The sequence below is a fragment of the Perognathus longimembris genome, chromosome 16 (assembly GCF_023159225.1).
Source record: "Perognathus longimembris pacificus isolate PPM17 chromosome 16, ASM2315922v1, whole genome shotgun sequence".
Classification (NCBI taxonomy): Eukaryota; Metazoa; Chordata; class Mammalia; order Rodentia; family Heteromyidae; genus Perognathus; species Perognathus longimembris.
This window is the reverse complement of record NC_063176.1, coordinates 1,677,702-1,821,880: the sequence shown is the minus strand read 5'-3', so window position 1 is coordinate 1,821,880 and position 144,179 is coordinate 1,677,702. Positions and strand designations below refer to the sequence as shown.

Sequence of the window (144,179 nt, the reverse complement as noted above, 5' to 3'; positions counted from 1 at the left end):
ACATGTGATATTAACTATTTTTAAACATTCTCTGCGCTTAGAAGTCAGTAGGGTCACTCATGCTATAAAAGCATTTCTCTATTGTCTATCTGAATTGAAACGCAATCTTCCACTCTGTAGAGTAGCAAACACGGGATTAATTTACAACAACCTGAGCAAGGCCTTGGGTTTGAGCTTAGTTCCCAGTACCAAACAAGAAAGAAAGAAGGAGGCAAGGAAAGAAGGAAGACAGGGAAATAAGGAGGAGGGAGGGAAGAAGGACCGGGAGAGGGAAGGAAGGAAAGCAGACAGGGAGAAAAGGAGAGAGGAAGGGAGGGAGGAAGAAAATTAACTAGTCAACAGCAACTCATGTCCATTAAAGACACATCCATCATAGAAAGTGACACATATTTGGTACTAAGCACCAAATGCACTTTCAAAAGAACTTAACATTACATGGTTTGAAGAACTATGACTAGCAGAGACCTGGTCTAAGTTGTATGCCTGGTTATATACCCACTAGCCGGACGCGTGCCTAGCGTGTATCTGCACGATACATGCTGACTGTCCTCACTGTTACCGACTACAGGGATGAGACGGCTATTGTGATGTCTGTGAAATCAGCTCGGCCTTTGAGGGCATTCTGTTTCGTAAAGTGTATTTGATGTGGGAGAAAAGTTAAGTTTGAGGCACAGTTACATCCACAGGAACGTTGCCAGTGTTTATTTGTCTTTCCCTTCCCTTGCCTTCCCTTCTTTTCCCTCTCTTTTCTTCCCTTCCCTTCCCCTTTTCCCTTTCCCTCTTTTCACTGCTTTGCAACCCCATGGTTTAAACCCAGGATCTTGTGTTACCCCTTGAGCCATCTTCCAGCCCTTTCCCTGTGCTTGTTTTTCAGGTAGAATCTCATGCTTTTTTTCCCCCTAGCCATAGACTGCAATTTCCCTTCTTCTGTCTCCTCATGCTTCAGTCTCCAACCTCGGCTCTTTTTCCCTGCCACACGTAAATGCTTTTATAATTGCTTTTTGGACATTAGGTTTTAAATAAAATTATTTATAAGATAGAAGTTTTGTCTCCTCTCTCTTGGGTTATTTTATGAGATTACTGAGCTTTAGGCTCTACTAAGAATTTTGGGCAATCTTTTAAATAATCTCTCTAGCAAATCTAGAGATTTGTCCCTCCACTTGGACAGCACTGCTTTATGGTTTAAGAGAAGAACGATTATACACAGAAAAACGTGTGTAGAAAACAGCAAGGGATGAGAACATTGCTTATTTAAAAGACGCCATGAAAGGAAGGCACCTTTCATCACTGCCCAAGCTACCACGAGCTAAGGGAGGAAGGATCTCAGCCGCCCGGCTAGTACGGATTGAACAGTCAGCAGGTGAAGGAAAATCCTGGGAAGCACAACTCACTACGTTAATGAAGCCACCCTATTTGTATATAAACGTAGACCAGTCTCTCATACCCTCCTCTGCCATTAGGACAGTAATTCTCTGTGTTCTGTCGCGGTCTCCATGACTGTCTCTTCCAATGAATAGCTTGTGTTAAAACAGGCAGGCAATGCCGAGGGCAAGCACCTAGTGAATGGCCTCTGGGACACCCGGGGGTTCCGTGGTGAGGCCCTGGCGTGGGGAGGCGCTCGCTGCTGCCTCTGGTTCCACACGCTCTGAAGCGTCAGCCCCATGAGAAAGTGGAGTGCTTTCTGGGTTGCCTCCTGAGTCATGCCATTTCTCTAGGCCCATGCCATTCCGGTTTTTCTGGTTGTTAGGCCGGTCCTTCATTTTCCCGATGCCCGTCTCCCCTTCATGACAGCGGAGACGTCTCGGAGGCCGTGTCTAAGTGGCTTGCGTTATTTAGAAGCATGGGAAAATCCTCTAAGCATTTAATTTGGACAATTACATATGTATAAGAGCAGGCCGAAATTCACATCAGGAAAGCATGGAAGCTGTTTTCTGCTGCCTTGTCACAGCGATAAGGAATTAAAAGGAAGTCACTTTTACAAACATTGGGTCATTGTCAGAACTCTAACATGGGCTATAGAGTACTTCTTTAGAAGTGGCAGAGAATCAGACAAAATGGAGAACGAAAACAAACCTTATGGGAACTTGGGATATTTATTCTAGGTCTGAAAAGGAAAAATAAATACTCACCCAATGGAAAAGAGAGGGTAAAAGTATGTTAGACAGAAAGGGTAATACCTATGTATAACACAGGTGCTCTCGTGTTCTAATCTAGGCTAGTGAAGCCATAGCAGCTTAAAGGAAATCTGTAGCAGCTATTTTGCAGAATCTGAAGTCTGACGTGAGGCGACTCCAATATATTGCCATCGTACTTCTTGCCTTTCCTCAAGATATTTTTATTTTCAGTAAGTTGTTTCAAGCATCACTCGGTCATTTCCATCTCTCAACCCTCATCAAGTTCCACAGAGACAACAAGATTTGATTATGGTTTTATTTGCCTTAGTAGTCAGTAAGTCTAAAGTCATGGTGACTTTGTGAAATTGAACCGAACTTTGACTTTTCCTCATATGCATATTAACTTTCCAGGAAATTGTTGATATCAATGAAGGTCTAATACCTGATTCTAATATATACAGAACTTTTGGTATTTTTCTTAACCATATTCCCTTACCCCTATACTCACAGCAAGTAAGTCTCTGAAAGATTTTATCGCCTTCTAATGCTTCTGTGTCTCTGTTTGATGAAGCACATAGAACACCCACCCCACCACACACACACACACACACACACACACACACACACACACACACACACGATAGGACTGATCTTTTAAAAGCATCATCTTTGTAAGCAGGTGTAAACCCGAATTGCCCTTACAGGGAAGATGAGCCAATGAGAGGCTGTTCTGGTGACGTAATGCCTGTTAACTTGCTCTTTTCTCAGGCAGGACTGGGGACGATGCTTTTGGGGGAGGAATCAAACACAAACTGGATTTATCGCTTTCTCCCATGACTCATGTTATCTCGCGGGCCACCTATGGCTCTATAGACACATTGCTTAGGATAGCCTTGAAATACATGAAATGATGACACTATAGAATTCCTCTTTCTGTTCAGGGAGCAAGGTCTTACTTACATTGTCTAGTCGACACCCGAATGCCTACGCGTAAGCAATCCTCCTACCTCAGCCTCCCGAGTAGAGTAGCCGGGACACTGACGTGGTACCACAGCCCGTGGCCGAGGAGAGAATTCTTGCTAATTATTAGGAATTCTTTACCTCTCTTGAAAAGTCACTTCCAGATCCTGATCTTTATGGAAAAAAAGATTTATTCACACTGTCTAGCAGCTCATACACTGATTTTTTTTCCTCAAAAATAAATGCTCAGGAAAATCAAGGGGGGAAAAAAAAACAGACCGAATATGTTTTTGTGAATCAGCTTCATCAGTGTGTGCCTCTCATGACTGTGGTCGGACGATGTCTCTGCCTCTTGGCTTTATTTCAAACACCAAAGACGTTGAAGTATGCATTTGAATGTCAGGCGTGTTCACAGGAATGTCATAATCTTCTGCCTCCTGAGTCATTTAAAGGGCTCTACCGATGCTACTAAATGCTTATTATTTTGTGGAGAAGACCTAACCCAAGACAGGTGCATATGTTCTACGAAGAGTGCCGGGCAGGATAGTACGAGTGCCTGGTAGATAATTCCTGTGAAGTGTCCAGAGGCAGATGAAGATCTTCAGACAGCAGTTCCCTGTCATCCTCAGTCCCCTTTCCTCCACAAGTAGGCGGTCATAAAGGACCACACGGGAAGAGGAAGGTCTGATCTGACACCCAGGCAACAAAGCTACTCGGACTCCTAAGCCAGACGCGGACTTGGACGTACAGGGTTCGACGTAGAGATGGCGAACCGTGAACACTCAGAGTTAAAATATAGGAAAATTAGTATCATGGAACCACTTTCCCTTTGTTTCTATTTTTAGAATATCCTTTTACCCTTTAAGTAAAGTGAGTTAATTTGGGTCCTGAATCATTCTTGGGATTCTTCTATTTGTTCAGGTTTTATGAGTTTAAGTGTGTTGGCATGGGATAGACTTAGGAAATCATGGAATCTTTTTTCAGATCTGACTGTGAATAATGTCTATCCACAGGAGAGTGATGAGGCATTGTAACTTCATTGAGCTGCACTTATTCAAATAATACATATGAAGCTAGGCATGGTGTTGTACATAAGTAGGTGGACTGAGGCTGGAGGATCACTTGTGTCTGTGAGTTCAAGATTAGTGTCAGCAACACAGATCCCATCTCAAAAGCAACAACAAAAATTATCTACGAAGGTCTTGACAAGTCTGACAGACCTAAGTGGCAGTTCCTGTGGTTACTTTTTTCAAATACAGTTTCTAAGCCACATGAAATTTCAAAACTGAAAAGCAAACTGTACAAAACCAATATGGACAACAGATTTCTGGGTAGCTAGCTTCATTACCATTTTTTTAACTTGGAAAAAATGTTTTCCATTAAAAATTTAGTTTGTGCTTGCTCACTTATTTTGCCATATTCTTCAGTAATGTTTTATTTTTATGTATTAGCTCCTCAAAGTGCTTTACGTGATATGCTCTACAATGACATGCTTTTAACGTACTTTGGTGTCCAAAATAGTAGGTGGTTTCTTCCAGGAGCCTGTTGAGGTTGTAAAGCATTGCTTCTCCAGGGCTTACACGAAGGCTCTGAAAAGTATTGCTCATGCCAGCAAACCAGCTTACTGAATATGGGTTATTTAGCTGATCAAGATGTGCTGAATGTCTAGTCTGTACATAGACAAATTCTGAAATTAAGAATAAGAATAACAAATCCAAAGAGTGGCTCCTGCCCTCTGGGCACTTGTACCTAGTTAAGGGAGCCGACCAAGCAACTCCGTCTCGCAGGAACTATCTAGGGTCTTCTAAGAACCATATTGACCCTTTCCCTTAAGGCAGTTTCTCCCTATCTTAGGTATCTCTCACTGGGATTCACTTGCTAAAGGTTCCACCACCTCTTACGAATACTGCCTCATTGGCTGACACACTTTAAGCACATGAAACTTTGGGGACCTACCCAAACCATATCCAAACATCAGCGCCTGCCACCAGAAGGTTCCCAATACATGCTAGTTGGTTTGTGCATGCATACATACGTGTGTGCGCACATGTGCACGTGTTTGTGTGTGTGTGTGTGTGAGAGAGGGAGGTAGGGACGTAAAGAGGGAGAGAGAGAGTCAGACACAAAGAAAGAGACACAGAAAGAAATGCTTAAGCTTATTTGGGCTACTTTAGTAACAATATTTCTCATTTGCCTTTTATGTGTTTAAAAGATCGCGATGTACTACCCATTTCAAATAAGATATAAGTCAAGTTCTATAAAACCTTACAAGCCATCTATGAAGAAGACCATGTACATTGTACAAAAATACTAAAAGATCTGAAAAGTATCTCTGGGCTTTGATTCATGGAGAAACATATGAACAGACCTGCAAAAGACAGCACATCTGAGTGTTGTAATTAACATTATAAGATTATACATTAAAAAAACACCGTGCCTGTGCTAGACTCCCTACGAAGAGTTACCTGGGACAACTTTACTGCTCTCATTCGCATGCTGAAGCACTGACCCATCATGCCAATGAGAGCTTGAAGCCAGTCACCTTTAATATCGTGGGTGTGGACGCATTCTTCAGGCTGGCTGGGACGACTATGACATTTCCTTTGCGTATATTCAGAGAATCAAAAGTCTTCCTGTGTTTCCCCAGCACTAGGTAGCACAATTCAAGTATGTTGATAGTTTTTACTGGACTTGTACTAGAACACAGCGTCTCTATACCCAATAATATGTAACAAGAAATACTCAGTTTCATGAGGAGAATGCACTGAACTGTCTATATCCCCTTTGAGACTGTTGTGTCTTTAAAAAGGGAAGTGACTAGATCAAGTAATTGGATCAAACATGGTCTATAGATTTTTCATCCGGTAAAGCTGGCAGGGGCAAGGAGCTGGAACTGAAAATCTTGGTCCTCTACGACATTCTGTCTGCTTTGGGTATCATATACAGATATGTTCATCAGAGTGAATGTGTGTGTGTGTGTGTGTGTGTGTGTGTGTGTGTGTACTTCATTCTAAAAAAGGAATAGGAAGAGTGGGTAAATACAGTCCTAATATCTGATGCGCATTTGTGAAAAAGGAACCGAAAGTTTAGGAAGCAACTAAGTACCAAATGCTTTATGCCAACAGTTCTTCCCTCTTCCATTATGACATTTCATTCTTGAAATAGATATCACGTTCCAACTTGATATAAATTAGGAAATACATGTTATTTTTAGTTGAAGGCTATTGGGAGATCACTTGTATCATGTATCTATACCCAAACCCCATTAATGATTTGTATACCAATAGTGACTCTTAATCAGTGTATGTCTTTATCAGTGTATACTCTTGATTATGTGAACATGGACTAAATGTTTGTAATTAATAATATCCAACTAATGAATAAACACTATTTGGTCAACAAGAATAACTGTAATTTTTTAAGATAGCTATATGTTTTTCCCCATATATTTGCTACTTTCCTTACCTCACTCAGGATGGGAAAATGTAGTATGCTTCACAAAGATGGAAGAAAAGACACTATAATATGTTCTAACATTGGCCCCAGAACATTTTTGTTCAGTAGTCTTGACAGAAATGTAAATGGAAAGCTTGCAAGCAATATTTTAAAAAGGGACTCTGTTTAAAGATTCCTGACTTCCCAAACAACTAACGTAATGAGAATACCCAGATGCGAAAAGTAGAAGGACTATCATTTGAACACCCTACCTCCATAGTGCAAGAGATGTTATTTTGGAATAATATACTGGAATCTGCCTTCCAAGAAATGATTTGAATCACACACACACACACACACACACACACACACACACACACCTGAAACTTGTTTAAAGTGGTAAGGGAGACTTTATTCAAGACTCACAATGGAGTCAACACTACAGAGAGGAGAGATGGAGTTCTCGCTATAGCAACACAGCTGGCAACTTAATCGTAGATGAGCGAAGTTGGGGGAAACAGGGGGAGAGTGATTAGAAAGACTCGATGACATAGGGAATGCAGAGAAATTCTTCCTAAACTAGCTTATCAGTGTTCTTGATAAAAGCATACCAAAGACTTAGCTATCAAATGTAAGAGATGGGAAACTTGATACGATAGTTATAGACGGATGAATTTTTCCAAAAAAATCATGTAGTGGAATTCTTTACTGAAATTAAGCTTTGTCAAGAATAGGCCTCAAAGGAGACGGAGTGCAGTTTGGCGAAGGAGTCTTTGTGGGTACATAAAAGAGATAGTCAGTTCACTGCTATCATGACTTCATTTGTAGTTATTTTGTATCCTTAAAATATAGGCATAGGATTTCCTTGTGGAGGAGAGACATGTATTTTGTTTTCTTGTATTATTTTTATCCCTAAAGAGACTATCTGAAAGAATTAATGAGAAGAATTAATGGAAGTTGGACAAATGGAGAGAGAGCGGGGGTAAGTAAATACAGTCATTATAGTCAATGCGCAAAAAAGAATTAATGGCTGTTGAACAGTACAGACATAAGAATTATGTATATATATATATATTTCTTGCCTTTAGACATATATAAATTTTTACATCTACATCATCTATATTTATGCAAGGGCTATAGTCAGTTGAAAATGACAAATGCAGGTTGCAGAGGGATTAATATGGAAAACAGAGATTCATCGGTAAAACCATGACAAATCAACATGTGTACCACATTTAGGAAGCGGTGATTCTGGCAGTTGGAGGCCAGAAGATATTACTGACGAGCACAAAGAGCGGCTGCTTTTGGAGGACAGACAGCGTGTTTGAATCTGAGTCCTGTGGAATTGGAGGGGATGACACGCTACCTGAGTACTGCAGATTTGGGGAGAAGGGTAGCGATGGCCCCCCAAGGCCTCCCTGCCCTCTGTGCCTTTCCACACACGCTCATCGGGAGCCCTGTCCTGCCGCGAGCCCCTACCACGTGTGAAATGCTCCCTTTTTATCCTCGTGTTTCTGGTCTTGGCTCCTTATTAAAAGTCTCTAGTGGATGGATGAAGAAACTGACCTTTCCTGACCTTAGAGGTTTCAGCGGCCACCCAATGGAGACAGCCCCAGAGCACGATCCGCTGGGATGAACCAGAGCCTCCAGTCCCCGCCACAGAGCCAAATCCCACTGGTTACTGAAGACTCACTGCAAGGGAAACCTCGCCACGCAAAAAGATGGCGGCCAGCCCTCAACCGTCCTAGCCCATGTCGGTGACAAGCCCATAGCACCCTACAGGTACTGGTCATAGCCGTCACTCTGCACAACACAGGAGTTGGGTGCATACATGGCCTAACCCCTTCTTTTGAGGGAAGAATACATCCTCTGACCATTTATCTTATAAACGTCGCTGTGAACATGGTGGTGGATGGATGCAGAAGGCATTGAAGGTTTTATGAATGGCGTGACTAGCAACTGGATCCATGAGAATTATAAACGTAGAGACAGAAGCCAGAGACTCAAGGGCGTTTCTTCGTGACAACTAGCGACGATGAACTGGTGAAAGACTAAGAAAAAGCAATGGAGAAAGGGCTAAAGGAAAGGAGCAGGTCTGGTCCAGGGGTGTGTGTGACTAGAGGAGGGTGAACACGTGCCGCGCCCCGTGGTCTAAGGGAGCACCCCCAGGGGAGCGCTCAGGAACGGATCGAGACGCCGGAGGAGTGGGTTTAAAATGCCCATCGCCCTCATTCTCCATGACTGGCAGGAGACTATGAACAGGTTGTCCACTCTGCTTTAGGAAGTGGGAGTGGAAATCACGAATGCGGACCCCAGAGGAAAAGCGCCCAGAGTGACTCGGAGCTACTTTCTGTTATAACCGTTCAGAACGGTAGATCAGGTCCTAAACGACGCGACCTAATTTACCAGAGTTCGAAGCATCCGGACAGCCAGCCAACCAGCCATCTTTTTCAGTCTAGACATGTGCAAAAAAAACAAAAAACAAACAAACAAACCCACCAATGATTTAATATTTAGCTTCCTATGAAAAATGCAAACCTTGATTTTTGGAGATAATTTTAGGACTTCCTCTGAGATTAGTATGCCAACTCCTCTCAAGTGAGACAGCTGAGGAAATGCACAGTTTTCTGATTGGACATCTGAAAATATGATGAAGTCCTGACTCTGGAGCATGTGCTTTGGGATTAAACCTCAACCTCCCTCGTGCCAAGTTTATTCTTAACCACAGAGCTACAGCCCTCTACGTCCTCACCCAACTCTCTTGAGCCTTCATGTCTCGTGCATTATCTGAGAGTAAAAATAAAGCCAGCTCTTCAGTTCTTTACCCACTCGAAGCAGGTGTGTTGAATATTTACTATGTGTCCACCACTGCCTTGATTGGGCTGGGATTACTGAAGAAAGAATTGAGGTGTATTTGAAAACCTTCCAAGTACAATGCATTGTATTAACTAGAGTTCATGATTTTTACAACGATGGTCATCCGACTTTCACATCTTAGTGTATCAAACAAGGGTATTTGGAGTAGAGGTGTAGTTCAGTCATAGACCAGCTGCCAAACATATGTGAGGCCCTGGATAGGTCAATAGATGATAGATAGACAGACAGACAGATAGGCAGATGGATAGATAGATAATAGATAGATGATAGATATTTAATGTGAGTCCTTTCATCTCCCTCCAGAAGTGCAAATGGAATTGTGATGGTCATTTAATAAACAATCTCTTATCAAATTTTCACCAGTGGTGCTAACAGGATTCTATTTATAATTAAAATATTATTTTCTTAGAAAGGTAATGTCCAGAAATTGACTTAATAAAGTTTAAAACATATATCCAAAAAAATAGAGGCACACAATGTAGGCACATTTGAAAGTAGGGGTGTAGCTCAGGTGGTAGAACAGCAGCCTTGAATGAAAAAGCTAAGTCAGAGCGTAAAGCCCTGAGTTCAAACCCTGGTACTGACCAAAAAAAAAAAAAGAGAGAGAGAGATAATGAAGGAACGTTTGAAGTAAACTATTTTACTTTAAAAGGATGACTTTGTGTTAGATAAAATGAATACAACAAGCTCATTCTTGTGTGATTTCTAAAGCCAAATTCATATCTGAATATCAAAAAGAATAATTTCTGATAAATCTAATTTGCTGAGTAGACATGATGCAAACGATAACCTATCTTAACTTCAACATGTTTTCAGAGTTTAGGAAATATGAGCAGTCAATATTCCAATTAGAAAGACATGGCACTTCTGCAAAATATATTCACAAATGTCGATATCAATTTAGGGCAAGCAAAAGTTTGGGGGAAGCCCCTAGAGACAGAAAATGCAAAAGCAATAATTACATGTTTTGGTCTTTATAATAACTACAGTCGTTTAAAATTGAGAAAGCATTAAATGTTGTATTAAATCTAGGGGATTTTAATCATTTTATACATTGAAGCTAAATGTAATCTTGATTTTGTTTCAAAGAATATTACAACAATGAGTAGTCTTACTCATGTTATTTTGGTGCTTTTATGGCTCTTGGAGGCACACATGTAAGCACTGTTGCTCCTGGAACTCGGTAGCCTATTCCATTGTCTCAGAAAAATACTAAATGATAAAAATGATATACAAAACTTATGCAACTTATTACAGGTAAAGTAACAGGAACTAAAACGGAATATGAAAATTTAGTTATTTTCCCCCATAAATGTTTAAAAAAAAAAGTATTTTCATTTGCGCTGGAACTCAGAGTCTGTGATAAAAGACTTAAAACTGAATTCCTTGTTCAATTATCAGAGTGGTGTGTGTGTGTGTGTGTGTGTGTGTGTGTACGCATGCACACGTGTGTGTCCTGGGGCTTCAACTTAGAGCCTGGGTACTCTTCCTGAGCGTTTTTTGCTGAAAGCCTAGAGCTCTACTACTTCCAGATTTGGGGTGGTTCATTGGGGGTATGAGTCTTCATGGACTTTGCTGCCCAGGCTGGCTTTGAACTGCGATCCTCAGGTCTCAGGCTCCCGAGTAGCTCGGATGACAGGCGCGGGCCACCGGCACTCAGTCCTGGAATCTATATTTCATTTAGCAGGTTGTGATAGCTCCTCGCTTGGAAATACCTTTGTTGACACCTTACCTAGTCTTCCTGCGGAGCTCGAATAGCCCTGAGAACGTCTCCGGGGGTCGATTCAGGATCCCACTCTACCGTGCTGTTTTAAGGGCTTTTACACACATGGTGATGCCTACGGGTAACAGGAAACCGGTGTTTCCAAAGGAAACCTGATCACATCTGTAGATAACACAGGCATCCGGAGCAAGTGCCGGGTGCCCCGAGGCTTCGGGCTCTTGCCAGAAGTACATATTTTTTGGATTGGTAAGAACTGCGAGATGACGCTTTATGAAACATAAATGGCAGAAAGACTCAGAGACAGCACCATAAAAACCCTCCGCCTGGCAGCCCAGGAGGACAAGGGAGAAAGTTTGCCAAGGGCAGGAGATGGCTTTGCCAGTTCCCATCTCCGTCTGCCTTTTATTTAAAGGTAGGTAACTTCTCTTCTGTTTCGTTAAGCCTGTATCGCTCTGAATCGCAGGGATTTGCTTCTCTGAACCAGGCGTTCACTTCTCATAATCGCTCGTGGCAAAGATCAGAGCAAGGAACCTACACTGATTTAGTGTGTGTGTGTGTGTTTTACAGATCGTATGTTCCTTTCTTTCTGTTTGGATTTCCTTTCCTTTCCTTTCCTTTTCTATCTTTCCTCCTTTCTTCTTCCTTCCTTCTTTCTTCTTCTTCCATTCTTTCTTCTTTCTTTCTTTTTGGAGAGCTCTAAAAGACTTGCTGAATGCAATCGAGTAGTAGCAGATGAGCATCAAGTTATTCTATTTCAGTACAATGTCCTGGCGATTGATTTAACATATAAATGTACAGATGTGTTTGCGATCAAGAAGCACTATATTCAGAAACTGCTTTGTTCAATGACAACTCCTTTGCACACCATCTTAAGGATAATTTTTTTAAAACCCGAAAAATATGAATATTTAAATGTTCCTTATTTCACCAATAAGTTGAAACCAGTCACTTAAAATGCTTTATGCATTTGATCCTCAACTTGCAACTTTCTGTCTAGGATGAATGGGTTTGCATTTCCTATGAAATGCAGTTGGGAGACGGGATGGAAGTGGTCCCGGATCCAGTTCCGGATCTCCCGTGTAATCAAGTAGAAGCAGAGTGGGAGACAGGCGTGAGAGCGTGGGAATGCCTTTGGGTGTGTGGTTCTCACGCGCGTGGAAGGAGGCTCACGTGTGCAAGCTTCTCCCTCACACAGCCATGGCGGCGCTGACGGCAGAGGCAGAGGCGGGAGTGACAGCGACCCCCGACAGTGCAGCCCCGCGGAGTGACCGGCCAGCCAACGCCACCCAGGGTATTTCACCCCCTCGCCCCTGCCCTCCCCCCTGCCCTCCCCAGCATCCCCCAGAGCCCTTGCGGTTCTCATCAGCCCGTCTAACCTCACGCTGCTCGGGCGAACTGCCGGGTGACCGCTGCTCCCAGAGCTGCCCTCCTCCAAGGGAGGAGGTGGACAGCTGGGAGGCTTCTCCCTCCCCCGGCTGGCTCCACACTGCCGTCCTCAGGTCTCCGCCTGCCATTGGCACCTAACAGTTTGGGCATTCTTTTTTGTTTTGTTTTTTAAATTGATTTATTTATTGCCAAAGCGATGTACAGAGGGCTTACAGTTTCATACGTAAGGCAGTGAGTACATTTCTCATCCAACTTGTTCCCTCCTCCCTCATCTTCCTCCCACCTGCCCCCCACCCACGAGTTACAGGGTTGGTTTACAGCTCATAGTTCTGTAAGTGTTGATGTTGCATTGGTTCTTCCTTCCACCCTTGGTCTCCCCACTGTCTCTGCCCCAGAGAGGATCCCGGAGAGACCTGCTTTCGTTGAGCACAGCGAGTAAAAGATGACCAAGTCTAACATTCCATTTTAAAATGTGCAAGATAGTAATAGTTAAGTGTGCTTCGTGTCATGGATCATTTTAAACCATCACCTTAGAATAGTTTACTCATTTGACTTTCCAGATAATAATTTGTGAAAGAAAAGCAGTGTGTGTGTTTCAGGATAATTTTTAGTCAACTTAGTGTTACCTGGGCCATTGAGCCTTTTTTATTAGAATAGGATCAACAATACTCTAGGAAGAGTCACGTGACTTCGTTCTGGTGATTGATGTCATTACTGTATTTCCAGGTCACCTTTTTTTTTTTTTTAATTTCTGAATGGTGAGCTACTAGCAGAGGAATTTATAGGAACGAGAACAAGAATTGAATATTTCATCTCTATATTTCCCCTTTGCTTTCTTGAAATAAAAAGCGTTAGTTTCTCCTTTTGCTTTTTTAATTCAGTTAAAATATGAATTCAATATATTAGAAATTTTTTAAATCAGGTGTAACTAATATTCTTAGGAGAAAACAAATCTGTTTGTTATACCCTCTGACTGAAAATGCTCCTTTCCATGTTCATATTTTCTAACAAATCCTGTTTTAGACTTGGTAAAATAAACCTGCTGTGTCTTGAACTTAAAAGAAATGGCAGCTGAAACTAGCTCAGTGGAAGATTCCCTGGCTCAAGGCCCTGGGTTTACTCCACATATTCTCAAAAGAAGAATTTATGGTGGGAATCCATTGCAAAATAGTGAATTACATTCACCATACTGCATTCACGAACGTGGTTGTGAACTTTTAGATAATAGGTGTTTTCAAGGTGAAGTGACAAAATAGAGTATCTTACTGCTGCCAGCAATAGTGAAATATTTAGTATTTTTCATGTAAAAAGAAGAGTGATCTTTAGATCTTTTGTTGTTGTTTTGTTTTGTTTTCCTAAAAGCCAACCAGCAGGAGAGTCTCTTATCTTACCCAGGCAACTATGCAAGAGTATATCATGATAACTTGTAATGGAGATTATATATATATATATATATATATATATATATATATAATGAAAAAAGAAATGTTAAAAGAAAAGTCCAGTAATTCTGCTTGAAAAAGAAATGGAAACTTGCTAGAGTATGGGGAAAGGAATCTATTATCTGAGTCATTCAGTATGAATATGTCTTTCGCCTATCAGAGTTAGGGAAGGCATTCTGAAACACGGATATTTTGCCCAAATATGCTTTCCTGAAAAGAGGCTGTCATAAGGAGGGTTCTGGACCCTTGACTACAAAATTGTGTTCAGTTGTGATCACCCGGAATAGTGTCAGAGCTAGAAATAAAACCTTGGCTTTCCTTCATTCCAAGCCCCTTGCCTTTAACCCTTCTTCACAAAATAAAGCAGCTAGATATTATTTGAAGTTATTATTATTAATTATATTCTCTCGAGCGATAAGTCACGTGGAGCTTCTCGCCTCAGTTTGGGATAAGGTCCCCTTTTCAATGATCACCCTTTACACATAGGGGAATGCCTGTCCTCTTTTCCTCTGAAGGAAATAAAAATCGAATTCTTGCATGAGTAAATAAAGTATCCCTACGCATGCTGCTTCCCCAATGTAAAGGTGGAAAATGTGAAGATCGTGTGAAATCTTCTCTATTTGTGAACATTAAGAGATACCACTGGAAAGCACTGATCAAAACAACCCGTGAAGACTCGAACCGGTGCTGCCACCTTTTGGCAAGCTGGTTGTCTCTAGACTCGGTAATGGAGCTTCTAAAGGACGGAATGGTTCTCAGTCCACACCCCAGCGTCTAATGAATTAACCACATATTTAGATGACGCTAACGCAACCCTCGCGAGCAGAGCCAACACGCCAGAGGAGACAGTAGTTCCGGGGACGAAGTGCCCCTACCGCAGGCTTCCCATCACAGGTCTCTCACGTAGGGATCGAAATGTCATTGTCTGTGAACACCGAACCTTCTTTCCCCAGCTGACTCCGTGGAAGGGCTTCTAGCCTTGAAGTTCTCCCACGCGTGCCTGGAAGCCCATCACAGTTACTGCATCAATGGAGTGTGTGCCTTCCACCACGAGCTAGAGAAAGCCATCTGCAGGTAAGGGCGAAGGACCTTCCCAGACCCCGGAGCGGGAAGGAGGAGGGGTGCGCTCCGTGTGCAACCGACACTCCTTGACCTTACTCAGCCAGCGCGGTGCTTGACCCCAGCGTGGTTTCTAAACTACTGAAGCCACGTTGCTGAAAACGATAGCTTCCAGATTAGCAGCAAGGGTGAAAACCTAACACTTGCTGGAAATGAAGAATTGATGCTCTGTCTCAGAACTACTGATTCAGAATGTGTACATGTCTTCTTTTAATTTTCTTAAAATTACCTTTAAGTATACAAAGGGGTTTCAACTCCATTGTCAGTTTCTGAGTGCGCTACGTTTTGATCAGCGTCACTCCTCTCCGCGGTTCTCTTCCATCTCGCCTAACCCCGTCCATCCCCTCAATTTTCCTAGTTCCATTCATATATATGTGTGTATATATATATATATATATATATATATATATATATATAATGACTGCCTTCACCCACCCCGGAATCTACATTCGTCACATGCAAGGAGGTTCTGAACTTTCCCAGGATTGTTTGTCAGATGAAAGGAAGCCGACTAAACAAAACCGAATTCTCAGGAATACACAGGTCTAGAGCAACTGAGACGTTATTCTCACAGTCGTCGGTTTGTTCAGTATGCCCCCTCAGCTGCCCACCAGTGAGGACCAGGTGTAGGGCCTTAGGAAATGGCCCATGTAAACTTCATGGCTTCATGCCTATTTCTTGCCTTTAGCTGCTTGGTTTATTTCTTTAACTAAAAAGGCTTACTTCCACCCTTCGGAATATGTCATAGCTTTGCATTTCGGTCACCATGAACTGTAAAATTATATATTATTTTCTCTTTTTCAAGATGTTTTACTGGTTATACTGGAGAAAGGTGCGAGCACTTGACCCTAACTTCATATGCTGTGGATTCTTATGAAAGATACATTCCAGTTGGGATTGGCGTTGGATTACTATTAAGTAGTTTCCTTGCGATGTTTTGCTGCTACATAAGGAAGAGGTATGGACAAGACAAAGCATGAAGTCACTTCTTTTGACAGACACTTACTAAGCCTTTATCATGTGCCAGGCATCGATCTGTATCATTTTTTAATTCACAAAACAGTGTAAATCTGCGAAGTTGCCTCATAACATTTTGACGCTTTAGTCATAAGCTCAAATAGGTAGCAAAAGTTTACCTTCGGTTAGAATAAGATAGGACAAGTTCAGGATTTCCCTTTTGTCTATCTGTATCTGCCGAAACAAAAATTATACACGAGCTGGGCTCCTGCCTACCTGCTCGTGAGGCTGAGTCCTGGTGAATCCGTGCAAATCCAGCCCAGGGAGAAAAGTCTGGAGAGATTCAAAATAATCGGCAAAAGGGTCCTACTCAAGGCAGGGGGGCTCCAACTGGCAGAGAACTGGCCATGAGCACGCGAACAGTGAGGCCTGAGTTCAAACCCCATCACACGTACAGACACACACATGCACACATGTGCATACAGGTATATGTGTGTGTATGTATGCACACACACAGTCGCACATACATATTTATATCTATGTCTATATCTATCTGATGTATACGTGTATATATGTACATATATGTAATATTTGCGGAGTAAGAAAAGTTAGCGAGTACTAAATTAGTGAAGACACGTGATAAAGACGGGACATTTTCTTCTCAGGCTTCAAAGCGAGGCTTAGACGATAATTTCTATTTCTTTCAGAACCCAAAATGATAAACTTGATTTACAAATAAGTATCGCTTACATCAGCAGGTAATCATGCTTCTGGCTTTGCCACACGAGTCATTTTTTTTCCTTCAGTTTATATAAATAGAGAAAAGTAAGAAGGTGAGATGTATCTACTTAGAAACTTGAAATACATACGTGTGTGTGCGTGTGTGCGTGCGTGCGTGCGCGTGCCCCAATACTGGGGCTGGAGCTCAGGGCCTGGGCACTGCCCCTTGGCTTTTTTGCTCAAGGCGAGTGTTCTACCGTACAAGCCATAGCCCCGTGTTCCAGCGGTGTGGTGGCTGATTGGGAGTAAGCGTCTGCTAGGCCTCCCGTCCCGGGCGCGAGGAGCACTGTCGTTTCCAAACGGGAGCTGTGGGTCCCGAGCAGACACGCTCGCGTGGGTCCGGCCAGTCCCTGTTCCAGCCGCTGGGTGTTTGCCTCAGGCATCAAGAACAGTGGTGAGGGAGCGGGGGCGGGGGGGGGGTGCGGGGCGCTGCTGTCACTCACGACCCTCCCGGCGCGCGGCTCTGGGGGCCCCGGGCGCTCGGTGAGGCGGGGTGGTGCTGGGCTCTGGGGCTCAGGACGCACCCCGCGGGGGGGGGGGATCTCGGGGGCCGAGGTGCTGAGTAGGCACGGAGAGCACTAGCCCTCCACCAGCCCGTGCCCGGGTGTGAGCGCGCAGGGCGCACGCGGGAAGCCGCGCCCCGGGCGTGAGCGCACAGGGCGCACGCGGGAAGCCGTGCCCTGGGTGTGAGTGCACACGGCCCTCAGGGGAGGCCGCGCCCTGGGTGTGAGTGCACACGCGGGAAGCCATGCCCTGGGTGTGAGTGCACACGCGGGAAGCCATGCCCTGGGTGTGAGTGCACACGCGGGAAGCCGTGCCCTGGGTGTGAGTGTGCACGGTCCTCACGTGGGTTTCCACGCTCTCTTTCAGGTGCCTAAATCTGCAATCGCCTTACCACGTGTGTTCCGGAGGGAGGGCCCCGTGAGCGCGCGGGCGGGCTCTGCGCGCGTCCTTCTCGCCTCATCTGTGAGAGAGAGAGAGAGAGAGAGAGAGAGGAGAGAGAGGAGAGGGAGAGAGATGACACCCAGGCTGAACTGTCGGGATGCAGCAGCGCCAGGCGCCACGCTGACGAGCCTGGCAGAGCCGGCGTGGGGCGGCCACGGAAGGAGGGGGGACCGTCGGCGCTCACCTCTACACGTGCCCTGGGGGGGGGGCGCGGGGCCGAGCGCACGAGCCACGGGGCCGAGGTCACGCTCACGTGTGTGCATCGTCACGGCGGGAGGATGGCCGGGCACCCCGGCCGCGACGGCGCCGGCCCCCCGCGCACGCCGCCCACGGGACGCGCCCAGCGCATGGAGCCCCCAGCCCCGAGCGGGCAGAGCACCCCCTGCCGCGGATGACCCGCCTGGCCGGACGCACACGAGCCCCGCGCCGGTCGCCGCCTCCGCCTGCCATGCGACCGGCCGGCGACCGTCCACTTGGGGCGACACCCCAGGATTCCCTCAATGGCCGCAGTCTACAGCGGGTCCCCACACCTAGCCTGAGGAGCTGGGTATGGAGACGGCGACACGGGGCGCGTCACCACGACGGAGGAGGGGCAGGAAGCGCCCTGGAGGCGCCACGGCCCTGCCTCTCCCAGCCCGCCCTGGCCACGCCGCCCAGCCGTGCGCGGTCCTTCCGCTTCTCAGGCCGCGGCCGCCCTTGCTTCCCTACAAGGCTTCCACGCCTCCCAATGTTAGCCGAGGGAAGACATGACTTTTGCACGTCGGTACTGCGGGCGGGGTGATCCTCCCACCCGCTGGGGCTCCCTAGCAGGAGACACCCCCCCCCCCAGATGCCACCTTAGGGGTACAGTTTCGCTCTCGGTTTGCAAGATGATAATTTATTTTTAAAGGAAATGCAAAATAAAATGCAAGAATAACAACCGCCATCATTTGACTTTGTAGATTCGATCTAAAATGACGGCTGTCTCTTTCCTCTTGTGATGTAGATAAGCAAAATGGTTTTGATGAGATTCACTAAGTGGGTGAGACGTGAATATTGTCTCGCAGCTGTCCAGGAATAAGGTGTTGAGTGACACTGAGTGACGGGCATCCACTCATTCCTCTCCACGCGGCTTTCCCTCGGAGACCAGGTGTTTCCCCGGCGTGGCTGGGGTGCGGGAAGGCTGGGTCGCACGCGATCGGCGTGTCAGCACTTTCTGCCTGGCCGCACGCACGATGCCAGCGTGGTGACGGTTCCCTCAGCCCCGGGGCTGGGCGTGCAGCCTCCTCCCGGTGACTCCAGCGACCGCACCTCGGGAGCTACCCGCCTCCCGCGCATGGCAGAACGAGGTAAAAACCCCGGGGAGAGTCCAGAGAGAAGCAGTGAGGACCTGCCATTAGTTACTTAAGAACGGCCTGGCGACGGGAGGACCGGGAGAGAGAGGAGCCGCTCCGGCGGGGGCAGGCGGTGCGGGGAACACAAGGAGGAACATTTGCTGTCTGCAGCAGCTAGCCAGTTTCCAACACAAGGGAGTGAAGTGAGAACAGCAGAGGGAGGATTCGAATTCCAGAGCTGGTAACCCCCCAACAGGTTACAGACTCACTTTGTAACAACATAAAACCCACCCAGCGAGGCTATACAGAAACTTTAAGGCGCCGGATTTTGGCTGCCAGCTATGTGTGGCCTATCATATGAAATAATCCATGAATAATCTATACTCAGGGCTCATTTTGCAGGAAAGTATCTTTGGCCTTCTTAGAGAGCTAGCAGAACATCTAAAAGTGTATATATATGTATCAAGACATTATTACATAAGGAAATGCATAAATACAAGATGATCTGAGATTGTGTCATCTTCTAATTCTTTTTCTTACATATAGTAAGAGCTTGAAAAGAGCCTTCCAATGAAATCCTTTCCCCAATGACACTTTCAACTATCAATCAAGGATCAGTAAGCTGGGTAGATCACTGAGGAAAGAAATGACAACCTGTTCTGGCATCTTTGACTTAAATTCATCCATTTCTTTCATTTCTCGGTGTGTGTGTGTGTGTGTGTGTGAGAGAGAGAGAGAGAGAGAGAGAGAGAGAGAGAGCGAGAGAGAGAGAGAGGTATGTATTGGTCCTGGGGCTTGAACTCAAGGCCTGCGCACTGTCCCTGAGCTTTTGTGCTCAAGGCTAGCGCTCTGCCATTTGAGCCACAGTGCCACTTCTGACCTTTTGGTGGTTAATTGGAGATAAGAGTCTGCGGGACTTGCCTATCTGGGCTCCCTTCAAAATGAGATCCGCAGATCTCAGCCTCCTGAGTAGTGAGGATTATAGGTGTGAGCTACCAGTGCCCGACTTCATTTCCACATTATTTCCAACCTGTGTCTGTCCTTCAGTTCTTTGAGAGCAAATTCTTAGGTCATCCATATTAATGAGTGCATAGTGCATCATTATTTAGCATTTTGGACTATAAGGTGTATGGGAGGGCGTGCAAACATTATCATCCCAACCCTACCTGCATCAGTAAATTTTCAAAACTGGAGTTACAGTAGTCTGTCATTCTGTCCTTTCATCCCCTCAAACTAGTTTTGTGTGTAATCATGTTTACACAGAGAGAATGACATTATAATAGAGCTCATCTTTTTCCCTGGCACAACGTAGATCTAATCCTCTAAATTTGACAGGTCCACTTTGATGACGTCAAGAAAATTTCCATTCATTATATTTAATTGAAAAAAAAATGTCTTAGGAAAATAACAAGACAAACATCAGCAAGTTCAGCTTTTGCTGAAGGACGATCCCTGGTGGAGGGCTCTGGGTAAATCATCTCGCTTGTCTGTGGGACGGACGTGCTCTCTGTGTGTCAAGGAAATAGCGACGCCCCCAGCCCACTGGCCGGGGGGGGGGGGGGAGAGGAGGGCGGGAGGGGAGGGCTAGCAGCATCCTTCTGTTGTGAAGTGTCCCCTTTCCTGCCTTACATCATGGCTGCATGACCTCAGGTCGGGGCTGATGCCAAGAGGAACCAGCAGGGCTGAAGTTAGAGTCTGGCACGGACTGCTAATCCGGGTGAGTCCACATTCCAACTCAGACCTTTAGCCCAGATGCATTCACTAGCATAACCAAGACGGCGTGTTCCAAATTCTGTACAGAATTTCTCCTCGTTGGGCAAGCAGTAGCCCGTCTGGCATTCAAACTCCAGAATGGTTAACTTCCTAACAATTCCAGGGAAGAGCCCTGAGAATATCCTTGCATAAACCCTGGATCCTGTGATTGTATTCACTTCTCTGCCCAAACTAAATCTGACGGATGCGTCTGCCCGTGGGCAGAACCCGGAGCTTCCAAAGAAACATTTCAAGAAGATTAGGAATGCGATTATACGATGACAAAGGCAGGCGGTCCACTGCTGAGTCAAACCTCACCTTAAACACCCCATGGTCTATATCATTGTCATGTCCCAGAATTAGAACAGTAGAAGTCACCTAGATGGAAATCTGGTTAAGCAATTTTTTTTTTCTTGCAGTATTTGGGTTAAACTCAGGGCCTCTCACTGGTCTGGCATATTTGCTCGGCCGATCTTCTACTATTTGAGCCACACCTTCAGTCTGGTGTTTTGCTGGTTATTTTGCAGGTGGAGCCTCTGAGGTTTGAAAGTTGGTCACCTGGATCTCAGCCTCCTGTGTAGTCAGGACTGCAGTTACTCACCTGACGGGAGCCGAGCTCCTGATCTAAAGGGCAAGGTAAATGAAGCCTCCTGTCTTTCTGGAAAGCGTGGCCTCTCTAGCACTTCAAAACTGCACAAGAATACCTATGAGCTATTAAATCCTCTCACAGATCCAGTTGAAGCGACAGTGTAGCGGAGCTGCCGTTTATGAGCACCGAGAACGCATGAAGGCGTTCATTGACATCATTGTCACGAATCCCCACCTGTATGGAGTTGCACTTAAGAAACGGCAGGCCGGCTTTGAACTCTCACAGGTAGAATGTGAGCCAGGCAGAGGCAGGTCCTTCACGCGTACTCCAGATGATCATGCTCCTGGGTATTGCGTGGGATCGTCTCGCTCATTTCCTCCTGAGCTTACAGACATCCCCAAGCGACCGGGAGGTCAAGGACGTTTCTTCTCCCCAGAACCTATCAAATAGCATCTGCTACGTGTGACCCAACCACAGAAATCCCCCGCTCCGCCTTGCAGGGTGGGAGAGGCCTGTGTCCTCAGGGCTGTCACGTGTGTGTGGACAGGCGGGCCACCCACTGAGAAGGGACCGTGGGATGAGAAGAAGCCCTCGCGTACCCTCAGGACCCGAGGACGAGGAGGACCAGGCTCTCCACCGCTGCCTGCCCTCGCCGGATCACACCGCACTCCGGAGGGCAGGGTGGGAAGGAGAGAGTCCTCCCGTGGGTCTCGCTGGCAGGGCCAGCCTCCATGAGATCCCTCTGCCGTGGGCACCCCGGTCCCGGCCCCGACCCCACACGCGCCGTGAGGAAAAGCAGCTAAAGGTGACGGGTCACCCGAGGGGAATGATCAGACACCGCACCGCGTGCTACATCCGATGACCCGAGGCGCCACAGACCTGTCCACGCGTTACGCTTCGTGGGCCCTCTGAGGCGGGACACGCCCTGGAGAGGGCGTCCACACGCCGTGTCCCACCGGGACGGGCGTGCCGGACACGCGAGGCCTCCACCGCAAGTCCACGCGCAGACGCCATGCGCTTTGGGACCCGCCGGGTGCGCTGTGTATACGCCGAGCCCGCGTGCAGAATCCGCCCTGTGGCTGGTTCTTCCCCTGCCCATCGGGCGGCCCTCGGGCACCTGAGATCCAGAGTCCCCGCTCCGTGCACGCGTGGGGCTGCTGGGCTCGAGGGCTCCGCGCTGCGCCTGCCTGCCAGCCGGCTCGGGCTCTGTGCACGCGTGGGGCCGGGCGTGCGGGTCCCCGCCCGGCTCCCCTGAGCCGGCAGAGGGGGCTGTTGCTCCACAAACCTCCCTCCGGGCGCCCAGAGCCTCTCCGGTGACAGCCGCCCGGGGCGCAGTGCAGGGGAGGCCCCGGCGCCCCCGCCCCGGCCCGGCTCCCGGGACTCCGCCGCTCTCCACCGCGTCCTCGCCACGCTGGCCCTCTCCTGACGCCCCTCCCGCCCGGGACACGCGCGCCCGTCCCACGCCGGGTGAGGAAGATGGCATCACCCCGCAGGGTGAGGCCCGCCCGGGGGGGCTGGGGGGTCCCCCTCCTGTCACCCCCTTCTTTCCAGTGAACGTCGCCTTTCTGCCTCCACGTGGATGTCGTGACCGTGCGTGCGTGTGTGTGTGCGCGTGTGTGTGTGCGTGTGTGCGTGCGTGCGCGTGTGTGTGCGTGCGTGTGCGTGCGTGCATGTGCGTGCGTGTGCATGTGTGTGCGTGTGTGTGTGCGTGCGTGTGTGTGTGCGTGTGCGTGCGTGCGTGTGTGTGCGTGCGTGTGCGTGCGTGCGCGTGTGCGTGCGTGTCGGGCGTGTGCGTGTCTCGGGGAGGGGATGGTCTCGGCTCTGCCGTTCCCTCCCGGTGTCCGAGCCTCTCACCGCTGTCCACCCAAGTCCCGGCCCCCGCTCTGTGGGCTTCCTTGGACGAGGCTCCTCTCCCGGGAACGGTTCTGTGGTTCACACGTGTCACGCCGCTCACGCCAGCCCACGCGAGCCCGTGTCCCAGCGTTCCTGGGCGCCTCTCGAGTGACGCGTCCACTCTGCCACTTGCTGTCATCATCGAACGTTCTTCACGTGGCTCCGAGGAGAACCGTCCCCGCCAGGGCCGGACTGCCTGGCTCACGCCACGGCCAGGGCTCGGGGCTCAGCCATTTCCACGCCAGGGCTCGGGGCTCAGCCAGCCATTTCCACGCCACAGCCAGGGTTCGGGGCTCAGTCAGCCATTTCCACGCCACGGCCAGGGCTCGGGGCTCAGCCAGCCATTTCCACGCCACGGCCAGGGCTCGGGGCTCAGTCATTTCCACGCCACGGCCAGGGCTCGGGGCTCAGTCAGCCATTTCCACGCCACGGCCAGGGCTCGGGACTCAGCCATTTCCACACCGGAGCTCCGTCCTCAGAGGCCGCGGGAGGCAGGGGTCTCGGGAGGCCGCGGGGGGCAGGGGTCTCGGGAGGCCGCGGGAGGCAGGGGTCTCGGGAGGCCGCGGGGGGCAGGGGTCTCGGGAGGCCGCGGGGGGCAGGGGTCACAGGGGGCCGTGGGGGGCAGGGGTCACAGGGGGCCGTGGGGGGCAGGGGTCTCGGGAGGCCGCGGGGGGCAGGGGTCTCGGGAGGCCGCGGGGGGCAGGGGTCTCGGGAGGCCGCGGGGGGCAGGGGTCACGGGAGGCCGCGGGGGGCAGGGGTCTCGGGAGGCCGCGGGGGGCAGGGGTCTCGGGAGGCCGCGGGGGGCAGGGGTCTCGGGCCGCGGGGGCACGGATGGCGAGCAGGAAGAGCAGCTGGCGTGGGGCAGGCCGAGGCTTCGCGCCCGCCTGGCCGTCTCCCCGCGTCCCGGCTCCGTCCCGCCTCTCTGCTCCCCCCGACTCGCCTCGTGGCCCGGAGGCAGGGCCGGCACGGGCTGGGGGACATCTTGAGCTGAACGCCGCGTGCGGTCCGCACTGGGCATCTGACCCCCTCGACGCCTCGTCCCTCGGATGAGGAAGCCGAGGCCACGCTGAACTCTGCCAATCGCACTCTTCCGTAGCTGGCAGGACCTGGGTTTGATTGCAAGTCCGACCCTGTGCAAGGCCGTGGACTCAGTCAGCGGGAGGCAGTGAGTGTGCGCGCGTGTGCCGACCCTGTGCAAGGCCGTGGACTCAGTCAGCGGGAGGCAGTGAGTGTGCGCGTGTGCCGACCCTGTGCAAGGCCGTGGACTCAGTCAGCGGGAGGCAGTGAGTGTGCGCGCGTGTGCCGACCCTGTGCAAGGCCGTGGACTCAGTCAGCGGGAGGCAGTGAGTGTGCGCGTGTGCCGACCCTGTGCAAGGCCGTGGACTCAGTCAGCGGGAGGCAGTGAGTGTGCGCGCGTGTGCCGACCCTGTGCAAGGCCGTGGAAGCCGTCAGCGGGAGGCAGTGAGTGTGCGCGTGTGTACCGACCCTGTGCAAGGCCGTGGACTCAGTCAGCGGGAGGCAGTGAGTGTGCGCGCGTGTGCCGACCCTGTGCAAGGCCGTGGAAGCCGTCAGCGGGAGGCAGTGAGTGTGCGCGTGTGTACCGACCCTGTGCAAGGCCGTGGACTCAGTCAGCGGGAGGCAGTGAGTGTGCGCGTGTGCTGACCCTGTGCAAGGCCGTGGACTCAGTCAGCGGGAGGCAGTGAGTGTGCGCGCGTGTGCCGACCCTGTGCAAGGCCGTGGACTCAGTCAGCGGGAGGTCAGTGAGTGTGCGCGTGTGTGCCGACCCTGTGCAAGGCCGTGGACTCAGTCAGCGGGAGGCAGTGAGTGTGTGCGTGCGTGCCGACCCTGTGCAAGGCCGTGGAAGCCGTCAGCGGGAGGCAGTGAGCACGCGTGTGCGCGCCGTTCCCGCGGGCCCTTCCGCGGTGAGTGCATGGCAGCTGGGGATAAGCCGGGCCGGTGTCCTTCGACACAGGAACTGCGTTCCTAGAGGGCTGGCCTTTGCACTCCTGAGACTGGAAACAGAGAATTGCATCCCGCGAAATCAGCTGATTTTACTATGAAACGGGGAAAACATACCTATCGTCTCCCGTTAGGACTGAGACATATCAGACCGGAACTCAGTAGGCAGTACTTAGCATGAGTTATCAGACATTTGAGATTCTCGTTGGAAGCCTTCCTGTAAACACTGAGTATAGTTTCATTAGAAGGTGACCACAGGTTCCTAAAAGTCATTACTTTTTTTTTTTAACAAAAACAAATCCAAAAAATTTTGTTTAAAATAAAAAGCAACTAGGATTGGGAGAACAACACTCAAAAACATCAGCGACCTATTAAAAACGAGCAAGCCAAAAGGGAAATCTAGTTAAAGCGGTCACACAGTTTTTATGCACTTTCAGACAAGGTAGACAAAACTAACAGAAACCAGTTCTCCCGGAAAAGTCCTACGGAGCGCTGGTGAAACTCGCAGCTCGTCCGAGATTGCCGATGGCAGAGGCCACGTCGCTGAAGTTGGTGATGGGGAGTGGTGGTGAACGTGTTGCACCCATGCACCTAAGGAGCTGGCATGTGCTCGAGACCTGTGTGTGTGTGTGTGTGTGTGTGTGTGTGTGCCCCCGCGTGTGTCTATGTGTGCGTGTGCGTGCACTCTGTATATTCCACACGGCTGTGCTCAATACCTTCCCACATGTACCAAGTGTTCCTTGCAGAGGAAACGATATCTAAGCAAATAGAAAAGTCCCAGCCATGTGCGAGTTGTTCCTTTCTTTAAAATGGAATGCACGTCTGTTGTCAAAACAAGCATTGAAATAGAACTGGATGTACCTTGAAAAGTAACACAGCGCTCGTCTCCTGACCTAAACCTTAGTTGATTATCAGGACCTTGGGGGTGGGGAAAGGTCATGAAAACCTCATTTCTCTATCTCGCTATGACGAGCGCTGAAGACAGAATCCCAAAGCCTCCTTTGACTGTGTATTCAAATTCTTGTTATCCTATTGTCTGTTCTTTCCTTGGTCATGTTCTCAATGAAAATAAGTCCTCACAACTGTATTTCACCACGTAAGCTTCCATTTTTTCCTCTTTTCTCTTACTTCCCTCCCCTTCTTTATCTTCTGAGCAAACTTTTCATCCCAATTGTTGAAATGATAGAGAGCAACTTTTATTTCTGTTAGTTTGTATTAGGCACTATATTTGCACAAACTGGATTGGGGTTGTAGCTTACTTGCAAAGCATGTGCTTGGCTTACAGAGACCCTGGTTCAACCTGCTGTATCAAAGAGAAAAAAATTAGCCCAACCTGCAGACATTCCAGTAGCAAAGACTTGCTTAAAAATTACCGCAACATTTAATGGAAAGAAGAGATCATTCGATGAAAGGAAGTACCTGAGAAATGAGCCTTATATAACTATCTAGATCTAGATTGAGCCACCTGGAGTGTAGAACTTGCACCTGTTAGGAATCAGAGGTCAGGTGTCACGGCTCTTTCCACGTGTCATCTCTATAAAGTGCTTCGTATGCTAGTTTTTGTTCAAGTGAGACTATGGAATAATGTGACTAAGGTCATGATCAAAAGATCACGAGGACATGGAAGTCCTTTACTGGGATATGTCTAAAATGTCCTGACGTCAGTCGATCCCGCGGCTGTGCCGGCTTTGGCAAGGTTCTGCACTCCCATCGATTGTTTGCTTGTTGCCGTGTCAGGTGTGATTTAAAAAGCAGCAGATTGACAACAGAAGAATAGTCAAGTATCAGCATCACTGCAGACTTTGAAGTGCTAAGGGAGCAAGCGTGAACTGGAACAGCCTCACTTCAGTGAGAAGGTTCACTTGCCCGGAACACGGGGCTGCCACCAATAAAGCCGTGGGACGCCAGCACGCCGTGATTGCCAGCGCCAGGGCAGATCTGACGGCAGAGCGGGGGCCACACAACGCCTTCTGAGGGTCTTCGTCCGCTGACTCTGATGACACCGTAACAGTGCCTGCTGACATTTCCGCTGTTTTAGTTTAAGAAATCATCATTGCTTGATCAAACTCAAAAGAAAAGGATAGAAACCCGGTGATCCCAGAACCATGGGGCAGAGTGGAAGCCAGCATGTGGAGAAAGGGATAGTGTAGAATCTGCACCAGATACAGGCCTTAAGGCCTAGGAAGTTAGGATCTCATGAAATAGAGCCCTGAGCTAGAAATCCCGTATTTGTGAGAAAAATCGCATCAGACAGTCTAGGTCTTAGTAAATGGAACTATGCCCAACTCAGGTATTGGTAAGAAATAGTCAACTGCAATACCTTCGAACTTGAAGACAGAATGAGGAAAGCTGACAGAACGAGATGGAAATCAAGTTACTGATACGTTGAATGAATCCCTTGCTGAGAGAGCGAGGAAAAGACAAAAGATTCAGAACCGACTAAGCCGAAGCGAACATGGAATGTTAGATGGGGAAGTTTCTATACTAAATGGCATTCCGGATAGACCTTCTGACTTAGGAAGATCTCATGAACCAAACACGTGAAGAAGTTCAGGGTAGAGAAAGTAGATCCAGGAAGCGTGAACTTTATTCCTAAGCGCCTACAGAAAGTATAACCTAACGGGCTTTTCCAAAAGTATCATTTAGGGTTAGGTGGTGCCGTTCAGTAGCAGAGTAGTAGGAGTTACAAACAAGAGATAAATTCGACATTAAATACACAGGTTTCAGCTTAAGAATTTGCCGCAGGCCAGGGCCAGTGGCTTGCCTTCGTAGCTCTGGCTGCTAGGGAGGTGGCGATGGAGAGAGGAGAACACAGACCAAGGCCAACCCAGGCGGAGGCTCTGCGCTACGCCTATCGATCCATTCCCGTCATCCCAGCTGGCTGAAAGCTGGGATCAGGAGCGTCACGCCCGCAGAGCAAGTGGGACACAGCACGCCGCGCACAGGGCCGGCACTCATGATCCCAGGCACGGCATGAAGTCCAAACAGGAAGAGCGTGGTCCAGGCTAGCTTGGTCAGAAAGTGAGAGCCTTACACACACACACACACACACACACACACTCACTCCGGCAGGTAGGTTAAACTTTAGCTCTGGGGTATTTACCAGGGAAAGCTACCCGTGTGGACTGAAACACCAGAGGAAGACTGGAGGGAGAATTCAGAAACAGTCTCCAGTGGGCTCAGTCCCTGTCGTGTTCAAGTGAAAGTCGAGATTTTTTTTAATAAGAAACTAGTTATAGAATTATAAAATTTGAGAATAAGTATAAAACACATACTTAACCTTTCATTATATTCAATATTCATGCTCATGCCAAGAGGAATATTACATACTAACTGTAAAACAGGAAAGACTGTAAAAGTATAGCAGAAAGAAATCCCTCTCTCAATCAGTCACAGTAGAAAAGGATAAATGAAAGATGGAATGACATATTATGTTAAATAGAAAACAAGACAAAAAAATGAGATCGCAGACATACTATGAATGATAATAATTGTAAACAATTGAGAATTGGTGATATGCAAGCTAGACCAAAAGAAAATTCAAGCATCGAGGTATTTATGAGTGAGAAAAATAATTACTAAATTTCAGTCTCTGGATATAAATGCTCATCACATGATATATTAATCAGAACAGAGTTTAAGTCAAAAAGCCTTGGGATTAAAAGAAACATTACTTAAAAACATAAATAACAGTGCACCAAAGCTCGAATAATCTTGAACTGTTATATATCCAATGACCTAATCTTCGCAAAAGTTGACTCAGTTACTAGGAGAAGTTGACAAACATGGAAACATCTCTAAAAAAAAAATGATGATAAGCCAGGCACTGGTGGCTCACACCTATAATCCTAGCTACTCAAGAAGCTGCGATCTGAGGATCGCAGTTCAAAGCCAGCCCAACCACCAGAAAACCACAAGTGGAGCTGTGGCCCAAGTGGCAGACAGCTAGACTTCAGCTGAAGAGCTCAGGGACAGCACCCACGCCCAGAGTTCAAGACCCACGATCAAAAAAAGGAAAAAGACAAGAAAAAAAATGGTAAAAGAAATAAAATCGTGGGGTGAATAAGAATTAAATAGCACAATTAATATGTTAATTGTGCTATTTAATTCTTATTATATTCCTACTATAGCATGGGAAGGTGCGCGCTTTTTGCACACATGGAGCATTTGTAGTGGGTCACAAAGGTAACTTCTATCAGAGTGTGGAAAGAATTGTGTCAGGGGCCTGTGATTCAAAATCAACAAATGAAAATGTATCTGGACAAATGAAGGAGCAAATGGGCTAAAAACGGAACTTGAATTCATTTTAGCAAGTTATGGATTACTGAAAGGATGAGTCAAGTTTCAAACATTCCAAAGAAAAGAAGTTCTCCTTCCTGACATCAGCTTGAACAGAAAAGGGAACTGACCTGTCTCCTGCCGGGAAATGAAGGACAGTTAACCAGAGTGCAGAATTATAGAAGAACCCATCGGCACAAGGGCAAGCCTGCTACTGGGGTTTGCTGGCTTGCTTGTTTTCTTTTCTTTTCCTTCCTTCCTTCCTTCCTTCCTTCCTTCCTTCCTTCCTTCCTTCCTTCCTTCCTTCCTTCCTTCCTTCCTTCCTTCCTTCCTTCCTTCTCTCTTCTTTTTCTTTGCTTCTCTCTCCTTCCTTCCTTTCTTTTTCTTTCTTTCCTTCCTTCCTCTCTCTTTCTTCTCCTTTTTGTTTCTTTTGAGGCTATTTGCAAGTTCCAGCAGGGAAAATAGAAAGGCTGAGAAGATCCTCAAGGGATTTCGGAGACAGAGACAAGAACTAAGAGTGGGTGGTGGTGTAGTGTGGTATGGTATGGTTATGTGTATGGTTGTGTGTGTGTGTGTGTGTGTGTGTGTGTGTGTGTGTGTTCCTCTGTTCTGAGTTGGAAGTCAGAAGATTGTCATATAAGAATAAAGTAAGCTAGAAGGTTAGACCATTCTAATTACCATCCTGGAAATTAGTCTAAGGAAATCCTAGCATTGGAATTCTGCTTCCCAGTCACCTATCACAAATGCCGGAAAATCAATTTCAAAAATAAGACAAAATAATCCTAGGCTCCAAATAATTTTGAAAACTATTTTACAAAGAAATCACCACCATCTTTATGAAATGCAGTGTCTGTCACACAATTAGAAACAAAACTATATACCTGGAAGCAAGGTATTATAAGTAAAAATGTATCAAACAAACAACAGATCAATCCAAGTTTCAGAAGATAGAATTGTAGAACACAGTTACAGGAATAGAAATTGTTATTTCCGAGAAATTAATTGCTATTGAAAATGTGGGTGAGAAACAAACAAAAGAAAGCCTATAGAGAGTGAAAGAGATGGAAAAGATTTTAAAGGTTTAAACACGTGCGCACACACACACACACACACACACACAGAGTCACATAGTTCACACATACATACAAAGGCAATAATAGAAGAATGCTTCTGAGTTGGAGGGGAAAGATGAAAAGGAGAGTGGATCAGGGCATGTGGGCTTATGGGTAGGACAGGGACTCCATTGCTAGAGAGCCTGGTGTCCTAGCTTGCTCACTTCCAATAACCCAGGGCAAGTTACTCATCTCTCTACACTTCAGTTGCTTCATCTATGAAATGGAGATAATAATAGAAGCTAACTCATAGAATTATGATGACTACTCCTTAATGGGTGAGCTATTATATTAATTAACATGGAACTATAAGTGTATGGATTTGTGGAAAGTATATAGGACACAGTTTAGCACAGTAAAAATTACTACTGAAGTCCAGGTGTTTTATCTATAATATTTATTTCACTAAAAAGTAGAAGACAACAAATATTTCCTATTTTAAGTAGAGAGAGAGCGAGGAAGAGAAGAGAATATAAATCTTTGAAATGTCTGAAAATGATAGGAGGAAAAAGGAAGGGAGAGAAAAAGAGGAAGAGACATAAGGAAAGAAGAGATCAGGTGAAAAGAAATTTGCTCATGACCTGACTTATAAAATGGCACATCTTTTGTACATCACCTTTATAATAACAATTTTTTTAAAAAAGAAAGTATCAGGTGGCTGAACAGAAGAGTTCAAAACCCAGGAAACAACCTGTTACTATGCTCCAGAAGTTGTTGTGGCATGGGAAAATAAAGATGACACTTGGATTAAGAAGAAACATCAACAAAACCAAGTCATGATTGCAATGTGAATATTGCACAATAGCAATAACTAATTATAGCTGCCTGTCTCTTAATCCTATTTTACCATGAAATTGAAACAACTGTGAGAATAATTTCTTTCCATTTTTGTTGCGAGGATACATATTAAACAAAGAAAAGTAAACTCACCATCTCAAACTCATTTCTTTCATTAAGGGAAGATTGGATACTTTAAAAGGTTATTGACTATATCTAATTACTTCTGTGAAATTCTTAGTCATTTTCATAGCCTATTTTTCTGTTAGGTGGCAATTCAAGTTTTTTAGTTATATATAGGAAATCTAAAATGCTTCATACCTTAACCTTTCACTATATGCACTGCAAATATCTGTTCCAACATGTTTTCAACTTTTGCTAGATTATTTCTCTCTGAAATGTAGAACTCAAAATGATATATTCATGTCAAAAGATCATTATCACAACCAAGATTTTTTTTCTCTAGGCATTTTTTATGCTCCAAAAAGAAACTGATGTATTTCATTTTATTAAAGGACGTTTCTTAAAATCTTATTCTTTTAAATGTATCATCAATTTATATATGTAATTCTAAATGCTATTCATATATTAAATATATTTAGTCCATGCTCCTATTTCTGGACTTCATTTGCCCTAGTCTAACATATATTTTGGGGCAATTGTAGTTGCACAATATGCCTGAAGTTCATCGTACAGCAGCTTACAAAAGGCGGCAAAATGGAGCCAAGCAGAACGTGACTGAATCCCTCGTCCACAAAAAGTTGGGGTGGCATGAAAGCACCAGTCACGTCCAAGGTAAGGAACATTGGGAGGACTCGAGGCACGTGGACTCAAGGAGCCCAAATTGCACCCGATGGGCTCGAGGGTTGGGTATTGGAAATGAACCTCTCTGATCTGTGGAACGATAAAGTTGCAACTAGAAAAGTCAAACGAGTTACTGAAGATGTCCAGGGCAAGCCCTTCCTGACCCATCCCAAGGTCTGGATCTCACCAGAGACAAAATAGGCGCCAAGGTCAAAGAGGAGAAGCCCGTGCCTGAAGCTCCTCTGGACGTCAAGACAGCACGCCGCCGCTGGCTTCACCTGTTCTGTGCTGCTTTCCCAAGGAAACAAGAGGCAAGACGCCCTAGGCTCGGCGTTAGCAGGTGCACCAAACCCGGAAGAAGATGAGGAAAAGCGTGAGCTGAGAAGGGCAGACAGAGGACTTGGAGAAGCGGTTACTCACCTCATTCCACACAGCCTGGGGAAAGACATGGGAAAAGGCTCGCCAGGCTGCTCATCCATCTCATGAGGTCTTCGTTAGACGTGAACATGCTGCAGTGGCCCATAGGTGAGGGGAGCCATGCGTGGAGCTTCCTGAAGAAGGGGGGAGTTCTGGAAACGCCGCTGGAGATGAAGCCGCTGCTAACGTCCAGTGAGCTGATGGACACCGTCTAGCAGTCTAAGGCTTCATTCATACAACTTGTGGGTGGGGGTGGGGAGGAAAAACTGGGAGAGAGCGAGGGAAAAGGTGGTACTGTTCAAAAAGAAGGGTACACTTTACCTGATTTATGTAACTGTAACAATAGTATAAATATGTATGTATGAATATATGTGTGTAACAATAGTATAAATAAAAATGCGAAGCAAAAAAATCAGACAATTTCAACTTTTTATTTATTGTCAAGATGATGTATAGAGGGGTTACAGTTACATAGTTAGGGTCTTAAATACATTGCTTGCCATTCTTGTTACCTCCTTCCTCATTTTTACCCCGCCTTCCCTCCCTCCAACCCACTGCCCCTTGCTTTCATCAAAAAAGTCAGATTTTTAATAGTGACAAATAAAAGGCCTATTTGGGATCGAAAAAAAGTCATTGACTGTGGATGAGCACAGAGCATGAATTTAACTAAGGGACTAGTTAAGAGCAGCTGGGAACAGGGGAAAGGTAAAAAGGAAATAGAGGGTGACGAATTTTAAAATACATTTTGAAACAGGGTAAATAAGCTTAAAATAGACAGTAAATCATGAAGATAGGACAATAAAATACCTTGTAATTGTTAATGGTAAGGGAGCTACAGGAAGGGAGAGTAATAGAGGGGCTGAGATTGATTGGCCTATATTGTAAATGTGTATGGAAAATGTTAACAGTAAAACCACCCCACCCAGCCCCATATAACTAACATAAGCTCATAAAAATGCTATAAAAGGGACTTGAATGGGGGGGGAGGGGAGCAAAAAGATCAAAGGTCATTGACATAGAGCTGGCTTTTTCTGCACCCAGGTCCATTCTAGAAAAGCTGGTTTCAGGACTGGGCATGTAGCTGAGTATATAAATGCTTGGCTAGCGTGCATGAAAACTTGGGTTCATGCCATAACAGTGAAAAAAAAAGAAAAAAAAGAAAGCACAACAAGGAAATGAACGCAAGGCCAGTTTTAAACCCTCCTCGAGTGAATGCTGAAGACAACTTAAACACTTGTGTTCTTCCAGCGACTTCTGTTCAGGTATGTCCAGGCCTTAGCCGATTTCACTCTTGGTTTCAAATTCTTGTTTTTTGTGCTTTAGTTTTATGGGTTTTTTTTTTAATTCACACACACACACACACACACACACACACACACACACAAGGCATTAAGCACCACATCTCTTCCAGAAAAATACGCGAGGATCAAGCTTGCATGAGTTTGCTAGGGATGCTGTTGCAGCAGACCATTGATCAAGTGGTTTATCCAATGGACGCTTACTCTCCCAGCGTTCCAGAGGCCAGATGCTGAAGATCCATGTGATTGACAGCGGGGTTGCTTTCCTCTGTGGCCTCTGGGCTTGGCTTGCAAGCGGTCACTTTCTGTGTGTGTGCTTTTCTTTGTGCATGCCAACATTTCTACCATCTCTCCAAACGTCCAGATTTCTCCTTCTTTATGACACCCATCAGACTGATTGAGTTAAAGCCACGCCGACAGCCTCATTTTATTTTATTCTCTTTAAAGACTTTCTCTCCAAAGGCATTCAAATTCTGAAGTGCTGAAGGTTGGGCCTCAGGAGACCGTGGGATGAACGCACCAACCCTTTAGAATTAGGCTTTTCCTCTATGTGTTTACCTAGGATAAAGTGTCATCATATTCCTCTGAAAGAGAAGAACCAAAGGAGTTAAAAACACTGAGCATCATGAAATGAAGTCCTTAGCCTCATGAAATAAATGACAACCTTGGCCTCCTGTCGCAGAAACAGTGAGAGGATTGTCTTGTGTTGCGTGCAGGTGATGTGGTCGGTGCCCGCTGGGTATAATACGGCTTCAGATGAGAGGAGTTCCACGTAGGCCTTTCCTTAAACCAGTACGCAATCTCACTCATCACGGACTAGGACAATGAAGCCACTGTTTTTCATTTTGGTACCCTGTGTCTTGTATATACATTTACCTGATTTGGGGAAGGGAAGAGGAATCACAAAATGGTGAGACAAAGGACAAAGAATGAACCAATGCAACGACGATACTCACAGGACACCACGTGGGAAATGAACGTTACAACTTGAGGGGAGGGGAGTGGGGGAGAGGAAGTGGGAGAAAAAGAGGGAGGGGCGTAACAATGTTTGACAAGAAATGTACTTACTACATTACTTATGTAACTGCAACCCCTCGCTATATCACCTTATAATAAAATAAAATAAAATAAAAACGTAATAAATTATTTTTAAAGCAACACAGAGGTGTTGGAAATGATGAAAGCCAGAGAGAGAGAGAGAGAGAAAGAGAACAAGTAGAACAATGTACTACAATAAAAGTTATGTGATCATATGGACATAGCTATTGAGCTCTTGTGATCTTCTGCTAGGACTATCCTAGATGTGTACTAATTATTCCCAATGAGGGGAACCATTGAGTCCATGTTTCTTTGGGTCTGGCTCACTTCACTTAGTATAATTTTTTCCAAGTCCTTTCATTTCCTTACGAATAGAGCAATGTCATTCTTTCTGATAGAGGCACAGAATTCCATTGTGTATATGTACCACATTTTCTTGATCCACTCATCTACTGAGGGGCAAACAAGTAGTTTTTCATTGTTGTTGTTATTTTAAACATACCATGTGAAATCATGCCTTTTTCTTTTGTCTTTCTTCCCCATGGTTTTACCCCTGATATCACAGTAGCTGATTTTGGTACCCTGGATATTGTTTCTATATGCATTGGAACTAGGGTGGGGAAGGGGACTATGGAAATGGAGAGGCAAAGGATAAAAGACAAACCTATGCAACAGCAACACTTACAACACTATATGCTGTAAACCAACTGCACAACTCATGGGGGTGGAGAGGTAAATGGGGAGGGTAGAATGTGGGGGGGGGGAAATGAGGGAAGAAGTAACAACTGGCTTAAGAAAAGTATGCACCGCCTTACGTAGGAAACTGTAACCCTTCTGTACATCACGTTGCCAATAAAGAAATAGACCAGATTTTTACGTGATGTGAAAGTGGTCTCTCTGTGTCACAATGTCCCCCCCACCTCTGTGTGGTGGTGCTAAGCGACAGGGTGATGATGAGGGCAGATGGATGGACCGAGAAGAACCAGGGCGGCATTGGGACTGCCACATAAAGGTTACCTAAGTACGAACACCAAGGGACTGGATCTGACAAGTCGGGTGGCTAAGTGACTAAGGACGGAAGATGACACCGCACAGGCACACTGGACAAAGGGATGATTCACACCCGGGGGGCGGGAGGGGAGGTCATTTCACCCTGCTTCTCAGAATGGCATGCAAGTGCAAGCGTGTGAACCGTTTCCGGAAATGTCTATGCCAGTATTTTTGCACCATTTTTGACCATGGGCAACTGAAAAGAGGGAAAGCGTGTTGATTTTTGATACGTACAAGCCATGATTTGCTACAAATATTAGGGGTTGCATAGTTTTATAGACAGCTACAGGAATCTATGGATGATGTAGTATTTCGGGTAGTCTAGTCTCTTACTCTTTCTCTGTGTACTCTCAAGAGTTTTCTTACTCGGGACTTCAACCTTGTTTGTGTACTTGCATGAAACAAGATTCCAACTTTGCAGCTGTCGCAAAAATGTAATGTTTATGCTTTCTGACAAAAATAAAGCCCTAAAACAAGGTCAGGCTTACAAAGTTTATCTTGTAGTATTTATAATCTACTGTTGACGTCAATCCAGAAATGAAAACAAAGATGGATGTCACACTCATACACAAATAAACCACCTCCCCCTCCCTTGCCTGGGTATGTAACACAATACGAAACATTGAAAGCAGAATCGGTTCCCAAGCGGCTTCTCATGACATGGGAGGGCACTCATTATACTTCTCTGCTTTCTGCATTACTTAGCTGCCTGAAGGTTAGACATTAAAGAAAAAGAAAGAAAGAAAACCTACATCCTGTTACTCAGCTCCCTTTTGGAAAAGACGAAGATGCTACCAACTCTAAAATTGGAAGAGCTATTATTTATAACAAGATGTACTACTGGTTATCCAACAACTTCCCATACGTGAAAACATTGTTTTAAACCGTCACAGTATTGCAACAGTTCACAAAGAAAACGTTTGCATCTGGGATATTTATATACTTATTTCATAATGAAGGAAAAAGGCCATTTCTGACATTTGGTCATAGTCTGTTTAATCTGTAATCTTCGTCTTGAGCAAGGGCTTTCGTTGGCAGGAGGGTATGTGTGTTTATGCACATGACTGCTTGGGCAGAACTGACATCATTTCTGAAATTTCAGCATATTTGTGTGTGTGTGTGAGAGAGAGAGAGAGAGAGAGAGAAAGGGTGAGATACAGAGAGAGAGAGACAGAGAGAGACAGAGAGAGTGTCCCTCCTAGGGCTTGAACGCAGGGCTTGGGCGCTGTCCCTGAGCTTTTTGGCTCAAGGCTAGCGCTCTACCATTTGAGCCATAGCTCCACGTCTGGCTTTGTGGAGGTGAATTGGAGATTAGAGTCTTGGGACTTTCCTGCCTTTGAATTGTGGCCCTCAGATTTCAGCTATCTGAGTAGCCAGGGTTATAGGTGTGAACCCCTGGCACCCCACAGCATATCTGAATTCTGCAGTGTGCCTGGATGTGTGGTGATATTTCCATACTTGCGTATATTCCTTGAGCACCTCTCTGTGCTGGGCGATTTGTTCAGCCTTTAAAATCTGTCATACCATTTACATCTCAGAAGTATCCATGACCTCAGAAGTGTGTGTCCTGTTTTCTTCATCGTTCAGAAAAAAAAAAACACCTCGAAATGAATAAGTATGGGAGACAAGTTATGAGAATAAAGTCTAGCTGAGCACTAGATCTGTTATCTGAGAATTGTGGTTTGAAGCCAGCCCATGCAGGAAAGTCTATCGGACTCTTAGCAGTAAACTATGTGAGCATTAGCCTTCTGTGTGGGGAATACAGACTCAACTAGAGCGATGGGTGGGGTGTTGTTGAGGGGAGGGATCAAGGCTGGACGCCGCTACTGTGTGAAACACGATGAGTCCACATCGCCTACTGCTGCACACGTCAGAAGTTCAAGTCAAACTCTGATCACGCAGAAGCTAAGGCAGAGGCGAGGTGAAGAGTGGGGATGTCCACAGGATGAGCTCAGAATCAGGGGAAGGAGCCACGGTGCTGTCTGGATGACGGAAAGCTGGCTAGAGAGCACCGGATAGAACCTGGGGCAGCGATTCAGACAGAAGTCCACTGGTGATAGGAAGCCAGGAACACCAAGTAATTAAGGGGGTTGACGTTTAACAAGGCCTAATTTCAAATCCCCGCTCCATCCAGACCTCAGATGTATTACCTCTCAAAACTCTCGTTTTCATGAGTGATTGGGGGCTAATTACGTGTCCCTACTAGCTTGCTGTGAGGATTCAGACACAGAGTGTGTAGCCTGGGCCTACTTCATGTTTCATACAGAGTGAATACTCCTTTCCTTGTGTCCTCTGTCATTACCCCGATTTTGAGTCATCTTTACTGCTGCTTTAGGTGTCCCCGTCTTAAAGTGACTTGGTTCTATGGGTGGACAGCAACAAGGGCGAAGTCACTGTGTGGCTCAGGCTGTTGGCTCGACGGTGGGAGGCCGGCTCTCGGCGAGGAAGACCTCGGCTCCGTCCTAGGCACGAGGCTTTTTGAGCAGTTGACTTCTAATTTCTTTGGAATGAGAAATTGTCCTTAATCATTCCTTCAGTGCTATGTTTTCGATCAGAAATGGGTTTTAATTCCAAATATAGTATTATTTGATAGCTTGGCCTGTCTTTTACCCTCTACCCTGTAGTAACCAAGGTAATAACAGTTACTAAATAATGCATAAATTTGTGAAGAATCTGTAAAAGTATTTTAATGCTTCAAATTCAAAAAGTGGGACTAGCAAATAAGTGAGATAATCCATGGATTGGGTGATATCTCTTCTCTTAATAACATGGAAGATGGGTTTATCTTTCAGATTTTCATTGAGACGAATGTTTAAATGTAATTCAAACTTCTCATGAGGACCACAAGGCTATCATTCTTGCTGGGCTACACAGTGGGGTTTTTTTGTTGTTGTTTTTTTGTTTTTCCAAACTACTCTTCCCATCTCCTACCACATTTTCTAAGTAGAATGCAAGATGGTATAGAGTCTCCAAAAATGCTCCATGTTCTAAAGATTGCATACAGTATTGCTTTTGCTTAGCAACTGCTCAGTGCTAAGAAATAATGCTAAGGGCAGCGATTACTGGGCCATTCTTCCATGGAACTGGCTCTCAATTGGAATCACAGGAGCTAGTTGAGATAATATGACATCATTGATGTAGTAATGTAGTAAGAATCACAGCTGCAGTAATTATTGTCCTGTTTGATTGCTACCAGATATAGGACAACAGAGTCCCAGTGTAATTCCTTCTCTTCCTATAATTTATGCCTTGGAATTCAGCTTTGGTAATCAATTCACACAACAACCATGTACTTAGTACTTGTGTATATGCAAGACATTCAACTAGAGACAGCAGGATATTCAAATAGCAGGAAGATGTCATTAGAATCTGACATTGAGAAGAAAACACTGTGTGTGTGTGTGTGTGTGTGTGTGTGTGTTCCTAGAGATCAAACTCTGGATCTCTACAATGTTAGCCAACTGCTCTAACACTGAGTTACTCCTATAAAGCCCAAATTAACTTTAAATCATCACTAACAGGGCCAATAGCTAGTATTTATTGAAAAAAATACATGCTGGTAAATGTGTCTAATTTCTTTCACTTTATTAATTTATTTAATATTCATAAAAACTTAGCATCTTACTTTACACAAGAGAAAGCTTCCTCATCTCTACATAATTACATTTCGGCAGCTAACAACCTGTCCTTAATGTATCAAGTCTCTCTCCAGCACAAAATGCAATAGCTAAAGAACTGTGGGGATTTCAAAGATGGAATGAAAACCATCTGTACCTGCAAGCCAGGACTTCTCAAGTGATACGATTCAGAATTAAAGGCTGAACCGCAGTTAGGATTCCAACATATCAAGATAACTTGATAATAACCAAAGTCGGCTGAAAAGAGCAAAATCTGCCAATCAACAAGGGATGTATTAGAGAAAATGCTTTGCTAGATGATTAACAAGTCAGTGGTGACTCAACGGAAGAATTTTGCAGACATTCTTTGAACACAGTGGGCACATTACCGGAAACCAAGATGAAGGGCTAAAAATGATAGAAACAGGAAGTTCAGATTACTCCTTCAAAATATAAGACAATGAAGGAAGGGTGAGACTGTTAAAGACAGGGTGTAGGATTTTGTGGAAATGAAGTAGAGAAGACGTGAGTATGGTGAGAAACAGAGGAAAGGTGGCATTAGAAGCTCAGTAAAGATTCAAAAGAGAACTATGAGTGATTGGGCAGTTAAAGAAAGCAAGCAAGAAAAAGAGCCAAAGGGAGAGAGCCATTTTTCTAAGTAATACCAATGGAGAACAATAAATGAGAAATGGAAGGGGTATGATAGAAACCACTAATGACTTAAGCAAATTTTCATTTTTTAGAAAAATATTAGGTAAATGCATTAAATAAAGGATGCTTTGTGACATTTACAATATGTACATAATGTATTTTGTTCTATATGCAAGACTCTCAACTCGAGATAATAAACTATTTAGATAAGAGGAGGGGTCATTCTAGCTTTAAGAATATAGGAATCTGATATTAAGAAGAAAATACACTGTGTGTATGTGCGTGTTTGTGTGTGTGTGTGTGTGTGAGTGAAAAAGAGAGAGAGAGAGAAAGAGAGGGATCAAATGATCAAATTCATCCTATCTATGTATTTCTCTACCTTAATCCATCTTCCTCCTCTTTAATAAATTTTGATGGGTTTCATCATGCTATATATATATTATAGCTTTATGCTATCCACCCCGTCATTATCATCCTCATCTCTCCTTCACATACTAGTTCCCCCTCCCCAGCAATCCTCCTTTTATAATCATGTCATATTGCTTTTGATGATTTTAGGTCTTGAATCTTCATGTGCGTGGAAGCACGTGATGTGCTATTTGTATTTCTTAACTTGCCTCGTCTCCCTTAATATGATGAAACAATTTTCCAGGGGAAAACATAATGTCATTTTTCTTTACAGAGGAATTATTTATTCCATTGACTATATTGCTGCATTCTCTTTCATCATTAGCTGTGAAGCGTCTAGGTTGTTTCTGAGACTTAGCTATGACAAACCGTCCTGCCATAAACATGGATATTGAAGTATCTCTCTTGCACATTGAGCAGTACTTCCTAAAATGTTCTGACTTAAGAATGAAGCACATTTCAGTGCATTGTCTTTCCCTGGTGTTTTTATTACATGTCACAGAATCATTACAAAGTTGTGGGGTCTTCTAACATAATAAATATTAACTAATTTTAGCCAAATGTTTTACAAAGATTTTTACAAAGATTTTTGTAAGTACACTAAGTATAAAATATATTTGATATGTACTGAATACCAAATATACTAAATATCAAGTATTTTAAACATCAAAAGTGCAGGACTGATGGGTTGAGAAATGGTTTCTTCCTCTTACTTTTCTCTATGAGAAGGAGAGAAGTCAACATGTGAAGAAGTGATCAGTTTTACAGCAGGAAAAGCTTGAATGTATTGAAAGTTGTTACTCAGGGGCTGGGAAGCTCAGGCAACACTTCCAGAGAAAATAAAACTCAAGGTGAGATTCTTCAGAGAACTGACCCAGACTGTACGCCAAATGCCAGTCAATCTGAGCTAATGTGTCATAGAAATATTTCGAGCTGGGGACCCACTGGTGATCAGGAGATTGTGGTTGGAAGCCAGCCTGGGCAAGAAGTCCACAAGGTTCCATTGAGTCCCATCCCTAGGAAACAAGCGGGAGGTGTAGCCTCAGTGGTAGAACACCAGCCATGAGCAAGCACGCTGAGAAAGAGCAAGAGAGAAAGAGAAGAGAGAGAGTGAATTACTGAGTTCAAGATCTGGAACAGGAGAGAAAAAATAAAAACAAAACCAAAAACTCTTTTCCTACCGTCCAATGGTTGAAGTTTCCCATTTGGGCTTTTTGGGGTGGTTCATTGGAGCTGAGAGTTTCCTGGACATTCCTGCCTGGGCTGGCCTGGAATTGAGATCCTCAAATCTCAGCCTCCTGAGAGGGTAGGGCGCTGGTGGCCAGCCTGAAATCACAGCTGGTGCGCAGCAGAGTTTGGTTTGTGTTTTCACTTCCTGTGTCTGTGCTGATCCTGGGGCCTGAACTCGGTGCCTGGAAGCCGCCAGGCTAGCACTGTGCTATTGTGAGCCGCGGCTGTCTTCTGCTTGTCAGCGGTGCATTGGAGATCCGAGTCTCAGGACATTTCCGTGCCTCTCTGCTGTTTCTCAGGACATTTCTGTGCCCCTCTGCTGCTTCACGCCTTCTCTTGGGAACACCTACCGCCTGGGCGCTGTGATGATTGCTCTCGGAACTTTTGGGATTGTCTTGCATCTCCTGAAACTAAAATCAGTATGGGATGCTTGTTAAGGTCAGCAATTGTATCTCACAGTGATGTCTCGGTGTTTCCTGGACTCATTTGAATTCCATGAAAGATAGGAGTAATTTTCTTCAAGTCTTATGACTGAGCTTAAATCAGATTATAAGGTGGGAGGACTTAAACCATGACTTCCCAATAGTGATGCCGGATCTTTTCTCCTTCCAACTGGTTTTTTTTTTTCTTATTTTAAGGAGATTTGACATCTTTGTTGTTTATTTCCCTCATTTGAAAAGAGGAAAGTTTCATAAATGTGGTTTGGGTCTTGTAACAGAGAAGTCTCCATAATCTGAAAAATTGTCTGGATTTTCAGGTTTCTAAATCACTGTATTGTTTTCTTGAGTTCATGTCTACTAAGTTGTAAACAAAGGGAAGAAAATTAAACACACACACACACACACACACACACACACACACAGAATAAAGATGTCCAAGTAAAGACCCTAGAAAGGTTAGAAAACTGGAGCAACCTATTTACAAGCGGAAGTACTTGTACATACCTCGAGGACAGGATCTTTGCTGTCACTGTAGAATATTTTAGTGTGTTTGCACACTTGCTGAATCTTGTGCAGGGGACCCCAGATCCTTAAAGTACTGGTGAGCCCACAGGTCGAGTCCACCTTTGTAGGATGAAAAGAATCAAGCCCAGAGATCTATACAAGATCGGACACAAAAAATCATTTTTATATTCAAAACTAGAGTTTGTTTCCAAAATACATAGTTCAACCATTTTTATCTCCATGTTTAAGGAAAAGAGAAAGCTGTCTGTTTGTTTAAAAAAATGTATTTATTTAGGACCATTCTGGGGCTGAAGGGACCGCAATCTCTGAAAGGCATAAATGTCAGAATTTTCTTCAAAGCCGACCAAATGATTTTAAATGCAGACGTGGGCGAGAACAATTTTGCATCCTGTCGCCTAATAAAATATATATATATATTTTTTTTTTTTGGCCAGTCCTGGGCCTTGGACTCAGGGCCCGAGCACCGTCCCTGGCTTCTTTTTTGCTCAAGGCTAGCACTCTGCCACTTGAGCCACAGCGCCGCTTCTGGCCGTTTTCTGTATATGTGGTGCTGGGGAATCGAACCTAGGGCCTCGTGTATCCGAGGCAGGCACTCTTGCCACTAGGCTATATCCCCAGCCCCGCCTAATAAAATATTAACCATGTATGCAAATATATCCTTACGGAACTGTAGGCTTATAAGTGAGTAGATCTGAACTGGTATGTAGTTTTATTTTCTAAGTCAAATACACAATGTCAGTCATAAAGACTTTAAAAGTTACTGTTGCAGTGACTCCACTAGCAAGGCCTTACCTGTCTCTTAGTGATACAGTTACATAGAGAAAAAAATCCTGGGGTTGAGGATGAACAATACTGGCCTAACAGGACCTAGGTTGGAGTTCCCTCTATAGCAGCTCAGATTTCTTTTGTGACATTCTACTTGATTTTTTTAGATGCCTTGCCTCCCAGGTATACATAAACAAGGATTTCTAGGTGCTGTTTACTAATATTTATATAGAGGAAGCAAATGCTGATAACTTAGAGCTCATCAAAAGGCAAGATAGTTTTCTGCTTAAGCATTTATTATGTATGTCTTGTCTTTTTCCACCCCTGAGACTATTAATATTAAATACTTAGAGGAGCCCATAAATCTACATGCAATTACATACTTTACCAGGGAACTATAAAGTTCCTAAAATGAAATGTGTTCAATTGCATGCCTGCTTTTCTGTTTCCCGAGACATAAACTGTTTTGTTGAACAGATGCCGATATCATGGACGGCTTTCTGGAAGCTCGCAATTTAGCTATAAAAACGTTGCTTAAGGAGCAGCAACATTAATGTAGGCACATGTCCATGCAGGCCGTGCGACTAGGTGTTAGCTAAACTTGGGCAGTTCTTTGAGTAGGCAAAGCTGCATTCCTAATTCATCATCACGACGTGTGTAATTAGCGCTGTGTGGGTTTGTGCAGGGGGAGGCTCTCCTGTCATTAGGCATAACTCCTGGCAAGTGTAGGCAACAGCAGCCTCAACCGCAGTCAGGCTTCTAGCAGCAAATAGGTTTGATCCTGTGATTGCTAATGGATTCTTCACGGGATTCTGTGGAAGGGACTTTATAGATGGCATTTTGATGTCACAAAATAATAAAAATAAACCAAGTGCTTTTCACAGGCACAGTAAGCAATTAAAAAAAAGGAAAGCTCCCCAAAGCAAGAAAGACAAATATAATTTTCTCCTTAATGGGAAGACCATAGCATAGAAAGTTCTTCTTAGGGAAAGAAAGTAAAGCCTATCTACCAAGAGAGGTGAAAGGTCCTTGAAAATCATCAGAGACTATGAAACTGCAGGAAAAAAAATGGACCGTAGGAAAAATATGAGAGCATATATATGAATACATGTATATCACGTGTTTTGTATATAGAATAAGAATACATTGTTATATGCCATCTATAATACTATACACACGCACACATTGCATATAGTGTATCTGTATAACAAAACCCTACACTTGAGCTGCACCAGGGGGTTACAGGTAAAGAAATGTCGTCAGTGGTGCGGGATTTGGAGGGAGGTTGAAGAGTTTGAAGAGAAGCTGCCTGATTTGGATCTTATCTCTGTCTTTGAGCCATAAGGATCTTAGAAAAATTCTTTATTCTTTTTGTTTTAGTGTCGTCTATACAATGGAAATTTAAAAAATTGTTTATCTCATGGAGTTATTTTGAGGCAGATAGAAGCAAGTGTATTTAAAACTACTGAACGAGTTAAAAATGCTCAGAATGAGTATTTGGTGTTATCACCATTTGGCAAATCCCATTAAGTTAAGAACTAACATCCACTTTCATGTTCCTTTCTTCATATCACTCTGATTTTTAATGAAGTCACAATAAAGAACATGTTTGAAAATGCATCCAACTTATTTAGCCGATTAGCAGATGTAGTCATCTACATCACTCAGTACTCAAATGGTATGTGATTTTCTAAGGCATTAGAATCCATTTTAATTTGACAATGTCCTTCAAATTATCAGGTTAATGATTAAGAGTTTACTATTCGGGGCTGGGGATATAGCCTAGTGGCAAGAGTGCCTGCCTTGGATACACGAGGCCCTAGGTTCGATTCCCCAGCACCACATATACAGAAAACGGCCAGAAGCGGCGCTGTGGCTCAAGTGGCGGAGTGCTAGCCTTGAGCGGGAAGGAGCCAGGGACAGTGCTCAGGCCCGGAGTCCAAGGCCCAGGACTGGCCAAAAAAAAAAAAAAAAAAAAAAAGAGTTTACTATTCAATAAAGTCTAGAACTTGATCACTTTTTATATTATTCCATCTCTTTAATTGTATGCTGAAAGAAAATAAGAGAAATTTCCTTTCGGAGTTCTTAAACCAATCTAATAATGGATTGATTCATAGGAAAAATACCTCCCTCAATCTGTAAAGCAGGCTATTTAAATGAAGAAAAGAATCATTACATTCTCTATGCTCTGTATTTTTCTTTGTTTCTGATTTCATTGAAAGATTCTTCTTTTAAAATTTAGTGGAGAAGAGGGTTGAAGATTGCATCTGTCATCTCTATATCTATTTAACCATATGATTACAGAGACATTCAACAAATACTTGGTAAGTTAACAAGTAGTTGCTAATAGATTTACCTAACTAGCATTGTTTATTACAGATAGAAATGTGGACTATGGGTTAAAATTCAAAAGTTTCTGCTCCATAAAGGTTATGAACAAATACAGCACCCAGAATTTTGCTTGCATATTTATGCTTTGTTTTTCTTTTCATAATCCATCATTTTGACTTATTATATGTTAACCAATTATTACTCAAGCAGAGCTTGCTAAAAGAGCCCTAGAGGATCAACATGAGAATACATTCAGACTAAATAATGATTTCTCAGTACTTTTTACTAGTAAAGAATGCACATACTTTGAATATTAAGTCTAACAGCCTTTGTTGAACACTTGCCTTTTGATTTGTGTTTGTCTTTTCAGGTGCTCAAATTGAATCTAGTATCTCCAGAATGGGAAGCACCATTTTACAAATACATTACTTATTTACTTATTTAGACAGTCCCTGAGCTTGAATTCAGGGCCTGGCCTATGACCCTGAGCTTCTCTGTGTTCAAGGCTAACCTTCTACCACTTGAGCCACAGCGCCACTTGTGGCTTTTTCTGAGTGGTTTATTGGAGATAAGTCTCATTTTCCTGCCTGGGCTGGCTTTGAACCATGATCTCAGATCTCAGCCTCCTAAGTAGCTAGGATTACAGGAGTGAACCACTTCAATTATTTAAAAAGCAACCCAAAACCATTTTGCCTAAGTGACTATTGCTAACAACTGGCTAATAAGGGACTTAAAGCATCTTGTGTTATGTAAAAACTAATCCACCAAAAAGACCTATGCTATTTTTCAGAAAGCAGTGATTTTATAATAAACAAATGCCAGTTTGGGTCAGGAGAAATGTTAATTTGAAAGAGAAAAGCAGGAGATGGAAGAATTACAATGTTTTTGTAAGTCCTTGTCTATTGCTAAATGCTGGCTCTATGTGTAGGCTTAGCGTCTTAGAGTTTGTGCAGCTATAAGCAATGGAGTTTAGTGCAGGGCCTGAACATCAGTACTCCTGGCCTAGGACTCCTTAAGGTATTTTTTTCTCCCCTTTCTTTTCTTTTTCTTTTTTGTGCTAGGAGAACCCTTTTTAACATAACATAAAACAATTACTTTCACAGCCAGTCCAATAGTGCTCTTATGTTTGTTAGGTACAATGAAGAGCTGCATAGGAGAAAGCCACCAACACTTTAGTGTCCATTTGTAATAAATACATTTTGCTAATCACAATAGACACAATGTATTTTAATAGTAATAATAGTTATAGTGTCTAGATTATGTTTCGATTTGCTAACTCCTTGGAAAGAAATACAAATTTCTGTCAAACTGAAAATGCTGATCTGATTGATGCTTGGAAGTCATTTCTTAAATGGAAAATTCTGCATGACCTGGTTATTTTTTTCTTCAACTAGTCTAGTCTGTCTTCAAACGTGTTTTGTGCCTCTAAGAGGAAACATGATTGTACTTCATACTATGCAGTATATCTATTTAAATGAACTTAATGAAAATTGTTACCAATTATTAAAAAAAAAAAGAATACTATTTTGCGGAGGCAGTGGCAAATCTTCCCCGATGTGTCATGGTGGAGTCATTCTCAAAAAGTAATGGCTAGAAAATTGAGTAAACATAGAACCAAGAAAGAAAAGATTTCTTCACCCTGTGTTAAAAATCACCTTGTTGGAGAGCACAGTGCTGTGGAAAATTTTGGGACACGCGTGAGGATTTTTTTTCCCACACTGTTAATAGCTCATGCTTGTAGTCATCAGCCACCAAATGGAAAAAAAAAATCGTCGTTTTGATCATATCATTGTGGTAGAGTTGACTCTTGCCAGTTGTTGTTATCATGACCCCATTTTTTCTCATGACACCCCCCTTCCTCTTTCTTTGGAGCACAGGACACAACACTATTTGATGAAACTGGGATGAATGAATAATTCTTCCCGCAGCTCCTAGCAGATACCTGAAGGTGTCGCTATGCAGAACTGGGAAATGGTCCCAGGTGGCACCCCGTTCTTTCCAAGTATGCTTTTAGTGCCCAGACATTTGAGCTATGCCCCCCCAACCCCGCTCCAGATCTGCTGTGTAGGGTAAAAGCTATTATCAACCAGACAGTTTCTACTTCTAATTTGTTAAACATTGCTATAGATTGTTCATAAAAAATAGCCTATTTTTTTTTTTCTTGAGTCCATTCTCCTTCGACAGAACCCAACAGTGAGAAGTCACTGTGAGGTTTCCTTGACAGGGTCAAAGCTAGACTTGAGAACCCAGCCCACGTCTATCTTAATTTTCATCAATTAACTTTTTATCATTTATTTTAGTGTCCACCTATGTGGCACCAACATCCTGTGCTTAGTAGGTGCTTTAAAGGAGCTCTAGCTCTACTAGGTATTGTGCTAAGTGCTTACATTATCTTCCAAGGCGTGAAATACGATTGTCCCTGATTTACATATAAGTAAACAAAAAGAATTAAAGTGAGTTGTTCAAGGACTCCCCTACACATTCTAAATCCTGAGTACTGAAAGAAGCCTGAAGTATTAATTGCCAGGAAGAGATTCTGGTGGTTGAAATATATTGAAGTTTGTGATGGTGGCACATCCCTGTAATCTCGTAACCCCAAACTCTTTGGAGGTAAAAATAAAACAAACAAACAAACAACAACAACAAAAAAAACAGAAGGACCTAGACACTGAAGCCACCCTGGCATGAACTGTCTTCAAAGCAACAACAAAGAATCTAGCACCTTTTTCTGTCACGAATGAGGCACGAGTACAGATTGCTAGTGCTGAAAACAAGCAAAAGAAGACAAACACACACAAAGTCCTTGCAGTAAGGGAGACACACATTGTCTACTGCTACTAGTAGTACTGCAACTACAGTAGGTAAAATTAAGAATAAAACGGTAGGGAGTTCACATTCATCACCTTCCACTTTCTAGTCAGATGGTGCCATGTTACATCTGCTCTTCATTTTCAGGCCCTGCAGGGGAACACCACTCACCATATGTAGCATGAAGATCAGACCATGAGATCTACATACAACAGAAGTACGCATGGAGCATGGATGACCAAGGATGAGTGGAAAGAGAAGTGGGGTGAATACCCCACAATAGGCAAGGTCCATATGGGTGAACCTGTGCTCCTGGGTAGAGGCTGGAAGGAGGCAGCGGGGAGGGCGGGCAGCGGGGAGGGCAGGCTGGGGTTCTAGCTCCCTGCGGCCTGGATTCCCCCGACCAGCGGTGGAGGCCTGGAGAAGGGGAATCCGCTGGATGCCCTGCCGGGGGCCTGGCGCGCGGAGGCGAGAGGTTGGATTCTTTGTGCAGAGGCGCAGCAAGATGAGGATGCGATGCGGGGACATCCGTGCCAAAGAGCGGCCTGAAGACCACACGGCACCCAATACAACCCAACCCAAGGACCAGAGCGGCCTGAGGACCACAGGGCATTCAGTACAATCCAACCCAGTGAAGCCACGTCTTCCAAATCTTGGAGATGGGAAGGGGGGGGGGGAGGCAGTGGGGAGCCAGGGTTGGAGGGAGGGAGGGAGGGAGGACGTGGGGTGGGGGCCAGGTGTGTCAGTCTGCTCCTGAATGGGGAGTTGGTGATCATGTACACACACACACACACGCACACACACACACACACACACACACAGGCGCGCGCGCACCGGGCCACACCATTCCTGGCGGGAAGGCGACTTTGATGACTTTGCTTCACAGCTATGCCGCCACCCACGGCCCGGCGGGTGACCCCGGGAAGCGAACCGACCCATCAGGTCCGCGCTCCCCACCTCCCCCTGCGCCGCGTCCGGGGTGGAAAAGTTTGGGGAGTGTTCTCCGCGGCCGCGCACCGGGCACCTTTCCACCCCTCGGGCCCGCTCCCCGCGCCCCGGACGGGGAGGCCGGCCGGCCGGACCCCGGCCCCTCCTCCCCCGGGGGCCGCGTTGTGCAACCGCCGGCCCGGCATCCGCACCTCGCCCCGCTACCCGGCCCCATAAAAGGGCGGCGCGCGGCCACTGGACCTCACTCGCCCGCCAGGCTCGGTGCCCAGCCCGCTGCGGACACAGCCCGGCCGCCGCCTGCCGCTGCGCCCCTGCGCCCCTGCGCCCCTGCGGCCCGCGCCCCTGCGCCCCGCGCCCCTGCGCCCCTGCGCGGCCCGCGCCCCTGCGCCCCCGCGCCCCGCCGAGCCCCCGCAGGAAGGAGGATGGAGGCGCGCCCCGCGAGCCCGGTCCCGGCCCTGCTGCTCTGCCTGGGTAAGCGCTCGCCCCGGCCCCCCCTCGCCGCCCCACCAGCTCCCCAGCAGCCCCAGGAGCTGTCGGGGGACAAGTCCAGATCCGTCCCCACACTCCGTCTCCCCCGACGCTCCAGAGCTGAGCCCTGGGCCTCTGCGCCGGCTTCCCCCGTGGGGCTTCTTCTTGGGAAGCAACATGAAAAGATGAAAAGCCTCCTTTACGGGGAGGGCCCCCATGAACAGCCTCCTTTACGGGGGGGCCCCCACCCCCACCCCCTTGCTACTTTTGCCATTCCTAGAAACCCCCACGGGTTGGGAGGGACTAGAGGAGCGAGGAAGGAAGCCGTGGGAAAACGCTGCCTTTCCTCCCAGCCCCCGCCCAGGGCGCTAAAGGCTGGCTCCCCAGCCTCCCGGAGCCAGGGTGCCAGCCCCGTGCCAGCTTGGCTGTAGCTCACAGAGTTCAAATGCCCTCCTGTGAGCACCCCAAGAAGGCCAGGGGCTTGGCTTTGCCCCAGACACCTGCGCCTCGAGTTGCTAAGTCAGGAGGTCATTGCACCCCCAAACCTGTAGGCTATGGAGGGTTGTTTTATTGCAAGTCTTCCTGTCCTAAACAAGTTGGTGTAGCGTCTTTCTAGTTCTTCTTTTGAATCTCTTTATTTCCCATGTCTCAAAGTTCAAAAAGAATTTGGAGTTGGATAGAAGCTCTTGCTATAGATGGGCATTTTAATAAGGAAAGGAAAGTTACAGACTCATATTCTACCTGAAGCTGCAGCACTAACACACTTGCAGGATGTGACAGTTAAATTATTATTTCCACATGCCTTCTCTCAGGGGTTGGGAGACTTAATCAAAACACATACTATGCATAGTTGTGTTCAAGTTCAGAAACTAAGTAGAAACCTGATCTGTGGTTTCTACTAGCTGGCAGATTCTCGGTAGATAGTGTGGCTCTGCTGGCTTTGCTTTGAGGTTTCTGTGAAAAAGAATGAAATCACAAAGCTAATCACCTTCCTAGAGTTCCAAATTAACCTAGAGGTCAAAATAGTGTAGACTTTTTCCACACCCCCACTAGGAAGGTAGTTCTGAACAATGCAAGTATCTGTTCTGAACATCTATTTGAATATTCTAATTTGAGACAACAAGAATCTATGAATAACCTGGTTACTACTCACTTAGAGCGTGTGTGGGTCTGTTGTGTGTTTTTGTTGTCATGAAAGTGCTTAACTCCTTTATTGCATTACTTAATTATAGTTCACCTATTTCATCAGCCGCCCAGCCCAGTTCCAAATGAGCTAGGTCAGTTTCTGTTTTCCCAGTCTGTTTAGATATTTCTCTGCCACTAGGAAAGTTCCTGTTTGAAGTTCTGTATCATATCTCTATACTCCATTCAGGTATGCACTTCCTATTGGTTAATTCCAAAGCATAGGGGTGGGGGAAAGACAAGGCTACTTGGTTTTCCTGAAATTGCTCCCCCCCCCCAACAAAAGACTATATAGAAAAACTTTTCTCAAACTCTATCCTCCCCAAATATACAGAAAATATTGCTTCCTCTTGAATTTATATGCATTTATGATTTCAGGGGAGAAGTTGTACACTCTCTCAGTCCATCTAGATTTGGTAGCTACACATAGAATCATCTGGTTATTTATAGATTATATGTGTTGATGCTGAGTGATGGTCTTGCTTCATGGGTTGAGCAGCTGACCCTTATTCCCACAGAAAGGGAATGCTATCCAGAGCGGCCACATCTGGGTTTACCTTCACTGTTGCTCTACTGCCCATCATGCAAAGAGATATTCCTGACTAATTAAAACTTGGGAGCTGGATTTTTCCCTTCTAATTTTATGCTTGTTCTAGAAAGAAGAGATCTGTTCATCTTGAGTTCTGTAGTTATGTTTTGGGATTCTTGTTTTAAATCAAACATTCGCATTCATGTTCAGATGGGTTTTTGAGCACAAACCTGAATGCCATCTCCTAGACAATTGGGTCTGATGTCATCACGCAATGGGGGACAGCGGCACAGTCAACATTCTTTCCTGAAGATAGGAGAAGCAGGAATCTGTGCGACAGTAGGCTGGCCTTGAATCCTCTCTGCTGACCCTGAGAGTTTATGAGCTACCAGTTGTGGCACAATCTGAGATGACACATCTGGGCAGAGAGCGTCACAGGCCATTCCTGTCTGGGTTTTGACCCCAGTCCCCCCAGCTGCCTTCTGTGTTCTAGTCAGGTGAGCAGGTAAGAAGCTTGGGTAATTGTAGGTTCTGGTTCCAAACTGGGACCCCAGTCCAGGAGGTAGGAAGGAGGGCAGTAGTTATCAAATGCTTGCCATGAGCCAGGGATTGGTGTTCGGTGCTTTACATCCATCATTTTGTTCATTGAATCCACTGTACAAATACTTAAGATTAGCCTCCTTTTTCTTTTCCTGTGCCAGTACTGGGACTTGAATTCAGGGCTTCTTACTTTTCCTTAATATTTTTTCCTCAAGACAAACCTCTCCTTTCAGCTTGTTGCTGGTTAACTGGAGATAAAAGGCTTAAGAACTTTTCTACACGAGCTAGCTTTGGCTTAGGATCCTCCTATCTAGCTCAGCCTCCCAGGTAGCTGGGGTTACAGGCAAGTCCTACCGGCACCTGGCTTAGCCCGTTTTTGACCAGCGCAGAAACCAAGACTCTGTGAAGTAAAATAGCTTATGCGGACTTAGAGATAGTAATTTACAAGGCTGTGTTAAAACAATGGCTAAGATGGACCTCAAGGTTGGTGAGAGCATAGTAGAGAGGAAGACGTGGAACTGTGGCTCAAGTGGCAGAACAAACAGCCTTGCGTGAAAACTCCAAGCAGAGAGGAGGGCAGCTAGTGGAGAAGTTCCCGAGTGGCCGGAAGCTGCCGGAATCCTGGGGACGCAAACCAGGGAAAGGGTCTGTGTATACGCAAGCTTCCCGGCTCTTGATGCGAAATCCGGTCCAGAAACCACACGACTGCTTTCCAAGTCTGAACTAAATGACACCAGTCTTCTGCTTCGTGCTCGTATGTTTCTTTATCAACACTGTTCTAAGCTCTGACTTTCGTGGTAAAGTAGTTGCTGGAGTAAGTCAGCTATGTTTGTATTCCCCAGGGAGAGTAATACACACCGCAACATCAAAAATGCCATCTCATTTACTTTTGTTGTTTTTGAATTTTATTTGAAGATTTTTTTATATAATTGCAAAATTGAATACAGCAGACACTGAGTTGGAATCGATAACCTATTTCTTTTAACAATGAGAAGGAAGAAATGTTGCCTTGAGTTTTTTTTTAAATCAATACTCAGATAGTCACCTTGAAAAAAATTGAACTGAGCTCTGGGGATGAACCTCCGATTTCTGGATTGTCTATGATGTGCGGCTTTCTAGTGGTTCGGCATTCGTTCTGAGTGCAGGCTGATGCAAGTGATGTACTAGAGTGGCTGTTGCTGCAGTTGGGACGTTCCCTTGGGAGGCATTGGTAAGGCTCCTTAAAGGTCTCACAGCTGAGCTGCTCAGGGAGGAGCTGCTTGCCAAGCCCCGCCATGCAATTCTGGAAACTCGGAAAACATGAGGTAATGCAGCAGACTCAGTGTCCTCTGGCCATGCAGTTTGTGTAAGACTGGGTGTCTAGGTACAGGGCGAAGCAGGGTTCAATAGCATTCTAGGTTAAGGTAATGATTCAATTAACTAGGATGCCATTCAGACGACTTAGGATGATTCGATGCTTGCCTGGAAAATAAAACACCAGTCCTTGAGCTCTTGGGTCAGAATTCTGCAATTTCAAATTTGCGGCATGACAGTGATCTCTGTCGCTCTTTCTGACTCTGTCTCTGTCTCTCTCTCTCTCTCTCACACACATACATAATTTATATATGTCAAAAACTTTATAGTTTCAAATCAAGAAGTTTGGTGTATCAACCATAGATTTTAAAAAATCACTTCTTTTATTTTATACTTCTAGATAGGACATATTCCTCTGTAAGCCTGTAAAATGTAGATTATATCTACTTGTCAATCTAGTATATATGGATTTAATGGGCAAGATGATATTAGAAAATAATAAAAGTAGTCAGGGGAAGGTAGCTCATGCCTATAATCCTAACTTCTCAGGAGGCTGATATCTGAGAATCGTGGTTCAAAGCCAGCATGGGAAGGAAAGTCCATGAGACGTAACTCGAATAAACTACCCAGAAGACTCCGGAATTGGCATTGTGGCTCAAGTGGTAGAGAGCTGTCCTTGAGCAAAAAGCTCAGGGACAGTGCCCAGGTCCAGAGTTTGAGCCCTAGGACTGTCAAAAATTAAATGAAAGGAAAGAAAGGAACACAAAGAAAGAAGGAAAGAAGGGAAAAGAAAAAAAAGAAGGAAAGGAAAGAAGGAAGGAGGAAGGAAGGACGGGAGGAAGAAAGGAAGGAACAGAAGTACTTTATAAACTAGACCTGTCATTAACATCATCCAATGGTATCTTATGAAGGGCCTTATTTGATACTTAAAATAATGCCCATTTAGCTAGGAAAAGTATTGTGAACTAGGAAAAGAATGAAGAAATAGTTACATAGCATGTACACTGTACATAAGGCTTCATTTGAATGTGCTACAGCTTCTACTGAAGTCCCCCCAAATCCCTGCTCCCTGCTGATGAAAGGAAATTCTTCCCATCTCTAAGATGAAAGGGTCATGTCAGAAGAACTCTAATGAAACCCTCCCTCGCTGCCTCCTAGTCTTTCCTCTTGTGTCCTTGTCATATCTCATTGGACGGGTGTGTTTAACCAGGGTCAGTGGGAGCTCAGTAAAAATAACCAGATATTGCTCATCAATGCAGATAGCTAGGTCAATATTTTACCCGGAGTCTTCACCACTGAATTTTGACTCCGGAAATTGTTCTTCTAAAATGTACTTGAGAAAGAAAATATTCTGAGATTCTGTTGCTTCTGATTAAGAGGATCATTTTCCCCCTCTTCCCTACATTTTTATCTCGTATCAGTCTGTATTCATTGATAGTATGTTGACCAAAATTTAAATATATCTACACTCCCTGTGGGCCAGAGAGAGAGAGAGAGAGAGAGAGAGTGAGAGGAGGAGAGAGAGAAAAGGAAGAAAAGAAGAAAAGAAGGGAAGGAAGGAAGGCAGGAAGGAAGGAAGGAAGGAAGGAAGGAAGGAAGGAAGGCAGGCAGGAAGGAAGGAAGGAAAGAAGGAAGGAAGGAAGGAAAGAAGGAAGGAAGGAAGGAAGGAAGGGAGGGAGGGAGGGAGGGAGGGAGGGAGGGAGGGAGGGAGGGAGGGAGGGAGGAGGGAGGGAGGGAGGAAGGAAGGGGTAGGAGAGACAAGACAGAGATATAACTTATCTTCTTTCTAGTCTTTGTTTCTATCGTTTCTTTCTGTCGTTTCTGGTACCAGGGTTTAAACTCCTTGGGCGTTCAAGGTCGGCGTGGAGCGACACGCATGAGTTTTCAGGCCAGCCTGGATCAGTGTGGCGAGGTGAGAGGCTCGCTCTTTCCCTCTCAAAAGAGTCCTATGAGAAGAGAGTCGTAGAGAGTTTTCTACTCACAAAGCGATGTGTTCATACCCTGAAAAGGAACCTGTGACTCAGAAATACCCAGGCATGTCTTCCCGTCTCTGACTTGATAAGCGTTTGCAGTGACCTTAACCGAGGGGCAGCACGGCCTTGGCGAACAGCGACACCGACCCTTGAAGACGACGGCCACGGCCGGTGGGCACTGCCCGCTCCTCTTTGAAAGTGCCCACGGCCTAACAAGCCTCCCGCGTGCCCGACCCGTCCCGAGTGACAGCAGATGGGTGGGAAAGTCAGAGTCCCCGAGGGGTGTGGCGGAGGCCGAGTCCCGCGCGCTCCCGAGCCACCTGCTCGCGAAGCCTGGCCACGGGCGCCGTGGCCGTGGCCTGGCCGGCCGGGTGCGGGCTGGCGGTGCCCTCCCCAGCCCCGGGGTGGCCCTGGGGTCCCCGGCATTGCACAAGGCTGAGGCTCGGCCCTGACTCAGAGGAAAGAGGCGCTTGCACCCTGTGAGTCAGTGGCTCCGCTCACTGCCGCCGCCCCCGCCACGGGGGGCGCCACGGGGGGCGGCCGGGGGGGCGGCCAGGGGGCGGCCGGATGAGCGAGAGGCCGGCGGGGCGCTGCTCTCCCGTCGCCAGGGCAGGACAGCGCGCTGTGCCCGCCAGGTCGGTGACCGCGCGCCCGCCCCTCACCCGGCCCCAACGCCCTGGGGTTGGGGGTTCCCCGTGTCACACGCCTCGCCAGATTCTGTTTTAGACATAGACAGTCTCCAAGATCTTGGGTTCGTTGGTAGCGATCCAGGGGGGAGGACCGGACAACTCGACGATCACATCGGTGATCGAGTCAGACCCGTTGTCATGTACAAAGAGCGATAAAATCGTGGACAAGTTACTAAGTGGAAGAAATATGCAGCGCGGACCTTGCTTCCTCCCGGCACGACTCTAAACTAACAAATAATGGTTTGGCTTGTGGTTTGTTGGACGTGGGGCTTGAACTCGGGGCCCGGGCGCCGTCCCTGAGCTTTTCCACTCAAGGCTTCCTTTCTACCCCTTTGAGACGTAGCCCCACGTCCAGTTTTCAGGCGGTTCGTTGTAAATGAGCGTCTCATGCACCTTGCTGCCCCTGCTGGCTTTGAACTGGGATCCTCAGATCTCAGCCTCCCGGGTAGGATGACAGGCGTGAGCCCCCCGCGCCCGCCTTGAATAACGCCTCGCTTCCCGACTCGGGGGCCCGGGGTGGAGCCCCGGCGAGCGGCCTGCAGACCCCTGCCTCCCCTCCGCACCGCCAGGGCCTGGGGGAGAGATGGACAGCTGCCCTTGCTGCCTCCTTAGCCACGTCGCTCTGTGGTGGAGCTGAGTTACTCGCTGCCACGTGGGACCAATGTTTCCGTTTATCTACAATTTTCTCTAAAAGATAGCCTGCTGTGGGCACGCCGTCGCCAGTCCCACGGAAACTGTCCCGAGCGATGGCCGGCGTCCAAGGGGGTGCGGCGGGGGCAGCTCTCCCAGAGACACACCCTGGGCTGAACGTTCTTGCACTCCCAAAGACAAATATTTCACCTGGCTGTCGCCTGAACAACTGGAACACAGTTTCCAACAGTGGAACAACTCCCAACTGCTAAACTCCCTGACAGAGCGCAGGACAGACTCACAGCAGCACCTTCAGGCCCATGAACTGCGTGCCACGGCGGGCCGGAAGCAACACCAGGCAGGAAAGACTGGGTTCTGCCAGGGACAGTGGAACCAGGCTAGAAGGTGCAGATTTCCCCGGCCTGGGATGCCCTCCATGGAAGGAGTATGGAGGAAGAGGAGAATGAAGCGGGGCGGGGGGGGGAAATCACAAGACAGGAGAAGCTTCGTTTGTATTGAGGATACTGAGTTAAGGGGTTTGAGTTCTTAAAAACGAGCATACACATTTATTTCTGTTTTATGGACAATGAAAGAAAGGCCCTAGCCATGGTAGGAGAGCACAGAAGAAGGATGGTGTTTATAGAAGGCTCTAGAAGATCAATTGAAGCAGCGTTTTTATTGTACGCAAAACAGTGGTGCGGAGAAAATTTCTGGGCCTGCAATGAAATAGTATTTTCAAATCATTGATACAGCCTATGAGTTGACGTTTGATAGATTCTTTAACTCTTACCTTCATGGGTTTATAAGTGATCTTGGCGAAGACAAGGAGGACTTCACCAGACTACTAAGGCCATAGGATTATTATTAAGTATCATGTTTAAAATATGGAAATGTGAAGCGTGATGGCGCAGCTAATATATAACTTGGCTTTTAGGACACAAAGAATATGGAATCTGCTTAATCAGTACAACCCTGTTATGTTTAATAAAAAATAAAATTCATACTTTGCATAGATTAGTCCCCCAACAACACGTTTTATAGATTAATAATTTTATTATAACCCACGAGAGGGCGCTGTCCACACATACGGCTAAAACGAGTGGCTCCAGGCTGATCGTCCAGGAACATTTGTTGTGAATCTCTGCTACCCCACGAAAAAAATCATTTCATTTCGATCTTACCGAAACTTTATAACATAAAGAAAACTGAAACCGAAATAAGTTAACTCACATGTTTGCAATTACATAGCTCTAGGTTTGTCACACGATTACTTTTTGGGGGGCTCTGGGGTGCGCCTTAAGTTCTAGCACTTTTTTCCTCCCATTCCCAAATTTGATCATGTGATTCATTCAAAAACGTGCATTATTGGGCAACATTGTCTAAACTCTTTATGCTAAGTGTCCTTACCTGTCTCCTAGGACATATAATAGTATCCCCAGAAAATTACCTAGTCAAGCCCTCTGTAAGGCATATGTTTAAGACATGCCAGCTGCTGCTACATTTGCTCCCACAGACTGCAATGGGGTTGAAGTACAAATACCTGGAACTTAAACAGAAGAGACTAAAAGCTCATGAGCAAACGAGAGTGGCATTAGGAGGGATTTTCTTTCCTGTTCTCTACCCAGTTCACAAACTACTTGGGTCATTCTGGTGCTTATTTTCGAACAAATATCTTTAAAAACAAAACAAAACAAAACAAAACTGGCGACGGTGAAACAGCTCACTGTGCTCGTAGAAACTGGACGTGAAGGCGCGGTGTGCCTGGCCCTTCTCCTGTTAGATGAGCCCGGTAGCTGGCCTTCAGTGTCGACCAGGTGCAGAAGCATTTCCTAAAGACTGTGTGTAACTAACATGTATGGAGTTTACTGCCATTCCTTCCTACTCAAGGAAGTACAAGTGCATACACTGCATCTGATGCGTCTTGCTGGGAGGAGTCCGGAGGGGATTTAAACGATGTGAGAAGTTACATGCTTTGTTGTCTGCTAAAAGGCCAATGTTCTGCGTCCCTCACGGATGACCTAGTGGCCTCCGTGAAGCTCAGGAAGCTCTAGACTATTTTTCTCCCTTAGGTTATATGCAAATATTATACATAAGAGACTTGGAACAATTACAGAGTTTGATATCTGTGGAGGGTTCTGGAATAAATTCCATGATTAAGGAGAAACAACCGTATTCTGACTCTACCTAGGTTACCTAGTTTACTAGATCTGTTTTTGCATGCAATACAATACAAAGAAAGGAATTTAGGCATTTAGAGGAATAATGTATGAATGTGTTTTAAGTTGCGTTTCCTGGTTAGTTGTTGTCATAAGTGTAATTTGAAAGAAGTCAGATCTGTTCCTATGAATTTAATGCCAGGGCTTTTATCCTTGGAGAGAAGACCTGGGCTTCATTTGTTTCAATTCTAATTCTGTGCCGGCTTCCATGAATGATTTTCCGGTCTGTGCTTGGTGGAATCAGTCCTTTAGCTGATGAGCCACGCCGCACACGTGGAAGCTGTGTAGAAGTGCGATGAAGAGTTCTCTTCTTGAAGCGTGGCTTACACCTTTGCTTTCCCTCCATGTTTCAGGTCTGCATGTTCTGCCGGCGGCTCTCAGCACCACCGTGATCCCGTCATGCATGCCGGGAGACTCCGACAATAACTGCACGGCATTAGGTGAGCCCAGGGTCGTCAGTGATCAGACCTTTCTGAAACAAAACTGTAGATGCAAACAGATGACCGTGGGTCTATCTACCGATCCGTAGGTAGATATACATATACTGTAAGTAGATATGTATATACATATACATTATACATATACATACATATACATATACATATACATATACATTATATATGCCACAAATGTGCAATCTCAGGATGGGAAACCGAACCTCTTCCTGAATGCTTAGTATGTCTCACACAACACACGAAGGCACGGAGATAAAGGCAAGCGAGGCACCGTGTTCCTCCTCAAGGACCGCAGACTGTGGACGTGTTCCACTCGAGAGCTGCTCTGTGCTCAGCAGACTGTGGACGAGTTCCACTCGAGAGCTGCTCTGTGCTCAGCAGACTGTGGACGAGTTCCACTCGAGAGCTGCTCTGTGCTCAGCAGACTGTGGACGAGTTCCACTCGAGAGCTGCTCTGTGCTCAGCCCCAGTGCCTGAGTCCAGGGTCACTCTGAGAAAACATCCTATTGTCCACCACTACCTTAACTTCCTTCCTGCCCATTGCCATCGAGCTTTCTGGAGGTTTGGTCGGCCTCTCTGCTCGTGTCCTTTCTGGTTACTCAGATTTTAAAAAATTAATTTCATAAACAGGCTTCGCATTTCCATAATTAAAACACGTAAAGCGAAATTTCCTTGTAGGTTACGGCATTCGTTTTAACATGACTCCAACTTTAGTCGTTGCCATTATTTTTAACAGGCATTATTGCTGTGTCTCGTTCAAGTTCAGGTCTCTATGTAAGAGATGTTTAGAGACTTTGATGTCTCTGGTGGTAACCTCAATAATTTGGAAACATACACCAAAACAACAAGACAGTGGCATTAAAAACAAAAACCAATAGACCTAGTAGACCCTTTTGAATTAGTTAATGCTCTCTGTTTGCAATTAATTGCTTTTGGAAATAAATGAATCTCAGAATTGCTTTGAGACACCCCCCCCCCCAAAAAAAAGAAACAACCTAGGTGAATTTTATCTTGAGACATAAATAATCCCTACACAGGAGAGTGGGGGGGGGGTTCAACTTAGCTTTCCCATCCACGAGGTCTACCTTCTGCGAATGGCGGCCTTGCATCTTCCTTTGTCTTATTCAGTGTGGGTCTACTCCCTGAGCTTCCGTGGCTTGGTTACCGGGCTAGGGAGTGGATAACTGAAGGGACTTCCTGCTCCTGAAGTGCTCATGGGCCCAGTGACATCCGGCCAGCTACGGGGTCACTGTGGTAGAAGGGAAATGAATGGCCTCAGGAACTGAACCCGAATGAATGTATTCCACGTTCTGCTTCTCCCACAGTCCAGAAAGAAGACAGCCCACGGGTGGCTCAAGTGTCCATCACGAAGTGCAGCTCTGACATGAACGGCTACTGTTTGCACGGACAGTGCATCTACCTGGTGGACATGAGTGAAAACTACTGCAGGTAGTACTCCACCAGCAAGCCCCCAGCATTCCGGTTCCGCCTGCAGGGCCTCCTCTCCTGTTAGGAATTTCCACGGACTTTTAGACGAGGGGCAGGAGGGAGAGTATGTGTGTGTGTGTGTGTGTGTGCGCGCGCACGCGTGTGTTTGCATGCGCTTGAAATTAGGGAATTGTACCTAAGTTTTGGGGTACACAGGAGGAAGGGTTTTGAGATGTGACCCCCCCTGCTACGATAGCAACTCTTGAATGTCTATATCAACTATTGTTTCAAGAAATAATTCCATTGATGTATACCAAGTGTATCTCAATACGTACCAATCATACACTAAAACACGCTTCTAGATCAGTAACTGCCTTGGGCCACCAAGGGAGAGGGAGAAGGGAGAAGCGTGTCATTTGAATACTGCAATTCCCTCCCCACACCACCCCCCCCCACACCTATGCGGAGCCTCTCAAGTTCAGTCTTTAAACTCATCTTTGTGGCTCTTAGCAAATCTTGCTCCTTGCATGGACAGCTGTGCAAAATGAGTTCTTAGAAAAAGAACGTGATTTTTCTCTCCCATAACCGATTTTTCTCCTGTGCTTTTTTTCAGGTGTGAAGTGGGTTACACTGGAGTCCGATGTGAGCACTCATTTTTAAACGTCCACCAACCTTTGAGCAAAGAATACGTGGCTCTGACGGTGATTCTCGTCCTCTTGTTTCTTGTCACAGTTGCCGGTTCTCTGTATTACTTCTGCAGATGGTAAGCCAGTGTGTTGATACTCTACTGTTTGCAATCGCTTTATACAGCTGGGTGGAAACATGGACAAAATGCTAGAGGGATAACACAGAATCAGCACTGCGGTAGTGACATGATTATGGATCGTCTGTGAGCTCTGGTACTTACTGCCTGTGTGATCTTAGGCAAGTCAAATAGGGAACATTAGTTCTACAAAACACAGACAGAAATTCTTACCTAACGATAATTACAAGGCTTAGTTTAGTTCCGAGTATGATAATCTAATAAATGAGGAGTAAACTGTGAGGCAGAATGCTGGCATTAGATCTTTTTATTTTAATTTATTAGGGCATATTTTTATTTTACAAAACATGGCCTTGTAAATGAATAACCCAATCGGTCTTGTGATGTTAAAATTTCAAGAGAAGATGTAGAAATGAGTTGTCAGTTGATTTTACCACCTTACTGCTCCCTAAAGTGGTCATACCCTGTCCTGTTGTGGCATATTGTCACAAGATGATAACCAGGAGAAAATAGAGTTACAGATTGACAGGTTTTATTGATTAGTACCAGATTACAAAAAACAATGTGAGGTAGCTAATAATAACTGCCATGAAAATGTCTCCAATTTCTCCTTATTTTGAAATTGGTCCAACTTGTTCAGTGGTTATTTTTTTATGAATACTGAAGGTGTGAATGTATGGTACTATTTTTTTTGACAGTCCTGGGTCTTAAACTCAGGGCCTGAGCGCTGTCCCTGTGCTTCTTTTTGCTCAAGGCTAGCACCCTACCACTTGAGCCACAGCGCCACTTCTAGCCATTTTCTATATATGCGGTGCTGAGGAATCGAACCCAGGGCTTCATGTATACCAATCAAGCACTCTTGCCACTAGGCCATATCCCCAGCCCCTCTATGGTACTACTATAAGACTCAATTGACTATCTCACCTTTGAGACTACATATGCAGCAAATAAAAATATCTTCTAATTTGTTTTCATCACAGAACTGAATATGATGGAGACAGAAAGAGGAATAGAGACAGGGACAAGAGTAGAGCAGAGCGGGAAATTCTTTTTGTAACTTCACAGTGCACATGGCTATGTTAGAATCTTTGAGAAATCTTCTTTCATCCGTTTCCTCCCAAATTGGTTTGGATATAAAGTGCTTCTCCTTTCCTTCCTCCATTTCCTCTTATCTAGTTAATTTTGTCACTTGGACACTGTATGCATGTGCTTTACACATCTATCTATTGATTACTTTTGTTAAAATGCTTTGTTTTTATTCCTGTTGATTACTAACCATTTTTTTTTAATTTCCAGGTACAAAAATCGAAAAAGTACAAAGTCAAAGAAAGAATACGAGAGAGTGACCTCAGGAGAGCCGGTATTGCCACAAGTCTGAACGATGCCATCCAAAATCTGGGCAGAGGTGCCTGGCCTACTCGGTTCATGTGAATATTCTATTAATAATATTTATGTTGGGTCATATGTCAGGTCAACAATTGTATATTTTTAATGCACTCGGAAAGTGTTTTATTTTTGAGAGACTATTTGCTAATATATTATGTGTAAAATATTTAATGTCAGAACAAAATTGATATTTTTGTAAGAATTTCTTGAGCGAAATGCTTTTTGTTTTGTTTTTGTTTTTTTGGTGGTTGTTGGTCCCAGAGCCTGTTTGAGACCCAGGGCTTCGGGATGAGCCATATCTGGTTCGTTGCTCCCAAAATGTCAGAAGTGACACAGTTGTGGGAACCTAAGGGTATGGTCAAAAGAATTTATTATCAGATACTTTTTTAATCCCCAAACAAATGATAGCTGGTATACACATACACACACAGACACACACACACACACACACACACACACACACACACTTTGTTACATTTCCTGTGACCACTGTACACCAGGAGTGCAACTGAGATTTGAGAGAAGCAAACACAGGTTCTGGGTTACACACTACAAATCTGGAACAAACTGAGCCTGACAAGTTTGTGAGTCTCCTTGCTCCGTCATGGCTAACGAGACATTTGACATCTGTCTTCCTGGAGAACAACAGGGTGGTTTCTTATGTCAACCCACAACTCCTATAGCTAGCAGTCATTATCAAACAGATTTTCCTTAAATAAAGTAAATGTAAATATATATATATGATATTTCATACCCATTGTAGAGACTGTATTTTTTATAGTATATCATCATGTGAGGTAATTATTGCTTGTCAGACAATCAAGGAGAAAATCCTTACTTGAAGACAAAACTTTTGCTTCACTGTAGAGTATTTAGAGGGAATTTGTGAAATAGCTGGACATTAAATCTGAGTACAAATTTGATGGCCGAATCATTATTTGAAAGTATAATTAGACCAGGGTTCTACATATTGTCTACAGGTTGAAATGCAGCTATTTCATTTTCTATTCAAAAGTGCTTTTTACTCACAAATAGAATGGTGCGTAGCTTCTTCTAGAACCTAACGTTATATACTTATTAGAATATCCTGACACAAGAAGTGGAAAGAATAGGAAAAGTAAAGAATGACGCACTCTTCCCAACAAGAAGTGCACTTGAAAGCTTTGTGAATGTAGAGACTTGGCTTCGTCCCCCCGCCCCTGCGGTAGCTTAGATGAAACTAAGGCCCCCTTTCTGTCACTTGCTTCTGTTTCGGGAAGGGACTAGGGTTTGTGCTGTCCTGGGAGCTCCTGAGAGTGTTTGGGGCAGCTGGTTGCCTAAGAAAGCGGCAGCTGTGGTCACCCTCGGGTCTCGCGGGAGCTGCCTCCCCAGTGCTCAAGCTCGGGGCAGTGTCACCGTGGGTCACATACCAGGTCAGGGACGGCCCATTCTTCCTTCGCCTTCACCTGACACATCCTTAGGACAAAGCAGAGATCGTAAACCATGGCTGATCCTTCGCCAGGTCAGGTGCCAGGACTGGCTTTCCATACCCGGGGCGTCCGCCGTGGCTCCCACCTAAATCCCTGGCCCTGCCCCTCGCACTAGGCAAGCAAGCAGATAAACCAAACAGTGCCATGCGTATACATGTTCATCTATAAATGCCTTCAGGCCCATGAGCGCCGCTGGACGGAGTATTACAGTCATTTGTCACTTTATTAATAACCATAGGATCCTCAAAAATGGGACAAAGTAAAACTAAAATCAGTAAAATCTAAAAGTCTATATTTATTTCCTGCTTATCAGTGCCGAAGTCAAATGTGTTGTACAGAAACATGTTTTAGGTCCTATACCTTTCTGTTGACACGACTGTAGGTAAAGGAGGTCTATTTTTAAGCCGGCGTCAGTGGCTTTTGCCTGGACTGCGATTCAGGAGGCTGAGATCTGAGAAGCCGGCCCGGAGAGACAAATTCCGGAAACTCTTACCTCCACCGAGATTAACCAAAGGGCGGGAAGTGCAGGTGGGCCTTCGGGGTACAGCGCTAGCTCTGATGTTCCAACCCCAGTACTGGGGGGGAAAAAGAAGGGAAAAAGAAAACGACGTCTATTTGCTATGTTCACGGATCTATTTTAAAGAAAATCTCACTGAGAAGTCAACCGCAATTCATTTATCTCACTTACATGAAATTTGCTATGAATATATCAATATTCATTTCCGTATTTACATATGGCTCTATCTTAAGCACCCCAATAAATAGTAAATAGCTTATAATTTGATGCATGCAGCTTTAGGTATTTTTGCCCTGGTTTTTAAGGGCTTTAGAAAAGTTAGCCCCTGAAGCAAAGTTAGAGTTAGATTTCTGTAAGTGCGGTTTCCTGGGCTTGTCTTGTTTGTCTGTACTGGGGCTGGATGCATAGCCAACACACATGAAGCAAACACACTCCAGCTTAGCGACACCCCAATTTAGCAACATCCCATGCTCTGTGAATACTAATGAAGTAGCAAAAAGTTGAGCTTGCGCTTTGGAGGTGAATATAGGTCAGAAGTACAAAGGGTTTGTGAAAATAATGTTGACGTGAGCATATAAGATATGGCTGCCACTGTGTGTTTCCTACAACTAACCAACAGGTTTTGGCTCACACTAGTTTGTCTCCCTATCTTATGGCTTTCTCGCTGTGTGCCAAACGGACTACCTATACTTCACTGAACAAAACAATCTTAACTGAACAAAAACAATCTTAAGTGCCAAATATAAAGACGAAGAATTGATGACGTCCCATGAGAGTCACTGGGCATCTCAGTAGATACACTCAAACCAACACTACGAGAGCTGGTACTAAACGTTTAACTGTAAAACTGAGATGGATGTACTGTAGGAAAGCTCTCCACTGCAGTGTTACCACTGTTCCTCTTCTATAACATTTTGTCCTCCTCTGTGCTGTGGGGCAGATCAGTAGAGAAATGGCACGCCATGTCTTAGCTCTGATTTTTATCGCTGGGTCCTTGGAAGAGAGCTAGCTAAATGGAACTGTCATCTGCTTTCTTCAAATCCGTTTTGTGTAGTAAATACACAAGACTAGTGTCTCTTTCCTGTTAAATTCAATAATGCTTCTCTCTGACTCGCTTGGTTATTTTTGCTCCAATTTCTATTTTAAAGGATTTTGATAAAAAGTTTGATTGGCTTCCCAATGTTTTCTGGTTGTTTTTTTTGTTTTGTTTTGTTTTTGTACTATTAGGGGGGAAAGGGCGATTAGTGTTGCTGGTGTACATTTTAAAGTTTTAAATGAGGAATGACTATGTTGAAAGCATACCTGTCATGCAAATCTGCTGGTGTTAAGTGTAATATACTGTATTTTTCTCTCTGCTGATTTTTGCACTCTGTAATTGCACTTTTGAAGTTTGAAGAGCCATTCTGGTATACAGTTTCTGCTAAAGATGCTATGGAACATAAAGTTGTATTGCATGCAGTTTAAAGTAACTTATTTGACTATGAATTTATCAGAGTACTGAATTGTATCAATTTCCTTATGTTCAATATCAGCTTTGGTAATTGTATACCTTAAGATATTGAAGGAGAATGTAGATAATCTACAAAGTGTTGTTCATTTTTATTTATTTTTGTTGGAAATTGGCTAAAAACATAGTTGAAAAATAAAAGTGCATTCGGCACCATGTGTAAAAATCTGAAGTCTCTTTCTTTGTTTCAAAATAGTTTGCTGTCCCCTCATCCATTAAATGGCTTACAAGCAGTAGTAAGGGCTGGAGGCATGGCTAGCGTGGTAGACCTCGTGTCTACTAAGCATGAGGCTCTGAGTTCAAACCCAGAAACTCTCCTCACCCACGTACACACAGTGGTAGCGGTATAGCGCGAGACAACGTAAGAGCACAATCCTCTGAATTTGCAAAAGCATTCTGTAAAAGCATCACATTTTACGGCCTACTCTAACAAAGAATCTCTCACAATAAGAAATGGACTCACTACCTTACGTACGTGACTGTCACTCCTCTGTAATCACCTTGACAATAAAGATTCAAATTTTAAAAATGCCCCATTGATTAGAAAAATCTATGTTAGTATCACATAAGAGAATACGTTAAAAAAACATATATCAGAAGACTGTTTCTACTGAAGAGTAACTTTTGACGTCACACATCTGCCAGAATGCGTTTCATGATTCCCTCAGCGTATATTTAGAGGCCTGGTTTCTTGGGGCTCTCAGATAATAATAATCCCACTGAATCCCTTTGCTTTGTGCCCTGGTTCATGAGGATCTGGTATTCGAATCCAGTTCTTTGTATGTACTGAGTACATACTTTGTCCCTGAGCTATAGCCACAGCCTACTCTATCCATTTCTTCTTTTTTTCTTTTTTTGGCCAGTCCTGGGGCTTGAACTCAGGGTCTGAGCACTGTCCCTGGCTTCTTTTTTGCTCAAGGCTAGCACTCTGCCACTTGAGCCACAGCGCCACTTCTGGCTTTTCCCGTTTATGTGGTGCTGAGGAATCGAACCCAGGGCTTCATGCATGCTAGGCAAGCACTCTACCACTAAGCCACATCCCCAGCCCTCTTCCTCTTTTGTTAAAAAAAAAATTTGACTTATTTATTGTCAAAGTGATGTACAGAGGGGTTACAGTTTCATATGTAAGGCAGCAAGTACATTTCTTATCCAACTTATTACTTCCTCTCATTTTTCTCCCACCTTCCCCTCCCCAAACCCCTCCTCCCCAAGTTGTACAGTTGGTTTACAGCATATAGTTTGGTAAGTATTGCTGTTGCATTGGTTCACCTTTTACCCTTTGTCTCTCCATTTTGATGTTCTCCTTCCCTTCCCTACTTCTGATAAACATATATACAATACCCAGGGTACCGAAATCAGTCACAGTGACATCGGGGTAAAACCATGGGGATGAAAGACAAAAGAAAATGGTATGATTTCACATGGTACATTGAATATAACAACAAAAATAGACCATTTATTTCCATAACTTGGAGTTCATTTAGCTTCGCATCATCTTATGTATTCATACGGACATAGCTACTGAGCTCTTGTGATCTATCCATTTCCTAACTCCCTGGACCCTTTGAGAGCCAGATGCTCACCATGGAGAGATCAAGTAACAGGTGGCAAAAGGCAGAGCTGCCATGAGAAATGAGATATTCCGACTCCAATTCCACTACAGTTCTGACTGCGTCAAAGGCAGCAACGCCTTGGGTGTAGTTAGTCTCAGATACACCTTACATCTTTCGTGGGCGACACAACAATGGTTGCAAAAATAGAATTCGTGGCCTCCCGGAGACTGTCAAACAGATTCCGTTTCGTTTGAGAACCTAGACAGTGAAAAAAGAGAAATACTTCATTTTTCTCTTGCCCTCCCCGCCCCCCCCCCAGGGTACTACATTTGCCTGGTTTTCTACCAACATTTTAGGCTTTTTAAAAAATTTAATTCTTGGGGCTGGGGATATGGCCTAGTGGCAAGAGTGCTTGTCTCGTATACATGAGGCCCTGGGTTCAATTCCCCAGCACCACATATATGGAAAACGGCCAGAAGTGGCGCTGTGGCTCAAGTGGCAGAGTGCTAGCCTTGAGCAAAAGGAAGCCAGGGACGGTGCTCAGGCCCTGAGTTCAAGGCCCAGGACTGGCAAAAAATGAAAAGAAAAAAAAATTTAATTCTCTTGTCCAGGTGACATCCAGAAAGGTTCCAGTCACATATACAAGGTAGCGAGTACATTTCTTGTCAAACTTGTTACCTCCTCCCTCATTTGACATACCGGCAGCTTGTACATCCACATCCATAGGAGGAATCCACAAAATGAAACCACAATGTGAAATGAAAAGATCAGCTGTAAAATGGCATCCGTGGGTCCTGTGGGAAGCCAACGGCCTGTGGTAGGAGATGGTCTGTGACAGAGGAGGGAGAGGGGGAGACGCCGGGTGTCTCCTTGGCCTGACACCTGTAAGAGGAAAGAAGAGAGAGAGAGCGGGGGAAGAGCCCGGCCCTGAGAGGCGAGCGTGACCCAGAGGCTGCTGGGAGAGGGAGCCGCTCCCAGGCCGCAGGGCCCGGGGCCAGGCCTGGCTGTGCTGCTCAGCCATGGGCCCCAGCGTGGAGAGCGGGGCAGACTTCCCAGAGGCCGCGGCTCCTCGCGGTCAAAGCCGACGGGCTGGCAAGCTCTTCCCTGAAGGCCCATGTGACAGACCCCTCCGTGCCGCTGCAGAAGCCAGGCTGATCCTCTTGGAGAGAAGGCTGGACAAAGGGAAGTGGGGGCAGGGGTAGGGCGTGGAAAGGAGGGAGGGAGACAGACAGACAGACAGACACAGGAAGGGGAGAGAGAACAGGAGGGTACTGGGGAAAGGTGGGACGGAGAGGAGGGGAGAGGGACACGGAGACGCCGTTACTAGCACATGAGCTGGGCTGTGGCCCTTTGAAGGTCCTACAAAGGAAATGAGAGGAGAATGCACGTGAAAAGGGGAAACGCAACTGAAATCTGAGTTGAGCCTTCCCACCATTGAAGATCGGACAATAAATACTTCACCCAGCATCTTTCCGATTGCTGTCAATGATAGGAAATAACGGGTTTCGTTGTCCTAGTTTCACTCGGCCACCTGTTGACTTCAGTTTTGTTCTACCTCACCATCCTCGCCCCCCCCCCAACCTAACTGCCCTCCCTGCAGTCTTCCGTCTGCTTTCATGTCTCCCAAAGCGTCTTTCCTATAACAAGCTCACTGCCCGTGGTGGCGGTCTGTGACTCTGCCCGTGGTGGCGGCCTGTGACACTGCCCGTGGTGGCGGTCTGTGACTCTGCCCGTGGTGGCGGCCTGTGACACTTCCCGTGGTGGCGGTCTGTGACTCTGCCCGTGGTGGCGGTCTGTGACACTGCCCGTGGTGGCGGTCTGTGACACTGCCCATGGTGGCGGTCTGTGACACTGCCCGTGGTGGCGGTCTGTGACTCTGCCCGTGGTGGCGGTCTGTGACACTGCCGGTGGTGGCGGTCTGTGACTCTGCCCGTGGTGGCGGTCTGTGACATTGCCCGTGGTGGCGGTCTGTGACACCCGCGCCACCGCCGAGGAAACAATGCTGACGCGGGGACCCGTGGGAGGCCAGCCCTGTGCCGCAGCCTTTGAGACAACTTGGAACCCAGCAGACCGTGAGTCACCGGTGATGGCTCAGAAGGGTTTCCTTAGCTGTACTTTCAGCCTCGTTCAACCTTTAAATTCCCTAACAAATGTTCTCTTCTTGAACTATTTATTAGCCACCGGTAGACATGCACCACTGCTGTTTTTTTGCTCTACTTAAAGTCTGAAGTCCTTCCTTTTTTTTTTTTTTTTGCTGTAACTTTCTCTGACTTTAATTACTGTGGAGAGGACATGAGCCACATGATTCACTTGCTCAGTGAATCACTTTTACCGTACAATGATGCGTGTTTATAACACACCTTAAACTATGCAAACATCCAATAAAACGCTTGGCTGAGCGCAGAAAGGGAGTCACGGTCCCTCGTGCCACCTATTGGCTGCAAGTAGAAGTGCCTTGCGTTTGCGTGGCGTTACTCTTTTCTAGCAAGTGGATCCAAGTTCCCCAGTTGCAAGTTTCTGGATAGCAGTGTGTGTGGAATGCACAACAACCGTATCTCCTTGTAGGTTTAGCGGATTCTTTCTACCTGATGAAACTGGCAGGTGCTAAAGATCTTCATTATTCCAGATCAGTGTTCACTGCTAAACCATAAATGTTCTTCCTAACAGTCTCGTTGATCTTTTGGATGAAGACCGGTGATGGCTTTCAAAAGAAAAGGCTACCGTGGTAGAGTAGAAGACAACCTGTTGTCTGTTAGCCCCTTCCACTATGTTACCAGACACTCACGGATCATAGTAGCAGAAAAGTGAGCTGCACCACGAGAGGGATTTTCATGAGAAGGTATGAAGGGAAAGTGCAGGCTATAGAAAGTTATGAACGGTAACGATCCTGGATAGGGAGCTAGAGTATACTGTTCGGGGACTGAGAGCTCAGAAGAAAGCCTTGAAGGCCAGAGCAGTGTCAAACTCAGAGAAGAGGATCTTACGCAGACACGTGGAAGGTACCATTATTCAGCCTTGGCCTTTTCTGTGAGCCTTCCCAAGCGTAAGAACAGTCTATGGTTCATGTAACGGAAATTCTAAAGCGAGCTAGCCATAGATTTCTCTTCTGTCTGCATCTATTCTTTATCCTGCTAACTAGTGATGTATTTCCAAAAAGCAACCCGATGAGCATCGAATTGTTCTTTTGGTTGTGTGTCTGCTTGCTTTTTGAGTCATTTCTCAAAACAAGCTGATGAAGACGGGGAAAAATTCACATAGTAAGCTAATACCATGACTGTTTCATTGTCTTGATCAAGAATAAGATAATTCCATATAGCATATTACAAAATTGGCCAGTGTAAACTTCTAGCCAGAATACTAGCAGATTCATGGGTAGGAGTCAGAATTTTTTAAGGCGACATTCCCTGAACCACAGCTGAGCACCGTTTGCTCTGTTGATATCTATGGCTTAAAGGTCACCAGGTAAATTAATGGTCACCAGACCATTAATGTTTATCAGCAGATATGGGGCTCATCAAAATGTATCCTCCCAATCTGGATCTTTATAGTCACAAATCTCTGAGAGCTTGTTGGATTTTTGTCTAGAGAGAGCTGAGCTAGGAATAAAATCTAGCAAAATAAACTACGCTAGAATACAGTGTGTGTGCTTCATTTGAATGGAAACACGACACTATTTGAAGGCATTAGGAACATTTTACATAAAGTACTCTAAATACAATGAATTGAAATGTCAGGAGAGGGGTCACTTCTTTTCTCCCAAAAGCATCCGAATTACCCCTAACGTCATTCAGAACCACCAGGAACATTCGTAGCATTTCTTTCATGTTTTGTGACTCTTCTGTTTATCTGTTTTGGTCCTAACTGGCCAGAAACCATACAAATGTTCTCAAGTTGTAAAATAAACATACAATTATTTATGTGTTTTCAATTTAAGTTGATAACTTGCCTTTGAAAAGAGATAGATTATTTTTTGATAACATTTTGATTCTGTAGTACGTGCTTAACCTAGTCAGCAGATAGAATGCGTTACAACTATCCATCCATACCAACAGTATTGAGAAACTGTCCTGAGAAACAATTTCCAAAGTGTGTCATGGGTTACACAATGCCTGTATTTACAAACAACCAATAGTTGAACTAGCACAGTGTTTTGTTTAAGCCATGTGAGTTGTCCACGGAGAAGATAAATTTCCTTTCCAGATGGCGGTTTGTGGAGGGGGCTCCGCTGTGGTGAAGTGGTCACACACACTTGCACGCTACTCTTGCCTGGGCTTCTTCCGAGGAAGAAGAACGACAAAGAGTGACCACAACGTTTCGTGAGGCCGAGAACCGCACGGCCAGGCTCGGCCTGCGGGAGGTTCACTGGGAGGAGCGCGTCTCTTTGGGGCCCCTCTCTGGAGGAAGAATCTTCCTACTTCCTCTCCCAGCTTTCCTCCCACCTTCAAGTGAACTTACTGAATTTACCTTTAAAAAGTCCATGGGGAGAAAAGCTTTTCAGATCTGTTTTTAAAAACCTACATTTGGGGGAAAAAAAATAGTTCAACCCCACAATCCATTCCACTGGCTGTTACTTCAAGGCTGCCCTGTGCCCAAACAATAATACCAGTGCAAACACGGATATCGTGCCACAGCTTCTCCAAGATTTGATGTCCTTTATTTTTGAGACCTTTACCCATCTCCATTGGATGGTAATAATGGATTTAGGAGATCTCATCAGAAGCTCTCGGGGGTGAAACACGGTGTTGAGGAGACACTTGCAATGTTCACATGAAGAAGGAGCTGGGAGCCATGACCTCAACCGCGGGGATCACTGAATCAACTTTCCAAACAGGCCCGCCTGGATTCCACACCCAGAGCCTGAGGTACAAAGCTGTGCAGGGCGTCCCGAGTGTGCGTGAGACGCTTTCCGCCCTGCACAGTGCGTCCTGTGTTCAGCCAGGCCAGGGCAGGGACGTCGGGGAGACGCAACAGGGCTCGCGCTCATCGCCCCTTCCGTTCACTCAGCGCCCTGCGTACTCACAGCGTTTCCCACGTGCGTGACCCCGCTGGACGCCGGACGTGGACATAGTTGGAAAGATCATAAACATATATCCAAAACGGGTGCCTCTCTAATGTGGTTGACTTTCGTATCTGCTGGCGATTTCCTTTTAACTCACGCTGCGCCCCTCTGAGAAACTTCAAGTTCCGTTAGGTTAATTTCCACCAGATCTTTGTATCCCACAGAATGCAGGTGTCTGACTGCCCAATCACCTCCTCTTGGATAATTCGACTTACTTTGGTAAACCCCACTGGGCAGCTCACTGTGCTCTAGATTCCGTGAACTTGCGGCTCGCGGCGCGCGTGTTCCAGGAGCTTCCATTCGGGGAGACGTACTCAGTAGCACGGTCTCAGCTTCAGGCGGGCTGCCCGCCTCCCATCAGGACAGACTTGCCTCCGCCGCCTTGCGGCACACAGGCCATCAAGAACCAGCCTGTCTTGGATGGCTGCAATCCTTCTGTCATCAACCAACGACTTCCGATTGCTTCGAGCTTCCTCCCGTAAGGAACTTAAAAGCCACCAAGGAATGCATTGGCAAGGCCCGCCTTCCAGAATCTGAAGTCCTAGCAGATGATGCAAACGCCTCGCGTTGCCATGTAATTGCCATGTAATTTCCTCACTGGAAGGACTACACTTGATTCTTCTGTTTACACTGTCTGATTTTTCACCTGCACGATTTTAAGTGGCTGTCTGTACCCAGGAGATTTTAAAAACTGCCAACTCTCGGGAGAGTAGCAGGGACTTTTCTTTAGGTTGTATCCACCGGAGGCAGTAGTTAAAGGGCGCTTCAGAGCCCTGCTGTGAATCTAAGCTAACCTAATCTGCTCGAGTGTCTGATTTCTACACCACCCTTTTTGTTTTGTTTTTATTCAGGGCACCAAGTCATTTATTTATCACCCAAACCTTCACGGCTGAAATGCCAGTTAAACACTTGATATTGCAACTTCCTACCCTCCTTCTTTTTAAAACTTAGTACTTCAGGTACAACTGGCAAGCTAAGCACTGTCCTTTTTCTACTGCTTATTAAAACTTGTCTGCTATTTTCTTTTTTTCTAATTTTAATTTTTATTGTAAAGGTGATGTACAGAGGGGTGTCAGTTACATAAGTCAGGTAATGAGTACATTTGCTTTTGAACAGTGTTGCCTCTTCCCTCGTTTTGTCCCAGATTTCCACCACAAGTTGTATAGTTGATTTTCACCACAGTATCTAGTATCACTGCTGAATTAATTCACTCTTCGTCCTACCGGTTCTGTGCTTCCTCTTACCCTCCCCAAATCAGATAAACTTATATACAAGACAAAAGGTACAGAAATAAATAAAAACACAGCGACAAAAGGGAAAAGTAGAACAAAGAAAAGAAAAAGAAAACCCAAAAGTAAAATAGAAATCCTCTTGTTCACATTTCTTGGAATTCACTTTGATAAGCCTCATCTTATAGTATCATGTGCTCATAGCTATCGAGCCTTTGTAATCCTCTTCTAAAAATATCCTCATTGGTCCCACTGTGTGAATGTTTAGAGTCTTCTTCAATTTCCCATGTCCAAGTATAATTTTTTAATCTTCTCCTATCCATCGAGTTTACTCTAGATTCATAGGCACATTCTACTTACTACAAATGAAGGAAACCATGAAGCCTATGTCTCTTTGGGTCTGGCTTACTTTGCTTAATGTGATTTTTCCCAGGTCTTTCCATCTCCTTATGAATGGAGCAATATCATTCTTTCTGATGGAAGCATAGAATTCTATTGTGTATATGTATACATATATACATATAGTATGTGTGTGTATTCTCTATCTATCTATCAAATTTTCTTGATACATTCATCCACTGAGGGGCATCTGGGTTGATTCTATACCTTGGCAATAGTAAACAATGCTGCAATGAACATGGCTGTACTGGTAGCTTTGGTGTGGCCTTTTCTGTGGTCAATTGGATAAATGCCCAGGAATGGAATTGCTGGGTCATAGTCGTCTAAGGAACCTCCATAGTGCTTTCAAGTTGTTGAATTAAGTTTACTTTCCCACCAACAGTATAGTATAGTGCCATTTTGGCTATATCCCTGCCAGCATCTGTTGTTACTAGTTTCCTTGATAATGGCCATTCTAACTGCGGTGAGTTGTAATCTCCAGGTTGTTTTAATTTGCATTTCTATTATGGCCAGAGATGTCAAACATCACGTGTCTATTGGCCATTCTTATTTCTTCTTCAGAGAATTCTCTCTTGAACTCTTTATCCCATTACTAACTGAGTTGTTTGAAGATTTTTTGAGCTCCAAGTATATTTTAGATTTGAGGCCCTTTTCTGATGCATAGCTAGTGAAGATCTTCTCCCATTCTGTGGGCTTTAGATTTATCTTGCTAGCTATGTCCTTTGCCACGAAGAAACTCTTCAGCTTGATATAATGCCATTTGTCTAGTCTTTGGTTTGCTGTGGTTCTGGATCTTTACTTAGGAAGTTTTGACCCATGCCACGTAGCCATAGTGTTTCCTCTATTCCTTCCTGTAATATTTTCATGGTATCTTGCCTTACACTGAGGTCTTTGATCCATTTGGAATTGATTCTGGTTTACACCATCCTTATGCCAACCAAATGTGGTCTGCATGCTTATTTCACCCCCGTGTCAAGAGAACTCAGTCATCATCAGAGAGAGATTACTAAGTGTATGAAGATGGACAATCAGAGATTGATCCTCACAGACTCTTCTGATCCTAAGACTGTCTTTGGAAGAGAGTGAAAGAAAGAAAGAAAAATCATAAATCTTCCCACCTTACTCAGAATCACATCCTGATTCACTTTTGCCTCAATCGTGGGGTAGACATTTGGCCAAATATATATTTTTCTCTTAGCTACTAAAATTCTACTTGAGAATTCAGTTTTCCTGGATTTTAAGAATACTGAAGGCCTAATGGGACAATGGCAGAGATTCTGTCCAAAACTTTGTATTTAGCATAACATCGTCTAGATAATGTTGCATGTAAACAACCAATTAAAAATCAGAATCCTGCTTGGACCCAAAATAGGGGTAGAGGAGAGAGTTATTTTGAGTTTTGAGTCCAAATATCGAAGTCATATACTTGGATGAAAAAATATTAGTTCACTTGCAAGTTCAACTTCCAACTAAAGTTATCATAATAACCATAATTATTTTAAAGAGCACCTTGAAAAGACTTATCATGGTAAATCATCTAGCCAAATTGCTAAGGTCAGAATCTCAGAGTCTCATCTACAATTAATGCTTTGTTTTAATGTTCTTTGCTATGTTTCTACAAATATTTTATCTTAGTTTTCATGTTTCTCAAAAACAGTATACAGCTTTCAGTCTATTATTACCCTTTTGAAAGAGATAAAAGAGAAGACTTAATTACTAGAACAGAAGAAACCCTACAGATTCCAACAGTGATTCATATTATCCATCACTTTCCTTTTCTAAGGCAAAGCAGGATGGGGATCCAGAAGCTACTATTAAAGATTGGAAACTGGCTAACGAGACATAATCATCACAGTGGGTAGATAAAAGAGAACTCGGCTACTACCAAATTTTAAGATGAAAGTATCAATTCACTCAATACAAATGCAAGGAAGATTTTGCTTGAAGCACATTTCTGTTGCCAGGACTAATATTTGAAGACAGGAATACATTTGTATGCCTTCTATTACCCACTATTTTATTAACCATCCAGTTCTATCACATGACACTTCTGAAAATTCCTAATACAAGAATGATTTTTTTTTTTTTACTATTGTATCACTGCAATATTGAAGCGTTAAAAATTACTAGGACTCGATGTGGTGGCATGCCCCTCGAATTCAACCATATGGAAGGGGGGGCGGCTAGCAAGCTCATGGTGTGATTCAGGCTGAAGGCAGAAGCATCAGATGCTATGTGATAAATAAAGCAAAGTGGGATGGAGGGATGTGTGGCTTAAGTGACAGAGCACTTGAATGCAGGACGCTGAATTCAAACCCTGTTATTGCCAAAACATTATGAGCCTATGCATATTTGTCTAATAAACTTATTTATATCTGACTTGCCTTTTTTTTTTGCCAGTTCTGGAGCTTGAACTTTATCTAGCCCCGGGCACTGTCTCTGAAATTTTTCTCTTTTTTTTTTTTTTGCCAGTCTTGGGGCTTGAACTCAGGGCCTGAGCACTGTCCCTGAGCTTCTTTTGCTCAAGGCTAGCACTCTATCATTTTTGAGCCACAGCCCCACTTCCAGCTTTTTCTGTTGATGTGGAACTGAGGAATCAAACCCAGAGCTTCATGCATGCTAGGCCAGCACTCTACCACTAAGCCACATTCCCAACCCACTGACTTGCCTTAGTTAATCATAACATTATTCCTTATGAACGTTAGCTATACAGTGTCTCTTATTTTTTAGTACAATTATAAATCAGTGGTTTTTGTTATAATATTTCGATACATGCATATAAGATATTTAAATCATATTCACACACACACACACACACACACACACACACACACACACACCCTTTTGCCTTTCCTTAGCTCTACTTACTTCCCATTTTCCCTTTCTACATTCCTATTTTTATGGTTTAGGTCCCTCCCATCCCAGATTCCACATAGAAAACAAAAGATATGATACTTGCCTCTGTCACACTGGCTTATTTAGTTTACCATGGTGATCTCCGGTTTCGAGCATCATCTTTCTTCAAACAACATAGTTTTAGTCTTCCTTAAGCCCGAATAGAATTTCATGATGTCTATATGCCACACTCTCTCGGTTCATTCTGTGGTCAATAACCTGGATGCTCTGATAGTGTCACTTGGAGAAAGCACAGATGGTTTCATGGAGACTCAGAAACGGTATTGCTGGGTCCATACTTTCCAAAGCACACTGGACAACTTGTACCCAAATCTGTCACCTGGTGTGCTGTTGCACCGAAGTCATTCTGGGCTCCAGGGGAGACCCAATGAGTCCAATTTTGAAATAGGAATGAGTATTTTAATAAGAACCTGAATTGACTCTTGAGAATATTAATGACTAAAAATTTGCCTTAAAATGACTTAATCTCCTAACCGTTAGTACCAAAATGATACAAAAGGTGGGGAGAGATAGCTATTCAGACTTTTTAAACTGAACATAAAACTATCATTTGTTGGAGCTATATATATATATATATATTAATAATATATCCAATAGGACCCATTTGAAATGATCCCAAAGTCACATGATAGTGCTAGTGATTATAACGTTGGTCGTGATGATAGGAGTGGTGGTAATAAAGACGATGGTGGTGGTGGCGGTGGCTATGGCATTGGTCAAGCTAATAAGGAGGCTGCGAAGGGTAGTAATGGTGATGGGAGAATCACATGAATTCTGCCTAAACTTCCAGACGGACTGGAAATGTTAAGCATGATAATACCGATGTCAGAGGCTCCACGTTCACTATGTGCCCTCTACCTGGATAATCATTCTCTAGATTTTAAGTGCTTCATCTTTTTATTTTTGCCCAGAAATCATCTGAGCTGAGAGCTTTTCTCCAAACACACTAAAATGATGCCACCTTCCCTTATGCTCTTATTTGAGTTTGTTTTTCTTTACAAGCACCTTATGCGAGATACGCGCACATGAACTTAATTTCTTCCATACAACGACGTACAATCAATTGGAAGAACACACGGCTCTATTCCCAGTACCGAGAGGGTGGTCACAGGTCCATTCAGAAATATCCAGGGGAGATGAAAGAGTTAGCATGCGCAGTTGTTACTTAAATCCCTCAGGACACATACGCGTTAAGAGGATAGGAGCGAGCACTGAAATGCGAGCTTGTAAAGCCCCCTCTCGCCCGTGCTGTTCATGCTCCAACCGTTACCTACAGAAGGACGGCACCGAGGTAAACGTAGGTTTCCGAACGTAAGGCAGCCCAGAAGAAGTAATCTTGCTTTCAACTGTACTCACACTCAAATGTATCTTCCACTCTGAGCCAGGGTGATTAAATCACAGTATTCGTATCTTCAAAAAAAAAAAAAGAACAACACAGAAGAACCCAGGGAAACCACTGGTATCCAGGATAAAACGCGTCCAGCTCCACGTGAATCTCTGGCCCTTCATCAGACCAAGTCCTGGCCTGGCCTGCCATCGTGCTGTCTGTTTCAGAAGCCGCGCTGTGTGTCTGTGTGTCTATGTGTGTCTATGTGAGTGTCTGTGTGTCTGTGTGTCTATGTGTGTATGTGTCTGTGTGTCTGTGTGTCTATGTGTGTCTGTGTCTGTGTGTGTGTCTATGTGTGTCTGTGTGTCTATGAGTCTGTGTGTCTGTGTGTCTGTGTGTCTGTATGTCTGTGTGTCTGTGTGTCTTGTGTCTGTGTGTCTGTGTGTCTATGAGTCTGTGTGTCTGTGTGTCTGTGTGTCTGTGTGTCTATGAGTCTGTGTGTCTGTGTGTCTGTGTGTCTGTATGTCTGTGTGTCTGTGTGTCTTGTGTCTGTGTGTCTATGAGTCTGTGTGTCTGTGTGTCTGTGTGTCTTGTGTCTGTGTATCTGTGTGTCTATGTGTGTCTGTGTGTCTATGAGTCTGTGTGTCTTGTGTCTGTGTGTCTTGTGTCTTGTGTCTGTGTGTCTGTGTGTCTGTGTGTCTGCTGATGGCTGTCCTGACCACGGGCCCCGCGCAGGCCATGACTTCTACCTACTCTTCTTGCAGTCTTGGCTGAAATGGCATTGTTTTCTCTGAAGCATTCCCTGACCCTGATGCTTACGCTTGTGCTTTATGAATTTGATATCATAATCTTTATCACAATGCAGGTCGTTTTTAGGTTAAGATTCTTCTTTAAACCTTTTTTGGGGCTCTGTGTTTGCTGGGCAGGGTCTCTACCACCTGAGCTGAGCCTCGAGCCCTTGTCTGCATCCGATTTTGCTCTCTCCTTTCAGCCCAGCCTCAGACTGTGATTCTCCCACCTGCCTCCGGTGTAACCGGGACTACAAACCGATGGCGCCACGCCCAGCTCTTTGGTTGAGATGGAAGCCTCATGAACTTCTTGCCTCAAACCGTGGCCACCCAATCTACCCCCCATCGGGGGTGACAGGCATAAGCCGCTGTGCCTGGAAACCATTATCTCCCAAACACCTTATTTCTACTAAATGCCTCCATTTCATTTCAAAAGGTTTTGTGTTCTCCTTACAACACCAATTAGCATAATTACTACGGCTTCCCAGCGATGGCTTTGTGACTGAATGGGATAGGTGTTCAAAGCTAATCTGGATAAAGAGGGTAAGACAGCTATTTTAAAGCATTGTAGGTACCTGTAATAGGTTCCAGAAAGTTCCAGGTACACTTGTAGTCCTAGCTACTGAGGAAGCCCAGAGCTATGGAATAAAGTTCAAAGCCAGGTAAGAAAGTCAGTGAGAATCTTATTTCCAATTAAATACCAAAAAAGGTAGAAGTCCGGCTGTGGCCAAGTGAGAAAGCACTAGACTTGAGAGGGGGCGGGGGGAGCCCAGAAACGGCACCTACGCCCCGAGTCCACACCACAGGACCAGAAAGAAGAAGTCCAGAACGTTTAATACATTTGAAAATAATTTCATTAATTCAGTCGTCTTCATTGGATTGTGAACAGTAACTCTCTTGCACGACAGGATCTCATTTATCCCTTTAAATATCTGACACAGTTCTATATAATATGGCCTTCATTTTGTTTTAAAACCACTGGGTGTTTTTTTGGTGCAATCCCATGTCTCGCCTTCTCCAATCCATACTAAATGGTCAACAAAGTCAACGTATAAGGTGATACAGGTATTTATTTTATCTAGTGAAGCCTGAGTTATATCAGTATTTCACTGTGTTCTAAGCGGTACTGATCCTAACACATCAAACACATCAAATAACTCTCCAGTAATTAAGACATTATTATTGGATTGAAACATAACAAAAGAATGAAACCTTAAATAATTATTGTGCCATCATGGAGGAAGCTCAACTACGAAAACCAAGATCTATGTCTCGTTTTTCTGATTCCAAAGCCTGAAGTCTCCATCCCATTCCAAAGAATTGAACGCGTGCATTTTTTTTTCCTTAGGAGTTCCACAATTTGCCTATATTGAAACAATCTGTATTCTCTGTTCACAAAAATGAGCTAGATTCAACTTCATGAATAGATACCGCAATAAAAATACTCACTTTCATTACCTACAAGTGGACTTTCACCTTCAGGTCCTGGATTTGGGATCTTTCAAGACAAACGAGTGCCTTTACTCCCACAGTGGTATGCGTGCGAAACGAATAAGCACATCAGAAACTAGATGCTCGCGTCGGAAGATCTGCCTGCTACACGGAGCTTTCGTGTGGCAGCTTCCGGGCCTGCTTCCCACATGCCTCGGCATGTTCCCGGCATTTTCTCCCTCTGCCTTCCTTATTGCCTTCAGGGTGATAACGCCGATCTCACTTGAGAGCATGCCAGCTCAGCTATGGAATGTGCAATATTTGCTTTGAATTAATGTTCATTGGATCACCTTTGGCGCTTTTGGAGACTAGCCTGGGTCCTCCTCGGCTGCCCTGGTCTAGTCTAAATCAAACAGGTGGCATTTGAAAATCTTGATTAACAGGAAACCAATTGTTGATGTAAGTGAAAGGCAACAATTCCTTCTGTGTGAAAGTTGACGATACGTTCAGAGACATGTATAACAAATGGGCGAGTCACCCTCGTGAGTGCGTTTATTATGTATCGCGAGGCTTCTACCTTTCATCGTGAACGTTTCTATGTGGAAAAATGGCAATTAGTCTAAAACTGCTGTGCAATTTCAACACTTTGTACCCTTCTATTTATTTTCGATTGAATGCTTACTTCTGACTACTCTTGTTTAGGGTAGGAAACATTTCCAAGATGAGTCATCAGAAACTTTATGACTGATTGATTTAGCCTTCCTTGCCATAATGATATTCAATATGCTTAGAATACTAAGAACATTTCAAATCTTTTATCATTATGAACTGAAGATATATTTTCAAAACTAAATCTCACCTGTAACTCCACCCATAGCTCATCACTGTTAGGATTTTTAAACATTCATTTTCATTGTAAAAGTGATGTACAGAGGAGTTACAGTTATATAGGTCAGGTAATGAGTACATTTCTTTGGGAACAGTGTCATCTTTTCCTCCAGTTTCTCCCTCCAAATCCCCCTGTCCCCCAAGTTGTATAGTTCATTTCCATCATAGTACCTAATGAGTATTGCTGATGAATTAGTTCACCCGTTGTTCTACTATTTCTGTACTTCTCTTTGCCTTCCCCCAAACAGTTAAACTTGCATACAAGACAAAAAGTACAGAACTCAAAAACAGTGACAAAAGGCGAAACACAAAAAAACAAAGCAAAAAAAATTGCAAAAGTAAAACAAACAAACAAAAACCTCTTGTTTCCATTTCTTGGAGTTCATTTTGGTAAGAATAATTTTTATGGGATCATATGCAAACAGCCATTGAGTCTTTGTGATCCTCCCCTAGGAATATCCTCTCCTGGGCCCCCTGTGTGAAAGCCTGGAGTCCTGGGTAACTTATCCCCTCCAAGGGCATTTTTTTGGCTTTTACCATCCGTTGTGTTGACTTGTGGGTTCATAGGCATATTCTAATTACTACAAATGAAGGAAACCAGGCACCTCTCGTTTCATTGGGTCTGGCGTGCTTTGCTTTTGATAGCATATTTTGTCCTTTTATTTGACCCTTACACATGCACCTTTAGGAAATATATTTTTATAGTCATGCTCACAAATGTAGCTACAAATAGATTGTAGCTTCTGTCTGTTCAATGAGACGTCAGCAGTATAAAACGATTGCTTTTTAGTGTTAACGTTGCACTGTGAGTATCCTCTTAAGTTAGTACATTATTTCTGATTTGTATACCTTTTCCATTTTTAGAATTGTTTTTATCTCTTTTGCTCTCGGTTTTCTCCTATTATCGTTAAATAGCTACACAAAGCCCAACATTTTTTATTCCCGTTAAGAATTTAAGTGAAGGGGCCAATCGGATGGAAAGTACCGTATACGCTTGTGTGAAATATCCCAGTGAGACTCCTTTGAACACTGAAATAAATGAGTGCTAAGAAGGTAACCCGGGTCTTTCCGGGGTTCCGCTCCTCACCAGAGGGAGCAGAGCGGAAGAGGGTGAGCGTGGTGAAAACAGGCGGTGTAGGAGAATGAAGCAATGCAGCTGGCTGAAGTTGCTCAGGGTCACAGGAGACAGGACGTGCACGAGAGTGACAAGCGGTGAGGCTCATTACGGTCCCTGCGTGCGCGTGTGAGAATAACCCTCTGCGCACACACACACCTCGTCCAACTCATCCGTGCAAATAAAACGTGGAGACAAACAATCATCATAAAATAATTGTAATTGGCCCATTGGATGCGCCATGACATTTGCTCAGAAGTGAAAAGAGTGTGCGTAGTCATTTGATTTTTTATTTTTCCAGGCTTGTTAGATAAATGTGCAGTAAGTTAGAGCAATTAGGCTTTAATTAGAAGCATAATTGGGACTTCCTGTGGAACTAGTTAAACAGCAGATGGTGATTCAATAGTCTGGACTTGAGATTCAGCCTTTTTTTTTTTTTTATCATGTTCCAGCCGGTTGTTATAGTACTGGGTTTGAGCTATTCCATTGATGCCTTGAACAGAATAAGAGTTCAACGGAGGCTGAATGAATTGAGTTCAAGAAATTCCATGACTTAGTCATGATCACGTTAGTAGGTTAGTAGGACAAACGCATCTTGATTCCCATCATGCAGAGGACAACTCCACAGGAAGACACGCGGGCCGGGATAGTGAAAGCCAGTCAGGTCTCTGCCCGGGAGCCTCGTGGAGAAGACCCCATAAGAAAGAAATTCACGTGCACATAAATGTAAGTGTTTCAGCCTGTTCCCCACTATTGAAATGAGGCCTGAAGCTCTGTGAAGAAAACAGTTCCGTGTGCCTCCCAGTTCTGGAAACTAGCATCCCAAGATCATCCACTAATCCTCTCTCCAGGGCCCCATTGACTGTATCATTACATTGTAGAGAAGTGGAAAGGAAAACAGCCACCAGCAGAAAGGGGTGAAGCACCAGGTTCAGGGGTGGGCCTCAAAATAATACCATCCATTTGCATGGGAACAAACTCCAAAGGACCCAGAGTAACCCTTTCCCAGAGCACAGCCTCAACGACCTAAGAACCTCCTCGTAGGCCCCACCTTTTAAAGGTACCACTATCACAACCCCTTCCCACCGAGACCTGGCGGAGAAACCATGTTCAAAACCGTGGCAACAGGATTATAAAGGACTGCATCTGCAAATGAAGAGGGGCATGAAAGAAGCGTACGGATTTAAACCTGGGTACAGAAGTGAGCTTGCATTGACTTGAAAGGTGCCACGTTGTTAACTGGGTGAAGAGAAGAAACGTACTGTAGGCAGAAGGGATGTCTGCAGCAGGGGCCCAAGGCATGAACGAGCTGGGCTTCCTTCTGAAATGGAGAGGTAGCTAGTGAGCTAAGCTACAGTGACCCAAGAGGGACCAAAAGATGAAATGGGAGTTCGGTGACCATCTAACCTACTACTTTAATAATACTTAAATTTAAATAACACTCAGGACGCACGGTGAACTCCTAGTGTGGACAGACCGAATTCATGCAGAAGCGTGGGGCTACAATACAGTTGTTGATGGCTATTCTTATAGAAAAATAACTTCTATTGTTGAGGTAACCAATCCCATGGAATACAATGAATAGATTATTCTGGAGGCCGTAGGAATAGATTCTGAAATCAAGGACTTCTCATCTTTATTTCCAAGCACTTCACAATTACTTCAGAAGAAGCAGTGTCTTGGGGGTATATATTCATTTGCAGAAGACTCGAGTTCTGTTTCTACCATGTTCACTTACTGATTTCCTGTGGGTGCACATAGCTGAGTTACAATATACTTCATGTAAATTTACATAGTGTTTCCATGTATAGAGTTTAAAAGGCACGATCATTAAGTCAAAATATTCCCACAAGTAATTTTGCTATCTTTGGAATGAAAAGTATTATATACATTTGAAGAATTTCTACTGCTGTAGTTGTAAAGGTGATGAAAGAAAACCTTATAAAAGATTTGGAGTTGGGCACTAGTATCATTCATCCATGGTGCTGGCTACTCAGAAAGCTGGGGTCTACAGGATAATAATCTGGAACCAGGTGGATCAGAAAAGTTCACTAGAGTCCATCTCCAATTAACCAGCAAAAATCCAGCTGGGAGCCAAGCCAGTTTCTGGCAGGAGTTTGGTGCCTGGGGCCCACAGTCACTCAGGACGTTGAGGACAGTTCCTGTCCCCCAAGAGCCTGGTGTGAGCACTGGGTGTAGGCGGGCGGGGTGGGGGGGGGATTTAAAGACTCCAAGAGCTTCCTTTCTTCTTGCTTCCCCAAACCCTTGCTAGCACGCCCTCTGATGCCGTTGACTCATTCATGCTCCGTGACCCATCCCCGCCTCTGGAACCGGTCCACCTCTCCTCCGCCTTCCCATTTCCTCTGCCCGGAGCTCTAGCTCTAAGACAGAGAAATGCTGTCCTAAAGAGATGAGTGATATCACGTCCTTTTAAAAACTGTTTATCTTATTCCTCGTTCGTGATACACCCAACAAGGTTAACTCCTGTTTGAGAGATGGCCTTGGCTTTTCTTGTGGAATCAAACGAACCTTAAGTGCACTACAGATGTATTCCTGTGCGCCCATCAGCATACATTATAAAAGCTTTTCTCTATACCGATTGCCAAGATGGGCATTCTGACATAAGACTAGGCTTCTGAACTAAGATAAGTACTCTTCTTTTAATTTTTAATAGCGAGGCAATGATGTGTCTGTTTGGAAACTTGCGGTGCTTTTTTCTGATATCACCTGTCTCTGTGAAGCAACAGGTCAAAAAAAAAAAAAAAGTTAACTTGTTAATATTAGTTGCCACGCAACATGGAACACAGCTAACTACCATGAAGAAAACAAAGTCATGCTTCGTATAATCACCCAGGGATGAGCAAAGTTACATTTAGGGACCATTTAGATCACATTTGCTAAAATGAGTGTCCATGTTCTCATCCTGGGTGGGCAGGGCAGCAGGTGGGGGTAAGGAGGGAAACAATGACGGCCAGTGGCATCACCGTAGTCCCACGTGGGTGTAGCCGATGAGTGTCATTTGCTTCTTCACACAGGGGAAGGTCACAGCTGCCTCGGTAGCGAGTGGGAAAGGAAGCGGGCGAGGACACAGGAGACAGAGAAGGTACAGGAACGCCCCCCCCCCATCTTTCTCTAGACACTTCCTCAAGTGGGGGGAAAAGCCAAGGGATGGAGTTTGCGGAACTCACTGTCATTTGCCGAGCTTCTTCCGAGGACACGTGAACCTGCATGTCCCTTGCGGATATGAGCTGGGCATTCGCGATTCCCTAAGGATCTTAGTCCGTTCCTTCCCTTGAAGACAGGGTAGACACACATATTTGTAACTTGGCCTTCTACACTGATCAAATAATTCCACATGGCTATTCATCTCATACGCACATGCTTTTAGAAGGTCCTCGGGAACTCTCTGAAATACATCCTGAAGTAATCAGAGAGTCAGAAACTTTACACTTGCTATTCTCTCTGCCTGGAACATTGTCTCCTTAAATCATCACATAGTCACTGCCTCATCAATTATCCAGTTCAGTGAGCCACTCTGGAACTTTTCTTTTCCCTTTTCAGTACACACAGACACCATCGCATTAACCCTCTTTAGTTCATTTGACTCCCTTGTTATCCTGCCACCATTTGAAATGATTGCCTGGGCCTCTTCAGCGGAACTGAACGGGGCTCACCGCCATCTCGGGAAGCTCCTGGCATAGTACATGCTCAGTACAAAGTCACTGAAAGAATGAAGCAAACATGTAATGGGAATTACGATTGCATGTAGTCGCAAGTTATAATGCCAAAACAATTTGATCTTGGGCTGGGGATATGGCCTAGTGGCAAGAGTGCTCGCCTCGTATACATGAAGCCCTGGGTTCGATTCCCCAGCACCACATATACACAGCCAGAAGTGGTGCTGTGGCTCAAGTTGGCAGAGTGCTAGCCTTGAGCAAAAAGAAGCCAGGGACAGTGCTCAGGCCCTGAGTCCAAGCCCCAGGACTGGCCAAAAAACAAAACAAAACAAAACCCAATTTGATCGCAGGCAATGAATAAGGCTGACTGTTGAAACGAGTCACTTGCGAGCTGCCACCATGTCAAGGATTTCGAGGTGAGTAGGTGATGTGGTCTGGTCCTTCGAGGAGCTGAAACCCAGAGGAGGACGCAGTCCTGAGGGGTGGCTGTCATCTGCTTACTCATTTATCTTCCCCACTTCCCTTCATTTACGTATGTGTGAACACTTTGTTCATTGTGACAGGCTCGGTAAACAAAATACTTGCATTTGTATAACAAGAATCATCTTCGTTCACTGTACTTCTTTGTTTAAGTTTGGAGAAGCCACGGTTGTGTGTGGGGAGCACTAGACACACACTGTTCCCGGCCTAGTACCTGAGTGCAGGGCCGTCACTAAATCGCTACTGTGGATCCAGTGTTCTCAAAGCAGCCCTCACAATGCCCCTTGTTCTGCCCATCCATCCAGTAAGCATACTAAGAAAAATAGTTTTGAGTAACCTGTCCATGGTCGCATACTTTACATTGAAACCTGTTCGGATTCTAAGCCCAGCGGACTCTGCTCACGCCACGATGCTCCAAGGACACGGCTGCAAGGGAAGGAATGCCATCGTCCTTAGCTGCTCCTCTCTCCTTACTGCCTAGTACATATCATACTGCATTTGGATGTGACCGCTTGTGACAACAGCAACCTGGCTTGATACAGGAGGGGAAAGTAGGCCATTTACTTCTGCTTCCTTTTGCACATTTTTATCTACGATCTTGCTTTATGCTATCAGCTTCAATGAGAGGAGGAGAAGATAGAGAGGAAGAGAAAGGAAATGGAAAAGGAGGAAGGGAAAGAACAAAAAGGAACGGAAGAAGGAAGGAAGGAAGGAAGGAAGGAAGGAAGGAAGGAAGGAAGGAAGGAAGGAAGGAAGGAAGGAAGAAAGGAAAGAAGTGAGGGAGGAAGGAAGGAAGGAAGGAAGGAAGGAAAGAAGGGAGGGAGGGAGGGAGGGAGGGAGGGAGGGAGGAAGGAAGGAAGGAAGGAAGGAAGGAAGGAAGGAAGGAAGGAAGGAAGGAAGGAAAAAAGGAAGGAAGGAGAAAGGAACAAAAGAAGGAAGGAAACAGGCTGGCTCTGGACTTCAGGGTTTTGATAGATGTCTCTGTGTGTGTGTGTGTGTGTGTGTGACTGTGTGTCTGTGTGTGTGTCTGTGTCTGTGTGTATGTGACTCTGAGTGTGTCTGTGTTTTACTTTTTATGGTCTAATTAACATAGCTATCCCTATCGCGTCTCCTACTATAGAAAAGAAGCTAAGCAGAAAGCCCCCTTTCTCACTATCTGTACTTTGAATTTCCCTCTTGTTACGAAAGTTCTTCTTCTTCAAAGCTACAGCCTCTGTGCTGCTCTTGTTGGTCTTGGGGAAACAATCGTCAGCAGTGGTGATATTTGCAATTACTGTAACTTCTGTAGAAAAGGGGTATGGAGTGTGGAGACAAGCTAGGGAAAGAGAAGATGGTAAAAGTGGATTTTAAACAGACACTTGCAGTGTGCCGGTCGAGTAGCTCTGCTGCTGAGCTTGGCCATCAAGAAGAAAGTGCACCGGGCTCCCTGCTCCTTCACCTGCCTAGGCTCCCCGGCTATGACGTTTGTCCAAACCCCAAAGGAAGTGACTGGCTCCCCTGACCCCTCTTCAGAACAGCCCCTTTCCTGCTCCACTTTGGGGGCTAGTTACAGTTCTAGCCAATCTGGGGGAATTTCTAAGAGTCCTGAGCCGGCTGTGTTGTTTCAACATAAGCCGTGTTTGTCATCTGCCCTCTCTGACCAAGCCTCCCTGAGTATGCTAGCCACAGGCTTATATAGTTCCAGTAATTGAATTTTCTCTTTTTCTCTCCACTCGAGACCCTGTTCTTGCTCTTCCTAGTCCCAGCTGGACTCCTCCCATTGGAGTCCCAGTCTCCATTTGAAAAGTTTTGGCAGAGCTAACATACCCATGTAACCTACCTAAGCCATGGGTACAGTTTTTTGTTTAATCAGGAAGTTCCAATCCTCTTCAGGACTTCCTTCATTTTCTGACAAGACCAGACACTTTGAGTCTTTTTCTATCAAAGATTCATTTTGTCTATTATTGAACCCATATAACATATACAACCCATAACAGTTACATCGTTGTGTCTGGTTACTTACACAGTATAATGCTTTTGAGCCATGCCATTCAGTGCATATGTCCTTCTTCTTTACTAATATTTCACTCAACAAAGATAGGATTTCATGCAAATTTGAGTTGCTTCTAGGTTGGCACAATTATTAATAACATTGTTATGGATAGCCTTCTCCATGCTCTTTATAAAATACACAGGAGTGGAATTGCTGATTCATAAAAAAATACATATATCATGTATAGTTACTTGTATATATATGTAATATAAATGAAATAATATATGGTGTGTACACACATATATGTATATATAACTTAATGTATATAACATGTATATATATAAAACTTAATATATAATACATACATAAACTTTATTTAAGTAAAACTCCTAAAGAACTTTCCAAAGTGGTAGAGTGGTACAACAAAATGCTCTGGGAACAAAACAGGAAAATAAAAATGTTAATAAAAATGTATGAATGCTCACAATTAGCCAAGCACAGTATTTTACTGTAATCTTCACAATAATCTATTCAGCCATGAAACAGTGCTGTTTTTCAGGCAACTAAACTGAGGTGATCATGGGTTAAGCAGTTTCTCAAAGTCAAACCAACACTTCTCAATGGCAGGTAGAATAGGAACTATTTGAATCCAAGCTATCTCAGTTCAGATGTTAGGCCCTTATTCTTTTTTTTTTAAAGGGTTTTTTTTAACTGTATTTTTTTGTGTTTTCTTTTTTGGTACTGGGGATCGAACCCAGGATGTTGCACTTGCTAGGCAAGCGCTTTGCCATTGAGCTACATCCCAGCCCTAGGCCCTTATTCTTTATTTGATAATGCTCATATTATTAAGTACTACTGAGTATTTCAGTAAGTATTTCATTATTCTATATTTTATTACCTCATATTGTTTTAGATAAATGTATGCATTTTAGAAAAGATCTCAGGCTCTTCTAATTTAGATTCTCCCTATCAAGAATTAAAATATCTTTTTCTTTATTCATAATCATCTTTGCCAACAGTTTACCCAACACTTCCTCTCTAATAACATCAAAGAATTTCAAGAGTTAGCAGATACCATAGAGGTTGTAGGATGCCATTCCCATATTAAGGCTGGTAAACTTTTAAACTGTTAAGTAAATATTCCACTTGTGGGCTTGATAACTTTTCTACCTCAAACACGCTTTCACATTATGATGAAAGTTCTGACTTTAAAGAATTGGATACTCCAGTACAAGGCCACTTCCAGGCAACAGGATGGGGAAAGAAACCAGTCTTCAGAGTACATAATGAGTCCCCAAGTTATCAAGAGCTGGTCGTAATCAACTAAGAATAGCATGTAACTCACTTCCAGGTCGTTGGTGGTAGCTCTATAGTGCTGACAACAGAGAAAATAAACAGTCAACAAAATGGCATGACTCAGACATGTTTGCAGAAGCCAGCTCAGGCTCTCTCTTTGAATCTTCACAGAGTAGCTCCTTGGGTCGAGCTCCTGTTGGAGTCACAAAAAGTACTGTGGTGAAAAAGCATTGCAAAATATGTACGAGAAAACGAGAACTGCAACGTATAGTGGTTTAGATACCAACTGTTAGAGGAAAATGATTGCATCTCATTAGAAATCTCTCTCAAATGATTTACTAACAGGTAATAATCGGTTACAATAAAACTGGAGCCTGGATGCCCAAGTGGGCTTTCTCCTTTATCAATGCTTTTAATTATTCAAAATGAACATCACTACAACATTTCCATTCATATACAAAACATACTTTGATCATAAATATGATCAACATGACCCTTTTCACTCATACGGGTCCCTTTCTTTCTAATAAGTCATTTCTAGTTCATGTGTTTTGTTTTGTTTTAAGGAAGACAAGGTGACACTTGCCTTTCTGAGTCTAATTTATTTTACTTAGCATATGATCTCTAGTTCCATTGATTATCTTACAAGTAATGTGACCCCCTCTTCTTCATGGCTAAAGAGTGTGCTGCTGTGTCTGTAAGCCCCAGTCTCTTTATCCATGGATCCAGTGATAGACATATATGCTGATTCCAGAGCTTGCTGTTGTGAGTACTGCCACAATGAAGTATTCTTTAAAACACTTTTTGTTTGAATTATTTCTTCATATGAATATGATTTGTGTATAGATGTTTGATTATAAGAGTGGAAAAAAGTCCATAATGCCTTTTTCATTTAAAAATCCATCAGATAGTTCTCATTCTGCATTTTGTGTTTCACTGGCTGCGTGAAGCCTTTTGTAATCAGTACACCTAGGTTTCATTTAAAATAATTAACAATTAGCAAATTTTAAATGTACTCATACCTGAAAGTGCTAACATTAGTAATTCGTACTAGACTGGAATAGAGGTCCCCGGCTCAATCCTCAGCACTAAAGGAAAATGTGGATTTTTCATCTGGCAGTGCTTTGGGAACTGAGAAAGTCTTCTTTCCTTTACGCTCTGCCCTTGATCTCATTGACTAGAGCAAAGGCTCCCATGGAAGGACACACTGCCCCTTTCATTTATGATATGCTCTTCTTATGCCCAAGGTCCCCAGGTCTTCTCATGCGATACAAACTTACTCCTTCATGCGTCAACCCTTTTCATGTCGCGCTGCCTGAGAATCCTCTCTTCAGTTGGCTCTGGGGGAAATCCTTGTTTGATTCCTTGTAAAGAATTGGACAACGTTACATCAGACACTTCCAATCCCAACCTCCAGGTGCCCTGCATTGTGCAATTTACAAACAGTACCACGCACGGAGAACTCTTGACTGCAGGAAGGGCGCTATGCAGTCTCCAAAATGACTCATCTAATCGAACTGTTCTTGGGAGGAAACAATCTTTCTCCAAACATCAGGGCACCGATGATGTCAGCTGGAGGAGAGCCACAAATTGCCGGGGCTTCACTCTCTGTGTACGTGGCCCACGACAAAGAAAAGATGTCACGAAAGAGGAGGATGTGTTGTTGTAAGGATGAGACATCTAGTCTGTCTTAAGAATTAGATCTATTTCATTGTACCTCGTAAGGGGGCCAATGGTGGCTCAACTAGCTGGTAGTTAGAACTCTGCCAGTGGCCATTCCCTAGCTCTTAACTAGCTGTATGCCTCAGCAAATGTTTCTCTTTGCAAGAAACACTAGCATCCTTCTTTTCCTCACAGCTACTAAATTTATGTACAAGGTCACTCAATTAATCCTCATCTAATTTGTATCTATTTCTGCGGTAGAAACTGCAAAAAAGAATCATCTTACTAATTATTACAGCCCTGTGGCTACTACAGGGCCTGAGATGTAACTGGTGCTGAATAAAGCAATGGGAAATGATTTGCAGCCCCAGAAGTCCAGAATAAGTATTTTGCGATGGGCAATGAATGGTAAAGCTGACTTTCAGAGGTGACATAATCATATATACATATATATATGTATACACACACGATGGGAGGTACAAATCCAGAACACTATTTATATTTATTACTGCTATATGTATACAAGAATCAATCTAGCCTCCACTGTCTTAGGTAGCTAGAAACCTAGAAAAGGCAAATTTTAATAGGAAAGGCCTAACAGCATTAGGTAAAGAAAGATGGATATAATCACCTCAGTAATGTCAGTTATCAGCTTCCTTGTGTCACCGATAACTCCTAGAAATGTGTATAGAGCCAACTTTTTCTTTCCTAAATCCCCTTCTGTTATATCTACCCTTCTTTAAAAAAAAAAAAAAGTTATGAAACAATGTTTTAAAGGCCTAGGAGCAGTTTGGGTCTTTTTGCTCTAATTTATTTTTCATAAAGTCAGAGGTCAACTTATTCCTAGACTTTTGTCCTGTTATGTCAATAGTGTCAATAGTTTGTCACAACTATTCATTTCTATCTTTAAAAAAACGCGATGCGCTACGCTAGCTGTGCCACGTAGAAATTAAATACATGGGCTGTGGTCAACATTACCTGCGTTTGGATTCTTCTTCCCTGGAGAAAAAATAGATTTCTAAATAAAGCTAATGTATTAACTAATAATAGAAGGAAATGTTATGCATACATTGAAGAGTTCCTTAATAGTGGCGTAGCAATGGGCCACAATCGTGATATAAAGCCCAAACGTATTTGTAAACTCTGAAGAACAGTATTATGAGCACATGCATTGCAACGTGTTTTTGGTCTGTAGCACACCTTTAAGCAAAAGAAAACATGAGGGTTTTTTTTCCCTATACATTTTCAATAGGCCATCAGTAGCAGCCCCTAGCATGAAGGGTTGGTGAGGGCTTCCCTTAACCTCAGAGCAGCTGAGGAAACACCCTGTCAGTGTATCAGAAGGAAGCAGAGTTGCTATTTGAATTTGTTGAAACTGTGCCTTTGTCTTGGGCTCACACGCAAACTACAGGCTGCACTTCTAAAGCTTTGATTTCTGACTCGTACCCAGATTCCAGGATGCCACCACACATAAATGGCCGCCTCACTGTGATGCATTATGACGAGAGCACCCGAGACACGCCCTAAGCTTCCCTACATGCCAGTCTTCCTTTGAAGTAGGTATCAAGTCTGTGGCGTGACAGTACTGCGGGACTGCTTCCCTCGCTGTGGGAGCCACTCAGCTCTTCAGGCGTCCAGGAAGCTTCCGCGGCCCGAGCTAGCATTTACGGAACACTCGCGCGAGCTCGGGTCTGTGCCACTTGCTCCCATAGCTTATCTCCTGGGACACATGTCACTCGGGCATTTTTATTCCTCCTTCAGAACAGTGTCGGAGGTAGTAACCTGGCGTGCGGCTAAATGTGTGTAACAGAAATCTGAGATTGCTTTTAAGGCTCCTTCTAATGATTACGTTCTTGGTTCCCCATGTGTGAATTTCTATGCTGCCAAATGTAAATTATCTCCTCCGGAATTGACCATTGGAACACTAAGCAATTTCTCTCAGTTCTGAGCAATTGTTAATAGCGCGCTTTCACGTCGAAGAGAAAGTAAAATACTTCTGATAAATATACACAACCTACATGTATGTCCATAAAAAGTGAAACAGAAGGCGATGTCCGTAATAAAAAAGTTTGAGTTCGCCACAACAGAAACACTTTACCAAACATTGTCACATTGTACCAGTTGTACCAGTAATTACTGGCCAACTAAGAAGAGGAGAGCTAGAAGAAAAAATCAAAACCTGTACGCGGCCGGCAGCCTAGGTCAGCTGCCTGGCCCTGGATAAAATCTCCATCACCTTTGACAACCTATGGGCCAGACCCTGAATTATTCCGCCAAGGAGAGATGACAGTGCGGGCCCCTCCCTCACCCCGGACGGGCAGGGCCTCATGGCTTTGGGGCTTTGTTCCCGTGTGTCTCACACCTTGAATCACTTGCTCTTTCCACGCCAGCCACAAAAAGATACACAAGACACTCTCAGCAAATACTTACAGAAGAGGTGGACTGGGGGCTACTTTACCGCTTCCCACCAAGTGTCTAGCATGATCTAGCCGACTCACAGTGATCATACCCTGAAAAGATAAGCTTCTCAGAAGCACCGAGAAGAGCACTGGAGCCAACGTTCTTAAAAGGGCCGTTTGGCTGGCACAGATCAGGAAAAGAGATGTCCATCTCCAGGTCAAAGAAGCAGAATAGTACAACTTTTTCTGACTTCTTTAAATCAAGAAAACTCCACTTGGGACTCTGCCACTGCCTTAAAAGAAGTCAAGTTTCGCCGAGGCAATGGTGAGAGCGAGGTCAACCCCAGAAATGGGAGGGAGACGCTTAAAAATCCTGGCCGATGGAGCTCCAGTTGCGCGGTGCTCATAAGAAATCCTGGCAATCCACAGCCGTGGGTGGGGAAGGAACCTGAACTTAGCCAGAAGCCCACCCCACCCTCCCCGAGGCCGCCCTTCCTCGGGAGGCCCCCTCCCCTCCCCTCCCCTCCCCTCTCTTCTCCTCTCCTCGGTTAAGGAACTGTGATTATTGGTTCTCTTTCACCACCGCTTCAGCTTCAGGTGAGGCTGTACCCGTGGCTCCTGCCTATAATCCAGGCCAGCCAGGAAGCTGGGCAGGAGAGTCGGTCCCTGGGATTCTTATCTCCAGCTAACCACACGCACGCACGCACACACACACACACACACACACACACACACACACACACACACCCCACACGGGTGTGCAGTTGTGGCTGCCAGATTTGGAGAAAAAAAAAGGGACAGCACCCAGGCCCGGAGTTCAAACCCCAGTACTGGCAACAGAGAAAGAGAGGGGGTAGGGGGACACAGAGGCAAGAGAGAGAGGGAGAGAGGGAGAGGGAGAGAGAGAGGAGAGAGGGAGAGGGAGAGAGAGAGGAGAGAGGGAGAGAGGGGGGGAGAGAGAGGAGAGAGGGAGGGAAAGAGAGAGGGAAAGAGAGAGACCAAGAGAATAAGTGGCAGACACAGAGACAGAGACACGGAAAGACAGAGGCTAAATGGCACAGGTGGAACATGGCGCAGTCCCCCTAGCGCTGAACGTCCTTCCCGTCGTTGGACGGGGCGCTCCTGGGCCCCCGTGGGTTGTAAGGCTAAGATCAACCACCGCCATCCCCACCCCCGTCCCCGGGGTGAGCGCGGTGCCCGCGGACCCCGAGATGCTCAGGTGCGGGCCGGGGCTGTCAGCGGCGCCCGCCCAGCACGGCCGGCCTCCCGGCGGGACGCGGCTTCCATGCCCGCCCCGCGCCCAGGGCCCCGGGTTTCCATCCCCCTCCCCGCGCCCGGGACCCCCGAGTCTCCATCCCCTCCCCGCGCCCTGGGGCGCACGCGGGGGACCCCGAGTCTCCACCCCCTCCCCTCGCCCGCGCTCGGGCCCCGGGTCTCCACCCCCTCCCCTCGCCCGGGGCGCACGCGGCGCGGCGGGGGCCGGGCTCGGGCCGGAGGGCGGGCGGCGGGTGGGGCGGGCTCGGCCGCCGCCCCCGCCCCGGGCCGGCCCGCCTGTCGTCACGGCGGTGACGGGCGCCCGCCCTCCCGCCCGCCCGCCCGGCCGGGGTATAAAGCGGCAGGTGCGCCCGCGCCGGGGACCGTGCGCGCCCCTCGCCGCTGCTCCACCGCCAGCCCGATCCGCAGGCCGGCCCCGGGCGCCGCCGCCTGCACTCCCGGGCCGGGCGGGCCGCGCTCCCCGCCGGCGCCGCCGCTCCCCCCCCCCCTGCCCGCCCCCCGCGGCCGCGCCCCGGCCTCGCGCCCCGGCGCCGCCCTCCAGCCGCTCCCGCCGGGCCGCCGCCGCCGCCGCCCGGGACCAATGCGGAGCTCGCTGCCGCCGCCGGCGCCCGTGCTGCTGTGGCTCCTGCTCCACGGCTCAGGTGGGGACCCCGGGGGCGCGGGGGGGGGCGGGGGGGCGCGGGGGGGGCGGGGGGGCGCGGGGGGGGGGGGGGGGCGGGGCGGGGGGCGGCGCCGGCCAGAGCTGCCCCGGCCCGCCCCGAAGCCCAGGTGACCCCCGCCCGCGCTGCGGGGCTCCGGGGGCCCCCGGCGCCGGCCAGAGCGAGGTGACCCCCAGGGAGCCCGAGGTGACCCCCAGGGAGCCCGAGTTGGGGTGACCCTCTGGGGAGCCCGAGGTGATCCCCCTGGGGAGCCCGAGTTGGGGTGACCCTCTGGGGAGCCCGAGGTGATCCCCCTGGGGAGCCCGAGGTGACCCTCTGGGGAGCCCGAGGTGACCCCCCTGGGGAGCCCGAGATGACCCCCTGGGGAGCCCGAGTTGGGGTGACCCCTGGGATGCCCCAGGTGACCCCCTCAGGTGACCCCCTAGCAGCCCCGCAGTCCCCACCAGCCCCGGAACTCTGTACTTCTAGTCCGGCTGATGGAGACCTTGGGGGGTGGGGGGGGGAGCATTTGATCCTGGCCTTACACACACACACACACACACACACACAGACACGCATGCACACGCACCACACTGAGCACAGGATGAGGGAGGAGAATTGATTTCCACCCGTCTCCATTCTCCGGTCCCCATCCCGTCCCCTCTGCCGGCGACCGCATCTGCCCTTCTCCCCGGGTCCAGGGCCATCCCGAGGTGCGCAAAGCCACCCCGTTGCTCTCTGATGGGGCGACCCCTCTCCCTGGTAAATCCAGAGAAAGCAGGGACTCGAAACTGGGGAGCCTCAAGCCAGTGCTCCACTTCCACCGTGGTGGAAGCTAATCGAAGATTCCTGAAGCACTGGCCGCTCTCAGCCACCGTGCACGTGGCTCGTCCATGAGCTTCTCAAGACACGCACACACACGCGCACACACACACACGCACACACGCGCACACGCGCACACGCGCACATGGTGAGAATCCGGTCACCGGTGGCACTGGCTAACGCAAGGCTAATTTGAACGTGGAGTGATGGCGATACTTAGACGTGACCAGGTGAAGGATGATGTTGGGTTCATTTGGCTGGTCTGGGGGGTAAGGAGTTTTATTTATTTATTTTTTTCATGTGGAAACTAAGATAGACTATCTGGGGAAAAAAAAGAAAAGAAAAGAAGAAAAGTTGGGGACAAGCGTCTGCCACTGGAACGGCAGAGCTCCTTGGCAGCGTGCACAGTTGCTTTCCTCCGTGCCTCGGGCACCCCCCGACAGCCCCGCTCAGGGAGCGCGCGGATGGGGACATGCCCACTCGCCGCTCACACTTAGCCGATGGTTGGGGACAGGGCCACCCACCCACCCCGGCTCACCGCCCTTGGCTCTTCCTTCTCTGCAGCCCATTATGCCGCCGCCCTGGACCTCAATGAGACCTCCTCCTCCGGGAAAGGGGGGCTGCTTTTCCACGGTGCTGGCGGACTCGAGGTCTCCTCCAGAAGGGCCATGTCCTCACACAGGGAGGTTCCTCCTGTGAGTGAAAAGCCTTCCAGCGGCGACCCGGCCTCGGGGAGCGACTATGACTACGCAGAAGAGTATGACAGCGAGCCACAGATATCCGGCTATATCGTGGATGACTCAGTGCGAGGTGAGTGCGCCGCAGGGGGAAAGCGGAGTCCGCGTGAGGAGGGTTCGTGGGAAAGCTGCTGCTGGTGGATGTGTCTCGTGGTTCCTCTGCCTGCCTGTCTCTCACACGCCGCATTTTCTGAAGAGCTCCCATTCCGCAGGAGTTGGTCCCCTTTTGTAGCTGTAAAAGCTTGTGCTTAAGAAGGCCCTGCTTCCCAAAGTAGCCCACGGGCAGCCAGCGGCTGAGCCAGGCTGAAACCTCCAGCCTGTGGATTTCAGATCCGGGGTTCAGGCTGAAACCTCCAGTGTGTGGATTTCAGATCCGCGGTTCTTTCCCACTGTGCACACGCCCTCCTCCGTCCTGGCTGCACAGGTAGACAGTAACTCCTCTCTGCTCCGTGTTTAGCTTAGCACTTTCTCCTCCTCTCCAAACCACCCTTCCCCAAACAACTGCGTTTTGACACAAAGAAGGAAATAGAAAGAAATAATGAGGCAGGACCCGACTGAACTTTGGCCTTCAATTGCCAAGTCTTGAGAGACTGGAGATTGGAGATAATACTAATCATGCCTTCTAGAAATGTTTTGTTTTTAAACATACTATAGATATTTTGCATTGCCAACAGCTTGATTTTTACACCCCCCCCCCCTCATTTGTCCTGGTACTTTGGGGTTTCTTTTACTTTTGCTGTTACTTATCTGAAAAAAAGAAAAGACATTTTGCTTAAATAAGAGATCCAAAGAAATAGAATGCCATTTTTCTTCTATTGCTTTGGAGTTTGAAGGAAGAAGACATTTATAAATCAGATCTAACTATCCAAACTGAACAGGCACCAGAGAGAGGCAGGGCAGGATGGTCTCAGTGTTCTTTAAGGCCTCTTCTTTCCTGACTAGTTTCACTGGCTTCCAAAGCTGGCGGCAAAAGAGCAATTGTGGCAAGGGGCAATGACTGTGGTCAAGTGGAAGGCAGAAAAAACGAATGAACAGTGCATTCCGTGGCTTCTTGGCCTGGTATTTGTGTTGGTGCAAGGGTCTGTTTGTAATTCCTATATTCAGAGGATGGACGAGATTAGCCCATCAAGATGACTAGCATCTCATCTCCCCAAGATACTTCAACTGATGTAATCCTAGTGACTCAGGAGGCTGCGACCTAAGGATTGCAGTTCAAAGCCAGCCCTGGCAGAAAAGTCCGTGAGACTCTTATCTCCAAGTAAATGGCAGGCAGATCTCTAGCCTTGAGCCAAAACTGCTCAGGAATAGCACCCAAGCCCTGACTTCAAGACCCAGGACACACACACACACACACACACACACACACACACACACACACACACAGATGTTTTAAAGTTAACAATTGCAAAGGCCAATCAGTTACCAGTGGGGCAAATGGCTAATGCTCAGCGTTGCAATGCATTATAAAACAGAATGAGACTACCTGTTGAACTTAAAACGTATGTGTTTTTTAAGTAGTTGTACAGAGGTTTCAGTTTAGTGAGTCAGATTATGAGCGCAAATCGTCTTTATCAGTGCACCAATGTCTCACTCCTTTCTTCATCCGACCTCATCTTCCTCAATCCTGGCTGAATTCCTAAACCAGGCTGTTCCACTAAATACCTGTGGATATCAGATCTGCCACGCTTTGTGGAGGAGAGTGACTACTGTTTCCTTCTGAGATTTGTAGTCTATCTAACGGAGGACCGCAGTGTTCATTTTAAAACGTTTCTCTTAGAGCACTTATTCTACATTGATTTTTTATTCACCAAAGAAAGTTCAATGTAAAACTCCTAGGGCCACCTATCCCACATGACTCCTAACTTGGCATCTGCTGTAGCCTGTCTAACTATTCATAATATTTGTTAGTCATTTCCTTAGTCACAGATGTTCTATCTTTGATACCCTTGTTGACTTTCACTGTTTTTCAGTTTAATGGGTGTCATATTATCTTTATGGCTAATGATTTTTTTTTCACTCTCCTCGTTGGGTTCTCTGTTTGCTAAATATGTGAATATATAAACCTATAAAGAGACTGGTGCCCAGCACTAAAGGGGGACTTCCCCATTTTTAGCATGTGAGCAAACCTGACAAAGTTTTGTAGATTTGACCATTTACGGTAAAACTCTAAGACATGGAACTTAACTATTGGTGAATTATTTTCAACTAGACTGCAGCAAAGAGCCCCATGGAAGATATCATTTATATATGACTTATTGTAACCAAGGACTGAAAAAAATTGCATATTAATTTTTTTGCATCCTCAGGCACTACCAAACAAGACCAGTATGGATAAATAAAACCAACAAATATACCCCAAATTCCATTTTAACTGATGGCATTCCCTTATCTAAGAGAATAGGCCGTTCGTTTAGTGGCAACGCAATAAGTTTTGACATGCCAGCACTTTCATTTTCTAGCTGATTTTTCTGGTGCAGGTTATTTATCTTCACTGAATTTCACTTTCATATTTTATAGATAATAATGCCACAATTTAGGTTAGGCTCACTTCTAAAAGCTTAGAATGCGTTAGGAATTCACTGGGAGCCAATACCTCTCGCTTATAATCCGAGCTACTTGGTACGCTCTCATCTGAAGATCATGATTTGAAGGGGCCCCAGCAGACAGATCTGAGTGATTCTTATTTCCAGTTAACCAGAAAGGTTCTGGAAATAAAGGTGTGGCTACAATGGTATAGCACACCAAAAAGAAAAAAAAAAGGAATTATTAGAAATAGTTAATAGACTTTCATAGACATGAAACTACTCCTAGCAACAATGGTAATTATAGAAGTCATTTCAAAATATGAGCATAAACTAATAAAATAATGAAGTGGTTCAGCTACAGCCTGGATATGCTCTACAGGTAAGTTGATTGGGCATGTTTCATTAAGTAATGAGACAAACAGTGTTAATCCCATGAGCTCTGGCTCTTACGATTTCTTTGTCTCGTGTATATAAAGGATATTTAAGATGAAGAAAGACTATTGACAATAAGTCTTATTCCATTTTTTTCCCCAGTTGAACAGGTCGTTAAACCCAAGAGAAACAAGACAGAGAGTGAAAAGACTTCAGATAAACCCAAAAGAAAGAAAAAAGGAGGCAAAAATGGAAAAAACAGAAGAAACAAAAAGAAGAAAAATCCATGTGACGCAGAATTTAAAAATTTCTGCATTCATGGTGAATGCAAATACATAGAGAACCTGAACGCAGTAACATGCAAGTAAGCGTTGAGAAATTTCACAGAACTCTCATATTTCCTCGGCCATGTCTGAAACCCCCTACCTTCAATGTGAACGCCAAGGGCTGGCGTACATTTCATTAAAGGATCGTGTAGTATATATTCAGTCTTCATGGGCCAAGAGTGGGTAGGTACTTATGTGACCAGCTAAAATAGAACCATTTAAAGATAGAGAAACCACGCTTAGCTTGAAGGTTGTAAAAAACAAGCCAAACTGGAAAATGGGCTCTGCCCTCTGGTGTAAACCATCATTTCCTGTACATACATATGCACAATATCTGTGTACATACATACGTCAATGATTGCGTTTTGGTTTTAAAGTATGCATATTTTAAAGGCCCCTTTTCCTGAAAAGGATCTTAGGGTTGCTTTCACACGATTTTCCATGTTCTAGCCCTCCGCCCCCCCCTTCTGCCCCACCTCCCTCCCTAAAAAGCCACTCACACAGTAAATGGTAGTAGAATCCACTGACTGACCAACAGGTCATTGAACTCCTCAGCTGGTCATAAACCAAGCACCAAGAATGACAAGGTGTGTCTTCCTGGACTCTCACACCCAAACTAATCTCAACTCGTTCTTACACTAGTAGATCTTTAACCAGAATGCCTTCTATGTCTCGGGATTCTGAAATACAGACGCCTGACATACCTTGTGGTTAAAGCGTTGGAGTGAACTGAGTCGAGCAGCACCTTGGAGTCCAGCGACTGTGTTCAGCAACTGAGATGTTTACCTGTGGGTTGTTTGCAGGTGCCATCATGATTACTTTGGCGAGCGGTGTGGCGAGAAGTCCATGAAGACTCAGAGTATCGTTGACGATGATTTGTCGAAAATCGCCCTGGCCGCCGTAGCCGCCTTCCTCTCTGCCGTGAGCTTTACCGCCATTGCTGTTGTAGTTACAGTCCAGTGAGTATGGCACGTCTTCCTTCCCAGGGAAAGAATGGAGACTTGTCTTTCAGTTCTCCTAGTTCGGGCTAAGGCGGTATTTCAGATGCACTCTTGTGCTCTTGTGGTGGTGCCGCGTGGTCTTTGAAGAGCCACCGAGTCAACATTTACATTGCTCTGGCTACCACCGAAATTTAGTACCCAAAACCCTGCTTAGGAAGTCGATTCTTAAAGTTTAAATATTGATGATTTATGGGTGATTTTTATTGAGTGTCCTGTTTCCACCCATTGTTATGGCTGAATCTCAGAAAGGACGGGTACCTTCTGTGTGCATTTTAACCTTCCAGCAGCTGCCCGGAAGTTACGTTTTTCTTCGTAATAGGCTCATGTATCAAAGACACCAAAAAAAAAAAAAAATCACAAGACCTTAAGATGAGCAGGCCTCTGCTCATGTCATAATGCAGAAATTAGAGTTAGTAGTTTCTTCGCATGGCTCTAATTTAGCGACATTTTATGCTTATACTGTTAGCATCAAATACCATAGCGTGGGAACTTATTAAAAAAAATCAAAGCATTTCCTCTGTAATGGCATGGCGTAGGAAGCCAAGACAGCTCTGTGATTGTTCACCCCTGTAGTGTCTTTCCCGTGCTCCCAACAACACAGCACGTTTCACGTCATGAACAAAGAATGCAAGAACTAGATTGTTGAGGGTGGCAGGCACCACGGCCATCAAAATGGCATTGTCTGTCAAGTAGCAGTTACTGAGCACAGGAAGTCGGGGGAGGACGTGAATGGCTCTGGAGTGGCTCTTGTGCTACTAGAGCTTGGGAAGAGTCGTGGGATCGTTATTCTAATTTTAGGTCTTGGTAAATTATTTTAACAACTGGATTGTGTACATAATCTGCCACTACTGCCCATCAGGAAATGAAGGGCTATCTCCTGCCATCGTAGCCTATTATGACATCACATTCGGATTAGCAGGTGATAGAGCGACACATCAAAGCTGTTTTCTCAGGCACCAAAAGCTTGATATTCCGTTGGAATTAGTTTTGCTTGCTCTGGCATTTCGTCTGATCTTCTGGTAGGTCAAGCCAGGCATGCAAATGGGCTTAGGACCTCAGAACAAACGTGAGTATTTAACATTAAGAGACAGAAGCACACTCCAGGGAAGGAAGATGTTTTATAATTTAAAACTTCTAACTGTTCAACTTTGAGATGGTTAATCCTTTGGAAAAACATGGGATTTCTGTCAAGTCAGAACTCTTTAGAGAAATGGCTTTTCTCCCCTTTGCCCCCAAGTTCTTCTTATTTTTGAAACAAAACACGAAGTGTAAGCCACATTATTTTTCGCAAGCAAAGAAAATTGTTTTCCTAGATATCACAAGGAAGAAATCTTAGTGGTAATGTTTTGTAGAATAACAAGAGGCCTAAAACTGGAATTGCTTTTACAACACCAAAAGATTATTGTAAACTTTTTCACTTGAAAAGTAGAAAGCTGCAATAAATAAACCTGGAAAAGAAAGTTCGAATTTAGAAACAAAGCATAATTTAGAAGCTGGTTTTTAAACGTTCTAATCATTTAAATTCATTTTTGTAAGTACAAAGCACTTCTAATGTATAACTGTTTGCCATTTTCTTCTTCTTCATTTGTCCATGGAAGCTGTGCTAAATTCTGTAGAGAAAAGAAAAAAAGATATAGTGATATGTCCCATGCCTTCTGAAATTTTACATCTTAAGTACATGTTTAAATCTCAGTGTTCTGGTAATGTGTTAGTACAATGCTCCCTGGACAAAGAGAGAACACTGGAAATAGTTTATAGTTGGGTTTAGGTCTTGGTTTAGTATAAAGTAGGATGTGCTTAGTTGGCTCTAGGAACTCATGGAAAGAATTCCACATACTTGTGAAACTCTTCAGCACCGTATCAGTGAATAAAGCTTTAGTAACGATAGGCTATCCTGTCCTCTTAAGGCTTCGGAAACGATACGCCAGGGAATATGAAGGGGAAGCAGAAGAACGGAAGAAACTTCGACAGGAAAATGGAAATTCACAAGCACTAGCATGAATGACGGTAATTCAGGTATGACTTTTTAAAAGATACCTTAGATTATATCCCATCATCTTGAAAGGTACACTGTTACCTCAAGAAAAATGGGGAATGTGTTATTATGACACTGACCTGATTAAAGAGTTATTTAGGGAATGAAATTGAGTTTAATATTGAGAACGGGCTGTGAATCATTCAGTTTTGGAAGGGAAACAGAGATAGCAGTCCTGTCCTCAAGGAATTTCATGTTTAGTAGGAAATATTGTAAGTGATCAGAATACTAGAGGAAGTAAGGAGCCAATAGATTCTAATTCATGGATAACGAAAGTAAAGACCAAATGAGGAAAACGTGCCCAGTAAGAAAGAATAAAAGAAGCAAGTCAGCGAAGGGCACATTTCCTCAGTTCCTCAGAAGAGATGGCAGTGACCCGCAACACGTCCGTGTTCTGCTTGGGGGGATGGAGAAGCTTGCTTAACGCATTCTGTGTTACCCTAAGTCTACTGAATGACAACTTCTGTTTTTAATGAACACTCCAGATTTTTCTCACGTCTGTCTTCAGCACTGGTACTTGAAGATAGTTATGGGTTAAGCCTATTATTACAGAATTAATCTCATAGCTTCCCGAAATGGATAATTCTTCATATCAAGCTTTATTTATTTATTTTGCCAGTCCTGGGGCTTGGACTCAGGGCCTGAGCACTGTCCCTGGCTTCTTTTTGCTCAAGGCTAGCACTCTGCCACTTGAGCCACAGCGCCACTTCCAGCTTTTTCTGTGTATGCGGTGCTGAGGAATCGAACCCAGGGCTTCATGCATGCTAGGCAAGCAACCACTAAGCCATATTCCCAGCCCCACAAGCTATATTTATATACTGTGCTGTTTTGTTTTGTTTTGTTTTTAAAGTAATGGCTTATTGGTGAAGCTCATGCCATCCAGGAAGGGCAGAATTTTAGTTATTTAATATCACTGAGATTTTCCAGCGTAGGCCCCAGAATCATTTCAGCAAAGGCTTATGCTCTGCTAGCATGTACTGGATACCTATTAATGGGTGGCTACTATTATTATGCTTGGGCACCAATTATCTGAGATTAACTGTATATCTTAACACATCAAACCACTTCAACTTTGTTTATAGTTAGAGCCACTGTGTATATTTGGCTGCTGTTGCTTTATTAAGCAGAATTTCACACAAAGGCTGTAAGTATTTGTGATTTTTCTACCTAAGACTCAGTACCACGTAGAAGAAGTGAAAGAGAGATTCAAGCCACAGTGAAACCTCTCCTTGGAAAAACATCTTCCCCTTTTCCTAAGACCTCTTAGGGAAAAAAGTAACAAAGGTTTGGGTGCTTGGGTTTTGTTTAGACCCTTCTTGGAGCTGTGCTGGAACTGAGCTAACCCCTGACATTTTGTTTCCTCGCAGGCTATCCAGACGGAGTCAGGTCTACGCCGCCACCACCAAAGAGCCGTCCATCAGTGCGTTCAAGAAAAGCGCCTTCTCACGTCCTCACGGTGTCAAACTTCGATTGTCACTTTTATGCTGAGTCGTATTTGTGTACATAAAGAGACACGTGGAAATGGAAAGTATTTTTTCAATTTGTAAATAATTTATTTAATATTTAATGGAAGTGTTATTTATTTTATAGCTCATTAAACTTTTTTTAATCAAACAGACTGAGAATTTGAATATCAATGTTGGTAACCCCAGGATAGTTTTCTGCTAACACTTGGTTATTTGGAAAGGATCTCTGCCTCCGCGCGTTTTGACTGAAATTGCGTTTTAAAAACATTCCTTAGGAAGCACTCTGTTTTTGTTGGTTTGCTGAGACAAGGTCTCACTTTGGGCCCTTGGTTGGCCTTGAACTTGTGGTCTTCCTCAGCCTCATGAATGTGGGGATTATGGGCATGCCGCACCATGCCCATCTTTAGAAAAGGCTCTAAACTGGAAAATATAGTAACAAACACCTCTCACAAACAATAAGAACTCCACACTAGCCTTCCTTATTCCAGTCGAGCTGGTTATAAAAAGCACGTAGTTTCGAGACGAGGTGCGAGCTCTGTTACTGAGGCCCCGTAACACTGTGATCACCACCGATATCCTAGATCACCGTGCTGCTTCAGCATCACGGCCCTGGGACACTGAGAGAACTGGAAGGCGTTGACGTTTGAGATTCTCCACAGGACAGCCTGCAGACCTGCAACCGCGCCTTCCCTCCCTTGGCTACTGCTGGTATTTCACAGTGGGTATTCATTTGGTGGATATTCTTTCAAAAACATTAATACCGACTGGGTGACTGATCACGTAAGCTGACTCTAAAACAACACGAACTTTATAATGCCCAGGAGAAGATCTTGACGAAACTTATTAAGGCAAAATACCAGCAGTCACTCCACAGAATTTCATAAGGAAAGGTGCCCTCGGGACCAGCACTTTATCTCCCGGGCATTCCACTCACCAGATCCCCTCGGTGATCATCGGGTCACCGCACCGACCCCCCCTGGACGAAGGACGGGCACCAGCGCGCCCAGGTTCCTCCCGGGAAGAATCGCGTTCATTTCTATTTCAAATGAGTCTGCACATGCGTCCTGTAAACAGCCCATGCTGAGAGTCTTTGATTTAGCTCCGTTTGAACATCTTTGGAATACAATATCCTCATCCTATTCACTCCATTTTTTTGTATAGAGCTGGGGATAAAGGACAGAAAAATCCCTTGAAGAAATTCACCACCTATTAGCAAGAGGGTGCCTCTTGTAGGTGCAGCTCCCGAGCAGCTAGCTTAAGGTGTGAAGGTCAGTTCCTGCGGCCCGGGAACTTGCCCTGCCCAGGCTAGAGGACTCGGGGATCCCCTCCGGAGTGAGGACCCCTGAGAACCATCAGTGAAGTAATGTAGTGTTCTTGAATTCTTGAACAAAAGTGCTAGAGTCTTTAAGGAATCTGGGGTGGTAAGGACAGAGTCCTAAGACCTTTAACGTACACTCGAGCATTGGAGATTGGAGATGGGCACTAGAGGCAGACACCTGAGTAGATCTGCATTCCAGACAAGTCGTTAGCCTGCCATGCTGTGAAGAGGTTTAGGTCAGGTGACTGGCTTAGAAGCAGCTAAAAGACTCCAAGAAAAAAATGAAATACCTGAAAAAAATGAATACCTGAAAAAAATGAATACCTGAAACTGGAAAAACGAGACAACATAAAATTGAAATGATTTCTGCAGATTAGAAACACAACCCATGATGTTTTATTGTGAAAGTACAACTGAGAATAATGAGATAGGAAATAATAAATGACCCCAGGTTGACCCTTAAGGTCCTGGCTAAATGGCTGATGACATCACGATTTGCGATAGAGAATCCTTTGCAACCGCTTATTAAATGCTTTATGAGAGAGGTATAACATTTCCTTTATCCTAAACTGAAGAATGACCTTCTCTCTTTGGGGAAGTTATCTCTGCTAGTTTGTAACAGACATAGGAAGAACTAAGTACTAGCTCCCTCGGTGAGTCCATTGAACCAACGGCGGTCCTCACCTCACGCGTGTCCTCACCTCACGCGTGAGGTCTGCTCCCGTGCCGAGTTCAGCCAGGGATCTGTTGAGTGTGAAGTGCCGGATGCACACAAGAAACGATACAGTAAGTCCGAAGCTCAAAGAGAGGAAGAAGCCATTATAGATTCAGAATTAGCCCAGCCTACTTGGTAATGAAGCTGCCCGCGTGCCTGAGACCGTCAAGGGAAGCTGTAATAAGGAGCGTGGAGAATGTCTGTCCAGGGGCCACTCAACAGCTGGAGCCTTCCACGCCCGCCCGCCCGCCCGTGGGAAGAAGGCTGCAGGCACTTGCTTGAGGAGGCTCCCACTTACTTGGATAGCCCTCAAATCACAGTTTACGAGGTAATTACAGTTTACCAGAAGGAGAAAAGGAAAGCTACCTTTATCATAGTAACACACGTTTATGGAACACTTGGATAGCCTATGGACGCGTCCAAGTGCTTTATAGAGAGAAACGGAAGCATTTCCTTAGAAGGCAATGCATTTCATAAGTGAAGCGATGGCCCGAGAGACGAAATACCGTCTCCAGAGTCGCACAGCTACTCAATCCCAGCATTTGTTATCTGACGACAGAGTTGCTCCTCTTCAACTGTTCTCTCCTCTACTCCTTACAGGTGTTTGTTGGGTTTAGAGGGTTCATTTTGCTTACCAATTTAACACAGTCTTAACTGCTACTTCTTTATAAGGTATTAAATGGATTAGTTTATATCTTGAAACCCAAATAAGATGATATTTTTAAATATGTATGTGTTACCTACACAAAATTTCCCAGTGTATTTATCCTTACTTTATCCTCTCTCAAAATATGACAGATCTGTAATTTAAGATGTGAACTCAGTGAGTGATAGAGATGGAGACATGTCAGCCAGATAAACATTAGAGGTATACAGTGAGGCTAGATACTGCTCTTTAACCAACAGAGTAACTGTTGGTTACAGCATGACTTTCGCGGCTTCAACGTCTAAGTCCCAAGACAGCCAAGATGGGGACTCCATGGCAGAGGTAGCCCTTTCCCCATGCCAGCTGCTGTTCAATTAATTAAATAGCCTCTAAATATGTGTGTTTTGCTCCAGAGAAAGACGTTGTGAAGAGCTAGTTGAATTAGCCTGGAAGAATAGCATTCCTTCTTGAAGTCAAATCCCACTAATCAATGCTTCCATTTAAGACAATCAGTACCAGTTCTTCTTTTAACCATCACTGTTATAGAAAGCATTTGACCTTGGTGAGACTTATATGTGTTTGAAATATTCAATGCCTTTACTCAGCATGGTCTCATGGACTGATAACTTCTCAATGAAGGCAAGAATATATAAAATTACATACAATTTTCAATCAATTTGCATGGGCCTTGAGTAGTTATTTTATTCAGGTGACATTTCTTACACATTAAGTTAACTCTGCAAGATCTGCACTCTGTTGGATATGCACTTATCAGCATCTTTTGTTAAGTGAAATACAACTATAGAGCCAGGTGAGTTAGAATGAGAACAACCAAAGAGTTCCAACCTACAAAGATGATTCAAGAGGAATGAATCCATCTCAGTGAAGTACTGTTAACATTCTTACCAACTCTGCACTTCACCAGAATGTACAGTGTTGCATAAAATAGACCACAAAGAGAAATTTCCTGTTAAAGGCAGAAAAATCAGTTATGTCCAAAACCCACTTATCATTTGAAATAGAATTAAAAACAGAAATGATTCCCCAAATTGAAAAAAACAAAAGCCTTTAACCAGAACCTGTGGAAGAATTTAAACTTACTATCAAACTAATTGATATTTTTCTCTTAAGATTAAAGCAAGCATAATCATTGTCAATACCATAGTGTAATAAAGTGCTCAGATTCAGACTGAAGTTTTTAAGAGAGAAAATAACAAAAAAGATGTAAGGTTTTGTAGGAAAGAACTGAATGTGCCTTTGTTTTCGGGCAATTGAATAGTCTATGTAGAAGAGCCAAAAATATTAATATATCTACTCTAAGAATTTACTAGAGAATTCATGAGATTTTCAGATATAAAATACTAAAAGGAATAGTTTTTTTATGTAATGACAAATTAACCCAATATCGATGTAAGAAACAAAACAACAATCATACTTGTCAAGTAGTCAACTCTAAGACATATAGTGACTAACAATAAACTTGCAAGATTTCACTCGGAAACATTTTGACCTCCTCTTAAAAAGAAGCAAGGAAATCCATCATGAACGGACATTTCTCTCTTTTATACTTAGTGCCGTAAGGTGTGACTAGAAAGTCAACACACAAAAACATCTAGGACCTTCCACAAGTAGAGAAAGGATATGCATAAGGAATTGTCAGAACTTGAAGCGTAAGTGTGTAATAAGTATGCCTGTAGAACTAGTGGTAGACTATGTGTTGCTTTAGTGAGAATCAGAAGTAGCCATTCATTCAGGTAGCTAAAGCGCCAGGCATGCGGAGTGCGGACGGGATTTCACGATGTACGTGGAGTACATCAAAATAGTTGCTGAATGCTAAGATGACAAACAGCTGAAGCCAGCAGCAGAAGCGCCTTCCTGAGCCCAAGTGCCTAGCGTGCCATGGGTGGGAAGGATTGGGAACTCGGAAGTGGATTAGAAGGAAGGCTTCCCAGAGAAAAGGGGGTTTCGTTGTCATTTGAAGGCGAGAGGGACCAATGGAAGAACAGCACGGCTTTCCTGGCTTCAACGTCTGAGCCCCAAGACAGCCAAGATGGGGACTCCATGGCCAGAGGTAGCCCTTTATCCATGGCAGAAGGGACAGAAAGCGAGAGAGAAAGAGAGAGAGAGAGGAGAGAGAGAGAGAGAGAGAGAGAGAGAGAGAGAGAAGGAGGAGGAGCTAACTTTCATTGTCCCCTTGGAGAACCAACCCCCAATGACTTATGACCACTTCCTGAAGATTCTACCTCCTCCCAGCAGTGCCAGGCTAAAGAGCAAGCTTTTCTTATCTGAGCCTTTGGGAAACACTTATCTAAACCATCACCACAACCAGTTATGAGGTTTAAGAAGAAAGTAAAAATTACTCCCAATTGAATCAATGGGGAAAAAAAAAATCACACATTCAGTATTTGGAAGTACATGATCCCAAATACTTGATTGACACGTATCTGGTATCAAAGAAAAATCTAATCAAACTCTTCACAGTGCTTTAAAGCATCCAATTTCAGGTAACAATATTGCATATCCACATATATATGTATATCTTTCCCATGTCATTAAATCCTACTCTGTAACTTTTAATGTTGTAGAGTATTTCATTATACAATTAGTTCTTAGATATGTCGTCGGTAATTTTGAAAGAAAAACGATAAGACATAATGTGAGACTTTCTAAATACAACTTAGGAAATATATTATAAAATTGTATACAAGAATAGAAGATGCCTCTTCAAATACATGAGTTCAAGCAAGCTTACTTGTCATGTGCCCAAGGAGCTTCAAGTCACTTCTACCCATAAATCCACTTATTCTGTACAACTTCATTAAATATCAACCGTGCCTGTCACAAACGAAAGCACTAAAACACAGTGCAGGAGTCTGGCTCAGTCCTGGCCTCTAAGGCAACACGGGCGTAAGATCACAGGGGAGAAAGGACAGGCTTGAACAGCCTGTGAAGGCCGCTGAGGGCAAAGGTTAAGTTCCTAGGTATGCAGGTGCTGTCTTGACTTCCACCAGGCCGAATGCCAACCCAGGGACGCAGGCCCTGCTTCCTGTCAGCCAGGAGCGCTTACTCACCAGACTCATTTTAAAGGAGGCAGAGGGACCCTCCCTTGGGGTTGGGCTCGCTTCCTGCTCCGTGTGGACCACGTGTGCGTGTGTGTATGTCCCAGTTCATAGGCTGGTGTTATATGCCTCAATAGGATAAGAGTTAGGGGTAATTAGGTTTAATGAGGTCAGGACAGTGGAGGCCTCCGGATGAAATTAGTGCTCTGAGAAGAGGAAGAAACACCAGCGTTTTCTCTTTCTGCCAAGCGAGGCTACAACAGAAGGTGTCTTCAGGCTAGGGATTGGATCCTCATGCAACTGCGAGGGCATGCCTGGGTCTTGAATTGCCCAGCTTCCAGAGCAAGGAATAGTGAATGACTACTGTTCACACCACCCAGCCCGTGGTGTTTTGCCATCGCAATCCAAGGAAGATACTTCTCTTGCTTGATTCTCTCCAAAGTAACATGAGTCACTTACCTAGTGTGTGTTAATAATAGGTGAAAATCCACTGGGTCATGGTCACCAGCAACTGGGCACACGGACCAGGAAAGATAAGGCTGCTTACACACGCCCTGTCTCTGTCCTCTTCATTCTTGGACAAGGGTGAGACAGAAGACTGAACTTGAGTTTTCCCACCTAGGAGGGTGGCTCAGGTGAATCCTGCCTGTCTTCAATCGAGAAGGTAGAAAGTAGACATGCTGACCAATGTTTTTCAGTCTAGGTTAACCCATTCTTGCCAATGAATGAATCCTTTGGTCTAAGTCGGTGACTTTTCCCGATTCTTGGTTAGGGCCTGAAGAGAGGAGAAAAGAGTGATTGGAACACCCCATTCATCGTCATGCCAGTTTTCTGATTTTTATCGTCACCTATGGAACCCTGTAGAATCGCAAATTCCCTTTCAACTATATGCAAGCATTCCTCATCCATACATACTTTCTGGTTTATATCCGCACCGTGTCCAGGGACACCTTGAAATGTGCTCATTGCTGGGAGCCGGTGGCTCACACCTGGAATCCTAGCTACTCCGGATGCTAAGATCTGAGGATCGCAGTTCAAAGCCAGCCCGGCAGAAAGGTTCCCATGAGACTCTCATCTCCAGTTAAGTACTCAAAAACCAGAAGCGATGGTGTGGCTAAAGTGGAAGACCGCTAGCCTTAAGCACTAAGAGGCTTAGGGACAGCGACCCGGCCCTGAGTTCAAACCCCATAATGGACAAAAAAGAAAAAAAGAAAGAGAGAGAGAGGAAGGAAGGAAGGAAGGAAGGAAAGAAGGAAGGAAGGAAGGAAGGAAGGAAGGAAGGAAGGAAGGAAGGAAGGAAGGATTGTACTAATCAACTACCCAACAGTCTAGGCATCAGGATTAAGAATCCATGAGTTAAAAATACCCTAAGTGGTCTTAGGCATCTCAAAAATGGTTTAGTCTTCTCAAAGACTTTGCTTCAATTCTCTGGGTTTGTAGGTTAAAAAAAAAACCCACCTCCTTTAAACATAGTATCAACCCTTGTGCTAAAGCCAAGAATCAATTCAGCAGTTTAGAGTACTGAGAGGAAAGGGGTAGATAGTGCAGAAACGGGTGAGATCAGAATGGGCGGCATTCCGGAAGAATGAAGGAGCTTTTCCCTGTGCTGTTGAATGTATGTCAAGTGACTTACTGGCATGAGCAAATAATTCAAAGCTCAAGAGTTCAGACTTGGAGCCTGGTCAGTCCTGAAACAAAGGCCTGTGAAATTCTGTATCTCAGTAAGTTCTTCCCCTGTTCTTTTTATTTCTTTCAATCCTGGGGTTATTAATTCAAGGGCCTTTTGCATGGTAGGTAGGCGCTCTACCACCTGAGGAATACTTCCAACCCTTTTGGACTTAGTTATTTTTCATATAGGGTACCATTTCCTGACCCCACCCCACCCAAAAGCTGGTCTCTGACTGAGATTCTGCTACTCATGCCTCCCATATCTGGGATTACAGATGATGTACATCACCACTCAAAAGTTGAATCTTGCTGGGTGCAGGTGGCTCATGCCTAGAATCCTAGGTACTCAAGAGGCTGGGACCTGAGGATTGCAATTTGAAGCCAACTTGGGCAGGAAAGTCCATGAGGTTCTTATCTCCAGTAAATTACTTTTTAAAAAAAGCCAGAAGTGGTGCAATGGGGTGACAGCCTCCAGCAAAAGAAGCTCAGGGACTGTACTCAAGCCCAGAACTCTGGCCCCAGAACCAGCAAAAAAAAAAAAAAAAAAAGTTAATTTCTTGAAATAGAGGTCTCCTCAACTTTGTGTCTTGGCAAGCCTCAAGCGTAAGACCTCTCAGTTCTCTGCCTCCCAAACAGATGGAATTACAGCCATTTCTCCATTCTTATTTCTCCTCAGTTTATTCCCTCTTTCTTCTTCCCAGACCAGGAGAATTCCTTGGTTCTTTCTTTTTTTCTTACAGGATGTTCAGTTTGGGGGCTGAGGATTAGGTGAAAATCACACGTCATCAATATAACAGTAAAGTCAAGAATAACCTTGTTATCTAGACAGATACAGTCTTCCTTGGAAAGCATTTTCCATAAACTGAACATCCCTACATCTCAGTTAATAAAAACAATACTCACCGGCTACAGATACATTAATGAACAGGCTGTGCCCCCTCCCCCCCCCCCACCGCCTTCTATAAAGGAGGGAGGGAGAGGGGCTTATCCTGAGGCTCCGGTCCCTAAGGCCTTCCCGGTGCTGTGCTTGTCAACACCGATCTCTGAGTATTTCCAGACATTGGGTTTGAAGCGGGGAATGAAGGAAAAGTGGGGTGGGGTTCCACGCGGAGCCTGGAAGCGGGGGTCCTGAGTCTCCAGGTGCTTCTCTTTGAGGAAGCAAGCTCCCCTGCCACTTGGGTCACTTGGCAGCCTGCCTGCCTGCCGGGCTTCCGCAAGGATCAGTTCAGGGACTCGACTCATTCCACGAAGGCCCTCAGAGCCAACAGGTCTGTGCCAGGACAAAGTCTCCAGAGACGCGGCTCACTACGGAAGTTTCAATCAAAAGGGAGTGGGACTGTAATTCCTCTGTATAGCACCTTCACATGAACAATAAATAAGGGCTGTTGTTTTTTAATGAGTAGAGTGAACTATCATCACCTAGCATTCAAGAAGAGACGCATCATAGATGTGGAAGCAAAACAAGGTGGATCTCCCTGAGCTGGCTGTTTTTCTGAGGTTGTCTAAGGATTTCACAGTACCTACCTGGTTTGTAATTGAGTCATGAACCACTACCACCACATGCAGAGTGCTAACGGGACCAGCCAAACCCCTGTTCACCTCTGTCAAGTCTGCTTACTGAAAAGGCCAGTATGGGGCTGAGAACATGGCTTAGTGGTAGAGCGCTTGTCTAGCATACACGAAGCCTGGGTTCAATTCCTCAGCACCACATACACAGAAAAAGCCGGAAGTGGCGCTGTGGCTCAAGAGGTAGAGTGCTAGCCTTGAGCAAAAAGAAGCCAGGGACAGTGCCAAGGCTCTGAGTCCAAGCCCTCAGGACTGGCCAAAACCAAAACAATACAAATCAAATACTAAAAGGAAGAAAAAAAATACCTGAAAAGGCTAGTAAGCCATGAAAGGGTTTGATCAGGCCAAGATTTTCTGGGTAATCTTGTAATCCTCCATTCTATGTGAAATTTTCACTTATTTGTTAGGGATGGGGAGAGAAGATAATGCTATCTCAAGAATGTGATGCTAGCCTTGAGCAAAAAGAAGCCAGGGACAGTACTCAGGCCCTGAGTTCAAGGCCCAGGACTGGCAAAAAAAAAATAGCATATACTGAAGAGAAATAATTTATCAGCTAAGAGTTTGGCCTAGTGGTAGAGTGCTTGCCTAGCATGCATGAAGCCCTGGGTTCGATTCCTCAGTACCACATACACAGAAAAAGCCAGAAATGGCGCTGCGGCTCAAGGGGTAGAGTGCTAGCCTTGAGAAAAAAAAAAAAAAAGAATGTGATGAATATCACAGAAAGGAATGCTGGGAAGACCAAGGAAGGCGTGCTGAGTCAGGGTCACTACTCACTCTGCCTCTCCTGGCCTGGCCTGTGTCACTTAACCCGGTCCTCACCTGCAAGGAGAAGCGTAAGACCCGTGAGCGGAAGCTTTCTCCTCACACTGACGTCATCATTTGGACACAGGACGAGCTTGATTATTTCCACTTAGGAGTCTTATAAAAATGTTAGCAATGTGGATGCATATTCCAGGAAGCTGAAGGTAAAGTTTTTCTACTCCTTTCCAAAGTAATAGTAAGAATTCCTGAAAGCCACCTGTGTCACTAGAGTCCCTTATCTTAGCCGAATGGCAGCTGTGATTCTTCCTCAGCGCCTTTTCCAGGACATCGGGAACTTGTGGTACACGCCCAATACATTGAATTTTCAATGCACAAATAACGAAGGCTTCTCGCCCCACGTGAAACCAGGCGTGCTTTCCTGAAAGTATGTAGCGTGCTGCGAGTTTGTGCCTTTGGAGAAAGAGAGTGAAACGAGCCCTGGATTTCCTGAGAAAAGCCTGCTTGGGGGTCGCCTTATGCGGGCAAGCCATGCCGCTTTCAGTTTTCTCGTTTGAACATTGAGACCGGTAACGAATGCTGTGGCATTTGTCCCACAAGATTCCGAGACAGATCATTATCATAACGGCGGGATTCCTTCTTTTTGTGATGCTTAATGTGGTTATGTTTTGTATACACGTCCTCATTTCTTTACTCTTTCAGCCGTGGCTGCTGAGCTTGCTTCTGTCCTGTGACTTGGTAGATAATGCGGCTTGGGTAAAGGAGTGTAACCATTTCTTGGTTTTCTGTAGGATAGATATCCAGTGGTGGATCAGCGTAGATAATCTTCATTGCAAAGTGTCAAGCCAGGCACCACAGTCCGGTCCAGTGACCTTCGCTATTTGGGAGAGAGAGACGGGGGTCGTAGTTCGAGGGCAGCATAAGCCAAAAGCGTTCTTGAGATTCCATCTCAGCCGGTGGCTGGGTGCAGACAGGATCCCTGCCATCCCCAGCGCCACGGCGGGGTACAAGCCAACCCCTCCTCCCTCCATGCAGCCTGACGCCAAACGAAACCCTGCTTCAAACGCGTCCGGGGGCAAATGGGCGGCGGGGCGGGGGGAGGGTGGCTCGCTTGGCACGGTGGCTGCCCAGCAAGCGTGAGGCCTCGTTCAGTCCCAAGGACCCTCAAACACGAGCTCTGCAGAAGAGCAATGAATCGAGCGGGACGCGGGGTCGTGGAACTCTTTATTCTAGACGGCACTTTCTCCCCGGTGGTTTCATCCGTATGCTTGGCAGCCTCCCTCCCAACCAAAGCTAAGGAACGCACCTTCGGTGGCGATGGAAGCCGCCTGTCCTTCCGCAAGGCCCTTAGGTTCCCCTTGAGGCTTGAGGCGCAGAGGAAACCGACAGTGAAGAAAGGTGAGACATCGCTCCTGCGGCCAGTCTCCGTGCTCCCTACAAGAGGATGGAGAAGCCGTGTCCCCATGGCGGCCCGCTAGTCTAACCGCACAGACAGCGACAGTAGATACATTGCAATGTGGGTTACTACGTTCATGGAAGAATACATTATACGTCATCCAGGTAGACATGCAATTCAATTGAAAACTGCATCCTGAATAGCTACTGTATGCCAGACGCCCCCACGGAGAATAAAATGCAGAAGTAATGAATGAGTTCAAATTTCTATTTCATAAAGGGAGTTTTGAATTTCCATACATTCAATTTCCAACCCCCACATTAGTGCACTGCACACTGACATTCTTAACTAAATCCTCCTTGATCATTTCTGCATCCGCCGACACACATTTCATATGCGGCAGAGCTTTCTGCCAGCTAGGAATTTGGTTTGTGAGTTATCATTCTTTATGTTGACATGACAGCATTTGTCTGCACCATTTCTTCAATATTTCATTGCAGTGATTTTTAAGCATAAAATAGGAAGTGCATCCAAGTTTCTTCTAAGCTGAAATGTGAACAATTTGGTAGTATTCTGTGCCCTGGAAAAAGACATGAAAAAACCAACAAATTTAATTTAAAAACATTAACTGGCTTTAATTTTGATTCGACGATCAGTTCACATTTCATTGCATAGACAGATGAACTGCCCCAGTGAACTGAACAGAGCGATTGTTTTTTATAGGTAGAGAAGGGATGGACAAAGCAGAAACAAAGAACCAAGAAAGACTGGGTCATGTCAAAGTTACTTTCCTTGAGGAGAACAGGGTAATAGAACCACAGAAAACTACTTGATTTGCTAACATCAGGTTACTTTTCTTTTCCCTTTTGGTAAGAATTAAAAGAGACAGACAGGATTAAGATGGCCAGGAAAACTGACCTGCCAAGCTCGTGGGCTATTAACTCTTCTTCTTGAGTTCTTAGAAGATCAGATAACAACATGGTTTCTAGGAAATAATGGTGCCTCAGGTCTGGGTGACTCCATTTGGACTTGTAGTCTGGTCTGTTGGGACTTGGTGCCAAAGTTTAGGCCTCTTGCCCCACCCCCATTTCTACCGAGGGATCTCTGCTTCCGTTTGTGTGTTAAAATGCTCTTCTAAGAAAGTCTTCATTTGAATAAACTCTTCCATAGTTCAAAGCTAATTCAAAGTCACTAAGAGGATTTAATATTTTTATTATTATCTCACAGAACGAATAAAAAAACAGAAAAACAGGGGCTGGGGATATAGCCTAGTGGCAAGAGTGCCTGCCTTGGATACACGAGGCCCTAGGTTCGATTCCCTAGCACCACATATACAGAAAACGGCCAGAAGCGGCGCTGTGGCTCAAGTGGCAGAGTGCTAGCCTTGAGCGGGAAGAAGCCAGGGACAGTGCTCAGGCTCTGAGTCCAAGGCCCAGGACTGGCCAAAAAAAAAAAAAAAAACAGAAAAACATCAAGTGTCCATAATTTCACTTGATTAACACAAAGGTATATTATTAAATACAAAATGGATAAACTTGGTGTCTTCGCCAGATATCCATTATGATCAACCAACATACTGTCTACGTGTGGAGAGGGAGAGGACAAAACTCAGTGAGGACCATACAAACTACTTGGAAGAGGCCTAACGAAGGGTTTTGAGCACAGAACACATCCTGAGCACACCATACTGCTCCTAACACATAAGGTCCTGTTTGGCTTTGACATTTTTAACCTCTTTTAAAGCAAAAGGATGGACAACTTGTTCTGGATAAAAGAAAAATGAATCAAAACCATCCTACTGGACTCTTCTTGTCTTCACCATTGGGCGGAAAAGAATTCTTCCAGTTTTGCCAGCACCATTTGTTAAAGAGGCTGTCTTTCTTCTATCCTATTATTTTTAGCTCCTTTGTCAAAGATTAAGTAGGCGTAGTTCTGCGGGTTCATTTCTGGGTCTCCGGTTCTGTTCCATTGGTCTTCAGGCCTGTTCCGGTGCCAATACCAAGCTGTTTTTATTACTATAGCTTTGTAATACAGTTTGAAGTTTGGTATTGATATTCCTCTAGCACTGTTCTTTCTGCTTAGGATTATTTTTGCTATTCGCGATCTTTTATTCTTCCATATGAATTTCTGGATTGCTTCCTCTATTCCATTAAAAAATGGTGTTGGGATATTAATGGGCATTGCATTGAATGTGTAGATAGCCTATGGCAATGGATACTGTATATACTGGTATTAGAACTAGGGAAGTGAAAAGGAACATCAAAATTGAGAGACAAAGGATAAGAAGACAAATGACTCCAAAAGCAATACCTGCAAAACTGTTTGGTGTAACCCAACTGAACAACTCATGGTGGGGGGGGGGGGAGAGGGAAAGGGGAAGGGGGGAGGGGGAATGAGGGAGGAGGTAACAAATAGTACAAGAAATGTACCCATGGCCTAACGTATGTAAGTGTAACTCCTCTGTACATCACTTTGACAATACATAATTAAAAAAAAAAAAAAAAGAATTCTTCCCCAGGAATGAAGTTTTCCAGGAGCCATAACCACTCAGGAAAGCTCACGGAATTGACTTCTTGGGGGTCTCTGTCCATTCGCCTTCTCGCAGGCAGGCTGCAGGAGGTAGGCAGGGAATCTAGCTAGGTTTTTCATGGAAACTGAGGGTTTGAACTGGTCTGGGAGCGCCCCGCGGATCAGCAAGATTACCTTGCACAGACAACCAAAGCTTTTCCTGGTAGAACTGCAGTCCCTGCTCTAAGCTTTCTATTTGCATATAGATGCTGTCTGCAGCATCAGGACACACCCTCGTCTTAAAAGCCCGGGGGGGGGGGGGGGGGGAATGGACTAAAGCTAGAGGCTTGGACTGAAGTTAGGAAGCCAGAACTGGGCAGAGAAAGCCTACAGGGAGAAAGGCAGAGTCGAAGAGGGAGTCGTGGAAGTAAAAAATTAGACGAGGAGGGATGAACAAGTTAGGAGAAAATCTGACCGATCCACGACCCAGCCTGCAGCTGGGGACCAGGGAGCCCATCAGGCACAGAGGCCCTCAGGCTCCGCCGCGGCCTACTCCACCTGCACCTGCGCATCACAAAGACCTCCAGAGGACTCAGCCCGCACTCTGGGCACAGGTTGAACACGAGCCAGGCTCGAGGGGCATTCCAAGTAAGAAAGCGCTAGCTTAAGTAAGAATTGCCAGCATTCTGCATCAAAGCCCGCAAGACAGCCTGCCGTGTAAGACCCTGTCTACATCCACTTGTCCCTTCGTAGGAGTAAATAGCTTGGCAGGTGTGTTCCTTAGACTTTTCATATTGACAGATATATTAACCACTATAATAACAGGAAGTTAGTAAAAAAAAAACTATGCTTATATACAGATTTTGAGCACATAGATCCATGCACTTATTGACATATACTTGCTCACTGTGGTCTTGAATAACCTGCTGGTTCTTTGTTTTTGTAAGTAAAACTGTAAGTACTCCTGACTATGAGCATAATTTAGATTGTCCCAGAGAAATTCTACAAGTGTTTCTTCCCTACATCCAGAATTACTTAGCTGTAAATTAGTACACTCGTAGAGACAAGTCATTTCAATGCTAACATGTCTTGGGAAAGAGGAGGAAGCGGAACTCATCATCTTTCTGTGTGGAGGAATCGGTATAGGACATGATTTAATGTAATGAGGTGTATATACACTTACCGATCGTGCCAAACATGGGCTGTGACTGAGGAAGTGTTTCATTGGTATGACTCTAAGCCTAATTCCATCCCCAATCCACTACTGAATCCAGCTGGGTTTTGTAAGTTCTGAATGAAAAGCATCTTGATGCAAATAGCATATTGTGATACTTCCTTACTTCCTAGTGTTCACTGAGGACCAAAGGCACAAACGGCTTTCCAACCTCACAGGTATAATACACGATGTCATAATAGAGGATTGAGGGACGGTATCAGCAAAGAGACAACAGGGATTCTGATTTTGACAGCTTTTCCCAAGCTTCAGACGAGAAGGCGTAACCCACAGTTTCATAGCATGACAATAGGAAATACTTTTTGAAGACCTTGACAAGTTAGGCGATGTACTCAGCTGCCCCGTGAGTTAGCTTATTAATTCTGACATTGAATCAGCAAAATGAATACTATTCCGGAAGAAACATGAGAAAATTTGAGGCCCAGGGAAGCTTAGAAATTTTACCAAGACTATTCAACACTGAAACTTGAACTGACACTGTGAGCTGAAAATAATACATAAAAGAAAAAAGGAAACGAACATGATTTGAAAGCATGCAAATAAAAGTATTATGTCGGGCTGGGATGTAGCTCAGTGGCAAAGCGCTTGCCTAGCAAGTGCAACGTCCTGGGTTCAATCCCCAGTATACCAAAAAAGAACAGACCAAAAAAAAAATACAGCTAAAAAAAAACAAAACCCAACCAAAAAAGCATTATGTCACATAAAAGACACATCCTTCCGGTTTATTTTCCCATACTGAGTTAGGCTTAGATTGAGATTTGGGGAAAATTCTGAGAAATAGCATGAAAATCATCACAATAGGATGTGGTATTTCATGCAGCAATGCAAGTAATCAATACATCATTATAATACTTTACTGAGTTGATTCTCAAGGAAGTCAGTCTAAATCAGCTTAGAATAATAGAATGTCTCTATCTGCCAGACACCAATTCTCTAAGAGTTACACACAGATCATCTTCCATAACATTCATCCTAATTTCATGAACAGATGCGATTATACCGCTCTTGGAAAAGGACGCATTTGGCTAGGGGAAAACTTAAATGACTGAAGCAAGATGCCGTGGCTAAGAGTAATGGCAAAGCTGACCATGGCCTCGAGCTCCTGATGGAAAGTTGGTGGTGGTGGTGGTGGTGGTGGTAATGGGTAAACTTAGTTTGCAAGAATGTTCTCAAAGACCACACGGAACGCTAAGTCTTTTAAGAAACCCAGAGCTCCTCCATCGACACTGGTCAACTCTCCTAGAGGTGCGTCCCCTTGTCTTCGTCGGCCTGCCTTCAGCATTTGGGAGCAGATGTTGGAGTGGACCTCCCGGCTTCCCCGCGCCGGCCGCAGCTCTCCTTGGAAGGTGCAAGTGTGGTGTCTTCCTGACTGCTAGGGGGATGGCAAAGCCCCGGCCGCTACGTGACTCGGCCCTGAACAGACGCTCTGCGGCCTGCAGATTACCGTCCCCGATGGAAGCCCGGTCCTCCGGGTTGCGTCATCTCTCGTTGCACAAGTGCTTTCAGGAATTGCATAGCCTTTTCCAGGCACTGCTTTTGACTTCTTCCCCGTCCCAGAATATTCATATCGCCAATACTTGAGAGTGCTTAGTATGAAATAAGAACAACTTCCTCTGTGAACCACAGAGACATACTTTGGCCCCCTGAATCACGTTGTGCCACTTACACTTACGTCAGATGTCTTAGGTCAATCATACTGACCGAGGCATGCTGCAGCTTAGGCAGGGAGAAGGAAATCAAAGGAACCGAAGTGGCTACGGGGCGTGAAGACGCTAAGCATTGATGGGAGGAAGCAGGTCTTAGGTGAAGTAGCTGTAGGTTTGTTCTCTGTGTTTCTGCTCATGTCTCTATAGAAATAAATGCAGGGACATCTGCTCTTCTCAGCATTAGGAGAGATTTTGACTGGTTATGCTGGCAAGTTGTTAGTAGAGAAGACAGAAGAGGGGCTGGGCATATGGCTTAGTGGTAGAGTGCTTGCCTAGCATGCATGAAGCCCCGGGTTCGATTCCTCAGCACCACATAAACAGAAAAGGCTGGAAGTGGTACTGTGGCTCAAGTGGTAAAGTGCTAGCCTTGAGCAAAAAAGAAGCCAGGCATCTATCCTGAACAACAGGCCTCAAGACATCTGCACCTCCATGTTTATCGCGGCACAATTCACAATAGCCAAAATATGGAAACAACCCAGATGCCCCTCCACAGACGAATGGATCCAAAAAATATGGTACCTATACACAATGGAATACTACATAGCGATTAGGAATGGTGAAATATTGTTATTCGCAGGGAAATGGTCAGAACTCGAACAAATAATGTTGAGTGAGACAAGCCTAGAACACAGAAAACAAAGGGACATGATCTCCCTGATATATGACTGTTAAGGTGGGGGAAGGGGGAGACAGTAGAGACCAGGTCTGTGAAACCAAAAATTGCTTGTCAAATGGTATTTCCCACAGGTTTGGGTCAGCGACCTTACATTATGTAACTAAAACCAAACAACTAGTCAACATATAAAGGTCAAAAATAGACCTCTCAGCAGATCACAATAGCTCAAAAGCTATGTAAGCCTGTTCATGTAAGACAAGGATAAGCAAACTCTATTGTTGACGTTGCATTTAAAGTCCTAGGTGAATTTCCTTTGGCGTAGGCCACGTGGTTACTGTACATGATTTTGGTACACTGTGTATTATATATATGTCTACCTGATCTAGGGAAAGAAAAGAAAAACAGGGTGTAAGATATCACAAGAAATGTACGCACTGCCCTATTATGTAACTGTACTCCTTTTGCACAACACCTTGTCAAAATTTTTTAATTAATAAATAAATTTAAAAAATTTTTAAAAAGGAAATGGGAAAAAAAGAAGCCAGGAACAGTGCTCAGGCCCTGAGCTCAAGCCCCAGGACTGGCAAAGGAAGAGAGAGAGAGAGAGAGAGAGAACAGTAGAAACATCAGAAGGAGAGATACAGTTCTACCTGGGCCCCACTTGCTATGGAGAACGAGGGAGCAGGTATCTGCACAAAAGATCAATTTCACTACAAAAGAACATGCTCAAGGAGCAAAAAGGTGCTTGTCCAATAGTGACCAAGAAAGCACAGCATGCATCCGTCTCCAAAAATTATAAAGGAAAAGAGAAACACATCCATTACTAATTTCCAGGAAAAAAAAAAAAGGAGCAAACTCCCTATCTCTCCCAAACCCTGATGACTCTGAGTTCCTAAGTGAGAGGAAGCCAAGAGTGACTGGCTTTGGCTTTTAGCCCCACGAAGGCCTCGGAGCGGCCTCCATTTTCTTCCCCATGCCACATTTTGGCTTCCTTCCTTCGCGCTTGGAAACTAGCAGGACTTTCCTGAACACCTCTCACACCTTCAAGCCTTCCTTCTCACGGCCCCATACGCACGTTCATGCCTTCCTGGAGCATCGTTTCACTGTGCTTGTGATTTGTGTAGGTTTATTAAATTTGTTTTCAGAACATCTTTTATAAAAACAACCTCTTTCTTCCACAGTCTCCCCTTTGTGCTCTCTCTCTTTCTCTCTCTCTCTCTCACACACACACACACACACACACATACACTTGCTCACTCTTGCTCTTCCCCCTCTCTTCTCCTCTTCGGGCCGTCCCCCTCCCTCCCCTCGCAGACGTGGGCTTCCGTCTCCTCTGAGAGCTAGCCCGTCGCTCTCCTCCCCTCTCGTGCTGACAGCCTCTTTCCACCCATTCGTGCCGGGGTGGCATCTCAGCTAAGAATTTCCCAAAAAGGACATATCAACTTTATTCCTGAGACTGTGCTGCTCCTTATTTCTGCGCATTTCACAGAATAAAATCGAGATGAATTTGTTCAAGTAACATTTATTTCATTGGTTGGTTTCCTTTAAAAAAAAAAGTTTAACTCCTACTTGTCCTTTGCTTAAACAGTATTCCAATGAGCCTCCTGTATCACAACAGTTCATTTCTCCTCTTCTGCATTAACCTTTTATAGACTTGCCTGATTCATATTACTAGAACAGATCTCTGATCATATAATTTTCCTTCTTAAAGGCTCAATGTCATCATGAACCAATACTTAATCATTCCTACATACTCATTAGATGTCTGAAACCTAAGATGGAAAGAGATACAAGTTTGGGGGTGCACCCAATATCACTTCTTGGGACCCACCCTTCTGTTTCCCTATAGGTAAGGTCCCTTGTCTCCATACACCCTTTGCATGCACTGTCATTTCTGCTCAGCAGGGAGGACATTAAGCCTTTGCATCACAACTAACCTTCCCATCGTCAGCTCCGTGTGGTGTGTGTTGTTAGGATATCCTGGCTCCTAGATGCAGAATTCGGCTCCTTACTCAGCATTTAAGCTGGCCTGGAAACTCTTCTCCTAGACAACGGCTTACCAAGAAGAATCTGAACTAGAACAGTAATACTGAATTACTGTGAGAAATTAACCTTCACCTGCCTATCCAGAAACCTTTCTAATCGCGATCCACAAAATGTTCTTCGTGCCCCCCCTAAGAAATGCTGTCAAGGTGGTTTCTACCAGCCCTGACAAAATATTCCCACACTGTCAGGGAATAAATCATCAAAGGAATGGTTTAAGTACTTTTTTCAGTGGTTTCTCATCCTAGGTCCTTGTGCATACACTCAAGCTTATCAGTATTGGTGTTATTTTTCTTTATTGTCAAAGTGAAGTACAACAGGGTTACAGTTTCATCCGTAAGGCAGGGAGTACATTTCTTATCCAACTGGTTACCTCCTCCCTCATTGTCCCTCGCCTCTCCCTCTCCACTAGTATTGGTTTTTAACCGTTCATCCTATTGATGAACTTAGATTTGAAACTGGTGAATGGCTACATGTGGAAATGTCTCCCTACAGCTGGGAGGGCAAGAAGAGGGTGTGCACGTGGGCAGACAGGCCCTTCTAATGGTAATATGTGCTTCGGACTCCCTTCCGTTGGGGCCACTCGACAGCGTAGCTCCATCCACACCGTGCCTTGCCAACTCAACTCTTCCGCAGTCCCCCTTCCGCTATTGACACGCAGTTGAAACGGGGCACTGTGCCCTCCTCTGATGGGCCCCAGCTTGTCTGTGCCCGGGGCCCCAACTCCTTGGCGTTGCTGGGAGAAGGTGTGGCTTTTGAGGAGTGCAGCAGGTTCACAGTCTTGAAAGGGCTGCGCTTTGGGGCGTGAGCACCGTAGGTGGAGCCTGGCACAGACGCGTGGGATGCGCCGTCCCTGAACACAATGGGGACCACGGAGCTGCAGGAGAGGGGAGGAACGGAAGCAGATCAGCGGCTCGGGGGGCAGTGATGTCCACACGCGCGCCCGTGGATGGACGTGAGCGCAGCTGGTGTCACGCGAGGCCAGAACTCAGTCCACTGGGCAGTTTTGTCAGTGGTCCGGTCATTACGTGAGGAGAACGTAGAGTCTCAGCTTGAACTCTGCTGGCGCAGAGGCAGAACAGGTGCTGAACAGGTGAGATTGGGACGCATGCGATCCGCTCCGGACACTCATGTGCCGGCCAAGGAGACGCAAGAGAGAAAATTAAAACCTTTCTTTTTCTACATGTAACAAGACAGAAATCATACTTCAAACCCTTTGTTTTTCTGCTAGAACCAAGAACATGGAGCAAAGATTTCTTTGAAGTTTACCCCAAATCTTTGTGTAGTCATAGAAGTGAACACAGGAATAAAAACACAAAACGCAGATATAAATAGAAGGATTTATCCGAAGCACCAATGCATACCGTAAGCTTTGCATTTGCTCAGTTATTCATTTGACAAGCAGCAACTAAACCCCGTATAAAATACTGAAACCATCAAAAATTCCCATCAATAATCTTGTATTGTTGTACTATTGCCAGGTTACAATGGAGAACAAAGGTTGGTAAGGTCCCTCTTCTCAAAAAGTGTACAGACTACAAAAAACCCTGAATAGAGATGACTAAGAAAGGAAAAGGTGGAGGGCACCTTCCTACGCAAAGCGATGTCTCCACTCAGCGAGTGCTAAGGCCGTGTACTCGTGTGCAACACAGATGTGAGGTTTTCCCCTGCATGCTCAGTGGGCACTGAGCTTCTGTCCTCAGCGGTGAGCAGGCGGAGGGCTGCGCCCGGGAGTGAGGGCGAGCAGACAGAGAAGAGAGACGGCCAGCTGACATTTGGCTGTTGGGAAGAAGGCAGCCATGGGGACGTACGCGCAAAAGGCCCGGGAGGCAGAACGAGCTCACTGCGAGGAACAGGAGGGCCCGTCCGGCTGGAGGTTGGCGAGGGAGAGGGAGAGGTACCTGAGTTAGGTCGTGTCTGAGGAGCCGGCCACGGGCCAGATCGTTCACGCTTACCAGACCCGGCTTTTCCTCCCGACTCATTCGTTGTCAAGCGCAGGAGGCCGAGGCAAACAGGTGTTCACAACGTCGTAGGTACGACGAGAGCATCCTACGGGGTTGATGGGTGATCGGAGGGGGTCGACCTGCTCCCTGGCACTGGAGAAGGGTCTATGTGATCGTCTCCAAGACCGGCCCACCACAGCCCTCCCCACCCCCTCCTTTGGTACGGCTCCAAGACAGCCAGTACTCCCCAATTCATCGGTGCAAAGAACTGGCTCACGGCCTGCATAGGGCTTTGAGCCCTTGGGAAGAGAAGCCCTGGGTAAACAAGACCTGGGATCACCCCACTGCCTTCTAAGATCAAAGCCCTTCACAGACACTAGCCAGGGGAGCATAGCGCCTGGCCGATTGTCTGTGGCAGTCTGTGTGTAAACTCCATTTCTTTCTAAAATGCCTGTCTATTCCTAGAAGGGAGGATGTCTCCGTTGAATCCAATGGACAAGAAAGCTATTACTTGTCCCTCCTTCACTCCACCCACGGAGAGATCTAGCTCAACTCTGGGGTGTAAAAGGTTTTTGATGAGAATGAGATTTGACAGAAAAATCAGATCCCTGTCCCCCACCATCAATTTGGGTACTTTTGGGAAGAACCCTCGGTTATTGAAACCCAGCTTTAGTCCTGTTGTAACCAAGTATTCTTTGCCAGGCTCCGTGAGCTCAGTGACCACCCCCACACACAACCTTTTCCCACTGTCTCACAACTATGTTTTGTCACCAGAGAAGCTGGAAAGGACATTCTGAGTCCATTCATGCTTCAGAATCCCTTATTGGAAATACAGGTTCCTGTCACCTTCTCTACAAGTACAGAACGAGAATTGTGGCCATGTGGGTTGTTGATAAGCTTTCTACGTTCACGGACATGTAATGGAAAACCGTTGAACTAAAAATCAACTCAGAAGTTCTGGTTCGTTCAATTCTACTTAGTGAATGCTCACGAAACACCTATAGTTACAGAGCATTGGGTTAATTGCTACCAGGAAAAAGAGCAAAAGAAGATGTGGATCCAGCTAAAGAAATACATATTCCAATGGGAAGTAAAAAGAGAATAAGAAGCCAGGTGATTTTCAGAACAGTGGGTTGAAGCTTTGCAGAGCAAAGCTCAGACCATCAGCATGGTAGGGCTGATTCCCAGCTAGGGTCCAAGGAATGAGGAGAAAATGAGCAGCTAGAGACCAAGGCATTCTAAGCTGGGCTTTGGTAGAGATGGAGAGTTCCACAAGTCTGCCCTAAGTCACGAGAAGCAGCTCGGCTCCATCGTAGGGAAGTCCTAGACCCTGGCCATCCCTCTGCCATCTCAGTATGTGATCTGGGATAAGGTCCCTAACATTTCCGTGCTACTTTGTCTGTAAAAGAACAGGTCTAGCAAGGTAATTAAAAGTTGTTTTTGCTCAAAAACTTCATTACCCTGCTTTTATCCACTGCCGGGATCTAGCGGGAGGCCTCCTGGTCTTCCAGACCGAGTGGATGAAGACTGAGATTGGAGTGCTGTTGGCAACAACAGCTGTGGCTAGGCGGAGGGGTGCTCCCAGGTTGGAACCCCCTCGGGCCTTGCTCCCAGACAGGTTTGGCAAGAAGGACGGCTGCCATGGTGGCTGTCATTGCTGGTGTGAAAGTTGTTTACTTCTCAGTACATACTCTCAGTAAGGAAAAGAGGCAGAGTTTGTAGATGGTCCTGCTTCATCTCTTTTTCTGGTAGAAAACAGATTTCCTCACATGACAAGTCAGACTTCTATGATAGTAAACAAAAAAACGAAAGATTGGAAAGCTGGGGGAGGAAATTCCCTGAATGGATTTCTGCCCTGGTGACCGCAAGAGAGACGGTGCTGAATTCCACAGAGATGAACCCACTGGCAACTCCGAGGCTTTGGTGGTCTCCTCGTCCTGTCCAGCTCCTGGATAGATCATGGTGATGCATGTTTTCCTTCCTTCTGTCACCCTAGGGTAGAGACTCTTCGGGGATGGTAGAAGAAGCGACAACATAAGAATTAAGCCAGGGACTCCTCCGGTGAGCATCCCTACACACGCTGGGAAACATCTTCATGGGTGACCACATTTTCCCTGTGGTCATGTCTTCAGAAGAGGGGAGAGAGAGCAAGGGTCAAGTCTTAATTTCTCGAGAGAACTGGTGTGACTTTGAAGCCTTCGGACACGTGTCAACTTTCCACGCCAGTGATTCAGAGTGCCTGGGGGGAACAGGTAACATTTATCCAGGGGCTGGAGGCATCCTGAGCTGATAGGCATGCGCTGATTTTCCTAGTGTGCGCACCCCTACCACAGCAGATCCCAGCCCTCCCTCCCCCCCCCCCCCCGGGGAGAGCGCTTGAGTCTGAATGAGAAAGACAAGAGTACAACCTGTGGCGACAAGCCGGGCCTCGCTGGCCCGAGCACGCCATTGTCTAAGGGCCATCCTGAGCAAGGCCAGTCGGTCACGTAGCTGAAAGCTGCTGTAACGTGCTTCTATACACACCCGTGGTGGTTGATATGCTTGCTATATACCCAAAAGTGAATCCAATGTGAAGAATCTACTCTGCTGAGTTTCACACTAACCCAGCTATTGGAGAACATATCCAAGGCCATAGCTGAGGTATGTACATTATTCATGTTAATCCATAGTGCCAAATTGTACCACTTGGAGCGCCAATGGGAAAGTGTGTTCCCGACACTAATAGGTATCGATCTTCCACGGCTACCAGTTTGTTATAATACGTGTTATGAGCTTTGATCCGTCCAAAGACCAAGGTATCTAGAAATTCGAGGTAGAGAAGAATCACAAAAAACAAAGTTTTTAAAAGGGTCGAGAGGACACGGAGAGAAGAATTTTGTATACCCTTGTCATGAAAGGCAGATGTCTGTAATCCGGGAGCCCGTTGCCCATCCCCCACATTCAGCTTTTCGCAGCGGGATGTCTTCTAATGTGGCGCGTGGTTTTCCCCACTCTTACTTGTCTCAGCTGCTCGTGCCTTGTCTGGAGTCCCATACCAGTCCCCAGCGGTTTGGAATCATCGCATGATCAGGTGTGTGTCGGACGCACGGCACTGACTCAGGCCCTGACACTAGCAGCTGCCACACACAGAAGCCACGTGGCCGCTTAACCTTCTGGGTCAAAGAACAGACCGGATTCCCCCAGGCCGCCTTCACCAAGACCAGTTGGCCAGGCTGTGGCTGTCCGTCATGGCTTCTCTTGTGCGGAGAGAGAAAGAACTGTGTTTATAACAGCAACAATAGACTAGAAAACACTCTGGACATCTAGTCGAATAAAGTGACACATCTTGCTGCACGTATCACCACTTCGCAGAATTAGTGATGCTGGTCAGGTAACTATGTTCAATTGAAGTGGATATCATACGAGTATTACCAAATGCAGACACTCAGGCTAAGAACAAAACTAGTGTACGTGTGGCCTAGACCATCCATTAAGTACTAGAAAGCAAAAAGAAAACGAATAATTCTTTTCCTTCCCCTGCTTTCTCAAATTAATAATTAGATCCAATATCTGTTAAAAAGTCATTATATGCTTATGTATTCCAGTGTGAATTAAAGATTTCAAATGAAAGCAATGTTCCTTTCTGATTTGGAGGGATTTATTTTCTTGATGAGGAGAGGAAAGGATATCTTATTAAGATGATTGAATACCTCAAAGCCAGTTTCATTACAAAAGCACATAGAAATTTCTAGTTGGGGGGGGAGGGTGAACTGAGGGATTTCTACGGCACAAGGCATTTGACAATCCACTCGTTTCCCGCCAGGCTGGATTTCTTCTCCTTTGAAGTCAATTGCGGCCCAATGTAAATGAGACACAGCGTTGGGGATAAGCATCTAGACCGAGCTGAAGAGCAGGTGCCGTCCCGTCTCAGGTAGCAGGAAGACAGAAAAAGTGAAAACTCTTCCACGATATATACCAACCGAAGCTCAGTAACAGAAGCGGAGGGAAGCCCCACGTGAAGTGGAACCTGAGCAGCGGTTTCTCCCATGGTGCTTTCCTTTCTCTGGGTTGGAATCACCAAGTATCCACAGAGTGGAGATGGGATTCCTTTCCAGTCTCTAAGCCAGCACTGGGGAGAGGAACTGTATTTCTCCCACGCGTGTGGAGAGCACCAGCTCTTGTCTGTGTTGATTCACGGACGCTGAACTCTCTGGCTCTCCTAAAAAAAATCAACTAAAAACAATATTCAAATGAATCAAGCACATTTCTTTATCTTGTCAGGGTATCTGAAAACAAAACAAATTCCGAGTATTCCTCCACCCATCTGTGCATGCAATTATAACCTGTTGCTCCAGGCTCGTAAGCATGATCGCAGTGCCTGGGCTGACACGGAGCATTGGAGAATGGAAATATATTTGCAGGGGAAAAGTGAGTGGGAGAGCTCAACTAGCTCCAAGAGATGCCAATCACACTTGTAGAGGCTGGAAATGGAAACGCAATGTCTAAGACTGATGACTTGTGATGGAAGGGCTAGCAACAAAGAAACAAACAGAGATTCTCACAATTACCGTGCCATATACTAATTATTATCAATGTTACTGAATAATGGTAATGAAAATAAAGACCAGTGCTTATTTGTAGAAGGTTTTTCTTTCTGTTTCTGAAGTGGCAATCTCCAGTTTCCATGATACTGATTTAAATGTTTTCCGTTTTTATGTAAGTTGGTAAACTGATTTGTACGCATGTTCCTTTACTTGTAATTCAAGTTACATCGATAATAGACACTGTTTCAGATGCACCCCAGTTGTCTTGGAATTCAGGAACAGAGACAGGGTTGTAACACCTTGGTATTTCCAGTTCACCTTTGGCACAAACCTCAACCAGGAGGCCATGTTCAGTTCAGCTTGTCTCCAAACATGAAACAAAAATGTCTCGGCCTCTCCAGAGGAGTGTTCTAATCCTAGGGGAAAGGCAAGTGTAGGTCCTCATTGCCACGCAGAAGACTGACTTCTGACGGAATCCCTCCGAAGTACAAGTGGCGATGCCTTCGGCCTCCCTCGCTCTGCATTCTGCCTCACACCTGGGACCCTCGCAGGCAGTGTGTTGGGGATTTGGCAGGCAGGCTGGCTAACTACGTCACCTGGCCTGAGCTATTTGGCTACTGTTTACCTGGATAATTGCTAAAAGGCATGCACCGTTGTGCTTGGTACCTGTGCAGGCCAAGGATTAAGGCAGGAAATGAAGGTTCTTGCAATGTTTCTGATGAACGTGATAGGAATAGAATTCTTTATATAGGTGACTGTTTTTGTTGTTAAAAATCATACTATTGGATTCCTGTATCACTTTTTCACTGCATCTGGATTTTTTTTAAAAAATATAATCGATACTGGAAATGGAAAATAATCTGACCAGCATTCACGGAGGATCTTCTACTATGTATCAGAGGAGGCTCGGTAGAGAGGCCACCTAGAATTAATTTACAAGGGATGAAGTGGTTTGTGGCTGAGACGGACACTTAGCCCTGGGTTGAGATGTGGGTGAGGAGTAGATAAAGTTTTCTATCTTCAAAGGCACTTATAATCTAACAGTTACTCATTGGTTCACTTGTTTATTCATTCATGTCCAAATACTTAGTGATTATTTGCTATGAAGCAAACTGAATATTCAGTAGTAAGATGAATATGAAATAGTCATAACATGAAGTCGAATAGGAAGAAGAATGCTGTGGAAAAAGAATAGAAGACATACACTCCTTATCCAGGAATACTATACAATCTAGTTAAACATGAAGCAACTCGAGAAAAAGGCTGTAAGTTTTAGGGAATACAGACCTGAGGGGAATTTTATATGGAGCGGATTAAGAGTTGGTTATTGCTCTTACTTATAGTAGTATTGCCTTTCTAATAAGAAAAAGTATAAAGTTCACACTTGTCATATGGACTAAAGTATCAGGGTGATGAACATCACAGAATTACAAAAATAAGTGCCCACAGGTGCAGTGGCAAATTGTGTGTATTGCAATGTTTTGCTAATCCTCTTGATTCTTCCCTTCCTCATGAACTTTATGAACTCGTTGCTCTTTCTCTACTTCCCTTGGCCTTTAGTTTCCTTCTTAATATACGCAGAAAACATTCATTGCTAACACAGGTTACAAATGCCAACTGCTAGTCCTAAACCAACAAAGGATTATATAAAGAAGGCCCAAATCCTTGTGTTGTGAACAACCACAGCTATGTTCCTCGGTAGTTTTTCTTATTGTGTTACATAGTAAGTCAATGTTTCCCTGATGTACTGTATGGCTCTTTGGCCAAACAGAATTTGGAAATGTGAGCCATAAAAAAAAGAAAAAACCTCTTCTAAACCTTTACCCCACAGTCTTGGCATCTATAGATGTGAACAACTAAATTATGTCCTTAAAATTCAATTGCTGGATCCATCGATATGTACAAACTTGTAGCAACTTGAGTGTACAGTGCTGTTTAGTTCTACAAAGTCATGGCAACAAGAGCCTGTAAATAGCATTGTCAACTCATGTTTTATTGAACATTCAAGTTTTTTTATTGAACATTAAAGTTCTACTGAACACATATATACAACTTCTTTGCCATATTTATTTATATCTGTTCTGTATTAATGAATGGGTCTCTAACTTATTTTGGCTTGATTTCTCAAGTAGTCAAGCATGTATATGTGATTTATTTCTGCAATTAAGTATATGATTGTTTTCTGGGAAGAAGTATAGTACTGGCTTATAGTATACATGGGAATTCCTTGCAGACTCAGTATGACTGAATGATTTATATGAATCAAATTGTATACAAGCACCCCATCTCCTGAAAATGCTTATTTGTAGAACAGATCTTTTTCAGTTCTATTATGCTTATATTTTCCATAGGTATCGGTGTATATGAATTGAGAATTGTCCCTTGCAAAGATCAGTTTCGTCACAGATATATCCCTTAAATTGAAATTAAATAAGAAAGTGTGTGTATCCCTCCACCCAGGGAGGAGTGAGCGGTAGACTCTTCACCTCTTCTTCTTGTTTGTAGTGACCGCACGTGGACATCTGCACATCTGATAATGCCGTCGCATCTTCCAAACATTTGCCTTTATAGAGGGCTTTCACCTGCGCTGGGGCCCCGGGGTGCGGTGTGGCTTTGGCTCCAGGTGCTCGCAAAGCTCAGTCGTCTTCCGTGGTGACCAGGGAAGCAGTGACATCAGTTGCCTCAGCAGTGTAGGCTGAAGAAGTTTCTGGAAGCGGCCCTGGTTGCGTAGGCTACGGGGACAGAGCCTTTAGGGATCCCTTGTCCTCTCCACAGCAGGACCCGTAGCGGAAGGGATTTCTTGGGGTGTCTGGCCCGACAGGGCTCCCGGGGTCTGGGTTACAGGTGGCAGGTGCTCGCGGGCCTGGGTGATTGCATCCCTGCTGTGGCGCCTGGAGCTTGAAGTTCCGGTTCCTTTGGCAAGGTTAGGAGCAGATTCCGTCCTTTCATCAAGCTGGGGCCTGTGGCCCAGAGGCCTGCCTCCTTCAGCAGTTTGGGCCTGGGGTCTAGGGTGTGTCTGTGGTTTTGACTCGGGTGGGCACTGCACAGCTCTGGACATAGCCCCGGGTGGTGGGAGGCGTCCTGGAAGCTCGGGCCTCGGGGCAAGGAGCATTGCGCAATCTAGAACGTCCGCGGTGCAGCTTCGGCTCTGGGGAATGCGGTGGAAAGCGCAGGTGAGCTTCGCCCTGGCTGGTAAGCAGGCGGGATCTCGGCTGCGTGAAGCCGAAGGCACAGTCGGGGCAGCCCAGCCAGGAGCTCACCCCAGGGAGGGGCGGTGGTGGCGGGCGGGGCCTCCATGACGCAGGGTACACAGGTCTAATCCGGCCCGGTAGGCAGGTGATGGGACTATTTGACCTGGAGGGTGGAGAGGCGTAGCCCACCGAAGGCTCTGATTTCCCAGGGCTTGAGGCACTGTGTGTGTGTTCAGTTTCTAAAGGAGAGGACACAGTTGTTTTAATGTGCAAGAGGCCCGAAGTCTCCAACAGGCAAGGCACTGGTAGTGACCATGACTGGTGAAATCTGTGTCTCTGTGGATAGGATGCTATTTCAGCTCCGTCCATAGGACCCGTGCACCGGCAGCTGGGTTTGGGGAACAGATTGCCCTGTCAGCCTGGCTTTACTGTGCACTGTATGTACATGTTGAAACGTAATGGCGGTTTGGGGTTTTACAGAGGTGAGGAAGACTATGAGCTTCTAGAAGGTTCATCTTGTTGCTATTAACAATTTCCATTTTCCTATGCTCTCACCAATCTGAAGCTCAGAGAGACTATAGCTCAGTTAAGGCTAAGTCGTGTATTTTAGGTGCCATGAATGGATATCTGTAGTTGGCTGTGTCTATCATTTCTACACTTACCAATGCCCATAAGCGTTACAATTCACAAAGTATGTTCGTTACTGTTACAATTGACAGGTGATAGGACCTTAAGAGAAAAATGTAAGATGTCTGTAGGGTTTTCTTCAGTCAGACCTTCTGCCAAGACACACGAGGAGCTGGGCAACGTGTAGAATCCAGGTTCGGGGTTTCTAAGTGGTGGGTCACTGCTGACTTAGGAAACCCAGAGCACCCACCACCCTGCCGGGAGGGAGGGCGGTCAGGGAGTGAGGAGGGCAGCCTGGCTACCAAGCCTTTGTGGAAAACTGGCTAGAGCTAACGGGAAGCCCCCGAATCCTGATAGCTACCTCAGGAAGCCCACAAACCCGAAATGAAGCCCCTTGAGGGGAATCAGCTTTAACCTACTCCAGACGGGCTTTTAGAGTCGTACTGCGCACTCAGAACCAAACAAGAGCCATGTTTTCAAACCCAATTCACTATAAAAACTCTGAATTCACAATGAAAAAGAGTGAAATTAGTTTTAAGCACGCCATTTATTCAACCTAGTATATCTAGAACGATCTCATTGTAACGTGGACTCAATATAAAAATGATTAGTGTGAGGTTTCAAATTCATTTTTCATGCTCAATGTTGTGTTTTCAAAATCTAGGGTTTTTTTGGGGGGGGGAGGAGGGCTTCTCTTTTGTTGTTTGTTTGTTTCTTCTGGTACTGGGACTTGAACTCAGGGCCTCCTATTCTTGCTTAGCTATTTCCAGTGATAGGCTGGCACTCTACCACCTGAGTCACATCTCTACTTCCGGCTGCTTACAGTTAATTGGGGATAGGAATGTTTCGATTTTGTCTGCTGCAGCCAGTTTCGGAGCTCAGTCCTCAGCTCTCAGCCTCCTGAGTGGATGGGGTTGCAGAGGTGAGCCACCAGCCCCTGGCTTCTAGTGGGTGCTTGATACTTACGGGACGTGTTCATTCTGCTGAGCGACAGTTCAAGTGTTCACGCGTCCCGTGTGGCCAGTGACTCCTTCCCAAGCTGCGGGCCCACGGAGTCACAGGTCTGCCAGCACCTGCCCTTCCCACCGCCCGGAAGAAGCTGCCGTGGCTTCGCGCTGCCCTGTGCTCTCTGGCTTCGCTCCGATCTCTGAGACCGTGGCCGGCTCCAGGAGACTCCCAGAAAGTTCCTTCGGGCCAAGGAACACCCGAGTTTGCCCATGTGCCGGTGAGGTCCATGAAGGCCACGTAATGTTTTATTTTGCCGTGAATGCCGATGGGGATTGTTTGTTTTAATATTAGAAGAAGTGCCGGCCCCTTCCGTTCCGCATCACTATTCGTTTACGATTGTGCAGCACGAGTCAACACCTGGTTATTATGTTTTGGATTTGCGGTGTCCCCCAAAGCCCTTGCGCTACAGGTTTGCTCCTCGTCTCGTCTCGTCTCATAGCCGGATTGGGAAACGAGGGGACCTTGGAGAAGCGAGGCCTAGGTTGAGGAAGTTGTCGGAGGTCCTAGGGGGCTGGGGGTCCCCTTGACGGGGTCACAGGGACACCCCCTCCTCACCTTCCCTCCCGCCCTGCGTCTCCTTGTGGCCCTGACGGCGAGCTGGCCTCTTCTCCCACGCGCACGGCCGCCACGCCGAGTGGACACGGGCCGAGACCCGGAGCACACGGGCCAGCAGACGCCCGTCCTCCTCCTCGGCTCGCTCCCCGACTGACAAAGGCAGCCGCCATCCATCCTATTCAAAGCCAGGACCTCCCTTCCTCAGAGGGGTGACGGGGCTCGAGCTTGTCCAGCGGGCCTTCTTCCAGTTCTACCCGCGTGCGTTCTCCATGACAAACGCCGTCTCCACGACTCCGGGAGGCCCTGGGGCGCCGTGGCCCCTGGCGCCTTCCTCCTGAGTCTTCCCGGGGTTGGGGGGGGAGACGTGAGTGGTTTATTTTGGATCCCTTCTACCTCGCTCTTCCCTGGAAGTCCAAATAACATCCCCCCAGCACTGGGATTTCCAAGTAGACGTTTCAGAGGGACGGGCCGCAGCGTTCCGCCCCCGTCTCCTGAACGCTCCTTCCCGTCTACACACAAAGTAGCCTTCTCCGTCCCCGTGGACATCATGTACACATCAACTCCGAGGTCCTGCGCCCCGATTTCCCCCCGACTGTCACCTGAAGCGCATGTGGGTGAGATTCCAGACGCACTCTAGCCTGAGGCCCGGCGTCCTCTGGCTGTGAACCTTGGAAGGTAGACAGAGTGTGGATGTCCAAGATGCCCTCTGGAGACACCGGCCGGACAGACCGTTCCCCTCCCGAGCAGCGGACCGGCCGAGGGGCGCGGGGGCGGGAGGGAGTGCTGGGCAGAGCTGGCCCTCCTCCCGAGTTGCCCCGTGCTCGCGGGCTCCTGGCCTCTGGGTGGCAACGCTGTTCCCTGAGAACGTCCAGCATGCCGTGGGACCCCCCCCTCCCCCCCCGTCGTTTAGAACGATGAAGCGCTCCGTTCTCCCAGTGAGCAGCACGCGACTCGGGCTGAAATGACCCACCCCTGCGACTCTCCCCGGCGGGTCGACGGCAGGCCGTCTTCGTGCTCCTCCCAAACAGGCTTGCTTAGCTCGCCCTACAGGCCCAGGGTGTCGTCTCCCTTTCTATTAGTAATTCCGCATCCAAATAATTTCTCCTTTTCCTCCTACATTCCATTATAGCAGCCAAGAGCAACCAAGCCGTACTTTCCACTCTTGGCTTCGATACTTCCTCATGGAAGTACCAAGTTCAACCACAAACAAGTTCCGCCGTACGTGAAACATCGCCATGCAACGTTCTCTCTCCCCTTTCCTCCTCGCGGTCACTGCGCTTCACATCCACGGTCTCGAGCGCTTAGTTACTCTTTGGAAAGCCCAAGCCTTGCCCCCGCACACGGAACATCTTAGTGAAACCGCATGGTAACAGAAGAAGTAACATTTCTAGCTGCCACTAGGATCTGGACGGAAGACTGAGACCCACCCTCCCTCCTATCACACGGGAAAGGAGAGGTTTGTGATCTCACCTAAGCGCTGTTTGAATCCCAAACGTGCGTTCTGCACTTTCTGTCCATTACCAGGTCCCCCCGTCTACTTACTACGAATAAAGTAACAGTTCCACCAACTAGTACGTTCACGTTCGGATTCCTTCGCTTGCTCCCGCCACAGCCCGGTTGTCTGTGGCTTCCCGACCCAGGACCGAGTGCGGAGATGAACAAGGGTCTCGGCTCCATTTCCAAGAGACGTGTCGGCTCGCGAGGCGCCCGAAGGGAGCGTCCGTTCCATCGGCAGCCCCGGAGCTGGGAGCGGGCAGGAGCACCCGGCCGTCCCACGGGGAACATAACCATCCGGCCTTTCTTCTTCGGGTCATACGTAGGCATAAAGAGCTACTGAAGGAAGATGTCCCCCCGCATTGGTGCTGTCTGCGACCCGAACAGGATCCGAATAGCATCGACGGGGCCTCGCACCACGCCCAGCCTTTCTGCTCCCGCTCTGCGTCCGCGTCCGGCTTTTCCGCTTACCCTCACCGCAGACGGCCACGGGGCTGGTCTGCCCCGCTGCGCGTTCCTCGCCTCCCCTGCTGCTGTTCTGCAGCTCCACCCGTTCTCCTGACCACCAGTCTCCGCACCGCTTCCCTTCCAGCTCCGGGCACGGCCGCCCTCGTTGATTTCCCCGTTTGGTTCTCTGTGTGCTCCTTCCGTTGAGGACATGCGGTGATGCTTCGGGAAAGGTGTGGACACAGCTTCCCTCCATGAACCGAGACCTTGGGTGGGCACATGGGAGAGTCCTCCGGGGGCAGGCTCCACCATCCCCTCGGACGCTTCTGGAAGAATGAACCCTTCACGTGTGTGATTTCATTGTTACTCATGGCACACAGGAGTAACGACAATGAGCGGCAGGCTCCGGGGCATTCACTTCTTTCATTCAAACACTCGTCTTTCTAGTCCTTTCTACCAAGCTTCATTCCTGCTGCACGCACTAGTGACTTCACATAGCTTTGGCATTTCAGAAACGCCGCACTGTGCAGCTCCACGAATCAATGCATGAGAGGCGGTGCTTCTGTTTCATTCGTGTCATCCACCGCTCTTATGTGATGCACAATTTATCTTGGTTTCTCTCTTTGCCAAGTAGCTTTTGCTATCTAAAGTGACTTATCCGATTCATTGCTTTCTTTCTAATTGTCATAGTAACAAAATTAACTGTGTCTATCTGTCTTTATCTCCAGATTATAAGCCTCCAGACAGTATAAGATCCTGATTTCGTTTTCTTGAATTTTTTTTTATTAGCTTTAGGTAAAGTTGTACAAAGCATTTAGCAACTTCTGTCCCTCAGGGAATGAAGTAGATTTTTTTAGTTGAAAATTTCACTTTCCAATCCATAAGTGAGAGAGAATTTTGGATATCCTACTTCAAATGTTCATAATTATTTGACTTTGGTTTTAATTTTCCAACACACACATATACATATGTAGTATAAACACATATATATTTTTTCTGGTCTTGTTACATATTTGCAAGAAGGTCAGATCCCATTGCCAGTAGTTGTACACAGGAGTTGATGTTTAATTAAGCAGTTTATGCGCCTTGATCAATGTAAACCCTTTCAACATTCCCACTCATCCCCCCTAATCCCACCCCCCCTCGATCTTCTAATTATATAGGATGTGCTTTGAACTTCATGACTGCATTCTCCCCTTCCCTCTCTTCATTCATCTGACCTCCTCCCCTTGACCCGACCCCAGCTCCGCCTCCCATGGGAAAAAATGGAGAAGCTGGATGCTACCTATGTCTATAGTTCACATTCTGTGACTACAAATGGGAAATACACTTTACTTAATGCCAAGACAAACAAAATTCCTCTCGTGTTAAGAAGTTCAACTGCATTTCATTAAGCAGGAATGATATAACCTACTGGCTTTACATTTATTCTCAAGACACAGAAGTGCCATTGTACCTATAATCATAAACCGACCTTGAATTTGGAAAAATGTGTGTCTTTCATATTTCATTTCCACAATATTAAAAGCTATATAAAATGTGATAGGTGTGTAGCTTCTTTTATTGCCAATTACGAGTGTTTCTTTTTCATTGAAATTATGCCCACTTACAAGGCCATGATTAGAAGCCATTAAAAAGTAGTTGGTTAGGGAAAGGCTTCCTACATATTTATCTTCTAAATCAAATAAATCTCCTAGTGCTATTTGTCAGGTCCTCGGAAGCAATAAACTAAAGGGCGGGACCCCGAATCTAACGAGGAAACCTACACATGTTGAATTTCTAGAACAAACTGTACAAATCAGAATCAGAAGTTCCGTTTCGCCAAGTAGCTCTTTTCCCAAGTGGTGAAGCCATTTAAAGCCTAGGCAGGTTCAGTCTGATTTGCCCTCAGCCTCAGCGCTCCGTGGCATGACAGCAGACGATGAGAAACTTCCACGTATGGCATGCTGGGAAACGTTGGTGGTGTGTGGCCCTTTGAGTGCTGAGGACAAACCTGCGGAGGTTTCCAAGGCTCGGGCGGGCGTGCTGTGTGAAGCACCGCATTCCACACACCCTGCCCTTATCTCATCCCTCCTCCCCATTCCAGGGAGACACGTCCCATGACTCTCTGGGAACTTCCTGAAATCCACCTCCTCTCCGGAGAGAAAACCTGTTCCTCCCACCCTCGAGGACAAACAAAAGCCACCAACTCGGTCACCGGGCGGGCGATCAGAATGCCACGGAGTTTCTGAGGGTGGGGTCTGGGTTGGGGATTGGGATGGCCGACCTCCCAGCTGCCTCTGTGGTCTTCCAGTGAAGCACAGAACCCCCACGTCTCGTACCCCCAAATGACATAAGGCAAAACAAAGCCAGGTCTGTTTCCCACGCGTGGCCTGCACAGGGCAGGCCATTGTTCCCAGGGCACGCCAGCTGACACCCGCGAGGGGCCGGCTTGACGGGGCGGGAGGCGGCCGGGAGGCCCCAGCCCTTGGGTGATTTTCCTCTCTGCTTGCTCTGAGCTGTTTCCTGATGGACCTGATGTGCCTGAACTCCAAACCACAAGAAGGCAGAGCCACCTGCTCCTCCACTTACTGTCACCGTGGGAGAAAGGGAAGAAGCCTCCCAGGGAAAGCCAGCACCGCATCTGGGTGGCGGCACGGGTGGGTGGACCACCGGCAGGATTTGGCCCTGCTTAACGAGAGGCGGTGAAAGCATCCGTGGAGCCCTGGCTCGTTTCTCCATCGAGGCAGCGCTGAGGAGAGAGGAGCTGGCCGCTTCTGAGCTGCTCGGAGACAGAGGAAAACCTCTGGCGGGGAACATCAAACAAACGCAGCACGCGTGTTGAAGGGATGAACGCTTGTCAGGGTGCTTGCCTGAGTCATACCATTAGTCAAGCCAAACAAGTTAGGCCTATTCCGGACGGACTGGGGACTGTGGCCCTCACCACGCCCCGCTGGCTTTGTTTCTAGAAGCGCAGAGCTGGGCTTCAGGAGCTCAGGCCCGTCTCTGCTCGCTGGCTTGTTCTCTAGCGAGTCTCTTCTTCCTCTTTAGGAACGGTACGCGGGAAGCCGGCCAGTCACCAGCGTGTTTTGCGCCGGCAGCCGCGGGCACAGCAGTCGGGAGAAGGCGGTGATTCCCTTCCCCGGTGTGGGGTGAGGACCCGGGGGTCTCAGGGTCTCATCGTGGACAACGCAGACCGAAATGACCGCGGCCAGCCTGGCACGGCTGGGGACACGGCTGAGCTAAGGGCAGACGCGGAGAGCGCTCCCTACCCCGCCTCGGAGCCCCACCCATCCGCAGCTCGGTCACGGCCAAGCCGCTCTTCCACGGCAGGCTTTGCACACTTGTGGCAGTGAGCGACACAAAGTGGTCGATCCACCCATGAAGGAAGACACGCGTGAGCGCGTGGCGGGCCGCAGAACGCGCAGTAAGCCCTGTCCCACCGAGAGCCAGTGTTTGGAGAGGGCACGGGAGCGTCTCATGGCAGGGAGGGGAGAACCACTGAGCACGAGCACCGAAGAAGGAGCTCTTGGTGAGGACGACTCAGCACCGGGGCATCTGGGAGAGTGAAAACCCGAGAGGAGAAGGACAGCTAGGGATCTGGGGCTGAAAGTCCTAGGCTTTTCTCCTAGGAGCCCGGCGCCTGCCTTGCACACCCTTCTAGAGAATTCCGAGCACCACCGGCCTCTCCCCGGGCAGACCCAGGAGGAGGCCGCCGCTCGCCAGCACACTGCCCTCTGTCGGCCACGCGGGGAGCGGCAGCGAAGGAAGATGAGAGCCAGCCCTGTCCACCGCGGTGCTGATTGGAAACAGCACCCCAAGGTCCCCACCCACCGCCTGACTCCACGGGGGACGACACAGGAGCAGGAACTCGGGCGTCACCCACCCTCCAACCACCTCCGTCCCTGCCGGGACGCCCTTCTCTCAGCTGTTCTCGTGTGGAGACTCTTAGGAGACCTTTCATGTTCTTGTAGGGTGCACGGTACAGTCTAAAGGTGCATCATACCTTACTCAGGTCATTCTTTTTAGTCCTACTCCATTCCCCATAGTTTTGGATGCTCTTCCTCTATAGACTTGCTTTTTGTGTGTGTGTGGGGGGGGTGGTTGTGGGACTTGAACTCTGGGCTTGGGTGCTAACCCTGAGCTTCTTTTGCGCAAGGAAATGGCTCTACTACTGTAGCCACAGTGCCACGTCTGGCTTTTTTGACTGCCTTGTTGGAGATAAGATCTCACAGACCTTCCTGCCTGGTTTTGAACAGCGATCCTCAGATCTCAGCCTCCTGAGTAGCTAGGACTACAGGCGCGAGCCACCGCTTCTGTAGACGTGTTGGTGACCGCAGCTAGAGACAAAATGGTGACCAAGACAGAGGTGGTCCCCGCCCCCACGGGTATTGGTTGATAGTAAGTGCGGTACATGTGAAACGCAGGCATCTTGTGCCATTCCACGTCGTCCTGTGCCTTTTCTAGGAGTAAGAGGATGTCACTCCTGTGGGAGTGATGTTTAAAGGAGGACCAGAGGAAGAACTAAAACTCACCAAGATGAAAGAGGAGGCTGGCAGGCTCGTTTAAAAAAAAAATCAATCTCCACATAAAGATATACTCCCATCAATTGCTAAGTATATTTCTTACTTTCATAAAATGCTTTACATACTCACGGCGTATCATTTTTAATTCCTAAATTTACTTGTACAAGCAAGTAAAATCAGTGAGCGTAGTGGATCAACACAGGGCTCTGAAATTGCAGAGATGAATTCCAATCCAGTTGGTTCTTCAATTTAAAGTAATTTATTATTCTGAGGCCACTGGGAACAAGGGAATGAAAGGTTGCTAATTGGTTGCCATAGTTCCAAGGAGTAAATCTCCAGGGCCCCATGGCTTAGGTTTACAGCCTCACTTCTCAGGAGGCTGAGATCTAGAAGATGGTGCTTCTCCAACTTTAAAGTAATTTGCAAAAAAAGCCAGGCTGCAGTGGTAGAGGACCATTGGAGCAAGTGCAAGGCCATTT

At 45.7% G+C, this 144,179-nt stretch overlaps 3 protein-coding genes across 3 annotated transcripts; all 3 read left to right on the top strand.

The window, feature by feature from the left end:
• The first annotated feature begins 12,306 nt into the window (after nt 1-12,306).
• Epgn (epithelial mitogen) lies at nt 12,307-17,718 on the top strand. Its single transcript, XM_048364853.1, has 4 exons — nt 12,307-12,400; nt 14,891-15,011; nt 15,862-15,888; nt 17,664-17,718. Exons 1-4 carry the CDS (start codon nt 12,307-12,309, stop codon nt 17,716-17,718), a joined length of 297 nt encoding a protein of 98 aa, XP_048220810.1.
• A 32,439-nt stretch (nt 17,719-50,157) lies between these two features.
• Ereg (epiregulin) lies at nt 50,158-64,577 on the top strand. Its single transcript, XM_048364336.1, has 5 exons — nt 50,158-50,212; nt 59,615-59,701; nt 61,042-61,165; nt 61,758-61,907; nt 63,204-64,577. The coding sequence occupies exons 1-5, from the start codon at nt 50,164-50,166 to the stop codon at nt 63,283-63,285; spliced, it is 492 nt and encodes a 163-aa protein (XP_048220293.1). The 5' UTR covers nt 50,158-50,163; the 3' UTR covers nt 63,286-64,577.
• A 33,721-nt stretch (nt 64,578-98,298) lies between these two features.
• Areg (amphiregulin) lies at nt 98,299-106,316 on the top strand. Its single transcript, XM_048364238.1, has 5 exons — nt 98,299-98,521; nt 101,508-101,709; nt 102,475-102,630; nt 104,580-104,679; nt 106,075-106,316. Exons 1-4 carry the CDS (start codon nt 98,380-98,382, stop codon nt 104,671-104,673), a joined length of 594 nt encoding a protein of 197 aa, XP_048220195.1. The 5' UTR covers nt 98,299-98,379; the 3' UTR covers nt 104,674-104,679; nt 106,075-106,316.
• The last annotated feature ends 37,863 nt before the right edge of the window (nt 106,317-144,179 follow it).

Coding starts and splice junctions, on each gene's coding strand:
- Epgn (XM_048364853.1), top strand. CDS start 12,307: ATGGCGGCGCTGACGGCAGAGGCAGAGGCGGGAGTGACAGCGACCCCC. Junction 12,401..14,890: donor GCCAGCCAACGCCACCCAGG/GTATTTCACCCC, acceptor TTCTTTCCCCAG/CTGACTCCGTGGAAGGGCTT. Junction 15,889..17,663: donor ACTGGTTATACTGGAGAAAG/GTGCGAGCACTT, acceptor GCTCTCTTTCAG/GTGCCTAAATCTGCAATCGC.
- Ereg (XM_048364336.1), top strand. CDS start 50,164: ATGGAGGCGCGCCCCGCGAGCCCGGTCCCGGCCCTGCTGCTCTGCCTG. Junction 50,213..59,614: donor GGCCCTGCTGCTCTGCCTGG/GTAAGCGCTCGC, acceptor TCCATGTTTCAG/GTCTGCATGTTCTGCCGGCG. Junction 61,908..63,203: donor CTGTATTACTTCTGCAGATG/GTAAGCCAGTGT, acceptor TTTAATTTCCAG/GTACAAAAATCGAAAAAGTA.
- Areg (XM_048364238.1), top strand. CDS start 98,380: ATGTCCTCACACAGGGAGGTTCCTCCTGTGAGTGAAAAGCCTTCCAGC. Junction 98,522..101,507: donor CGTGGATGACTCAGTGCGAG/GTGAGTGCGCCG, acceptor TTTTTTCCCCAG/TTGAACAGGTCGTTAAACCC. Junction 102,631..104,579: donor GCTGTTGTAGTTACAGTCCA/GTGAGTATGGCA, acceptor TGTCCTCTTAAG/GCTTCGGAAACGATACGCCA.